The 144,179-nt window shown below is 46.6% G+C and overlaps 1 protein-coding gene across 1 annotated transcript; it reads left to right on the top strand.

Moving 5' to 3' along the window:
* Nucleotides 1-22,368: 22,368 nt before the first annotated feature.
* UCN (urocortin) lies at nt 22,369-99,013 on the top strand. Its single transcript, XM_085609432.1, has 2 exons — nt 22,369-22,440; nt 96,343-99,013. Exon 2 carries the CDS (start codon nt 96,357-96,359, stop codon nt 96,864-96,866), a length of 510 nt encoding a protein of 169 aa, XP_085465558.1. The 5' UTR covers nt 22,369-22,440; nt 96,343-96,356; the 3' UTR covers nt 96,867-99,013.
* The last annotated feature ends 45,166 nt before the right edge of the window (nt 99,014-144,179 follow it).

The following is a 144,179-nucleotide window of genomic DNA, read 5'->3' on the forward strand; positions in this document are numbered from 1 at the left end:
AGAGAATTAAAGTGATTGGTCCACAATGAGAAAATCTGTTCAAGTGAGGAAGCTTGCATTGGAATATATTTTCTTGGTTTTGCAGCCAATAGTGTGGCCTTCAGGTACATCTTACCTTCCTAAATTGCATGTTGATGTGGCTGAATCACAGTCCGCAGGCACTGTGATCTCTTGTGATCTCTTTTCAGTGCTGATGTCATCACAGTGGGGTACTCTAGGTCGGGATCCACTACAAAGACACCTCAAAATAAATCCATGCCTGAGCGCCTGAAGCAATCTGGGAGACGCAAACAGTACACATATAAGTGAGAATGCTTTCAGTTGGGTGTACACACACAGTGTGATGTTTATAATCTGGCTGGTGTCAAACAAATTAAATAACACGAGAGAACTGATGAAGACGCGTGCCTTCGGGCCCCAGAGCAAGCTCCTAATGGATGCGAGGAGCATCATTTGTGATCGAGTTAATGACCAAGAGCCCAACATCTTTACCAGGATACAGGGGTTTACGGCGGCTTCAATTGCTATACTGATGTCATTTTTATACAGCACTTCCTACCGCACCAGCTTATTGATACTAAGCACAGTAAATAGAAGGTGCTACTTTTATCCTCAACTCAAGACCTGGCTCTTCGAGCAGTAGCGGACCCAGCGCCTTGAGACCCTAGCGGGTGAGCAGCGCGCTTTATAAATTGACTGATTGATTGATTAATTATCCAATTTAATAGTATTCAATATGCCACATTCAGAAAAATAGAACACGCAAATAAGTACATACTCGGATTGGCAGAGCGCAGGCACTGTCAATAGGCACGGGGGGATTAAGCGATTTGCCCAGATTCACAGGATGTTGATCCAACGCCAAGAGTAGGATCTGGATCCCCAGTGCCAAAGTCGGCAGCTCTGGCCGTTATGCCACATCTGCATTGCAGGAAACTGAGGGGCAGATTTACTTACATTTGATGCAGTGCAACGAGCACGACAACTTGCTGCTCTGCATCAAATGGAGAGGGCAGGAATGCACCATATCTACTAGGATATGACACAATCCTGTCCTCTCCTTGCACAGGTGCACTTGTGGCTGCCAAGCACCAATGCAGGCACCCTTGCACCATCGTGCACTGCATTGCACACCTTCCTGCAGAAACAACTGTCCTCTGGCATTTTATTCTCTTTCATGGATGCTGCAGAGTTCAGCACACGTAACTACCTCCCCTGGCAAGGCATAACATGTTGATGGATTCCCAGGTTTATTATTATTAGTTAATCTGGGAATGTACCAAAAAGCATGGGTGGATGCTTGGGAACACGCACGCTCCACCCATGGACGCCTTCCTGGGGCGGAGTGATGCAAGGGTGCAACTTGTTGTGCTTTGCAATTCTCCAGATTTACTATGCCATGCCGAGCCACGCAAGGTGTCTCTACAAATCTCCCAACGGTGCTTGCATTGCCCTTGCGTCACCTCGTGTCATGTGAAGGCAATACAAGCCCTTGGTTAATCTGGGCCTGAATTTGTAAACTGCAGATTACCACATACACCAGAAGCGAGTGTTTAACTCACTGAGCCATCCTGCCTGCTTGGAGAACTTTCCATTTATACCGTTAAGAAGTTTGGCGTGCAGTCATCATGTGATGTGCTACACGTCTGAGTAGGGGATGCACTAATCAAAGGAGATTAACTAATCATGTCCTCACTTGCTGGCTAGTGATGCGACAGCTAGGCGCTCTCTCTTGCTGGAGAACCCACCTAGGCGGCCTACCTCCTCATTACCTATTTACATCACTACCAACCAGCCCTGTGCCATGTGGGGCACCATCCTCCCGTTCTGGCTGTTTAGTCACATTAGCATTTTGGCATTAGTATTTGAACTTTTCCGTTATGAACATGGAGGTGTGCAAAATGTACTTAACTAAAAAGTCAGGGTTAACTGCGGGTGGTTGGGGCGTGGGGGGCACACAATAGATTAGCACATAATATCTGATAGATGTGTAGGTGCCTATATCTTGAATATGTACCACCTACTGTTCTAGGCATACTAGCTTGTCCTGTGCCACGCTTATTTCCTAAGAGCGCCATTTCTCTAGCCATCCGGCATCGGACCAGCTGAGGCCACACGCCCTACCTCCTTCCTCAGAGGTCAGCGAATGCCGCAGATCAAGCAGGTTGAACCTGATTCTACTCTTAATGCAGTGCCAGGCCCCGCTGCCTTTATTTCAAAAGCACCAGGCGGCACCGACCATGTGCCTATGGACCTCAGATGGAATAAGGGTGTACTAATTCTGCCCAAAGGTCGGTGGTTTCAGAGGTCTCCTCTGGTGCCAGAAATCTGTGGGGCTCTGGCCAGACCACTTGTGTGGTCCGCAGGCGGCACCAACTGCCCAGGCGCACCTGAGGAGGTTGATAGAGCAAGCATTAGTGTCAAAGCACCATGGACAGCTCTCTCATGCCATGTTACCGTTACAGCACCTGGGACAGCTCTCTCATTCAATGTTACCGTTACAGAACCATGGACAGCTCTCTCATGCCGTGTTACCGTTACAGAACCATGGTCAGCTCTCTCATGCCGTGTTAGTGTCACAATGCCAAAGACAGATCTGTCATCCAGAGTTAGTTTCAGAGCACCATGAACAGCTCTCTCATGCAGGGTGACTGTTATAGCACCATGGACAGCTCTCTCGTGCAGTTTTACTGTTACAGCACCTGGGACAGCTCTCTCCTGCAGTGTTAGTGTCCAATGCCACAGCACCATGGACAGCTCTCGCATGCAGTGTTAGTAGTGCAGCACCATAACCAGCATCCACATGCAGTGTGAGTATCACAGCACAATGGAAAACTCTCACATCTAGTGTGAGTAATTCAGCACCACGGACAGCTCTCACATGCAGAGTAACTATCACAGCACCATGGACAGCTCTTTCAGGCAGTGTGGGTATCACAGCACCATAGAAAACTCTCACATGCAGTGTGAGTAATACAGCTCCATTCCCAATTCTCGCATGCAGTGTAGCATCACAACAACACGGACAGCTACCGCAGACATTGTTAGTATTACAACCCCATTGACGGCTCTCTCATGCAGTGTGAGTATAACAGTACCATGGACCGCACTCGCATGCAGTGTGAGTATAACAGCACCTTGGACAGCTTGTGCAGGCAGTAATAGTATTTGAGCACAGTGGACAGCTCTCACAGGCTTTGTGAGTATTGCAGCAGAATGGAAAACCCTCACATGCAGTGTCAGTATAACAGCTCCATGGATTGCTCCTCACATGCAGTGTCAGTATCACAGCACCATGAAAAACTCTCACATGCTGTGTGAGTGTAACAGTGCCATGGAGAGCTCTTCCATAAAGTGTGAGTATCCCAGCACCAGGGACTGGTCCCACATTCAGTGTGAGTACAACAGCACGAGGGACAGCTCTCGCATGCAGTGTGAGTATCACATCATCATGGCAAACACAAGGAGACGATGGATGGAGTGTTGAAACTTTTTAGTCACTCACCTCCGGTCACAGATCTGGATTGAATCCATCATCATTCTTTAGCTCACTTCGCCACCTCAGTTCAGACCCACCTATATGCAAACCAGTCTTGACCCAGTGCCTCATGGGAACAGTCCAGCCCGAAGTGCCAAGCCAGGTCTTCCATGAACCAGAAGCAAGCATCCTGGGACCGGTTTCTAGGTAACACCCTTCATCAGCCAGGCTAATTTAATCCAGTGGCAAAGTGAGCAAGGGACCCACGTATGGGCATACCCTGCCAAAGTAGGGCTAACAAATAAAACACAAGGAGATAATGGACGGAGCCCTGAAACTTTTCAGACATTCACGCCCAGTCACAGATCTGGATTGAATCCATCATCATTCTTTAGCTTGCTTCGCCACCTCAGTTCAGACCCAGCTATATGCAAACCCGTCTTGACCCAGTGCCTCATGGGAACAGTCCAGCCCAAACTGTCAAGCCAGGTCTTCCCTGAACCGGAAGCAAGCATCCTGAGACCGGTTTCTAGGTAACACCCTTCATCAGCCAGGCTAGTTTGAATCCAGTGGCAAAGTAAGCAAGGAACCCACGTGTGGGCATACCATGCAAACTAGGGCTAACAAATAAAACACAAAGAGATAATAGACGGAGCCCTGAAACTTTTCAGACACTCAACCCCAGTCACAGATCTGGGTTGAATCCATCATCATTCTTTAGCTCACTTCGCCACCTCAGTTCAGACCCAGCTATATGCAAATCAGTCTTGACCCTGTGTGTCATGGGAACAGTCCAGCCCGAACTGCCAAGCCATGCTTCCCTGGACCAGAAACAAGAGACTGGTCCCAGGATGCTTGATTCCAGTTCAGGGAAGACCTGGCTTGGCTGTTCAGGCTGGACTGTTCCCATGAGGCACAGGGTCAAGACTGATTGCATATAGCTGAGTCTGAACTGAGGTGACGAAGTGAGCTAAAGAATAATGATGGATTCAACCCAGATCTGTGACTAGGGGTTAGTGTCTGAAAAGTTTCAGTGCTCCATCCATTATCTCCTTCTGTTTGCTTTGTACACCCTAAGTTGGCAGGGTATGCCCAAATGTAGGTCTCTTGCTCACATTGCCACTGCATTCAAGCTAGCCTGGCTGATAATGGCTGTTAGCCTGAAACTGGTCCCAGGATGCTTGTTTACGGTCCAGGGAAGATATGGCTTGGCAGTTTGGGTTGGACTGTCCCCATGGGGCACAGGGTCAAGATTGATTTGCATATAGCTGTGTCTGAACTGTGATGGTAAAGTGAGCTAAAGAATGATGATGGATTCAACCCAGATCTGTGACTGGGGGTGAGTGTCTGAAAAGTTTCAGCGCTCTGTCCATCATCTCCTTGGGTCCCTTGCTCACTTTGCCACTGGATTCAAGCTAGGCTGGCTGATGAGGGCTGTTAGCCCGAAACCGGTCCCAGGATGCTTGTTTCGTCTGAACTGGGGTGGTAAAGTGAGATAAAGAACGATGATCGATTCAACCCAGATCTGTGACAGGGGGTGAGTGTCTGAAAAGTTTCAGCGCTCCGTCCATCATCTCCTTGGGTTTATCACATCATCATGACAACTCTCACATGCAGTGTGAGTATCACAGGACCATGGACAGCTCTTGCGTGCAGTGTGAGTATCACAGCACCATGGACAGTTTTCACAGGCAGTGTTAATATCATAGCACCATGGACAGCACTTGCATGCATACAATTATCACAGCAGATAGGACAGCTCTCCCATGCAGTGCGAGTATCACAGCACCATGGACAGCTCTCACATGCAGTGTGAGTATCACAGCACCATGAACAGCTCTCTCAGGCAGTGTTTGTATTGCAGCACCATGGAAGTCTCTCACAGGCAGAGTTAGCATCACATCACCATGGGCAGCTCTTTGCATGCATGTGATTATCAAGCAACATGGACAGCTCTCATATGCAGTATTAGTATTACAGCACCATGGACAGCTCCCACATGCTGCATGAGTATCACAGCACTAAGGACAGCTCTCGCAGGCAGTGTGAGTATTGCAGCACCATTGAAAACCTTCACATGCAGTGTGAGTATCACAGATACATGGACAACCATAGCATGCATTTTTAGTTTTGCAGCACCATTGACAGCATTCGCAGGCAGTGTTAATATCGCAGCACCATGGACAGCTTTCACATGCAGCATCAGTATTGCATCACCATGAGAACCTCTCACATTCAGTGTGAGCACAACAGCACCAGGGACAGCTCTCGCATGCAGTGTGAGTATCACATCATCATGACAGCTCTCACAGGCAGTGTGAGCATTACAGCACCATGGACAGTTCTCACTTGAGATGTGACTGTCACAGCCGCATGGACAGTTCTTCAATGCAGAGTGAGTATCACAGCACCATGGACAGCTCTTGCATGTAGTGTCAGTGTCACAGCACCATGGACAGCTCTCCTATGCAGTGTGTGTATCACAGCACCACGGACAGCTCTCACAGGCAGTGTTAGTTTCAAGCACCATGGACAGTTCTTGCATGCATACGATTATTACAGCAGCTAGGACAGCTTTCCCATGCAGTGCGAATATCACAGCACTATGGACAGCTCTTGCGTGCAGCATGAGTCTTGCAGCACCATGGATATCTCTCACAGCAGTGTTAGCATCACAGCACCATAAACAGCTCTCACAGGAAGTGTCAGTATCGCAGCACCATGGATATCTCTCACATGCAGTGTTAGCATCACAGCACCATGGGCAGCTCTTGCATGCATGTGATTATCAAGCAACATGGACAGCTCTCATATGCAGTGTGAGTATTATAGCACCATAAGAACCTCTCGCATGCAGTGTGAGTATCACAGCTCCTTGGACAGCTCTCGCAGGCAGTGTTAGTATCGCTGCACTATGGACAGCTCTCACATGCAGCATCAGTATTACATTACCATGAGAAACTCTCACATGCTGTGTTAGTGTAACAGCACCATGGACAGCTCGCGCAGGCAGTGTGAGTATCACAGCACCATGGACAGTTCTCACATGAGCTGTGACTATCACAGCACCCTGGACAGCTCTCCCTTGCAGTGTGAGTTTCAAAGCACCATGGGCAGCTCTTGCATGCATACGATTATCACAGCAGGTAGGACAGCTCTCCCATGCAGTGCGAGTATCACAGCACCATGGACAGCTCTCACGTGCAGTGTTAGTATTGCAGCCCCATGGGTATCTCTCACATGCAGTGTGAGTATCACAGCACCATGGGCAGCTCTCGCATGCACCGTCTGTATTACCTCACCATGAGAAACTCTCGTGTGCTGTGTGAGTGTAACAGCACCATGACAGCTCTCACAGGCAGTGTGAGTATCACATCATCATGACAGCTCTCACAGGCAGTGTGAGTATTACAACACCATGGACCGTTCTCACATGAGATGTGACTATCACAGCAGCATGGACAGCTCTTCAATGTAGTGTGAGTAGCCCAGCACCATGGAAAGCTCGTGTTAACTGATTTCAGAAAGAGCCTTAAAACATGGCTCTTCCCGAGAGTCTGATCTCTTCGTCCTGCCTAATCCTCCAGCATCGGCAATACTTGTCTATATCAGAGCACCAGGATACCCGTGGGGTGACAGTAGCGCTATACAAGAATCAATAAAATACAATACAATATGCATTTGATTATCACAGCAGCGTGGACAGCTCTCCCACGCAGTGCGAGTATCACAGCTCCACGGACAGCTCTCACATTCGTCATTACTATCAAGCATCATGGACAGCTCTCATGTACAGTATGGATATCACATCACCATGGACAGCTCTCAAATGCTGCATGAGTACCACAGCAGCATGGACAGCTCTAACATGCAATTGGAGTATCATAGCACCATGGACAGCTCTCGCATGCAGTGTGAGTATTACAGCACCATGGACAGCTCTTACGTGCCATGTTAGTATTGCAGCACCATGGACAGCTCTTGCATGCATGTGATTATCAAGCAACTTGGGTTGCTCTCTTATGCAGTGTGAGTATTATAGCACCATGGACAGCTCTCAAATGCTGCATGAGTACCACAGCAGCATGGACAGCTCTAACATGCAATTGGAGTATCATAGCACCATGGACAGCTCTCGCATGCAGTGTGAGTATTACAGCACCATGGACAGCTCTTACGTGCCATGTTAGTATTGCAGCACCATGGACAGCTCTTGCATGCATGTGATTATCAAGCAACTTGGGTTGCTCTCTTATGCAGTGTGAGTATTATAGCACCATGGACAGCTCGCACATCCTGCATGAGTATCACAGCACCAGGGGCAGCTCTCGCAGTCAGCGTGAGTAGCACACAACAATGGAAAACTTTCACATGTAGCGTATCACAGCACCATGGAGAGCTCTTCAAAGCAGCGTGATATCGCAGCACCATGGAGAGCTCTCGCAGGCAGTGTGACTATCGCAGCACCGTGGACATCTCTCACATGAAGTGTGACTATTACAGCACCATGGACAGCTTTGTGAGTCTCACAGCATCATGGACACCTCTCACATACAGTGTTATTATCACAACACCGTGGACAGCTCTCGCAGGCAGTGTTCGCGTTACAGGTACGCAAATCACACAACACCACCCTCTAGCAAGCTCAGTGTGCATGTGTGTGCAGGATGACTCGGGCTGGGATGGGAGAGGTAGGTTAAAAGCTGAGAGTGTCTCGTTGATAGGGGGAGGGAGGCGTCTGAGCTCTTCTTAAAGTGCCAGAAACCAGTAGAAATGTCAGTCTTTGGCCTTGGGGCAGAGAGATAACCTTACTGTCGAGCTACAGAGGCTTGTGCACGGCAATAAGCAAGGACAGTTTATATGATCCTATCTGAGAAACGCGTGAAAAGGCAACATGCTCCATTTGGGAGATATTTTCATGCAAGTTTGTTCTGGGCTCACTCTCCTGCCTGTTTCGCCAATATATCTACCATCCATGAGTCAATATCGTATCATTTGCATGTGTATTTCTCTCATTCTTATTCCCTTACTCTAGGCCAGTAGTCTTCAAATTGTGGGTCTTCCCACCCCCGCTATCCACCCCCCCCCCCCCCACCCATCCCTCCCAAGCCGTCCCTGGGGGCTCTCGGCTACAGAACGTTGCGACTTGGCTCAGGCTAAACAATACAATCACATGGACTTCATCTTTGGGACCCTTTTCTTGCAGAGCTAATAGTATTCAGGATCAAACCTCCCAAGGTATGTTAAAATGAAATTTTTAGGGTTCAGATTTTTCTATTTCCCAATGTATACATTTGGGGGGAAATGGAACCCTGTATTGAAAGCGAAAACCACTTGTCGACTTGTGGGCTCACAACCGAGTCCCTTGTGCATGTTTTTTGTATTTGCCCCAAACTTTAGTAATTAGGTAAAACGTATACGAGATCTATTTTTAATAAAGCAAAACTAAGATTAACTAAGGAGGCTGTTAGATACTGTTTTGGTGCAATAATAAGGATTAATGGCATTTTTAGATCAGGCTTATAAAACACTTAACTCGTGATTTCAGCACTTTTTCTATACCAGGATGATTCTATCCCATCCGCATCTAGATTTGAGAAAGTCTGTTTTATACATTGATCTTAAATTACATTTTTTTTGCACATTTTTCATATTTGCAGTGAATTTTGGTGTTGAAGGAACATTATTGCCCATAGGCTCTTGAATGTTAATTAAGATCTACCATAGAAATTGCTCAAGACAAGCTCCGGTGTCAGGGACAACAGTGCAATATTAATGTCAATGATATTATTTATTTATTTGAAAGGTTTTAGAAAGCGCGAACATGACCCTTACGGGTATCAGAGCGCCGTACAAAGTGGCGAAAGCAAGAGTAAAACAACACAATGGAACAAATGAGGTATTTAAATAACCACACGGTCCAACAAAGGGGGGAACAATCAAGGTCAAGGGGCCGCGGAGTCAGCCAGTCTGGAGGGGCCAGTAGAGTTTCAGAAGGTCAATAGAATGAGATAACAAGTGACAAGAATAGCACAATAGAATTCGAACGAGCGGTGTAAAAAAAGTATCAAAACCGGAGAGAGAGGAGGCTTGAGAAGGTAACAAGGGTAATGCTGTTGATGTTCACTCAAGATTAGCCATTTGACATGTTTCTTGAAAGATGCAGTGGATGGGTTGGATCTCATCTTGGGAGGGACAGCGTTCCAAATTCTTGGAGCGAGACCAGTGAAAGCACAATTGTGAATTCTTTTTGAATTTGAATTTGGGAGGTTTCAAAAGTAGGGTGGTCGAACTTCTTAAGTTCCGACTAGAGCCCGATAGTTCAAGCTTTTTAGCTAAGTAAACGAGGGTGTTGTAATGAATAGCTTTATGCGTTAGGCAAGCTATCTCGAAACATATTCTAGCTTTGATTGACAGCCGATTTAGTTGAATTAGGTCTGGCGTGATGTGGTCATGCTTTCTGGAGCCTGCGATAACCTGGCCGATGCATTTAGAGTGGCTCTGAGTGGAGCCAAACTAGCTTTGGTAGCCCAGCAAGGGTCACCAAACCATATCGCAGTCGAGAGATAACCAGGGATTGTACTGCTGGCTGAATGTCCTCTGGCGGAAGGAAAGGCTAGATTGTCTTCAGGGTGTTGAGCTGAAGATTGGCTCCCTGATGGTTGCACTGATGTGAGCTTGAATATGAAGGTGTTTGTCCAAGGCAACAACATGAGGGGTGCAGTTAAGAGCAGTGAGTTGGTTAAGCCAGTCCAGGGTAGGTGCAGGGTGGTTGCGGGGGGCAATCAGAAGGAATTCTGTTTTGAGAGTATTTAACAGAAGATGGTTTTGGGTTAGCCATTGTTGAGTTTGTAAGAGTGCATCATTTTAAAGTTTTTATGTCCTCTGGAGAGGAGATCTTCAAGTACAGTTGCGTGTCATCAGCATACATGTGGTATTGAATGTTAGAACGGTTCAGAATATCGGAACGTGGATACATAAAAAGGTTGAAAAGAGTGGGCGAAAGTGCGGAGCCTTGAGGAACTCCAATGGTGACTGGGGTACTGGTTGCAAGGGAATGGTTAACTTTGATTCTTTGTGTGCAGTTCTGTAAGAGGCAAACCAATTTAAGACGTGGCCCGAAAGACCCATCCTATGTTGAAGAAGAGCAATCAGGTTTTCATGTTTGATGGTGTCGAATGCTGAAGACAGGTCCAGAAGGATCTGAAGACAAGGGACATTTTGCTCAAGGGATCTCAGGGCTTCATCAACGATGTGAGTTAGTGCTGTTTCAGTGCTGCGGCCTGCTCTGGATCCTGACTGGTAGAGGTCAAGGCGTTGCAATTTCTCTATGTGGTTGAAGAGCTGCATGTGGACGCATTTCTCGAGCAATTTCGCTAGAGTCATGATGCTGGTGATAGGCCGGATGTTGTTAGGATCAGCTAAATCGGTGTTAGGCATCTTAGGGATGGGAGTGACTGGACCAATCTTGAGGCAATCAGGGTTCCTCCCCTTTAAGAGAGATTCACGAATGATCCAGGACTAAGGAGGGAGAATGGCCGAATTGAGATCTTTAAAAAACGTAACTGGTAGTGGATCGCTGAAATGATTGGAAGGTTTTAAGGACGCCATAGAGTGGAGCAGCTCCGTGTCATCTGGAAGGAGAAAAGAATTCCAAGAAGCGTTGTTTTTGGGAGCACAACCGATGTGGTAGGATGGAGAAGTCTCTACCGATGGTTCTGTAGGTTCATCCAATGATACCGTGTAGTTCAGAGGCCGCAAAATTGGAGTGCAGGTTAGACTAGACAGTATTAGACTTGGCTCACAAAGCATTCATTCTGTAATTCGTGTAAATTGTTTTTGTACTTTTCTAAATCTTGTATTCAATGAAATTCTTAGACCGGGTTTATAAAGCATCAACTTTGCGACCTAAATATGTTGCTGTATACTCTGAAGCAAGCTCATCTCTGTTCAGATCAACGCTAACTGTTTTTTATGTCTTGAATTAAAAATACTGTGATTCTAGAACATTTACCAATCACCTGATATTTGTGCAGATTGTGGTTTCATACTTTTTATTGTAATCCTTTGATTAATACAATAAACATATATTACTACTGCAGAACATTATGAGGCAGGTATTAACAGACATAAAGAAATAAAACAGTTAGAGTGGCAAGCAGCTCCCCAAGGCTTTAGAGGACGCGCCTCCGGTCGGGAGGGAGAGCACAGAGTAAGAAAACAGAAGGCAGAGGTCTCTCTCCGACCTCTCAGCCCTCAGTGTAAATGTTCCTGAGAAGGAGTGACAGGTTCGCACCTGGATATCAGAGACAGTTATTTATCAGAGGAAACATTCTTGTCATTTCCCAACTTGGCTGAGTGAGAGGTGAGGCGGGACGTCTGATCGGTGTTTTTGTATCTAAGCATATGTGTGTCCACACGCATGTGTGTCTGTGTGCACGTTCACATGTGTGCATATGTCTGTGTATGTGTGTGCACCTGTGCATGTGTAAGTGTGTGTACTACGCACGAGTGCTCGTGCTTGCGTGTGTGTGCGTGCTTAAATGCGCGCATGTGTGTGGGTGCCCACATATGAGTGTGTGCGTGCCTGTGTGTGCATGCAGGGGTATATTTGCATGCAGATGCAAATGTTTAGTTAAACTAACAGTGAGTCGGGTTGGCTAGTTAATTAAACAGTCATTGCTGCAACATGTGGAGACCTTAAAATCCCAAATCTTGATCCCATCAAGGCTGACACGTGGCATGAAGTCCTCCATGAAAAACAAGTTTTAGTCATTAATATAAGACTTACTATCCACTGAATCTTTTAAAACCTAATATTACTAACTAAATAAGTGCCATTTATTTTTTCAAAGTCTGAAGAATACATTTGTTTGTCATTCGGGGGCGATGCAGATAGAATACAAATTTAAAAGCAAGATCGTGAGGCGATGAGCCATTTTCCAAGTTACAAAGAACCTTCAACAAGCACATGAACCAACTGAGCAGTCTTGATGGGATGTGAACCATTGCTGCACAGATGACACACTAACATTACTACTGACCAGGAAGACTTTGCAAACAAGGTGCATGTAAAATGATATACAAATGTGTGTGCATTTAAAAAGGTTCCTGCAAAGGGACGGGACACGTCACTGCCCATTGGCTGGCCTTTGAGGTCTGGATTTCATGGGGAGCAGAAGCTTCATGGGTGAAGTGCTGGCTGCACTCTCAATGGCTGTGTTTGCAGGGGCTCATTGGGCTGGAGAGCTGATGGCAGGTTGGCAGGGAATGGCATTGGCTAGGCTCTCAGCGAGGCGTTGAAAGAACTGGTTGGCACAGAGGAGGGATGGCGATTCTTAGGGCCTGAAGCAAAGGCTTTAAGGCTAGTAAAGATGGTTAGAAGCTGTTTGAGGGTCAACAGAGTGTAAGCCCACACGGGGATGAGATGCTTTTCAGAACTGAGTGACAGGCTCTAAGAGCAGGTATAAAAGGTCTGAGGGTTCCTGCCCATGCTGAAGCTGTTACTTTCCACTGTTCCTAACTGTGATGTACCTGGTCAGTGGGTTAGTGAGAGAAGCTTGCACTGCTGCTGTACCTGGTCAGTGTGTTAGTGAGAGAAGCTTGCACTGCTGCTGTACCTGATCAGATTAAGTCTGGCTCCCCTGCGGATCCCTTTCCTCCCCGCTCCTGTGCCAAAATTTTACCACTATTTTAACCTTTGTTTTTAATCTGTCTTTTAATCAAGCCACGTTCCCTCGAAGGTGGAAACTGGCACAGGTTAAGCCCATTCTTAAAAAACCTGCAGCCGACCCTAGCGTGCCAGCCAATTATCGCCCTATCTCCCTGCTCCCCTATTTTGGGAAGGTACTGGAGTCCTTAGTCAATAAACGTCTCACGACTCATCTCGAAACTCATAGGCTCCTCGATCCCTCCCAGTCCGGCTTCCGTGCGGCTCATAGCACGGAGACCGCAATTATTGAAGTAGTGGACAATATTAGATTGGCCCTGGATCGCCGAGAATCTGCAATTTTGGTCCTCCTGGACCTGTCGGCAGCATTTGACACCATCTCCCACAGCATTCTTAAACATCGCCTGTGGGAGATTGGTGTCAGAGGGAGGGCCCTGGACTGGTTTGTGAGCTATCTGGCAGATCGTTTTACTATGGTTTCCGTGGACGGGATTGCCTCCCGTTCATACCCAGTAATGGTCGGGGTCCCGCAGGGCTCGATCCTCAGCCCAATGCTGTTTAATGTTTATCTAGCCCCGCTGGCCGATATCATCAGGTCTTATGGTTTTGACACACTATCATATGCCGATGATACCCAGTTGTTAGTGACTTGTGATCCTGACCAGTCTGATGTTCAAACTCGTTTCAAGAGCTGTTTGGTTAAGATCAATGACTGGATGCACTTAAACAGGCTTCAGCTCAACGGTGGGAAGACTGAGGTTATCCTATTCGGGAAGGCCGAACAGCTCTGGACCTGTGACTGGTGGCCAACAGAGCTGGGCACCTGTCCTTCGCCCAAGCTTGCAGTCCGTAACCTGGGTATTACAATTGATAACTCTCTATCCCTGAAGACCCACATAAATCAAGTGCTGGGGACCTGCTTCGGTATTATGCGTCTGCTACGCAAGATCTTTAAATGGCTACCCATAGAAGCCAGGAAACCTTTGGTCCAGGGTCTAATCATTAGTCGACTGGACTATGGTAACGCCTCGTTTACTTCACTTAACCAGGATCTGCTCTCCAAACCTCAGATTCTTCAGAACACGGCCGCTAGGCTTGTTTTGGATATCCCCCCTCGCACTCCTTCTGCTCCTACTTTAAACACCCTACATTGGCTGTCAATTCGCCAAAGAGGGCGTTTTAAAATCCTCTGTCTCACGCAAAAGTTAATGCAAGGCACAGGCCCATTATATCTGGCGAAAAAACTCCAAAGGTATGCTCCAGGACGCTCTCTGCGATCCAGCTCTAGACCTCTCCTTGTTCAACCTCGTGTTCGGACTGCCCGCAATGGAGGCCGTTCCTTTTCATACCTGGCCCCCATGCTATGGAATAGACTTCCACTGGATTTACTTTCTATAACTGACCATCTACTTTTTCGTAGAAAGCTGAATACCTGGCTCTTTTCCCAAAAAGCTTAGGTACATGAGCATTATGTCACCGCCCGGTTTCTTTTGTCTTGGTTGCTAGCGCCTTGCGACCTTCTGGTGATTTGTGCGCTATACAAAAATCTTTGACATTGACATCTTTGACATTGACAGTGTGTTAGTGAGAGAAGCTTGCACTGTTGCTGTGCCTGATTATTCTATGTGTGAGGGTAGCTTGCACTGCTGCTGTACCTGGTCAGTGTTTTAGTGAGAGAAGCTTGCACTGCTGCTCTGCCTGGCCATTATTATATGAGGGAAGCTTGCACTGCTGCTGCCCCTGGTCAGTGTATGTGTGAGGGGCACTTGCACTGCTGCTCTGCCTGGTCAGTGTATGTGTGAGGGAAGCTTGCACAGTTGCTGTGCCTAATCATTCCATGTGTGAGGGAAGCTTGGACTGCTGCTGTACCTGGTCAGTATGTTAGTGAGAGAAGCATGCATTGCTGCTGTACCTGGTCAGTGTGTTAGTGAGAGAATCTTGCACTGCTGCTGTGCCTGATCAATCTACATGTGAGGGGAGTGTGCACTGATGCTATGCCTGGTTTTTGTATGAGTGAGGGAATCTTGCACTGCTGCTGTTCATGGTCAGTACATGTGTGAGTGAAGCATGGCACCACTGCTCTGCCTTTTCATTGTATGTGTGAAGGAAGCTTGCACCGCTGCTGTGCCTGGTCATTGTATGTGTGCGGGAATCTTGCACCGCTGCTGTGCCTGGTCAGCAGAAGTGTGAGCGAAGCTTGCGCTGCTGCTCTGTTTAGTCAGTGCATGTGTGAAGGGAGCTTGCACAGTTGCTGTGCCTGGCCATTCGATGTGTGAGGGACGCTTTCACTGTTGCTGTACCTCGTCAGTGTGTTAGTGAGAGAAGCTTGCACTGCTGCTGCACCTGGTCAGTGTGTTAATGAGAGAAGCCTGCACTCCTTTGGTCAGTGAATGTTTGAGGGTAGATTGCACCCCTACTGCTGTGCCCGGTCATTGCATGTGTAAGGGAAGCTTGCTCTGCTGCTTTGCCTGGTCAGTGTGTATGAGGGGAGCTTGCACTGCTGTTCTGCCCAGTGAGTGTATGCATGAAGGAATCTTGCACTGCTGCTGTGCCTGGTCGTTGCATGTGTGAGGAAAGCCTGCACCGCTCCTGTGCCTGGTCAGCATACGTGTGAGCAAAACTTGCACTGCTGGTGTGCCTGGTCAGTGTGTTAGTAGGATAAGCTTGCACTGCTGCTGTCCATGGTCATTGTATGTGTAAAGGAAGCATGCACTGATGCTGTGCATAGTCATTGTCTGTGTGAGGGAAACTTGCACCAGTGCTGTGCCTGGTCAGATTATGTGTGGGGAAAACTTGCACCACTGTTATGCCTGGTCAGTGTATGTGTGAGGGAAGGTTGCACAATTGCTGTGCCTGATCAGTGCATGTGTGAGGTAAGCCTGCATCGTTGCTGTGCCTAGTCAGTGTATGTATGAGGAAAGTATATACCCCTACTCTTGCATGCCCGTCTATCTGTGAGACAAGCTTGCACCGCTGCTGTGCCTGGTCAGTTTATGTGAGGGGGAAGCTTGCACCACTGCTTTGCCTGATCAGTGTATGTATGAAGGAAGTTTGCACTGCTGCTATGCCTCGTCAATATATGTGTCTGGGAAGCTCCTCCCACAGCTGTTCCAGGTCAGTGTATGTGTGAAGGAAGCTTGCACTGCTGCTGTACCTGGTCAGTGCATGAGTGGGGAAAGATTGCATTGCTGCTGTACCTGGTCAGTGTATGTGTGAGAGAAGCTCCCTCCACAGCTGTGCCTGGTCAGTGTATGTGTAATGGAAGCTTCCACCACTGATGTGCCTGGTTAGTGTATGTGTGAGGGAAGCTTGCACCTCTGCTCTGCCTGGTCAGTGTATGTGTGAGGGAAGCTTGCACTGCTGCTGTGACTGGTCAGTGTATGCGTGAGAGTAGCTTGCATTGCTGCTGTTTCTGGTCAGTGTATGTGTGAGGGATGCTCACACCGTTGCTGTGCCTGGCCTGTGTCTCTGTGAGGCACACTTGCACAGCTGCTGTGACTAATCAGTGTTTGTGTGAAGGAAGCTCGCACCGCTGCTGTGCCTGGTCAGTGTATGTGTGAGGGAAGCTTGCATTGATGCTGTGCCTTGTCAGTGTATGTGTGAGGAACACCTGCACCTCCGCTCTGCCTGGCCAGTGTATACGTAAGGGAAATTTGCACTGCTGATGTGCCTGGTCAATCTATTTGCGAGGGAATCTTGCACCGCTGCCTTGCCTGATCAATGTATGTGTGAGGGAAGCTTGCATTGCTGCTGTGCCTGGTCAGTGTGTTAATGAGAGAAGCCTGCACTCCTTTGGTCAGTGTATGTGTGAGGGTAGATTGCACCCCTACTGCTGTGCCCGGTCATTGTATGTGTAAGGGAAGCTTGCTCTGCTGCTTTGCCTGGTCAGTGTGTATGAGGGAAGCTTGCACTGCTGCTCTGCCCAGTGAGTGTATGCATGAAGGAATCTTGCACTGCTGCTGTGCCTGGTCGTTGCATGTGTGAGGAAAGCCTGCACCGCTCCTGTGCCTGGTCAGCATACGTGTGAGCAAAACTTGCACTGCTGGTGTGCCTGGTCAGTGTGTTAGTAAGATAAGCTTGCACTGCTGCTGTCCATGGTCATTGTAGGCGTATAGGAAGCATGCACTGATGCTGTGCATAGTCATTGTCTATGTGAGGAAAACTTGCACCAGTGCTTTGCCTGGTCAGATTATGTGTGAGGGAAACTTGCACGGCTGCTATGCATGGTCAGTGTATGTGTAAGGGAAGGTTGCACCATTGCTGTGCCTGATCAGTGCATGTGTGAGGTAAGCCTGCATCGTTGCTGTGCCTAGTCAGTGTATGTATGAGGAAAGCATATACCCCTACTCTTGCATGCCAGTCTATCTGTGAGACAAGCTTGCACCGCTGCTGTGCCTGGTCAGTTTATGTGAGGGGAAAGCTTGCACCACTGCTTTGCCTAATCAGTGTATGTATGAAGGAAGTTTGCACTGCTGCTATGCCTCGTCAATATATGTGTCCTCCCACAGCTGTTCCAGGTCAGTGTATGTGTGAAGGAAGCTTGCACTGCTGTTGTACCTGGTCAGTGCATGAGTGGGGAAAGGTTGCATTGCTGCTGTACCTTGTCAGTGTATGTGTAATGGAAGCTTCCACCACTGATGTGCCTGGTTAGTGTATGTGTGAGGGACGCTTGCACCTCTGCTCTGCCTGGTCAGTGTATGTGTGAGGGAAGCTTGCACTGCTGCTGTGACTGGTCAGTGTATGCGTGAGAGTAGCTTGCATTGCTGCTGTTTCTGGTCAGTGTATGTGTGAGGGATGCTCACACCGTTGCTGTGCCTGGCCTGTGTCTGTGTGAGGGACACTCGCACAGCTGCTGTGACTAATCAGTGTATGTGTGAAGGAAGCTCGCACCGCTGTTGTGCCTGGTCAGTGTATGTGTGAGGGAAGCTTGCATTGATGCTGTGCCTTGTCAGTGTATGTGTGAGGAACACCTGCACCTCCGCTCTGCCTGGCCAGTGTATACGTGAGGGAAACTTGCACTGCTGATGTGCCTGGTCAATCTATTTGCGAGGGAAGCTTGCACCGCTGCCTTGCCTGATCAATGTATATGTGAGGGAAGCTTGCATTGCTGCTGTGCCTGGTCAGTGTATGTTTTAGGGAATCTCACACTGCTGCTCTGCCTAATCGGTGTATGTATGAAGGAAGCTTCCACTGCTGCTATGCCTGGTCAGTATATGTGTGAGGGAAGCTCACACCCCTGCTGTACCTGATCAGTGTTTGTGTGAGGGAAGCTCACACTGCTGCTGTGCCCGGTCAGTGTATTTGTGAGGGAAGCTCCCACCACTGCTGTGCCTGGTCAGTGTATGTGTGAGGGAAGCTTGCACTGCTTCTCTGCTTTATCAGTGTATGTGTGAGGGAAGTCTCACTGCTACTGTGCCTGGTCAGTGTATGTGTGAGGGAAGCTTGCACCACTGCTCTTCCTAATCAGTGTATGTGTGAAGGCAGCTTGCACTGCTGCTGTGCCTGGTCAGTGTATGTGTGCGAGAAGCTCACACCACTGCTGTACCTGGTCAGTACATGTGTGAGAGAAGCTCACACCGCTGCTGTGCCTGATCAACGTATATGTGAGGGAAGCCTGCACTGCTGATGTGCCTGATCAGTGGATGTTTGAGGGAAGCTTGCATTGCTGCTATGCCTGTTATGTGTATGTTTGAGGGAAGCTTGCACTGCTACTGTGCCTGGTCAGTGTGTTAGTGAGAGAAGCTTACATTGCTGCTGTGCCTGTTCAGTGCATGTGTGAGGGAAACTCCCATCAATGCTGTGCCTGGTCAGTGTATGTATGAGGGAAGCTCCCACCAGTGCTGTGCCTGGTTAAGTGTATGTGTGAGGGAAGCTCGCAGCGCTTCTGTGTCTGGTCAGTGTATCTGTAAGGGAAGCTCCCACAGCTGCTGTATCTGATCAGTATATATGTGAAGGACACTCGCACTGCTGCTGTGCCTGGTCAGTTTATGTGTGAGGGAAGCTCACACAGCTGCTGTGCCTGGTAAGTGTATGTGTGAGGGAAGCTCCCACCACTGCTGTGCCTGATCAATGTGTGTGTGAGGGAAGCCTGCACTGCTGATGTGCCTGGTCAGTGTGTGTGTGTGAGGGAAGCTTGCATTGCTGCTGTGCCTGTTCTGTGTGTGTGTGTGAGAGGGAAGCTCCCACCACTGCTGTGCCTGGTCAGTGTATGTGTGATGGAAGCTTGCACTGCTGATGTGCCTGGTCAGTGTGTGTGTAAGGGAAGCTTGCACCCCTACTGATGTGCTGTATACATGACTGGACACAGTTTACATTGAATGTTTAGATGTGAGTTGGGGAGATGAACCAATGAATATTGTGTTTGTTAAGATATCACAGGCTATTCTACATTCATTGTTAAAATGTTTGCAGACTGCATCTCTTGGGGGTGGGTCCTGGACACCTTCTTTTTTTACTCACGAAAGGGAGGGGTAGCATAAAAATGTATTTCTTTCTTTAATTCCTCTCCTTAGAATGTGAACTAACTTCCTACTTTTCCTTCTCTTTCCTTCCCTTATGCTCCTTTTAGTTTCTCAGTTTCTCCTGTTCTTCCGCATCTCTTCTCCCTCCTACCACCCTTCCTCTCTCCCTTCCTTATCTCATCCCTTCCTTATTCCAATCACTCCTTCTTCTGCTATGTCCTTTCCAGCTTCCTTCTCCTTCTTTCCTTCATACTACCCTCCCCCACCCTTTTCCCCTTCATTTGTTTCTCCTTCCGTTCCCTTCTTCCTTCACTTTCTCCTGTTTCTCACGTATCTCCTCCTGAACTTCCTCCCCCTTCCTTTCTCCCGTCCTTTCTCTCTCCTTCCCTTGCTTCACTCCTCCCTTCCTTCTCTCTCCCTGCCTCCCGTCTCTCTCTTCCTTCCTCCTCTCTCTCTCCCTTTCTTTTTTCTCCCATTCCCTTTCTCCCTTTCTCTCTCCCTTCCTCCTTTCTTTCTCCCTTTCTGCTTTCTTTCTCCCTTTCTATCCACCTGTCTCATCACTCTCTTCCTTCCCTCTCCCCCTCTCTCCCTTCCTTTCCTTTCCTTTCTTCCCTCCCTCCCTTCCACTTGTCACCCACCCCTCAATGTCCCCTATCCTTTCCTTCCTCTTCCCTCAATCCATTTCTCCCTCCCTTCCTTTGTCTGTTCCTCCCCCTCTTTCTCATTCTTCCTTTCTCTCTCCCTTCCTCCTCCCCTCTCTCTTCCTTCCCTTTGCTACTCCATCTCTTCCTCTATTTTCATTTTCTCCCTTCCTTTTGCTCTCCCTTCTGCTTCCCTCTCTTTCTTCCCTCTCCCTTCCTCCTCCCTCCCTCTTTCCCTCTCCTTCTCTTGCCCTTCCTCTCTTTTCATTTCCTCCCTACTTTCCTCTCTCTCTTCCTCCTCCCTCCCTCTCTCCCTTCCTCTCCCTGCTCTTCTTTCTCCATTCCTCCTCCCTCTCTCTCTTCCCTTCTCGCTACCTACCTTCCTTCCTTCTTCCTCCCTCCCTCCCATCCTTTTCATATCCTCCATCCCACCCCTCCCTTCCTATCCTTCTCCCTTACATCTTTCTCTCTTTCTTCCTTTCCTTTCCTTCTCTCCCCCATCCTCCATCTCTCCCATATTCTCCTTTCATTTCCTCCCTTCCTATCTCCTTTCCTACTCCCTCTCTCCCTTCCCTCTCTCTCTCTACCTTCCTTCATCTCTCTTTCCTTCCATTTTAATTTCCTCCCTCCCAGTTTTTTCATTTCCTCCACCCCACCCCTCCCTTCCTTTCCTCCTCCTTTCCACTTTTATCTCTTTCTTTCTTCCATTTCCTTCTCTCTCTCTTCTACCCTCACTCTCTTGCTCCCCTTTCCTTCTCTCCCCCTGCCTTTTCATTTCCTCCCTTCCTTCCTTTTGATTTCCACCATCCCTCCCTTTTCATTTCCTCTATCCCTCCCTTTTCATTTCCTTTATCCCTCCCTTTTCATTTCCTCCACCCCTCCCTTCCTATCCTTCTCCCTTACGCCTTTCTCTCTTTCTTCCTTCCCTTTTCCTTTCCTCCTCTTTCCCTTGCTTCTTTTTTCTTCTCTCTTCCTGCCTTTCATTTCCTCCATCCCACACTTTTCATTTCCTTCACCCCATTCCTTTTTATTTCCTCCACCCCTCCCTTCACTTCCTATCCTTCTCCCTTACATCTTTCTCTCTTTCTTCCTTCCTTCCTTTTCCTTCTCTTTCCCTTCCTCTCTCCCTTGCGTCCCTTTCCTCCTCTCCTCCTGCCTTTCACTTCCTCCTTTCCTTCCTTTTTATTTCCTCTACCCCCTTCCTTGTTATCTTCTCCACCCTCTCCCTTTTCATTACCTTCACCCCACCCCTCCCTTCAGTTTCCCTTAAGGACTTTCTCTCTTTCTACCTTCCTTTTCCTTCTCTCGCCCTTCCGCTCTCCCTTATTTCCCTTTCCTTCTCTCCTCCTGCCTTTCATTTCCTCCTTTCCTTCCTTTTTATTTTCTCCACCCTCTTCCGTTTCATTCCCTTCGCCCCACCCCTCCCCTCCCTTCCTATCCTTCTCCCTTACGCCTTTCTCTCTCTCTTTCTTCCTTCCTTCCTTTTCCTTCTCTCTCCTTTGCTTCCCTTTCCTTCTCTCCATCTGCCTTTCATTTCCTCCCTCCCTCTTGTCAACCACCCCTCGGTGTCCCGTCTCTCCTGTTGCACGTGGCTCTTAAATCACTCGGGGCGCTCAGCGCCTCGCATGCAGATGCGCCTCCCCTCCCTCACAGGCGCTCTAAGTGTCCCACTGCTGGATTTGCCTTGTTTTACTCATTTCCTGCTCCAGCTTTTCGCTTTCTTGGCTGCCACTTGTGCCTTCTCCGTTCCCCCCTCTCCACGGTCCCCTGGAGCCCCCCGACCCCCGCGCGGGCCTCTCTCCCAGCGCTGCCCCCAGCCTGCGTTTCCTTTAGAGGTGTGTGTAGGGGTGTTGGCTGGATGTGAGGGAGGGGCTGGTTGTGGTTCGGAGCCTAGGACGGGCGAGGAGAGTCGGGCTGGGGTTGATATAGGGATGGGGGTGGTGCTGGGTTCGAGAGGTACCACCCACCCCCCGCTGACTCCAACCCCCCCACTTCTGGAGTTCCTCTGCCGTTGGTAGCACTCCTTTCATCGACAATCAGTCCGTGTCTCGCACTGACGTCAATGGCAGCTTCTTGGAAGTATATAAATATTGGGCGAGGAGCCGCAGCCCCCATCTCACAGGAGCGGGACTGCCCCCCAAGATCTGGACCCGTCCCTCCGGCCCGGGAGCTGCGGACCTCCGTGCAGCGGTAAGTGCCTGTGAGCTCCGGGAGTAGAGGCTGAGGCGGGAGCAGAGCTCCTGGGGGTCAGCAGCACCCCCTGCTCGGCCTTAGTGGAGCGGGGAAGTGCATGTGCAACGAGTTCTCCTGCTACACGGACAGTGCACGGGGGAAGGAACCACGCCGGGCGTGCACGGAAAGTGCACGACGAAGTGCAAGTCTCACCTGTGGCGGTGACAGTAAATGGGGTCCGCCGGAGGAGCGGCTCTGTGGAGTACTGTGTGTGCATGACGGGAGAGCACACCTGCTACACGGACAGTGCATGGGGGAAGGAACCGCTCCCGGTGTGAACGGAAAGTGCGGGACGAAGTGCAAGTCTCACCTGTGGCGATGATAGTTAGGGGGTCTGCTGGAGGAGCGGGTCTGTGGAGTACTGTGTGTGCATGTGGGGAGAGCACACCTGCTACACGGACAGTGCATGGGGGAAGGAACCTCTCCCGGTGTGAATGGAAAGTGCGGGACGAAGTGCAAGTCTCACCTCCTGTGGCGATGATAGTTAGGGGGTCCGCTGGGGGAGCAGCGCTGTGGAGTACTGTGTGTGCATGTGGGGAGAGCACACCTGCTACACGGACAGTGCATGGGGGAAGAAACCACGCCGGGCGTGCACGGAAGGTGCACGACGAAGTGCAAGTCTCACCTGTGGCGGTGATAGTTAGGGGGTTCTGCAGGAAGTGTGAGGGGGGGGGGAGTACTGTGTGTGCATGTGGAGAGAGCACACCTGCTACACGGACAGTGCATGGGGGAAGGAACCGCTCCGGGTGTGAACGGAAAGTGCGGGACGAAGTGCAAATCTCTCCTCCTGTGGCGATGACAGTAAATTGGGTCCGCTCGGGGGTGGTCTGTGGAGCACTGTGTGTGCATGTGCGGCGAGCTCACCTGCTACATGGACAGTGCAAGGGGGTAGGAACCGCGCCGGGTGTGAACGGAAAGTGCGGGACGAAGTGCATGTCTCACCTGTGGCGATGATAGTTAGGGGGTCCGCTGGGGGCGCGGCTCTGTGGAGTACTGTGTGTGCATGTGGGGAGAGCACACCTGCTACACGGACAGTGCATGGGGAAAGGAACCGCGCCGGGTGTGAACGGAAAGTGCGGGACGTAGTGCAAATCTCTCCTGTGGCGGTGACAGTAAATGGGGTCCGCTGGGAGGGGGCTCTGAGGAGCACCGTGTTTGCATGCATGAAGTGTCTCTTTCTGTACGGACACTGAAGGGGGAAGGAACTGTTCGAAAGCTGCTGGTTTCCTGAATGGTCTACAGGAAGTGTGAGAGGGGGGTGCAAGTGTCACCTGTAGCTGGGACAGTTAGAAGGGTCTACTGGGGGGGCTCTGTGGAGGACAGTGTGTGCATGCAGTGAGTGCCTCTTTCTGTACGGACACCACAGGGCTGCAGGAACCGCTCAAAAGCTGCAGATTCCCTGTAGGGTCTGCAGGAAGTGTGAGGGGGGGGGGGGCAGGCACGTCTCACCTGTAGGTGGCGCAGTTAGAAGGGTTCACTGGGGCCTCTGTGGAAGACAGTGTGTGCATGCATGGAGTGCCTCTTTCTGTACGGACACCACAGGGCTGCAGGAACCGCTCAAAAGCTGCAGATTCCCTGCAGGGTCTGCAGGAAGTGTGAGAGGGGGGATGCTAGTCTCACCTGTAGATGGGGCAGTTATAGGGGTTTGCTGGGGGGGGCTCTGTGGAGGACAGTCTGTGCATGCATGGAGTGCCTCTTTCTGTACGCACACCACAGGGCTGCAGGAACCGCTTGAAAGTTGCATATTCCATGTAGGGTCTGCAGGAAGTGTCGGGGGGGGGGCAGGCACGTCTCACCTGTAGGTGGCGCAGTTAGAAGGGTTCACTGGGCCTCTGTGGAAGACAGTCTGTGCATGCATGGAGTGCCTCTTTCTGTACGGACACCACAGGGCTGCAGGAACCGCTCAAAAACTGCAGATTCCCTGTAGGGTCTGCAGGAAGTGTGAGAGGGCGGATGCAAGTCTCACCTGTAGGTGGCGCAGTTAGAAGGGTGCACTGGGGGCCTCTGAGGAGCACAGTCTGTGCATGCATGGAGTGTCTCTTTCTGTACCGACACCACAGGGCTGCAGGAACCGCTTGAAAGTTGCATATTCCATGTAGGGTCTGCAGGAAGTGTGAGGGGGGCAGGAACGTCTCACCTGTAGGTGGCGCAGTTAGAAGGGTTCACTGGGGCCTCTGTGGAGGACAGTCTGTGCATGCATGGAGTGTCTATTTCTGTACCGACACCGCAGGGTTGCAGGAACCGCTTGAAAGTTGCATATTCCATGTAGTGTCTACAGGAAGTGTGAGGGGGCAGGCACGTCTCACCTGTAGGTGGCGCAGTTAGAAGGGTTCATTGGGGGCCTCTGAGGAGCACAGTCTGTGCATGCATGGAGGGCCTCTTTCTGTACGGACACCACAGGGCTGCAGGAACCGCTCAAAAGCTGCAGATTCCCTTCAGGGTCTCTTGGAACTATGTAAGGGGGAATGCAAGTCTGACAGTGAGGGGTAAATGTGTGGGGGTCAGTGCACTGCATGCTCAGCCTCATTGGAGCATTCTCTGTGCATAGGGTCTCACCTGTAGGAACAGTGCAGGCCGCGCAGGGGCAGTGGATGAAGGAGCCACTGAAGTCCGTGACGCAACAGGTAGCGCACTCATCCAGACTCGATTCACCAGCCCCGAGGGTCCTGGTCATGCTCTGATCCTGGCCTCTAATGATGAATCCCAAGGACCCCATCTGCCCCCTCACTCAGAGCCCCACATTGGCCAGCACTGTGTACGCTGCTCTCTCTGACCTATAAATCCTTGCCAGGCTGTGGTCCAATGTTACAGCAAACAAATGATGGACGGAATGCTGACAGTGCAAACATTCTCCCCCAGTCAAAAGATCTGATTTAAATCCATCCACTACACCACCCAGTTTGGACCAGCCATATGCAAATCAGTCTTGACCCTGTGCCCCATTGGAACAGTCCCGGGCTAACACCCCATGTACGCCAGGCTAGCTTGAATCCAGTGGCGCAGTGAGCAAGGGACCCACGGCTGGGCATTCCCGTCCAACTTTGAGTGAAAAGCGTTACAGCAAACAAGTGATGGACGGAATGCTGCCAATGCAAACATTCTCCCCTAGTCAAAAGATCTGGGTTAAATCCATCGTTCTTTTGCCCACTAGGCCACCCCAGTTCAGACACGGCTATATGCAAATCAGTCTTGACCCTGTGCCTCATGGGAACAGTCCAGACTGAACTGCCAGGCCAGGTCCTCCCTGGACCGGAAAAAAGCACCCTGGGATCGGTTTCTCCGGTCCAAAGCACCTTCAGAATAGACATTCCTTGTCCCGAACAGGAAGCTGTGATCAAGCAGTCTCTCGCGCTGCTAAACACGGGGGCAGCCGTTCCGTATCTTGGCCCGCCCCGCTAGAACAAACTTCCTCTGTTCATTGGTGGGTGCTCAAGTCTATCGGAATTCAAAAAACACCTTCAAACCTGGCTGCTTTGATGCTGCCTCTACTCCACCCACCTGCCGATCATGCGCCGAGAGGCTCCTACGGGACAGTTGTGCGCTATATCAAAACTCAAATAACAAAACAAAAATAACATAACCCTCAGGCATGTGTAACGGGGGTCGTCTAACGCTCGCACAGTTCAATGTGCTCACAAGAGCGCAAAGGCTGCAGGAACAGTACGAGGGGTGCAGGAACCGCCCAGGAGCAGCAGTGACAGAACAAGGGGTGCTGGCAGGAGTGTGCGAGTCTGTAGCACACTGAAGTCCGTGACGCAGCACTCGAGCATGTGTAACGGGGGTCGTCTAATGCTCGGACCGTTCAATTTGCTCACAAGAGTGCACAGGCTGCAGGCACAGTGCGAGGCGTGCAGGAACCGTTCAAGATCTCCAGTGACAGGCCTGGGTGGTGCCTAGTGCAGGGGCGCGCCTCAACCGTAAGGGGCAGTGCAGGGGTCTAGGGATCGGGGTAGTGCCTGCTGCAGGGGCACGCCTCCACGCTTAGGGACAGTGCACCTGTCTCAAGAGCGGGACCGTGCCTGCCGCAGGGGGTGTGCCTCCACTTCTAGGGACAGTGTAACGGTCTCGGGATATGTGTAGTTCCTGCCGCAGGGGGGGGAGGGGGGCATGCCTCCACGCTTAGGGACAGGGCAGCGGTCTCAGGATCTGGGTAGGGTCTGGTGCAGGGGGCATGCCTCCGCCCTTAAGGATAGCGCATCCGGTCTCAAGATCTGGGCCGTGCCAGCCACACGGGGTGTGCCACCATCCTTAGGAACAGTGCACAGGTCTCAGGATCTGAGAAGTGCCTGCTGCAAGGAGCACGCCTCCGTCATTAGGGACAGTGCACCGGTCTCAGAATATGGGTATAGTGCCTGCTGCAGGGGGCACGCGTCCGCCTTTAGGGACAGGGCACCTGTGTCACGTTCTGGCTCGTGCCTACTGCAGGGGGTGTGCCTCAATCCTAAGGGACAGTGCATAGGTCTCAGAATCTAGGTAGATCTGTCTCGTGCCTGCTGCAGGGGGTGTGCATCAATCCTTAGGGACTGTGCATAGGTCTCAGAATCTGGGTATCTGGGTCGTGCCTGCTGCAGGGGTGTGCCTCAATCCTTAGGGACAGTGCATATCTCTCAGAATCTGGGTAGATCTGGGTCGTGCCTGCTGCAGGGGTGTGCCTCAATCCTTAGGGACAGTGCATATCTCTCAGAATCTGGGTAGATCTGGCTCGTGCCTGCTGCAGGGGTGTGCCTCAATCCTTAGGGACAGTGCATAGGTCTCAGAATCTGGGTAGATCTGGCTCGTGCCTGCTGCAGGGGGTGTGCCTCAATCCTAAGGGACAGTGCATATGTCTCAGAATCTGGGTAGATCTGGGTCGTGCCTACTGCAGGGGGCGTGCCTCAATCCTAAGGGACAGTGCATAGGTCTCAGAATCTGGATAGATCTGGCTCGTGCCTGCTGCAGAGGGTGTGCCTCAATCCTAAGGGACAGTGCACATGTCTCAGAATCTGGGTAGATCTGGGGAGTGCCTGCTGCAGGGGGTGTGCCTCAATCCTTAGGGACAGTGCATAGGTCTCAGTATCTGGGTAGATCAGGCTCGTGCCTGCTGCAGGGGGTGTGCCTCAATCCTACGGGACAGTGCACATGTCTCAGAATCTGGGTAGATCTGGGGAGTGCCTGCTGCAGGGGGTGTGCCTCAATCCTTAGGGACAGTGCATAGGTCTCAGTATCTGGGTAGATCAGGCTCGTGCCTGCTGCAGGGGGTGTGCCTCAATCCTTAGGGACAGTGCATAGGTCTCAGAATCTGGGTAGATCTGGGGAGTGCCTGCTGCAGGGGGTGTCCCTCAATTTTAAGGGATAGTGCATATGTCTCAGAATCTTGGTAGATCTTGCTCGTGCCTGCTGCAGGGGGTGTGCCTCAGTCCTAAGGGACAGTGCATATGTCTCAGAATCTGGGTAGATCTGGGTCGTGCCTGCTGCAGGGGGTGTGCCTCAATCCTAAGGGACAGTGTATAGGTCTCAGAATCTGGGTAGATCTGGCTCGTGCCTGCTGCAGGGGGTGTGTCTCAACCCTTAGGGACAGTGCACAGGTCTCAGAATTTGGGTAGATCTGGGTAGTGCCTGCTGCAGGGGGTGTGCCTCAATCCTTAGGGACAGTGCACATGTCTCAGAATCTGGGTAGATCTGGCTCGTGCCTGCTGCAGGGGGTGTGCCTCAATCCTTAGGGACAGTGCATATCTCTCAGAATCTGGGTAGATCTGGCTCGTGCCTGCTGCAGGGGTGTGCCTCAATCCTTAGGGACAGTGCATAGGTCTCAGAATCTGGGTAGATCTGGCTCGTGCCTGCTGCAGGGGGTGTGCCTCAATCCTAAGGGACAGTGCATAGGTCTCAGAATATGGGTAGATCTGGGTAGTGCCTGCTGCAGGGGGTGTGCCTCAATCCTAAGGGACAGTGCATAGGTCTCAGAATCTGGGTAGATCTGGCTCGTGCCTTCTGCAGGGGGTGTGCCTCAATCCTAAGGGACAGTGCATAGGTCTCAGAATCTGGGTAGATCTGAGTAGTGCCTGCTGCAGAGGGTGTGCCTCAATCCTAAGGGACAGTGCACATGTCTCAGAATCTGGGTAGATCTGGCTCGTGCCTGCTGCAGGGGGTGTGCCTCAATCCTTAGGGACAGTGCACAGGTCTCAGAATCTGGGTAGATCTGGCTCGTGCTTGCTGCAGGGGGTGTGCCTCAATCCTAAGGGACAGTGCACTGGTCTCAGAATTTGGGTAGATCTGGGTAGTGCCTGCTGCAGGGGGCGTGCCTCAATCCTTAGGGACAGTGCATAGGTCTCAGAATCTGGGTAGATCTGGCTCGTGCCTGCTGCAGGGGGTGTGCCTCAATCCTAAGGGACAGTGCACAGGTCTCAGAATCTTGGTAGATCTGGCTCGTGCCTGCTGCAGAGGATGTGCCTGAATCCTTAGGGACAGTGCAAAGGTCTCAGAATCTGGGTAGATCTGGCTCGTGCCTGCTACAGGGGATGTGCCTCAATCCTTAGGGAGAGTGCATAGGTCTCAGAATCAGGGTAGATCTGTCTCGTACCTGCTGTAGGGGCACGCCTCCGCCATGCAAGAGCTGTGTGCCCCGCCTTCTACAGGAGAGGGGGGGGGTCACCAATCGAAGGAACCCTGTGAGGACTGCGGGATTAGTGCAAGACAATGTAGGAATGGTGCAAGCAGTGCAAAGAGGAAGCAAATGGTGTCTCGCTGCATGGAGTACAGAGGGGACTGGGGACTCCCAAATATTCGTGGTAAGTGCAAGCACTATTGCGGAGACTAGGGATTGGAACCGTGCTCGCGCTCGTGCAAGGACTCGTGCAAGGGCTGCAGGGATCGCAATGTCAACTCCTACAGCCTGAGTGAAACGAGGATGTTCTATCTCGCAGGCGCGTTCAAAGAAGAGTGGTGATCGCGGCCCTCGCGTGAAACGTTAAAGGCCAGCTGCACGAACAGTGCAAAGGCTGCACGAACAGTGCAAGGGCTGCACGAACAGTGCAAGGGCTGCACGAACAGTGCAAGGGCTGCAGGAAACGTGCAAGGGCGGCACGAACAGTGCAAGGGTTGCACGAACAGTGCAAGGGCTGCACGAACAGTGCAAGGGCTGCACGAACAGTGCAAAGGCTGCAGGAAACGTGCAAGGGCTGCACGAACAGTGCAAGGGTTGCACGAACAGTGCAAGGGTTGCACGAACAGTGCAAGGGCTGCACGAACAGTGCAAAGGCTGCAGGAAACGTGCAAGGGCTGCACGAACAGTGCAAGGGTTGCACGAACAGTGCAAGGGCTGCATGAACAGTGCAAAGGCTGCAGAAAACGTGCAAGGGCTGCACGAACAGTGCAAGGGCTGCAGGAAACGTGCAAGGACTGCACGAACAGTGCAAGGGTTGCACGAACAGTGCAAGGGCTGCACGAACAGTGCAAGGGCTGCAGGAAACGTGCAAGGGCTGCACGAACAGTGCAAGGGTTGCACGAACAGTGCAAGGGCTGCACGAACAGTGCAAAGGCTGCAGGAAACGTGCAAGGGCTGCACGAACAGTGCAAGGGTTGTACGAACAGAGCAAGGGCTGCACGAACAGTGCAAGGGCTGCAGGAAACGTGCAAGGACTGCACGAACAGTGCAAGGGTTGCACGAACAGTGCAAGGGCTGCAGGAAACGTGCAAGGGCTGCACGAACAGTGCAAAGGCTGCAGGAAACGTGCAAGGGCTGCACGAAGAGTGCACAGCTGAGAGACTCCTCGCACGGACGGCACAAGTGTAGCTTTACCACTGCAAGGGCGACCTGACAGAGTGATCGTGCTTGGTCCGCAGGAACTGTGCAAGGATCGCAGAGAGAATGCATCGGCGGATTTCGCCTGCAGTAGGAGTAGTGTAAGGGCCTCAGGGATTCGTGGAACGAGCAGTAATTGCTGAAGGAAAAGTGCAACAAAGGATGGTGTTTCACGTAACAGCTGCGGGAGTTGCAGGAACAGTATACAAGGTATGCGGAATGTGCTGCAGAACTAGTGAAGGGACTGTGCGATCCGTGCAAGGAAGAGTCCTCGCCCCTGCGTGGCTACAGGAACTATGCAAGGGTGGATGGACTTCTCACGGGCTGCAGGTAGAGTGCAAGAGGGAGTGGCAAGGTGTAGGAAAAGTGCAAGGGCTGCTGCATAAAAGTGCAAGAAAGGCCGAGGCATTCGTTGCAGAACTTGCAGTTCCATTGCAATACTGGGACAGCGCGAGGAGGGGTCATCTGAGTTACTTCCGGAACAGTTCAAGGGGCGATGATTGTCTGACCTGCAGCATGAACAGTGCAAGTGGAAATTGGGAGTCACGTGCTGCCTGCGCCATGCAAGACGCGGTGGCAGCACCTCTGGTGTGAGAAGAGTGGCGCGTGACTGTGACAGGGAGAGTGCACTGCCTGCTGCGGAGACCCGATGCAGGAAAAGTGAAAGGTCTGTAGGAGGAACTAATGAAGCGCTAGGAGTCTCCATTGGTGAAGCGTGGGAGGCGCTACTAGGGCTCTACAGGAAGAGACTGGAAGGCGCTGCAGGAGCGCTACAAGGGCTCTACAAGAGCTCTTTAGGTAGAGCCTGGAAGGCGCTGCAGGAGCGCTACGAGGGCTCTACAGGTGGATGTGGGAGGCGCTGCAGGAGCGCTACGATGGCACTACAGGTGGAGCGTGGGAAGCGCTGCATGAGCGCTACGAGGGCTCTACAGGTGCAGCGTGGGAGGCGCTGCATGAGCGCTACGAGGGGTCTACAGGTGCAGCGTGGAAGGCGCAGCATGAGCGCTACGAGGGATCTACAGGTGCAGCCTAGGAGGCGTTGCAGGAGCGCTGCAAGGGATTTACAGATGGAGCCTGGGAGGCGCTGCACGAGTGCTACGAGGGCTCTACAGGTGGCGCGTTGGAGGCGCTGCATGAGCGCTACGAGGGCTCTACAGGTGGAGGTGGAAGGCGCTGCAAGAGCGCTAAAAGGGCTCTACAGGTGGCGCGTGGGAGGCGCTGCATGAGCGCTACGAGGGCTCTACAGGTGGCGCGTGGGAGGCGCTGCATGAGCGCTACGAGGGCTCTGCAGGTGGAGGTGGGAGGCGCTGCATGAGCGCTACGAGGGCTCTACAGGTGGAGCCTGGGAGGCGCTGCAAGGGCACTATGATGGCTCTACAGGTGGAGCCTGGGAGGCGCTGCAGGAGCGCTACGAGGGCCCTACAGGTGGTTCCTGGGAGGCGCTGCAAGGGCGCTACGAGGGCTCTACAGGTGGAGCATGGGAGGAGCTGCATGAGCGCTACGAGGGCTCTACAGGTGGAACCAGGGAGACGCTGCAGGAGCGCTACGTGGGCTCTACAGGTGGAGCCTGGGAGGCACTGCAGGAGCATACGAGGGCTCTACAGATGGATCTGTGAGGCGCTGCATGAGCGTAGGAGGGCTCTACAGGTGGAGCGTGGGAGGTGCCGCATGAGCGCTACGGGGGCTCTACAGGTGAGCCTGGGAGGCGCTGCAAGGGCGCTACGAGGGTTCTACAGGTGGAGCCTGGGAGGCGCTGCAAGGGCGCTACGAGGGCTCTACAGGTGGAGCCTGGGAGGCGCTGCAGGAGCGCTACGAGGGCTCTACAGGTGGAGCCTGGGAGGCGCTGCAAGGGCGCTACGAGGGCTCTACAGGTGAGCGTGGGAGGCGCTGCATGAGAACTACGAGGGCTCTACAGGTGGAACCAGAGAGACGCTGCAGGAGCTCTACAAGGGCTCTACAGGTGGAGCCTGGGAGGAGCTGCAGGAGCGTACGAGGGCTCTACAGGTGGACCCTGGGAGGCGCTGCAGGAGCGTACGAGGGCTCTACAGGTGGATCTGTGAGGCGCTGCAGGAGCGTAGGAGGGCTCTACAGGTGGAGCATGGGAGCCGCTGCATGAGCGCTACGGGGGCTCTACAGGTGAGCCTGGGAGGCGCTGCAAGGGCGCTACAAGGGTTCTACAGGTGGAGCCTGGGAGACGCTGCAGGAGCGCTACAAGGGCTCTACAGGTCGAGCCTGGGAGGCGCTGCAAGGGCGCTACGAGGGCTCTACAGGTGGAGCGTGGGAGGCGCTGCATGAGCGCTACGAGGGCTCTACATGTGGAGCCTGGGAGGCGCTGCAGGAGCATTCGAGGGCTCTACAGGTGGAGCGTGGGAGGCGCTGCATAAGCGCTACGAGGGCTCTACAGGTGGAGCCTGGGAGGCGCTGAAAGGGCGCTACGAGGGCTCTACAGGTGAAGCCTGGAAGGCGCTCCAGGGGTGCTACGAGGGTTCTACAGTTGGAGCCTGGGAGGCGCTGCAGGAGCGCTACGATGGCTCTACAGGTGGAACCTGTGAGGCGCTGTACGAGTGCTACAAGGGCTCTACAGGTGAGGCCTGGAAGGCGCTCCTTGGGGTGCTACGAGGACTCTACAGGTGGAGGTGGGAGGCGCTGCACGAGCGCTACAAGGGCTCTGCAGGCGAGCCTGGGAGGCACTGCAGGAGCGCTGTGTGGGATCTATAGGCGGAACCTGGGAGGCGCTGCAGGGGCTCTACGAGGGCTCTACAGGTGGAGGTGGGAGGCGCTGCAGGAGCGTACGAGGGCTCTACAGGTGGAGCCTGTGAGGTGCTGCACGAGTGCTACGAGGGCTCTACAGGTGGCGCGTGGGAGGCGCTGCATGAGCGCTACGAGGGCTCTACAGCTGAGTCTGGGAGGTGCTGCATGAGCGTACGAGGGCTCTACAGGTGGATGTAGGAGGTGCTGCATGAGCGCTACGAGGGCTCTACAGGTAGAGCCTCGAAGGCGCTCCAGGGGTGCTACGAGGGCTCTACAGGTGGAGCCTGGGAGGCGCTGCAGGAGCGCTACGATGGCTCTACAGGTGGAGCCTTGAAGGCGCTCCAGGGGTGCTACGAGGGCTCTACAGGTGGAGCCTGGGAGGCGCTGCAGGAGCGCTACGATGGTTCTACACGTGGAGCCTTGAACGCACTCCAGGGGTGCTACAAGGGCTCTACAGGTGGAGCCTGGGAGGCGCTGCAGGAGCGCTACGATGGCTCTACAGGTGGAGCCTGGGAGGCGCTCCAGGAGTGCTACGAGGGCTCTACAGGTGGAGCCTGGGAGGAGCTGCAGGAGCGTACGAGGGCTCTACAGGTGGAGCCTCGAAGGCGCTCCAGTGGTGCTACGAGGGCTCTACAGGTGGAGCCTGGGAGGTGCTGCCGGAGTTTACGATGGCTCTACAGGTGGAGCCTGTGAGGCGCTGCATGAGTGCTACGAGGGCTCTACAGGTGAAGCCTGGAAGGCGCTCCAGGGGTGCTACGAGGACTCTACAGGTGGGATGTAGGAGGCGCTGAAGGAGCGCTGCAAGGGCTCTACAGGTGGAGGTGGGAGGCGCTGCACGAGCGCTACGATGGCTCTACAGGTGAAGCCGGGGGGCGCTGCAGGAGCCCTACAAAGGCTCTGCAGGTGAAGCCTGGAAGGCGCTCTAGGGGTGTTACGAGGGCTCTACAGGTGGAGCCTGGGAGGCGCTGCAGGAGCGCTACGATGGCTCTACAGGTGGAGCCTTGAACGCGCTCCATGGGTGCTACAAAGGCTGTACAGGTGGAGCCTGGGAGGCGCTGCAGGAGCGCTACGATGGCTCTACAGGTGGAGCCTGGGAGGCGCTCCAGGAGTGCTATGAGGGCTCTACAGGTGGAGCCTGGGAGGAGCTGCAAGAGCGTACGAGGGCTCTACAGGTGGAGCCTCGAAGGCGCTCCAGGGGTGCTACAAGGACTCTACAGGTGGGATTTAGGAGGTGCTGAAGGAGCGCTGCAAGGGCTCTACAGGTGGCGGTGGGAGGCGCTGCATGAGCGCTACAAGGGCTCTACAGGTGAAGCCGGGGGGCGCTGCAGGAGCGCTGTGTGGGCTCTACAGGTGGAGGTGGGAGGCGCTGCATGAGCGCTACAAGGGCAATACAGGTGGAGGTGGGAGGCGCTGCACGAGCGCTACAAGGGCTCTACAGGTGAAGCCGGGGGGGCGCTGCACGAGCGCTGTGTGGGCTCTACAGGTGGTGGTGGGAGGCGCTGCATGAGCGCTACAAGGGCTCTACAGGTGGAGGTGGGAGGTGCTGCACGAGCGCTACAAGGGCTCTACAGGTGAAGCTGGGGGGCGATGAAGGAGCGCTGCAAGGGCTCTACAGGTGGAGAGTGGGAGGCGCTCTAGGGGTGCTACGAGGACTCTACAGGTGGAGGTGGGAGGCGCTGCATGAGCGCTACAAGGGCTCTACAGGTGGAGGTGGGAGGCGCTGCACGAGTGCTACAAGGGCTCTACAGGTGAAGCCGGGGGGTGCTGCAGGAGCGCTGTGTGGGCTCTACAGGTGGAGGTGGGAGGCGCTGCATGAGCGCTACAAGGGCTCTACAGGTGGAGGTGGGAGGCGCTGCACGAGCGCTACAAGGGCTCTACAGGTGAAGCCGGGGGGCGATGAAGGAGCTCTGCAAGGGCTCTACAGGTGGAGAGTGGGAGGCGCTGCACGAACACTACAAGGGCTGCAGCAGGAACATTTTGGGTAGGGTTGGGTGACTTTGCCTCTGCCTGATAGTGTCTTAGGTGCTCCAGGAAACTTGCGAAGGCTGCATGGAAGGGTCTCATCTGCTGAAGGAACTATCCGTGGACTGCATGAATAGTGCAATGGTGTGAAAAGAGCACGAATGGTGCACGGACGAAAGGGTATTGGCCTATAACAGAGTTTAAGATGGTACAAGAAGAGTAGAAGGCCTTGTGCAGAAACAGTGCAAAGCCTGCCAGAGATAGAGTGTTCTGTGTATTTGTAAAGCGCCCATCACTCGGGAGGGTTTCTAGGCGCTGCAGGTGCAGTTCTAGTGAGCCCTAGTGCTGGTGAATGCGCTATTCGAACAGCCAGGTCTTCAGCTTCATGTAGAATTCAAGAATTGAGGACAAAACTCTGATGGGTAACAGCAGCTCACTCCAGGCTGTAGAAGTGATGCAGGAGAAGGCCTGACTGCAAGTTCTGGTTCTGTGGATAGCTGGGATGTTTATAGGAAGGAGTCTGGCTGAGCAGGGTATGACTGCCGGTTCTGTGGATACGTGGGATGTGTGCAGGAAGGCATCTGGATGAGCCGGGGTGACTGCCGGTTCTGTGGATACGTGGGATGTGTGCAGGAAGGAGTCTGGCTGATCGGGGTTGACTGTGGATACGGTTCTGGTTCTGTGGATATGTGGGATGTGTGCAGGAAAGAATCTGGCTGAGCAGGGTATGACTGCCGGTTCTGTGGATACGTGGGATGTGTGCAGGAAGGAATCTGGCTGAGCCGGGGTGACTGCCGGTTCTGGTTCTGTGGATACATGGGATGTGTGCAGGAAGGAGTCTGGATGAGTGGGATTTGGGATGTGTGCAGGAAGGAGCCTGACTGAGCCGGAGTGACTTCCGGTTCTGGTTCTGTGGATACGTGGGTTGTGTGCAGGAAGGAGTCTGGCTGAGTGGGGGGTACTGCCCGTTCTGGTTCTTTGTATATTTGGGATGTGTGCAGGAAGGAGCCTGGCTGAGCTGGTGTGACTGCCGGTTCTGGTTCTGTGGATACGTGGGATGTGTGCAGGAAGGAGTCTGGCTGAGCGGGGGGTACTGCCGGTTCTGGTTCTGTGTATATTTGGGATGTGTGCAGGAAGGAGCCTGGCTGAGCTGGGTGACTGTCGGTTCTGTGGATTTGTGGGATGTGTGCAGGAAGGAGTCTGGCTGAGCGGGGGGTACTGCCGGTTCTGGTTCTGTGGATTTGCGGGATGTGCACACAAAGGAGTCTGGCTGAGCAGGGGTGACTGCCAGTTCTGGTTCTGTGGATATATGGGATGTGTGCAGGAAGGAGTCTGGCTGAGCAGGGGTGACTGCCGGTTCTGGTTCTGTGGATTCGTGGGATGTGTGCAGGAAGGAGTCTGGTTGAGTGGGGGTGACTGCCGGTTCTGGTTCTGTGGATTCGTGGGATGTGTGCAGGAGTCTCAACATAATATTGCGAGTTCCTCAAACGTCACTGCTGGGGCAATTAGACCCCACCTTCTAGGTGATTCCAGAAGGTATATTTATCTCAACCCTGTTTTTCTATCACACAGGGCTACTGCATGGGTCCATACTGTAGGGGACGGTACCTGACAGATACTTATTGTTGGACTTGGCCCTTTTTGCAGGGTCATCCCTAAACATTTTGCCTTCCTCCTGTATTTTTTCTGACCTGGTGTTGGCTGTTTTATGACTCTGGGCACCTTACCACTGCTGATCAGTGCTAAGCTGCATATGCTCTCCCTATGGTAAAATGTTGATATTGATTGGTGTCCATATTTGGCTTATTTGGTTTACTATCAGCCCCTAGTAAAGTGCACCAGGAGTGCCAGGGTTTGTAAATGCAAATGCTGCTGGTGGGCTTGCAGCACTGGTTGTGCCACCCACAGAAGCGGCCTAGTAAAATGTGTCTAGGGTCTGCCATTGCAGAACCTGCGTGCAGTCTGGTACTGTATAAAGAACTTTATTTTGACATAACTACAGCCTTGTGTCTCTGTGTGGTGGGGTGGTGAATGTTGTGTGGGACATCTTAAATGCTTAACCTAATGCCCTCTGAAATATAGCCTGACTGCTCGCGCCACGTTACCTAGAGGGTGAGCAGGGGTTATTTTTAAAGAGGTAATCCTACGCCCTGACTTAGATGAAAAGGGTCCCTGCTTGTCGCAAGTGCATACCTGCGCCAACCAGAGACCCCGGATTCTAACACTTATTCACACCGTCCCCACTAGAGTAGACGAGGAGCTTATGGTCCTGATGAAATGCCGAGATCCTATGGGCAGTATATGTCATGAAACATGTTAGCCCCACACACTTGACACACATAATTTAGAGCTCAAGAGGGTGTAATCACCCCTCTTCATCCATTAATTTTATAGTCTTCTGTTTTTAGTATAGGGTAGAAACCAAGCTAATAAAATTATTGTGTGGGACTCCGACAGCTGTTTTGAATCCACACACACTCCCTCCCATTTCTATTCTTGACACCAGTGCCCCACCAACACTGCACATCGACAAAAAGAGAAGACCTCCGGCAAAGAGCCCCCTTCCGGGGCCCGTTGAGCATTGCAGTGCCGGCCCAACGAGGAGCTGCCCGATGATGAAGCATGACACCCTCCGGGGTGCATGAGGGCCCATGCTCCTAACTGGAGTTACTCCGCATTCATTATCCTCCACACCTTTCTAATTTCTGGACACCTGGCTTTGGTTTCTTTCTCCCTCCCCGCTCCTGAGAAACTGCATACTCTTGCTTCTGCCACTGCTATTAGGGGACATGTTAGACGGACCAGTACACAGTACCTACCAAGCCCCAGTCCCTCCCTCTATGGATAACATTATCTGCTCAGGATCACACCTTTTTGTGAAGTGTGGAAGCTGGGATTACAGCCCAAATATCCTGGCTTTTAGGACAGGAATTTAACCACTAGGCCATAACTCGTCCCTTGTGACCAGCAGTAGTGGAGAGCAGGGTCAGTAGGTGGGGACCGATTTGGGGGTGGGGTGGGTGGGTGCCAGGAGTGCGCTGCGCCTTCCTGCTCAGGACCCGATATTCCCTGGCACCGTCTGGCACAGGCAGTTGACTAATGGCAGCAGTGACTTAGTCCAGGGAGCGCATGTTTACATCTTCCTCCTTCCCTAAGTACATCCTCGAGGACAGCTTGATTACGGGGTGTGCAGGGGGCGGTGGTCCTGTCTGTCATGACTCTGTCAGGATTTTCAGTGCTGGTATGGAGGGCACGTGCCGCCCACGCCCCCTCGCCCATCTGTGACTACCAGCCTATATAGGCTGGCTTCTGTGGATAGAGTTTGTCTGTGTATCTCACACCGGCGGGGCTAGAAGCAGGTCTTCTGGGCTATAGGTGCTGTCTCGGTAGAGGGGAGGAGCTATACATGGGTCCGGGCAGGGATTAAATCACACGCTTGATGTGTTCTATCACAAATTCAAAGTGAAATGAGCAAGCCTGCCAGCCCCTGACACAGACATAGATGCATTTGTAGTGTCATGGATTTGTGACGTAAACCTACAAGCACGCCTGTGCCTGTTCCTGTTTGCTTGGCCTTGTGTGAAAGTTTACAGAGAACCCCGGGTGGATATACATATATATCCTGGTGTGTGTATGTAAATATGCGCATAGTGCCATAGGCCAGCTCTTTCCATTGCTGAGTGTATGGAGGGGCCATGACTCGCGAGGTGAAGCCTCGACTGGCTCGTGATGACCCCCCCACCAAATAGCACGTTACTCTCTGAGCAGCTGCAGGCACGGTTTATGCCATGCTGTCCTCATGGGCACTGGTTATAAACACAGCACGTGATCTCACTGCATAGTTCTGAAGTGTGGGCCAGGAAACATCAGCAGTGTAAGGATTCAGACTCAGGGCATGATTTACATGTCGGAGGACAGGTCACAGCAGTGACGGATATCCCGTCCGCCGAACTACGAATCCCATAGGATATAATGGAATTTATATGAGATACAAATTCCATAGGATATAATGGAATTTATATGAGATGCAAATCCCATAGGATATGATGGAATTTATATGAGATACAAATCCCATTGGATATAATGGAATTTATATGAGATACAAATCCCATAGGATATAATGGAATTTATATGAGATACAAATTACATAGGATATAATGGAATTTATATTTCGGCGGACGGGATATCCATGATCATTGTGATGGAGTAACCCGTACGCTGGGGTCTAGATCAGGCCCTCACTGCTGTGGTAATAACTTGGGATTTGACCTTTGCACTGCTGTAACAGATGTCTGCATCTATGTTGATCACTACTCTTGCTCCATATTATCATGTTTTATTGGGACACGTATTTTCACTGATATGGCATTATGGATGAGACCATTTAAATAAGGTATATTGAAACATATTGCAATTTTGATTCATGTTTGTAGCACACACCACAGGGTGAATTTTATCTTAGTTAGTAATATTATCCAAGACCTTGGAGTCATCAGGTCAGGCGCAGAAAGACGAAAGGCTTGGCCAGTCCTTCGAACATTTACAACTGTGGCCTGTAGTTCTTAGGTTGGCAGGCTGGCAGATTGAGGGACAAGTGGACAGAGAGACATACAGATACCTAGGTGGAAGGGGGCTGGAGGGACTAATTAACAGAGAGTTGAACATATAGATGGCCGGTGGTTGTAGACAGTCGTCAAACGGAAGGAAGGTGATGTAGCCAGGCAGAGCGATGGATGGGTAGCAAGATAGACAGATAGATCGATATATAGATAGCTCGTTGGGTGGATGGATGGGTAGGTAGGTAGGTGAAGCTACTAATGGATGGATAAATCAACAGTAGGATGAACGAGTGTTCAGGCATATGATCAGGATTAACAGATGGATAGATGGCTATCCATCTGTAGAAATATGTGGCTAATGGATGGCTATATAGATGGACAGTTGACGGGAGGGATGGCTGGATTGATGGATGGTGGACGGGAAGGACAGCTGGATTGATGGATGGACTGGTGGTTGAGCAGGTAGCTTGATACTTAATGGGCAGGGACATTGGGAGAAGTGAAGATACTAGATAGATGGGCCAAGGTACATTTAAGTGGATGGATGGTTTGATGGCTAGATATATGGTTGGATGAACGGTGGTGAGGCAGATGTAGTGATGGACATACAGACTGACAGATGGATAGAAAGGGGTGAATGGGCATTCCGACACGCACAGATAAATTGGAGGATGTTGTATGAAGGAATGGAAGGAGCAATGGCTAGAAGGAAGGAGGGTTGGATGGACGGGGAGGTGAAGGTTTGGGTAGTGGCTAGAGGGTTAGATGGCTGATGAAAGGATGAATAGAGGGATGGTGGAGGACTCCATAGGTGGTGGGACTGGTGGCTGGATGAGTGGATACATGAACGGATAGACAGTTGGATCAGTGGTTAGACAGACAGATGGATGGGTTGACAGCTGGACATATAGACAAATGGGCATGCAAAGGGTGGATGGTTACAAAGATAGCTGGATAGGCAGATGGTTAGATCAAATAATGGGTGGATAGCCTGATGGGAGGAGGGTGCATGGACAAGTATGTCATTAAATGGCTTATCAGGAGTTTGAGGCTAAACCAAGAACTCCCCTGTGTTCTTCCAGAGGAAGAGCACCTGGTACAAAGGTAGGTGCAGGATGTTCTGCTCATAGCAGTATAAAATTGAAGGAACTGTTCCAGTTTTACTCATTTGAAACTTCATCTTTGCCAACTTCAGGGCTCCCTCTGAATTTTGCAGAAGGTGACTGGTGTCATGTGATGTATATAGACCATCTGTGACTTATCAAAAGGAGGATTAATGCACAAGCCATAGAGCCCTCCACTCCCACCCATCAAGCATCAAGAATATTCCCCAATCACTCCCTGAAGTTGACACATTTACCTAGCAGAGGAGCAGACCCGTTCACATCGCTGATAACACCACCATTACAGAGGAGCGGACCCGTTCACATCGCTGATAGCACCACTGTTACAGAGGAGCGGACCCGTTCACATCGCTGATAACACCACCGTTACAGAGGAGCGGACCCGTTCACATCGCTGATAACACCACCGTTACAGAGGAGCGGACCCGTTCACATCGCTGATAACACCACCGTTACAGAGGAGCGGACCCGTTTACACTACTGATAGCGCATCTTTACAAAGGAGTGGACCCACTCCTTCCACTTATAAGCAGTGGCGGCTCCTCCTCTAAGGCAGAGGAGCATCGCCCCACTGATTTTTTGCAGTGAAAGACAGAGACAATAAAATGATATTAACTTGCGTTATTATCATGTCATTTTCCCCTATTTCTGCCCACAGCTTTGCGTGAGGGGGCAGGAGCAGGGGAGGAGTGGTTGCACCCTCCTAAAGTACACAGTGAATGCTTGGATGGCCCGAAAACAGTCATGTGCATTGTGCATGCTCTCCATGCAGTCTGCATTGCAGCCTACGTGGAGAACATGCCCAGGCCTCTGCGCTCAGACTAATCACAACGCTGCTAAAGCGGCATTGTGATTGGCTGACTGGAAGCCTGGGTGTGCTTCCTGTGGCCCACTCTGAGCAAGGGAGGACTACGGAGGAGAGACGGGCAAGGAAGCGGCGAAAAGGTACGTTTTAATTAAAAATGTTCTTAGCTGCTTCCCAAGCGTCCTCCCTCCTCCTCCACCCTACCCCACGTGTTCCCCCCTCCCACCCTCAACCCCCCTACCTCTGATTGGTGCTGGCTGCACCTGCTGATAACACATCTTTACAGAGGAGCGGACCCATTCACACCACTGATAACACTTCTTTACACAGGAGCGGACCTATTCACACCACTTATAGCACATCTTTACAGAGGAGGGGGCCCACTCACATGACTGATACCACGTCTATGAAGAGGAGCGGACCCACTCACGCCAATGATAGCACATCTTTAAAGAGGAGCGGACCCACTCACTTCACTGATAACACATCTTTACAGAGAAGCAGATCCATTCACTCCACTGATTCCACATATTTACAGAGGAGCAAACCCATTCACACCAGTGATAGCACATCTTTACAGAGGAGCGGACCCATTCACACCCCTGATAGCACATCTTTACAGAGAAGCAGATACATTCACTTCACTGATTCCACATCTTTACAGAGGAGCAAACCCATTCACACCAGTGATAGCACATCTTTACAGAGGAGCAAACCCATTCACACCAGTGATAGCACATATTTACAGAGGAGCAAACCCATTCACACCAGTGATAGCACATATTTACAGAGGAGCGGACCCATTCACACCCCTGATAGCACATCTTTACAGAGGAGCAGCCCCATTTAAACCACTGATAACATATCTTTACACAGGAGTGGACCCATTCACTCTCCTGATAACAGATCTTTACAGGAGAGCAGAACCATTCACTCTACTAATAACACATCTTTACAAAAGAGCAGAACCATTCACTCTACTAATAACACATATTTACAGAGGAGTGGACCCATTCACTCTCCTGATAACACATCTTTACAAAAGAGCAGAACCATTCACTCTACTAATAACACATCTTTGCAGAGCAGCGGACCCATTCACTCTCCTGATAACACATCTTTACAGAGGAGTGGACCCATTCACTCTCCTGATAACACATCTTTACAGAAGAGCAGAACCATTCACTCCACTGATAAGATATTTTTACAGATGAGCGGACCCACTCACTTCATTGATACCGCATCTTTACAGAGGAGCAGCCCCATTTAAACCACTGATAACATATCTTTACAGAGGATTGGACCCATTCACTCTCCTGATAACACATATTTGCAGAGCAGCGGACCCATTCACTCTCCTAATAACACATCTTGGCAAAGCAGCGGACCCATTCACTCTCCTGATAACACATCTTTACAGGAGAGTAGAACCATTCCCTCTACTAATAACACATCTTTGCAGAGCAGCGGACCCATTCTCTCTCCTGATAACACATCTTTACAGGAGAGCAGAACCATTCACTCTACTAATAACACATTTTTGCAGAGCAGCGGACCCATTCACTCTCCTGATAACACATCTTTACAGAGGAGTGGACCCATTCACTCTCCTGATAACACATCTTTACAGAAGAGCAGAACCATTCACTCCACTGATAAGATATTTTTACAGATGTGCGGACCCACTCACTTCACTGATACCACATCTTTACAGAGGAACAAACCCATTCATGCCCCTGATAGCGCATCTTTACAGAAGAGCAGCCCCATTTAAACCACTGATAACATATCTTTACAGAGGATTGGACCCATTCACTCTTCTGATAACACATATTTGCAGAGCAGCGGACCCATTCACTCTCCTAATAACACATCTTTGCAGAGCAGCGGACCCATTCACTCTCCTGATAACACATCTTTACAGGAGAGCAGAACCATTCACTCTACTAATAACACATATTTGCAGAGCAGCAGACCCATTCACTCTCCTGATAACACATCTTTACAGAAGAGCAGAACCATTCACTCTACTAATAACACATCTTTGCAGAGCAGTGGACCCATTCACTCTCCTGATAACACATCTTTACAGAGGAGTGGACCCATTCACTCTCCTGATAACACATCTTTACAGAAGAGCAGAACCATTCACTCTACTAATAACACATCTTTGCAGAGCAGTGGACCCATTCACTCTCCTGATAACACATCTTTACAGAGGAGTGGACCCATTCACTCTCCTGATAACACATCTTTACAGAAGAGCAGAACCGTTCACTCTACTAATAACACATCTTGGCAGAGCAGCGGACCCATTCACTCTCCTGATAACACATCTTTACAGGAGAGCAGAACCATTCCCTCTACTAATAACACATCTTTGCAGAGCAGCGGACCCATTCTCTCTCCTGATAACATATTTTTACAGAGGAGTGGACCCACTCACTTCACTGATTCCACATCTTTACAGAGGAGCAAACCCATTCACACCCCTGATTCCACATCTTTACAGAGGCGCAGATTCATTCACGCCACTGATTCCACATCTTTACAGAGGAGCGAACCCATTCATTCCACTGATAACACATCTTTACTGAGGAGCGGACTCATTCACTCCATTGATAGCACATCTTTGCAGAGGAGCAGATCATTCACGCCACTGATTCCACATCTTTACTGAGGATCGGACCCTTTCACTCCACTGATAACACATCTTTACTGAGGAGCGGACTCATTCACTCCAGTGATAGCACATCTTTGCAGAAGAGCAGACCCATTCCCTCTCCTGATAACACATCTTTACAGAGGAGCGGACCCATTCACTCCACAGAGTGCCCCTTCCTGCACAAACCAATCCTGCATGAAATGGAGGCACCCTGGCACCATGGTGCAAGGGTGCCTGCGTTGATGCTAGACTACACCAGCACAGGGAGAAAGGACAGGAATGCACCATATTGCTTTTAGGGCAGTGCAGCAAGGTGTCTTGCTGCACTGCCCTACGGCAAAATCACATAAATAAGCCCCTAAGTACGGCAGGCGGCCAGGGAATCAGACAGCCCCTCCTCTGACCTTGCAGACCAACTGATAAAGATTGATTGACCCACTAGTGTTTACGTGTGTGCTGCCTGTTGTGTGTGTGAGTCAGACTTAGGGGCATATTTACAAGCCGCTATCAGCACAGGAATGTCACTTTTTGTGACGTTCCTGTGGCGATAGGGTCTTCACCTTATTTACAAGGCAGCGTTGTGGCTTAACACCGCCGTGTAAATAAGGCCCCCATTCACGCTACACTTAGCGTGAAAAGGGTGGGCACTGGGCGTTCCGCTGCAACACCCATTGATTTTGATGCTGCCCTATTTACAAGGGTGGCATAAATAGGAGACAGCGCCAAAATTAAGACCAGGGAAAACCTGGTCTTAACGTGGCGAAACGAGGAGAAATGCTTTATTTCTCCTAGTTTTTGCTGATTCTATGTATGCTGCATTGTGCAGCACACATAGAAACAGCACATTGCCATGCATGATTGTTTATCTGCAGGAAGGTTTTCCTTCCTGCACATAAACAATAATAAAACAAAAATTACGATTTGCAACTTCTATGTGTGCCGCACAATGCAGCACACATAGGAGTTACAAATTGGTATTATTGATTGTTTACGTGCAGGAAGGAGCACCTTCCTGCACATAAACAATCATTCCCTCAACGCAGGCACCCTTGCACTGCTCTGGCAGTAGGCAGCTGAATTTAGTGTCAGCGCAGGGAGAAACGCCGGGTTGTGCCGTATTATTGTAAATACGGTGCATCCCTGCATTTCTAAAGTGATGGAGCGCTGTGTTAGCAATTTTGGAGCTAACCCGCGCTCCGCCACTTTCTTCTAAATATGCCCCTTAGTGTTAATCAACTGGGTGTGTGTGTGCTGGCCAGATTTGTTGACAGATGTCCCACACAGTGTCCTATCACAGAGTCTGTGTGCTGTTTGTGCTCCAAAGAAAGGACTTGAGTATTAGTAAGGGTGAGTGTGTATTGTGCACGGCATTAAACATATCTTCCACGTGGGATAGAGGGGGTAGAGCAACCCACGCCACAATGAATCAAATACAGAGAGAACCGTGGCCAAACAGGACATCAATAATAGACTTTGCTTCAGCTGGTCTCAAGGACTCAGGATGGCCTCAGCACACTTTAGGAAAGTTAAAATGTTAGAAAATAGTCTTTGCACAGTTGTGCTTTCCCATGTTTCCATGCATTAGCACATTAAAGCAAGACCTACTGGCTTTGTCAATGCTTTCTTGTGTGTTTTCAGCTAGACTGCCTCAGTGAAAAAGATGTACTCAGACATCGGTTCATTGTTTGCTGTGCCGCAGGGCTCAATGATGAGGTCTAACATGCCAAGACCACTCTCGGACTGCTTCAGTTCCGGTTCAGGGGGGACAGGGCGCAGTCGCTTGGGCCGGACTGTTCCTGTCAGGCATGAAGGCTGATTTGCATATGTTTGTGGGCAACACTGTTTTCCCCATCCTGCTGGCATCTATTGTTGCCATACTTGGCCACACCATGGTGGCAGCTCAGTTCACTACTTTGTTTCTGCTGTGGTCTCTGCAGTGGCATCAGCTGTGGTGGCTGCTGTTGTCTCATTTGTTGGTGATGTGCTTCTTCCTGCTGTGCTGGCAGCTGCTGTTGTCTCATTTGTTGGTGCTGGGCTTCTTCCTGCTGTGCTGGCAGCTGCTGTTGCTGCTCTTGTCCCTCCTGGGGTGAAATGTGTTGTCACATCTATTGCCCCTGCCTTGATGTCACTATTGTCTTTATTGTAGTTTGAGCTGTCGTCCCTGCTGTTGTCCCTGCTGTGCAGGTAACTACTGTTGCTACTGTGGTGGTGGCTGTGGTCAGAGCTACTGTTGCTGCGCTGGCCCCTGCTGTGGCAGCAGCTTTTGTTGCTTCTATTATTACTGCTCTGATGGCAAGCTCTGTATGAAGATGGGGTCCCATCTGTGGTTACAGCTGTGGCCACTGTTCCGACTCTCTGCTGTGGTTTGAGCTGTGGTCACTGCTTTGGCTGTCTGCTCTGGTGGCAGCTGTAATGGCAGCTGTGTTCTATGCTGTCATTATGTTTGTTTTGCTGCTGTGGCCATTGCTGGGCTTGCAACTGGTAGTGCTACAGCAACTTTTGTTGCTGCTGTGGTGATGGTTGATGTGGCAGGTAATGTGGCTTTTGTACTTACAGCTGTTTTTTCTGTTTTGATGGTCCTGTTGCAGTGTTAGCTGTTGTCACTGCTGTGGTGTGGTACTAGCTGTTAATGTTGATGTTGTCAATGCCATGGGTATGACAGGGGTCACCACCCATACCCCTGCCTTCCTGGAAGCAGTTGTTGCTGCTATCTCTTTATGGTAGCAGCTGTGGTCCTTGCTTGGGTCCCTGCTGTGGTTGCTGCTGGTATGGTCCCTGCTGTGAACGCAGATGTGGCTGCTGCTGTAGTTCCTACTATGGTTACAGTTGTGGTCACTGCAGTGATTCTTGCTGTGGTGAATCTTGTTGCCTCTGCAGGGGTGGCAGGTATTGTCTGTGGTTAAAGCTACACTTGCTGCTGTTGGCACTCTTGTGGTGGCACCTGTGGTTATTACTCTAGTACCTATTTTATTACAGCTATATTGGAAGCTGTAGTCACTACATCTGTCCCTACTGTGCTTGCAGTTATGGTTGCAGCTGTTGCTTCTTCCACTCTATTTTCTGTGTACACATCTGTTGTGACCAGTGGTGTGGCTCCTCTGGTTGTTCCTGTTGTGTCTGCAGTGGTTGAAGATATTGTGGCTGCTGGTGTTGCTACCTTGGTTGCTGTGGTTGATGTTGTGGTCCCTACTGTGGTTACAGCTGTCGTAACTGCTTGGGCCCTGTCATGGTAGCAGCTTTTGTCACTCCAGTGGTACCTGTTGTCAATAGAGAAGTGCCTACTTCTCTGGTCCCTGCTGTGCTCACAGCTGATGTTGCTGCTGTGGCTGCTGTTGATGCTGTTGTAATGGATGTTGTGGCAGCTGTTGTAGCTGCTGTGGTGGCGGCTGCTACTGCCATGCTTCCTGCTGGTTTGGCATCTTTTGTTGCTATAGTGCTTGCTGTGGTAATGACTGTGGTCACTGCAATTGTTCCGGTTCACAGGCAGGTGTTGTGACAGCTGTTGTCCATACCATTGTGGCAGCTGTTGTCACTCCTGTGGTGTCTGCTTTGGGTATAGCAGTGGTTTCTCTGTTGTCCCTGCTGTTGTTGTTGCTGTGCTGGCAGCAGTGGCTGCTGTTATTACCAATGACATGGTGGTAGCTGTGGTCACAGCTAGCAATACCATGGTGGCCGCTGTGGTCACAGCTAGCAATGCTATGGTGGCAGCTGTGGTCCCAGCTAGCAATGCCATGGTGGCAGCTGTGGTCCCAGCTAGCAATGCTATGGTGGCAGCTGTGGTCACAGCTAGCAATGCTATGGTGGCAGCTGTGGTCACAGCTAGCAATGCTATGGTGGCAGCTGTGGTCACAGCTAGCAATGCTATGGTGGCAGCTGTGGTCCCAGCTAGCAATGCTATGGTGGCAGCTGTGGTCACAGCTAGCAATGCTATGGTGGCAGCTGTGGTCCCAGCTAGCAATGCTATGGTGGCAGCTGTGGTCACAGCTAGCAATGCTATGGTGGCCGCTGTGGTCCCAGCTAGCAATGCTATGGTGGCAGCTGTGGTCACAGCTAGCAATGCTATGGTGGCAGCTGTGGTCACAGCTAGCAATGCTATGGTGGCAGCTGTGGTCCCAGCTAGCAATGCTATGGTGGCAGCTGTGGTCCCAGCTAGCAATGCTATGGTGGCAGCTGTGGTCACAGCTAGCAATGCTATGGTGGCAGCTGTGGTCACAGCTAGCAATGCTATGGTGGCAGCTGTGGTCCCAGCTAGCAATGCTATGGTGGCAGCTGTGGTCACAGCTAGCAATGCTATGGTGGCAGCTGTGGTCACAGCTAGCAATGCCATGGTGGCAGCTGTGGTCACAGCTAGCAATGCTATGGTGGCAGCTGTGGTCCCAGCTAGCAATGCTATGGTGGCAGCTGTGGTCCCAGCTAGCTATGCTATGGTGGCAGCTGTGGTCACAGCTATGCCATGGTGGCAGCTGTGGTCCCAGCTAGCAATGCTATGGTGGCAGCTGTGGTCCCAGCTAGCAATGCTATGGTAGCAGCTGTGGTCCCAGCTAGCTATGCCATGGTGGCAGCTGTGGTCCCAGCTAGCAATGCTATGGTGGCAGCTGTGGTCCCAGCTAGCAATGCTATGGTAGCAGCTGTGGTCCCAGCTAGCTATGCCATGGTGGCAGCTGTGGTCCCAGCTAGCAATGCTATGGTGGCAGCTGTGGTCCCAGCTAGCAATGCTATGGTAGCAGCTGTGGTCCCAGCTAGCTATGCCATGGTGGCAGCTGTGGTCCCAGCTAGCAATGCTATGGTGGCAGCTGTGGTCCCAGCTAGCAATGCCATGGTGGCAGCTGTGGTCACAGCTAGCAATGCTATGGTAGCAGCTGTGGTCCCAGCTAGCTATGCCATGGTGGCAGCTGTGGTCCCAGCTATGCCATGGTGGCAGCTGTGGTCAAAGCTGAGTCCTTGCTGTGGTGACTGCTATTGCAGAAGCTGTTGCGTCTGCTTGGTCCTTGCCTTGGTGGTAGATGTGGTTGCTGCTGTAGTTCCTCCAGAGGGTGTACACAGGTGTGAGTATGCTGTGGTGCAATCAGGCAGAGACACTACTTTTTAATCTGCTTCCCAATGCAAAAAAAACACCAAGCAAAATCTACAACTGCTCAAATCAACACTGCCATCTCCTCTCTAGTCTCATCTTTTGCTATTACATGAAATCTAATGACAACTGTGTGAGAGTCCTTTAAAAAAAAAGACAAATCTCTTTTTTGTGAAAGGCATGAGTAATTCTGAATGGTCAGAGATAAGTTCTTCTAACTATTGTACCTGGGCGTTCTCTCAGTTTGGTTGGTACATATGGCTTTGAAAGATGAGTGCGGTAATTGAGTAATATTACTTCTTCCTCGCCTTATGATCTTCGATACATAAAGAAGATGTCATGTCATGTAATGCGTGTGCAGCCTATGATGTGCCTATAAAAGCAGATAGCAGCTCATGGGACTGGTGAGTTTTGCCGTGGGCATAGACAGAGGCTTAGAGTCAATGGTGCTGCCTTTGGTGTAATCATATAGCTTTATATCCCGCTGACGAGGGCTATACCGCTTGTTAAAGGGCGTGAACATGAGTTATAGCCCCAAGTCGCAGGTGTGGGCCTATAACGGGGGTGAGGGCCTTTAACAACAGGTATAGCTCAAGGCAGAAGGGCTGTAAGGTTATTAGAACATTCCACCAAATAAGGGAGAAACACAGAGACAAACATTGGAGAGTTGGAGCTCCGGACTTACACCAGCCATCATTAGCCCGGAGCTGCTCCACCGTCTTCAATGGAGCGCTCCATATTCCAATGTTCTAAGATAGGAGATGTCATGTCACAGATCTGTGTGCTGTCTCTGACAGAGACAGAGGTTTAGAGACAAGAGACGTGTTTGTGTGTGCATGTGCAGCGTGTGGTGTGTGCATATATAAAGCAGGTGTCATTTCATGTGAAACTTGTGTGCATTGTCTATAGCAGTGTTTTCCAAACTGTGGGTCACAACCTAGTTTTTGGTGGGTCGTGAAAGTCGAAGCAATAAATAAAGAGGTCTTTAAACACTGTATTTAACTTGTCAAATGTGCTGCACTTCAAAGACAGAGGTCAAATGCCAGGCTTTGTCTTGTGCCTAATTGCTGCTTATTATTTAACATGGGGATTGGTGTTTACAAACTCCTCTCACTCTGAAGTCAGAGAAAGGAAAAGAAAGTGAAGTATGTGAGAATCTTGCTGCGGTACAGAGAGTATGAAAGGAAAAGCTGTGGAGTGTCACTTTTTGTAACACAACAAAATGTAAATACCTGTAAATGGACTGTATGCATTCAGCAATTAGGAAAGCAAAAATAAAGCAAATTTTTTGTAATTCTGAAATGTGATGTAGGCAAAAATGTTAATATGATCGAAACAAATCAAGTCACTTTACTTGATGAGGCACAAATAATAAATATTCACTGAAACCCGATCTCCACACATTACCATTTGTGTTCAGTTTAGTTTAATCAGTAGATCTGAACGTCTGTGCCAATTTAGTGCCCCTTTCAATGGACAATGTGCTGTCTGTAAATGAGAGTGCGCTGCCACACCATGCTTTGGTTACATTACAAAACTGCCTGCCTCATGGCCATTAAAGCTACGTTGGTCGCGAAAAGTTGTCCGTCTAAAGCAGTGATGCTCAAAGTATAGCCCGGGGGCCGCTTGCGTCCCTCGCGATCTGCACATGTGCCCTCCTGCTAAACGACAGCCCTAGGCTGCTGTGCACTTGAGAGAGCCCTAACACGCAGAAAGAAGTTAAACAGGCAAGCGTTTATTTACACGCTAACTGAAGTCAAATAAAGGAGCAAGTAGGGTGCCCGGCACCATTTAACCTGACATTCATTTTTCTAGGCAACTTGTAACAAATGTGTAAAAATCTGGTAAAGTCTCTTCAAAATTCAAATAACATTATTTTTTATTAACATGCAGAAGTGTTTCACCTTAGTACTTCGGATTATTTCAGTGTATAAAGAAGATTTTTTTTTAAATGATAGTTTTCCAAAATGAACGTAAAACAGCCATGCCTCCTCTCACCCTGACATTATTGCCAATAGTGAACAAGAGGCAAGTCAGTTTTCAGATGGAACCCTCTGGGCGGTCTGGTTTGTTATTATACATGGACACATTAGAGTTTATTAAATCAAACCCAAGAGAAGGTTTTGTACTGCACATATCATAAATTAATGTATTATAAGGTACTCTTATATATCTAATAACGAAGAAAAAGGAGGCAAACGGAAATAAAACATTTGCCTAGGATTACACAATGTGGTCAAGTGGGGAAGCCGGGATGATGCCAGGTTTTCTGGTTTCACATTGCCCAATTCTATTTCATTCCAATTCAATAATGAAGTTCTGCATTTACACGTGATTCTCCTGAGGTCGCGATAGCAGACAGAGAAGGCTGATCCCAAGGTGCAGTAGAGGCTTCTAGGCACAGCATAGCACAGTATTGTCAAATCTATGACTCTTCCTGAGGCCTGGGGCTTAATTTAAAGGGCAGTAGGGAGTGAAACCCTTAAAAAACCTTCATGACTTAGTGACCACACCATGTAGATGCCTTGCTTCTCCTATGTCCAGTTTACATGCCCCTTCCAACTCCTGTAAAGCCCCACTCCTGCCCTGCTGACATTATGCAGTATAGACAGGGGGTTAAGGCCATGTGACAGGTGTGTCTGGTCCCCTGTGGTATAGGCAGGGGTTTAGGGTCATGGAACAGGTGTGTCTGCTGCCGATGGTATAGACAGGGGTTTAGGGTCATGTGAAAGGTGTGTCTTCTGCCTGTGGTATAGACAGAGGTTTAGAGTCATGCCACAGGTGTGTCTGCCGCTGTTGGTATGAACAGGGGTTTACGGTCATGTGACAGGTGTATCTGCTGCCAGTGAGATAGACAGGTTTAGGGTCATGTGACAGGTGTGTCTGCTGCTTGTGGTATAGACAGAGATGGTTGGGGTCATGTGACAGGTGTGTCTGCTGCCGGTGGTATCGGCAGCTTTAGGATCATGTGACAGGTGTGTCTGCTGCCGGTGGTATAGACAGAGATGGTTAGGGTCATGTGACAGGTGTGTCTGCTGCCGGTGGTATCAGCAGGTTTAGGGTCATGTGGCAGGTGTGTCTGCTGCCGGTGCTCCAGGCAGAGGGTTAGGGTCATGTGACAGGTGTGACTGCTGCCGGTGCTCCAGACAGAGGCTTAGGGTCATGTGACAGGTGTGTCTGCTGCCGGTGGTATAGACAGGGGTTTAAGGTCATGTGACGTGTGTCTGCTGCCGGTGGTATCAGCAGGTTTAGGGTCATGTGACGTGTGTCTGCTGCCGGTGCTCCAGACAGAGGGTTAGGGTCATGTGACGTGTGTCTGCTGCCGGTGGTACAGACAGGGGTTTAAGGTCATGTGACGTGTGTCTGCTGCCGGTGGTATGAGCAGGTTTAGGGTCATGTGACAGGTGTGTCTGCTGCCGGTGCTCCAGACAGAGGGTTAGGGTCATGTGACGTGTGTCTGCTGCCGGTGGTACAGACAGGGGTTTAAGGTCATGTGACGTGTGTCTGCTGCCGGTGGTATGAGCAGGTTTAGGGTCATGTGACAGGTGTGTCTGCTGCCGGTGCTCCAGACAGAGGGTTAGGGTCATGTGACGTGTGTCTGCTGCCGGTGGTACAGACAGGGGTTTAAGGTCATGTGACGTGTGTCTGCTGCCGGTGGTATGAGCAGGTTTAGGGTCATGTGACAGGTGTGTCTGCTGCCGGTGCTCCAGACAGAGGGTTAGGGTCATGTGACGTGTGTCTGCTGCCGGTGGTACAGACAGGGGTTTAAGGTCATGTGACGTGTGTCTGCTGCCGGTGGTATGAGCAGGTTTAGGGTCATGTGACAGGTGTGTCTGCTGCCGGTGCTCCAGACAGAGGGTTAGGGTCATGTGACGTGTGTCTGCTGCCGGTGGTACAGACAGGGGTTTAAGGTCATGTGACGTGTGTCTGCTGCCGGTGGTATAGACAAAGGTTAGCATGTCCAGTGCTGCTGGAGTGATTGCTTGGAGGGCCTAGTGCTTATGTGGGGTATTTGATTACTAACCAAATGCACCTGCAGCTCTGCTCTTTCCTGGAGTCCTGGCACTCTGGATCCAGTATCCCGGCAGCCCCTGCTCTTCCCTGGGGCAGAGGGTAGAGAGGAGTCGCTGTCTTACTCGTTCAGTGCTCTGTTGCTTCCCAGGTGGCTTTGCGATATACAAATTCTTCTACATGCTTAATTAGTATTCAAATCTCCCAGCAGCCTCTGCTCCTTCCTGGTTTCCTCTCCTCCATTAACCCACCCCACACAGAGGAGGGGGAAAACGAGGAAGATGAGGGGAAGTAGTAGGCATTGGAGGGGGAGAAAGAGAGCAAAGAAGAGATGTGACGGAGGAGTGAAATGAAGAAAGTGTGCAGAAGTGTAATGTGATTTACCTTCACACACTGGGTCACTGTACAATGGAAACTGGCATTGGCATATGCTCTGTGGGATTACACGCACATTGGCATGGGAACAGATACTTAGATGCTGGTAGGTAATGTTGGTAGACATGTCAGTGGGTGCTTTTCATATGTAGACGTCATCACAGTTAAGGGTGGGCGAAGAATTCCGCTTCTCCGGTGGAGTTCGCTTAGTTTTGCGCACTCCGTGTTCCGCGGGGATCGTGAAGTTCGACAACACTCCGCAAAGTGACGCGGAGCGGAGTTTTTTCTCTCAAAAAACCCACCAACGTTAAGATCGCGAGCGCTCACAAGAAAAAAATCGCACGCTGAAACTCCTCATGGCGAGATTTCTCAATGCGGGTGGTTGAGACAGGTCGCGACCGCTCACGCTAGGTCGCGACCGCTCGTGTTGAGGAATCTGCCATTCACGTTGAGGAGGCTGCAGCTCGAGTAGAACATCTACTTGAACAGCAGAAGGAAGCTGCGCCCTCTTGTGCTGTGCATAGTGCTGTTCGGACTGATTTTACAGTGTGGGACAAATTCCTGGTGCTAAAAATCCGTGCAAGCAGCGCTACTTGCTAAACTCTACCACTTGCGGAACTCCACGGAGCGCGGTGGAGTTTTGCGTCACTTTGCGGAGTTTCGCAGAGCAGAACTCCATGAACTCCGCCCCACGGCTAATCACAGTATCTGTAAACAAGCAGGTATTTCCACTACCTGAGGTATTGTCATTATTATGCATTTGTAAAGCGCAACGGAGATGGACAGCTTATTCCAGGCTTGTGCTGCCTTGACTTGAAAAGCTCCCCTCCTACCCTGGTTTTCCTAAACCTAGGTTCATGTACAAGGTTAGCCTTGTTGCCGGTTTATAATAGGTACATTTATGCTGTAGGAGTCTGGGTCCTGATCCATTTAAGGCCTATGTACAGCGGTTTAAAAATGCCCCGCTCTTTCACTGGTAGCCAGTGGAGTTTTTTCAATGTTGCTTTTGCAGAATCAAACCACTATTTATTGAGGGCTAGTTTAGCAGCCAATACCTGTGTTCTACGGCGTCTCTGAAGCAGATGATCTGGGATTCCCAGTAGGAGGGCATTACAGTAGTCAATCCTGTAAAATTGTACACTGCACCGCCAGCTTTCTTGCTGGCTGTGGAAGCAAGGGAACGATTTCCCTCAAGTTTCGCATAAGGCCATGACAGGTGGCCACTGTCTGATTAACCTGTGTTTCCATAGAGAGTTTCATATCTATCCACATTTCCAAGTTTCGGACTGATTTGTCCGAAATCAAATCCATGGCTTTTGTCCATGGCCAGAAGTTATCCGGAAGCTGGCAGGGAACTTTGTTGGGGGAACAGCACCGGAACTCTGTTTTGCTTCTGTTAAATTTTAATGTGTTGTTACTGAGCCAGTTTGCCATTTCTGATAGGCAAATGTGGAAATCATTCAACTGGTTCGGGTCATCATTGTCCAGAGATATAATTAACTGGGTGTTGTCTGCTTAGTTTATGAAAAGCAGCCAACGGATTCAATTAGGGTTAGGTGGGGGGGTAGGTACACAATGAACAGAACAGGGCTTGGAGCAGGCCCTTGTGGTACCCCATGCACTAGCTCTTTGAACTCTGATCTCAACGGGGGTAGAGAGACAGCCTGCCATCTCTCCGATAGATAGGATTATGGTGAACGCAGTACAATGTTTGCGCATACTTGAGTATTGGCTGTAGTTTGTCACCAGAGTTGGTGCAGGTACTGTTGGTCATCTCTTGACACGTGTGTTTCTGGATTTTATCCTTCATCAGTAGAGATCGAAACACATTTTATCTGGGGTTGCTGTGAATGCTGCCGCAGTCTTCTCGGGTCTCAGTACCTCTCGCAGGTGCGTCTCCAAGAGCTCTTCAGCTCAGTGGCTCAAGGGAGCCTTTGGCGATTACTATTGGGTGTGTTTCAATCATTTTATGAAAAGGAAAGTTAAGCTTCAAAGGAAGCGTCATTTTTACCCAGCCTCGACGTGTACTGCAGCCTGACTTTTAAACATGTTTGCCAAGGACTGACGTCAGCTCTGGGAGGAGTCCGAGAGGCCGCCGTCTTCCCTTTGCTGTTGCATAAAAGGGGGTACTTGTTTATTTGTTGGGGTGATTCCTGTGCCAGCTCCACATGGAGGACACGTGCTGTGAGAGGACCAGGGGCTGGACTCTCCCCAGCCATGCAGGAGCCAGCCTTACCAGGGCTGCGAGGGGGAGGCGGCCTGCGGAGATTCATCCCACCCCACTGCTCTTCAGGGACCAGCGCTGCAACATTTGTTCTTAGATTTTAAAGCGGAGCTGCTCCGTTTCTTAATGGTAATGCAGCTGACACAGCTAATACAACCAGATGTGCAGATGGCAGGTGTGACGTGTTTCCCCTGTCTCTGCAGCACGTTTTCCTTAAGCTTTGAAACACGCCCTTGTCTAATAAAGGGCCCCACTGGGCTCCGCGGAACCTTCGGACATGCCCCGGGGTGGTGATGCCTTTGGAGATGAAAGACGTTTTGGTTCGTTCTGTTAACAAGGAATCACCAGCTGAGAAAGGGTCTTCCAAAGAGAGGGTCTCAGGAGGCATTTTGGCAACAATGAGATTTCAGTGGTGGGCAGCCTCTCACAGCTCGAGCCGGGCTCGAGCCTGATGGCAGGCTGTGGCTCGGCTCGAGGCCTCCTTGGACCCATGAGCTCCAAGCGAGCCGAGCTTTCATGTAGCTTGTAGCTGCCATCCGCGTGCCGGCTCCATGCTGCAAGAATGCCAGGCAAAGCAGGAGCCTTTGATGTGAAACGGGCAAGAGAACGGGATGCTCTTTAGTGGCGGAACTTTACAAAGTTGCTCCACGTAAGAGTCTAGGGCACATATTATGGCCTGTACATGAAAGGTTTATTGGTTCACCACAGGCATTGTTGTGGGGGCAGGGATATTTAAAAACGATCACTTTTAGTAAATATCTCTGGATGCAGTCATTTAATCAGACGTACTAAGGAGAAACGCTTCTACATGTAAAAGAAATATACTTTTTGGAATTTTGAAAAACGTTGTATTTTTACAAGATGTTTTAGCAAGAGCTTCAGGCTGAGCTCTTTCAGGGCTCGGCTCAAGCACTGGCACTCAGAGCCAAGCCAACCATTTAGCTCGGCTCTGGCTCGGCTCGGCTCTCCCTGTGAATTAGCTGGCTCGCCCACCTCTGTCAGATGTTATGTTTGAGCGGGCGCTTGTGCAGTGAATTGTTGCTCTTCGCTAAATCACACGGCACCAATCAAAGCTTGCTCACGAAAACTATTAGGGCCAGATTTACTAACATTTTGCGTAATGGGGGTTGCAGCCCTTTTGTGGAACATCCATGACGCAAAATGCGAGTTGATATTTGCAAAGCCACGCAATAGGCGATTTGCGCCACCTTGAGTGCTTACAGTCTGATTGATGTCGGCCTGCGCTAAGCCTTCAATCCCAAAAGTGTTATAACCAAAGAAATGCTAACAAAGGCGGACTACAGGTGCCACACCTCGCTCTTTCGTTTCCTTACTATTATAACAGAGATTAGTGCACAAACACCCCTGCACCCACCCTCGTTAGGTGCAACTGCAGACGCAGAACAACACAATGGAATCGATGGAGTGGCGCAAATTAGACAATACCCAGATTTGCTATTGTCCAGATAACGAGTCCAGTCAAGTATCCATTAACTTCATCAGTATTTATTTGGGTGGTATGAACAAAGCATCATCCAGCCAACGCGTTTTGTTCATTAGATGAACATCTTTAGCCAGTTACGAACACTGACGGGCATTTGTACTTAGGTTATTAGACCGGGGGCATTATCATGTGAACCCTCATTACATACCACTAGACGTGTGTTGTACCACTACTATATCCGAAGCGGTATCAACCTTTCATGTGGTTTCTTGATACGAGAAACCTTGGACGCTTCTGTCACACGTATATGTGGACGTTTATGAACAAAAGCCCTGAAGAAGTTCAATCAACTGATGAACGAAACACGTTGGCTGGATGATGCTTTGTTCATACCACCCAAATAAATACTGAATACTTTAATGGATACTTGACTGGACTTGTTATCTGGACAGTAGTAAATTTGGGTATTGTCTAATGTGCACCACTCCATTAATTCCAATTCCAATAGTGTGTCTGCCTGCTTTATGCTGAAGATACTCATACAGTCTGACTGTGTGTCTGCCTGCTCTATGCTGAAGATACTCAAAGCAGAGTGTTTACAGTCTAACTGTGTGTCTGCCTGCTCTATGCTGAAGATACTCATAGCAGAGTGTTTACAGTCTGACTCTGTGTCTGCCTGCGCTAAGCTGAAGATCCCCATAGCAGAGTGTTTGCTGTCTGGCTGTGTGTCTGCCAGCACTAAGCTGAAGATCCTCATAGTGCAGTGTTTACAGTCTGGCTGTGTGTCTGCCTGTGCTGAGGTGAAGATGCTCACAGTGCAGTGTTTAAATTCTGTCTGTGTGTCTGCATGTGCTAAGCTGAAGATCCTCATAGCAGAGTGTTTACAGTCTGACTGTGTGTCTGTTGTACTGAGCTGAAGATCATCATAGTGCAATGTTTACAGTCTGGTTGTGTGTCTGCCTGCTCTAAGCTGAAGATCCTCATAGCTGAGTGTTTACAGTCAGGTTGTGTGCCTGCCTGCCCTATCCTGAATATACTCATAGTGCAGTGTTTACAGTTTGGCTGTGTGTCTGCCTGTGCTGAGGTGAAGATGCTCACAGTGCAGTGTTTAAATTCTGGCTGTGTGTCTGCATGCGCTAAGCTCAAGATCCTCATGGCAGAGTGTTTGCAGACTGACTGTGTGTCTGTCTGTACTAAGCTGAAGATCATCATAGTGCAATGTTTACAGTCTGGCTATGTGTCAGCCTGCTCTAAGGTGAAGATCCTCATAGCTGAGTGTTTACAGTCAGGTTGTGTGCCTGCCTGCTCTATCCTGAAGATACTCATAGTGCAGTGTTTACAGTCAGGCCATGTGTCTGCCTGCAAAGCTGAAGATCCTCATAGCAGAGTGTTTAAAGTCTGACTGTGTGTCTGCCTGCACTAAGCTGAACATCGTCATAGCAGAGTGTTTACAGTCTGACTGTGTGTCTGCCTGCACTAAGCTGAAGATCCTCATAGCTGAGTGTTTACAGTCTGGCCATGTGTCTGTCTGTGCTAAGCTTTAGATCCCAATAGCGCAATGTTTACAGTCTGGCCATGTGTTTGCTTGTAGTAATCTGAAGATGCTCATAGTGCAGTGTCTACATTCTGGCCGTGTGTCTGCCTGTGCTAAGGTGAAGATGCTCACTGTGCAGTGTTTACAGTCTGGGTGTGTGTTTGCCTGCACTAAGCTGAACATCCTCATAGCAGAGTGATTACAGTCTGACTGTGTGTCTGCCTGCACTAAGCTGAAGATCTTCATAGCAGAATGTTTACAGTCTGGCTGTGTGTCTGCCTGCGCCAAGCTGTTGATCCTCATAGTGTGTGTTTACATTCTGGTTGTGTGTCTGCCTGCACTAAGCTGAAGATCCTCATACCAGAGTGTTTACAGTCTGTGTGTCTGCCTTCGCTTAGCAGAAGATCCTCATAGCAGATTGTTTACCGTCAGGCTGTATGCCTGCCTGCTCTATGCTGAAGATCCTCATAGCAGAGTGTTTACAGTCTGACTGTGTGTCTGCCTGCACTAAGCTGAAGATCTTCATAGCAGAATGTTTACAGTCTTACTGTGTGTCTGCCTGCAGTAAGCTGAAGATCTTCATAGCAGAATGTTTACAGTCTGGCTGTGTGTCTGCCTGCGCTAAGCTGTTGATCCTCATAGTGTGTGTTTACATTCTGGTTGTGTGTCTGCCTGCACTAAGCTGAAGATCCTCATAGCAGAGTGTTCACAGTCAGGTTGTGTGCCTGCCTGCTCTATCCTGAAGATCCTCATAGTGCAGTGTTTACAGTCAGGCCATGTGTCTGCCTGCAAAGCTGAAGATCCTCATATCAGAGTGTTTACAGCCTGACTGTGTGTCTGCCAGCACTAAGCTGAAGATCCTCATAGCAGAGTGTTTACAGTCTGACTGTGTGTCTGCCTGCACTAAGCTGAAGATCCTCATAGTGCAGTGTTTCCAGTCTGGCTGTGTGCCTGCCTGCGCTAATCTTTCGATCCCAATATACACAGTGTGGCAGAGTGTCTGCCTGCATTAAGCTGAAGATCCACGTAGCTGAGTGTTTACAGTCTAGCCATGTGTCTGTCTGTGCTAAGCTTTCAATCCCAATAGCGCAATGTTTACAGTCTGGCCATGTGTTTGCTTGTACTAAGCTGAAGATGCTCATAGTGCAATGTTTACAGTCTGACCATGTGTTTGCTTGTACTAAGCTTTGATCCCAATAGCGCTGTGTTTACAGTCTGGCCGTTGTCTGTCTGTGCTAAGCTTTCGATTCCAATAGCACAATGTTTTCAGTCTGGCCATGTGTGTGCTTGTACTAAGCTTTCGATCCCAATAGCGCAATGTTTACAGTCTGGCCATGTGTTTGGTTCTACTAAGCTTTCGATCCCAATAGCGCAGTGTTTACAGTCTGGCCTTGTGTTTGTCTGTTCTAAGCTTTCGATCCCAATAGTGCAATGTTTACAGTCTGGCCAGGCGTTTGCTTGTACTAAGCTTTTGATTCCAATAGCGCAATGTTTACAGTCTGGCCATGTGTTTGCTTATACTAAGCTTTCGATTCCAATAGGGTAGTGTTTACAGTCTGGCCGTGTGTCTGTCTGTGCTAAGCTTACGATTCCAATAGCGCAATGTTTACAGTCTGGCCATGTGTTTGCTTGTACTAAGCTTTCGATCCCAATAGCGCAATGTTTACAGTCCGGCCATGTGTTTGCTTGTACTAAGCTGAAGATGCTCATAGTGCAGTGTTTACAGTCTGGCGTGTGTCTGCCCGCGCTTAGGTAAAGATGCTCATAGTGCAGTGTTTCCAGTCTGGCTGTGTGACTGTCTGCGCTAAGCTTCAGATCCCAATAGTGCAGTATATACAGTGTGGCAGAGTGCCTGCCTGTGTTAAGCTGACGATCCTCATAGTGCAGTGTTGACAGTCTTGCTGGGTGTCTGTCTGTACTAAGCTTTCGATCCCACTAGCGTAATATTTACAGTCTGGCCATGTGTTTGCTTGTACTAAGCTTTTGATCCCAATAGTGCAATGTTTACAGTCTGACCATGTGTTTGCTTGTACTAAGCTTTGATCCCAATAGCGCTGTGTTTACAGTCTGGCCGTTGTCTGTCTGTGCTAAGCTTTCAATTCCAATAGCACAATGTTTTCAGTCTGGCCATGTGTTTGCTTGTACTAAGCTTTCGATCCCAATAGCGCAATGTTTACAGTCTGGCCATGTGTTTGGTTCTACAAAGCTTTCGATCCCAATAGCGCAGTGTTTACAGTCTGGCCGTGTGTTTGCTTGTACTAAGCTGAAGATGCTCATAGTGCAGTGTTTACAGTCTGGAGTGTGTCTGCCTGCACTAAGCTAAAGATCCTCGTAGCAGAGTGTTTACAGTCTGGCTGTGTGCCTGCATGTGCTTAGGTAAAGATGCTCATAGTGCAGTGTTTACAGTCTGGCCGTGTGTCTGTCTGTGCTAAGCTTTCGATCCCAATTGCGCAATGTTTACAGTCTGGCAATGTGTTTGGTTGTACTAAGCTTTCGATCCCAATAGCGCAGTGTTTACAGTCTGGCCATGTGTTTGCTTGTACTAAGCTGAAGCTGCTCATAGTGCAGTGTTTACAGTCTGGCCGTGTGTCTGTGTGCTAAGCTTTCGATCCCAATAGCGCAATGTTTACAGTCTGGCCATGTGTTTGGTTGTACTAAGCTTTCGATCCCAATAGCGCAGTGTTTACAGTCTGGCCGTGTGTCTGTCTGTGCTAAGCTTTCGATTCCTATAGCGCTATGTTTACAGTCTGGCCATGTGTTTGCTTGTACTAAGCTTTCGATCCCAATAGCACAATGTTTACAGTCTGGCCAGGTGTTTGCTTGTACTAAGCCTTCAAACCCAATAGTGCAGTGTTTACAGTCTGGCCATGTGTTTGCTTGTACTAAGCTGAAGATGCTCACATTGAAGTGCTTACAGTCTGGAGTGTGTCTGCCTGCACTAAGCTAAAGATCCTCATTGCAGAGTGTAAAGTGTTTACAGTCTGGCTGTGCGTCTGCCTGCGCGTAGGTAAAGATGCTCATAGTGCAGTGTTTCCAGTCTGGCTGTGTGACTGCCTGCGCTTAGGTAAAGATGCTCATAGTACAGTGTTTCCAGTCTGGATGTGTGACCGCCTGCGCTAAGCTTTGGATCCCTATAGTGCGGTATATACAGTGTGGCAGAGTGCCTGCCTGTGTTAAGCTGATTATCCTCATAGTGCAGTGTTTACAGTCTGGCCTTGTGTTTGTCTGTTCTAAGCTTTCGAACCCAGTAGTGCAATGTTTACAGTCTGGCCAGGCGTTTGCTTGTACTAAGCTTTTGATTCCAATAGCGCAATGTTTACAGTCTGGCCATGTGTTTGATTATACTAAGCTTTCGATTCCAATAGAGCAGTGGTTACAGTCTGGCCGTGTGTCTGTCTGTGCTAAGCTTTCGATTCCAATAGCGCAATGTTTACAGTCTGGCCATGTGTTTGCTTGTACTAAGCTTTCGATCCCAATAGCGCAATGTTTAAAGTCCGGCCATGTGTTTGCTTGTACTAAGCTGAAGATGCTCATAGTGCAGTGTTTACAGTCTGGCGTGTGTCTGCCCGCGCTTAGGTAAAGATGCTCATAGTGCAGTGTTTCCAGTCTGGCTGTGTGACTGTCTGCGCTAAGCTTCAGATCCCAATAGTGCAGTATATACAGTGTGGCAGAGTGCCTGCCTGTGTTAAGCTGACGATCCTCATAGTGCAGTGTTTACAGTCTTGCTGTGTGTCTGTCTGTACTAAGCTTTCGATCCCACTAGCGTAATATTTACAGTCTGGCCATGTGTTTGCTTGTACTAAGCTTTTTATCCCAATAGCGCAATGTTTACAGTCTGACCATGTGTTTGCTTGTACTAAGCTTTGATCCCAATAGCGCTGGGTTTACAGTCTGGCCGTGTGTCTGTCTGTGCTAAGCTTTTGATTCCAAAAGCACAATGTTTTCAGTCTGGCTATGTGCTTGCTTGTACTAAGCTTTCGATCCCAATAGCGCAATGTTTAAAGTCTGGCCATGTGTTTGGTTGTACTAAGCTTTCGATCCCAATAGCGCAGTGTTTACAGTCTGGCCGTGTGTTTGCTTGTACTAAGCTGAAGATGCTCATAGTGCAGTGTTTACAGTCTGGAGGGTGTCTGCCTGCACTAAGCTAAAGATCCTCATAGCAGAGTGTTTACAGTCTGGCTGTGTGCCTGCATGCGCTTAGGTAAAGATGCTCATAGTGCAGTGTTTACAGTCTGGCCGTGTCTCTGTCTGTGCTAAGCTTTCGATCCCAATTGCGCAATGTTTACAGACTGGCCATGTGTTTGGTTGTACTAAGCTTTCGATCCCAATAGCGCAGTGTTTACAGTCTGGCCGTGTGTTTGCTTGTACTAAGCTGAAGCTGCTCATAGTGCAGTGTTTTCTTTCTGGCTTGGAGTTTTGAGTCTGGGTGTGTTTCTGTCTAAGTTAAGTTGTTGATATAAATAGCGCAGTATTCGCAGTACGGCTGTCTGTTCGCCTAGGATAAGCTTCTGAGACAGACTGTGCAGTTTTTGCAGTGGTCTGTGTGTTTACCTGATACAATCGATGCACTGTTTACAGTCTTGTGTGTTTACTTAAACTTATGTCATGAAATAAACAATGTGGCGCTTACAGTCTGGTCATGTGTCTGCTTAATCTGAGATGATGATACAAATACTCCAGTGTTTACTATCTGATTGTGTGTCTGCTACACTCAGATCAGGATGCAAAAACAAGTTGTGTCTTTAAGGACACTTTTGTGTCAGAGGAGAAGTGTCATGAGACAAGTGTAAGGGGCATATTATCAAGACAGGCAATAAAATTATCGCCGCTTTAGCGGCAGAAAACTACAGGTAAAACAGCGATAATGGGCTTGATAATATGCTCTATGGAATTCCAATTGAAGCTCAGGTTAGATGTCCTTCACATCTAACATGGGCTTCAATTGGAATTAAATTAAATTAAAGCGGCAAAAATATTATCGCCTGTCTTAATAATATGCCCCTTAGTAAGCTATTGTGGAGCTAACTGACGTGTTTATTGGTAACCACTCTACCCCTCTCCTGCCTTGTAATATGGGTAGTAGACTCTACAGACTGGGGTTGGCATCACGAGCTTTGGTGTTTCATATTCTTACAAATGATTTGGTTTCAGGATACAGTGCGTGCGCAGCCTACCGTTTATGTTAAGTGGGATGTGACATGGTGAGTGCTTCCTGTTGAATATGTAGGTTTGGTACCAAGATAGCTGTTCTAAACAGTGTTTTCATAAATATCACTCCATTGGAGTTAATTATAGAAAATCTACCCAAAGGGAAGATATTTTTGTGTATATTACATGTGACGCAATCCTTGATGGGTCAGAGGGAGTGGTAGCAACTTTTTGCCCTCTGGGGGCTAGGGACCAGCGTTCGTACGCTCCCTTTACAATATCGTTTTCACCAAAACATGAGCAAGCCCTTCAGTCATCAAATCCACTTCTTGTAGCTTCGTACCACCTTACTATGTAGATGTACCTTTGCAGAGGAATTGCTCAGAATATACAGGATAGCCTCACGCACCTCCCAGGTGTCAGGCTTCGTAATCGGCTAATATGTGAAGGACATCTAACCTGAGCTTCAATTGGAATTCCATAGAGCATATTATCAAGCTCATTATCGCCTTTAGCGGATTCTTTGGCAAACGTGGGATGGCCGATGATGAAGCCTGACACCTGGGAGATGTGTGAGGCCATCCTGTATATTTCTTAGCACACCGTGGTGCTGATCCAATAACCTTGGAAGCTGGTAGTAGCCTGAGCAATCCCTCGGCGAAGGTACACCTACATAGTAAGGTAGTATGAAGCCACAAGAAGTGGATTTGATGACTGAAGGTCCCGTTCATGTTTTGGTGGAAAATATATTTTTGTGTCCTATATTTGTGACAAAAAATTTCTGTCGTGATATTTTTTCATATTCCAAATTCTGCCAAACAGCCAATATCTAAAGGTTGTTTAGCGTTTTTCAGCCTGGTGTGTTTGTTGCAGATTTCATTCGGAAAAGTGATTTAGTGTAATGAATGAAACATGGCATAGTGTATGTGATGTTTACAATATATGTAAAAGTGTGTTAGTGTCCTGTGATATGGTTTGTGTGCTGTCCATTGTTATGCAAAGGTTCCATGTGTGTTCTGCCTATACTTTCAAAAAGGTAGTTTAGTGTTGAGCACGTGCTGTCCGAAGTTTGTAGCAATTTTCTTACCTGAAATGTTGCTCTATAGCTGCGGCTGTTTGTAAAGCGCCAACCTCGCTAGAGGGCAACACGGCGCTAAACGGCCAGCAGAGCCCTATGGTATGGTCAGGGTCGTTTATATGACACACACTACTTCTGAGGTGATTGGTCTCTGTTATGTAGGCAGGTGCTCTTTGGAAATGTGTTTGCAGCTCCTTTCTGGATTGAAAGATGCTAGGTGCGGTTCTGGTGTTGCTCTGGGTGTTGTTCCAGATCCTGGATGAATTGACAGAGAGGGTGTTTTCTGGTCTCGCCTTCTTGCCCTGCCTTCCGTGGTGGTGTTCTGCTGGCTCCTGGTGTGGTGCTCCCAGCTGAAGTGGTTACTTTCACACGGTACACAGGTCTGCCTGTATCTGGCAGCCCTGAAGGCGATGCACTTCAACTAGCAGATGATGCAGGCTTGAAGAGATGCTTCAGAGTAAGGTACATTGTGGTCTAACCTTTTCAGGCCTATGATGAGGCCTTTTAGCGAGACCAATGTTGTGGGGATGGCCAACGAGCTGAGCTATGCCTTCACACAGAACTAAGGAGGCGATTTATCTTTATGGTGGAAGGACTTTACTCTGTCTGGGTGACGGAATAAATTACTCCGTCACTCTGACGAGTAACCACCTACCAGATTTAGAAACAACCGTCAAGCTGGTAGTCATTCCTGAAGCATTAGCAGGCATGAACCACCCTCACAGTGGCCTTTAGTTTAACGCACGGCTTTGTCAACATGACAGAGCCATTCATCAAACTTATTTTTTTTAATTTTCAAAAAGAAAATCCCCAAGAGTGTCGCAACCCAATCTCCAGTTACAGTCTGGACGAGGTGGTGGTTGGCCAGGTAGGAGGTGTGGATCCGGTGTGGATCAGTGCTTGGTGGGACGAGGTGGTGGTGGTTGGCCAGGTAGGAGGTGTGGATCCGGTGTGGATCAGTGCTTGGTGGGACGAGGTGGTGGTGGTTGGCCAGGTAGGAGGTGTGGATCCGGTGTGGATCAGTGCTTCGTGGGACGAGGTGGTGGTGGTTGGCCAGGTAGGAGGTGTGGATCCGGTGTGGATCAGTGCTTGGTGGGACGAGGTGGTGGTGGTTGGCCATGTAGGAGGTGTGGATCCGGTGTGGATCAGTGCTTGGTGGGACGAGGTGGTGGTGGTTGGCCAGGTAGGAGGTGTGGATCCGGTGTGGATCAGTGCTTGGTGGGTCAAGTCTGCTGTGAGGTCAAGTAAGATCAGAGGGAAGGGGTCAGTGTTGTCAGTCATTGAAAAGGCATTGTTTACTACTTAAAAGGTGAGCAAAAGTTATCTTTGTTGCAAATCTGACTTTATACATGAATGGTTGCTCCTTTCATGATGATTTTACTGCTAACATGTAGGTAGGTGATAGGGTGGTAGTTTGTAATATTGTCTATGTTTAGGGTGAACGTTTTCTGAAGTTGGAGGACTTTTCCAATTTTTAAGTCGTCCAAGGGAGACGTCGATGATATTGAGGGGTGTCAGGGTATCTCCATGGAGAGGTTTCATCATGGATGACGGTAGAATGTCATTTTCATGTGTGGTAGTCTTGAGTGAGTTGGGAATGTTGGTGAGTTCATTGTGTGAGAGGGTAAAGCCTGTTCACTACAAGATGGGAAAATAGGGATTTGGGAATAGGAAAATGAACATGGTGCTGTTGGTGGGACATCCCAAGTAGACAGTTGTTTGATGAAAACAGAGCTGAGATCATGCAGACATGTAAAACAGATGCAGAGACTTTTTATCCACTGGAAGCTGGTGAAGTCCATGTGGAGGACTGAGATGGGAACCTAGCATGGTAATTTAAGTAAGAGATGCGCTGCACAGTTCTGCACCAATTGGAGACGTTGAAGTTGGTGTGTCGTAGGTCGCGGTAAAGAGCATTGACTTAGTCAATACGCTATTCAATCAACACTTGAATAAGAGGATACTGGGCTAATTTGGGAATAAGTGGCAGCGTCTCTCTTAAAATATTCAATGGTTGAAAACAAGAGGACGTAAGTTTCTTGATTTGGGGAAAGAGCGACAGAGATTCGTCAATAATGACTTCAAGATTCTTGACAGTATGGAAAAGATTAAAAAGGTTCAAACTAAGAGAAGATCCCTGCAGAACGCCACAAATTAATGCCTTGGAGGAGGATCTAAATGTGACATGACCACCGCTTGGATCCTGCCAGTAAAGAAGGAGCGTGGCCTCTCACTTAGACTTCCGCCTATGTAACGAGGAATGACAAACTGTATTGGAGGCTGCGGAAAGATCAAGGAGGACGAGGACCACCACACCATCATGATCCAGTGCCATACGCAGGCCATTTTGAACTGCTAATAGCACAACTTCAGTGCCCTGAAATGAGCAAAAGGATACCCGAGAAGAAGTCAAGCGAGAGCTCTTTGATATTCTTAGTGCTTGAATAACCCGGGAGAAGGAACTGTCCAAGGAGCATGGGGTGCGGGTGCGGAGTGGAGGCAAAAATGTTGAGGTCTGAGACTATTTCAGTGCAGTCCTTGCTGGGCCCCAGTCGGTAGGACAGATGGCAGGAGACTATCTGGGAAGTGGAAGACGAGGAGCTCCAATGACGTGAGTGTTGCTGGTTCATCGATGGCCCACGGCTAAGTGGACTTGTGGATGATGGCGAGTTTCTTCCTGTCTTGTGTGTGCTCTTGATGCATCGGTTGCTGCACCCTGTGAGGAAGATGTATACAGATGCCAATGTGAGCTGTGTTTTAAGGGGTGAAGAGATCAAGCAGGTTATGGTATCTGATGATGTCTCCAATGTCAGAGGTTTGGGGGACTGCTAAAAGCCTGATTCATGAGGTGGAGGGTCTGTGGTGCTGATGAGGTGTGTATGTTGGTCAGTGGATGTGGATAAGGTCCTGGTGTTGGCTATGCACATGCAATATGAGTATGTCTGTGTGTTCTGGGTTGTGTATGGGAAGAGGTATGGCATATAGTGCATAAGGGACAAGGTGTGGGTATAAGGGACAAGGTGTGGGTGGTTATCTGTTGCCAGTAGTTCTGGTCCAAATAGGTACTTCTACATGGCCACACTTTTCAGCGAATGCCCAGGTGCTAGGGTTCTCTGGGGGGTGGGGGATGGGGGGCTGCTGAAAAGTTACCCTAGGAGCCCTTATTGGCTGAAGGTAGTAGGGTCACGTAATCTGACTGTCAGCTTATGAGCAAGCATTTCTATTCACTGTACACCTAAAAATGCGAAATTTTAGCAACTTTATTATCTGTTGAGGATATTCTCATGCAACAGATAGTTGTCTTACACACACATGCTTTTTACATGGCTGAGAATAATTATATAAGAGAATTTTTTATTAGTTATTCAATACTTATCAGATGGTACTTAATAACCCAGAGCACTTGGGATATAAAGGTTTTAAAAGTTTCCTGTTGTGACCAAGGATGTTGGTAAATAGTCCTCCCACATGAAAAGCCCCTGGACACCATTGACTACAGAGCAGAGGCCTTCAAACTGTGCAGCATGCCCCCAGGGATTCCATGGCTGTATTCGCAGAGGGTGCACAAATGACTCAACAAGCACTTGTAAACGAAGATGGCCTCGAAGCCTGAAGTTGTTTATTTGATGTGTTTTCAGGCTGGTCTCATTTACATGCGGTGATTGAAGTGCTTAACCAAGCTATGGTAACTTTGATCCTTAGGAGAATATTTATGAGCCCCTTGCGTTGTTGGAGTGGCACTTTTTATGATGCCGCAGTGGCGCAAACAACAAAATCATATTTATGAGGTCACCTAAAGCCACTTTGTGTGACTTTGAAAGGGCTCATAGATATGGATTAAGGCAAGGCAGCGCACATCAATGTGTTGCCTTACTCTGCCCTCTGGAGGTGTACCATGGGTATTGTGATGGGTGTTCCCACGCGACACCTATGGATTTTGATACTTCCCCTGTTTTACAAGACAATGTAAACCTGAGAAAGCGCAAAACCTTAAGCCTACCGAGATGAGGCGTAATGAGGAGAAATCGTTGTATTTCTCCCTGTTTATTCCTCTTTCCATGTGTGCTGCATTCTGCAGCACACATAGAAAATGGAAAACGCCTCTCAGGATTGTTTTTGTGCAGGAAGGTGACCCTTTCTGCACAAAACAATCCTGCCGACAACACGGTCACCCTTGCACCATGGTGCAAGGATCCATTCGTTGGCGCTAGGCTGCCGAAACGGTGCCAGCGCTGTGGGAAAGGACAGGAATGCACCATAATAAATAAATACCGTGCATTTCTACCCTTTCACTGTGACGTAGGGCAGCACAGCACGGTGACTCGCTGCCCTGCCCTACGTCAAACCCCATGAATGAGGCCCCTAGTCCTGCGATGGCAGGTAGAAAAACACGGCTAAAAAAACGGAAATATTCTTTGTCTTGTTTTTTCACCTTCAGGTAACTGCATATAAAATAAATCCTTAAATGAAAAATAAGTGCAAGTTAAACCAATTGCTGGGAAATGAACTCTTTTACATTGTGAAATCTCCGTTGGTTAATGCAATCATCGCAGATGTCTGTGTGTCTGATCAGAGTCACAAAAAGTAATCCTGTTTGATGCCGTGGGGTCTCATCCTGCAACAGAAAGCACTGTGAGTGATTATTTTAAAATGGTATTATACACGGTATAAGAGGGGGTGCTGCAAAATGATTGACGCTCAGACTTAATAATGCTTTGCGTTGGATTCGCATTACTTTTGTACCACAAACCCCGCACAAAGTGTTAAGGTGGGATATACTATCCAACGCTAATCTGGATTTGCATTAGACAGCATCCCAAAGTAACGCAAAGTTGCACAATGCGCTGCCTTGCATTTCTTTGCAGCAAGGAGGCATTCCATTGATGGTCACCCCTGGGTTTTGATGCAAATCCCTCTCTACAATGAATTATGGACTAGGAATTGTGCCAAAATCCTACACCTCCCCGTTGTTCCTACTTTGCCTGTGTGCTGCATTGTACAGCACACATACAACGTGGTAAGAGCCTTAAAGCATAGTTTTTCTACTCTAAGGGAACCCTTCCAGTATAAAACCTATGCTTTTCGAAACACAAACACCCTTGTACTATGGTGCAAGGCTGTCTGTGTTGGTGCAAGGCTGCCAAAAGTGGGGCCAGGGCAAGGAGAGAAGAGAACAGCGCCATATCTTTGTAGAAATGGTGCTGTTCTGTGATCTACCTTTCACCCAGGCAGCAGTAGTTGCTGCACTGCGTTGCATGACTTCTTAGTAAATCTGGCCCTCGTCTTTAAAGTAAAACAAGTACTTTCAACGTTTTTATTTTAGAAATAGGTAATCAGACTGTACTTGGTGAAAGCATATTTATAAGTGTCCATGAAAAGGACGCTTTCCAGAACTCAGCTGATAACACCCTTGCATTACCTCCAATAAAGAATATTTTTTGTTACCATTAAGCTTCAAGTGACTCCATCAATTCAAGCACATACTGGCTCCAAAGCAGCCTGTACATTTGATGATTAACCAGTATCACATAATTACATTTCTTTCAGATTGTAGGTACCCTGGTGCAAAGGACTGTTTTTTCGTTTGCTCTCTGGCCTTCACCGCACAGGAGACCAACCCTGCCCAAGCCAACCCCACCCTGCTTTCACTTTCACTTTCACTCAGATCCACCTCAAAGTCTGCACTAACTGTTTATTTATTTATATAAAAAGATTTATAGAACGTGAACATGATCTCGAAAGATATCAGAGTGCTTCACAATTGGCAGGATGGAAGGTAATCATTGCAGTACAGGCGTCAAATAAGAATACCAAACGAAACAGTTACAAAAGGGGTGAACGGAGAACAACACAAGAGCTGGTACATAACAAACTGGGAGGGGAGCAAATGATTAATTAAAGAAGTATAGAAACCAGCTCAGGGCTTAAAGGTGTAAGTCCAATAACTTAAAACAGACGATCGAAGCCAATTTAAGGTAAGAACTTGTTCGTAAGGAATCTTTTAACTTCCAATTTGAAAGCAACCTTGGCAGAGATTCTGCATACTTTCGGTGAGAGAGAGTTCCAGATCTTCGGAGCAGAGCTGGAGAAAGCTCAGTGACACGTTCTATTTTTGTGAAAGATCTGTAGTTTCAGGAGGAAAGAGCTAGCACTTCGTGAAGGTCTACCACCTCCGGATAATTCTAGCTTTTGAGCTAGATAACTGGGGGTTTTGAAATGGAGGGCTTTGTGAGAGAGGCAGGCAATCTTTAGCTGTATTCTTGCATTGTAGGGTGGCCGATTTAGGGATTTTAAGACTGGGGATATGTGCGCATTTCTTTTTGTACCCGTAACCAATCTGGCAGCAGCATTCAATGAAGCCCTTAGTGGGGCGAAGGTATATTTGGGGAGGCCACAGAGCATAGCACTCCCATAATCTAGCCTCAGCAAAACAAGCGCTTGGACCACCTGCTTGAAGTCAGCTTGTGGAGGGAAAGGTTTGAGATTCCTGAGTAGCCTCATCAGGTGATTAGCTCCCTTGCACACCTAGCTAATATGATTCTTCATGTTCAGATGTTTGTCCAGGTTGATTCCAAGAGATTAGGCTGAGTCAATAATGAAGGGGGAGCAGTTGAAGGCGGTGAGGTGGTTAATCCAGAGGTCTAATTTAGGAGTGTGATTCGGAGGAGAAATGAGGAGGAATTCTGTTTTGGAGGTGTTGAGCAGGAGGTGATTCCAATTTTGAGTATTCGTTAGGGTAGTGTTGAGTGATATGAGGTTATGCGGGGAGGTGATTTTTAGATAAAGCTATGTGTCATCCGCATACCTATGGAAGAGAATGTTCGTGGAATTTACTGCATTAGCTAATGGCTCCAAGAACAAGTTGAAGAGTATGGGGGATAGGGCGGACCCTTGGGGGACCCTCATAGATACTGGTGCGGGCTGGGATAGAGAGTGGTTTGCCTTGACTCTTTGGGATCTGTGGTAGAGGAAGGACGAGAACCATTGCAACACCAGAAAGGCCCATCCTGTGCTCCAAAATGAATAAGCGGTTGTCGTGATTGACAGTGTCAAACACAGAGTAAAGGTCATGGAGGATTAGGAGGCAAGATTCATTTTGGTCAAGCATTGTTAAAATGTCATCCATAACGTGAGTGAGAACCGATTCGGTGCTGTGCCCACTCCGAAAGCCAGATTGATGTTGGTCCAGGAGTTGGAAATTCTCGATGTGAGTGCAAAGTTGTGATTGGATGCATTTTTCTAGGAGTTTGGCTATGGTGGGGATGTTAGAGATAGGGCGGCAGTTGTTAAGGTCAGCACTATCTGCATTAGTTTTTTTTAGTATAGGTGAAACTTGAGCTGCTTTTAGGCAATTAGGGATCGTGCCTTGTGACAGTGAAGCATTGACAATCTTTGTCCAAATGGGGATGACGACATCCTTGATTTCTTTGAAGATGGAAGGTGGCAACGGGTCGCTAAAGTGATTAGATGGGTTGATACTCTGCAGAATCTTGTTAATGTCTCTTTCACTGAAGGGAGTAAAGGTGCCCCTTGAGGCGTTGTTCTTGGTGCTCAGGCTAATTGGTTGGAGCTTCTCTAAGAGGGCCAGAGGGTACACAAACCCATAGGACGGCAGTAGAGCCTTCTTAGAATCAAGTTCAATAATGATGAGTCTTGATTTCTCAGTAAAGAAGGCAGCCAGTTCGTCGCATGAGGGTGGGCTGACTCCAGGGTCAGAGCGGTTGGGAGCTTCCACAGATTGTTGTTTAACAATTTCAAAAAGTTTCTTGGGGCGATTAGAGGCTTGATTAAGTTGGGATCTGAAGTAGTCGGCCTTAGCGCTCTTGATTTGTTTGTTACAGGAGCGCCTTAACGATCTAAGTACTTTTAGGCGATCCGAGGATGGTTTGGATCTCCAAGATCGTTCAATTGCCCTAAGGTTGCGGCGTTCTGTGTTTAAGTTGTCATAGAACCACAGTTTGGATATTTTTGTTGAGGCATTTTTTTGTTGGAGTGGTGCAATGGAATCCATGATGCTAGAGATAGTAGAGTTGTAGAAGTCAGTGAGGGCATGAACCTCAGACATGTGAACTTGGGAGGAGAGGGCAGATTTACAGTGGGTTGCTAGTTCAGCTGTATTGGTATATCTGAGGTCTCTTTTCCATAACTTCAATTTCTTTAGTTGAACCTTCCTCAGGGACACCTCCCTGTTAATATAAAAGAAGATGCTGTGATGGTCGGACCAATCGCAAGGGGTGATGGTATCCAGTGTGCTGGTGTTTCCTTTGGTAATGATGAGGTCCAGAATTTCTCCTTTATTATGAGATGGCCGGTCACAGTGTTGAAGCAGCTCGTGATCACTGAAGAATGATTTAAAGCATGTTACAGCTTGGTCATTGGGGTTAGACCAGTGAAGGTTGAAATCACAGAGGAAGATTTGTGACATTACGGAATCAACATTGCCGGAGATGATTTCCAATAATTGTTCGATGAAGGAGAGATTGTCCCTCGGGGGTGATAAAATGTATATAGTTTGCAAACCTGAAAGTTGTACCTAGAGATGTTGAGACAAAGGTATTCACTGGAGGATGGCTTAGAGGACTCAGAGTGGGAAACCGAGAGTGTGCTCCAATGTATAGAAGCTAGGCCACTGCCCAGCTTCTTAGCTCTGTCTATACAAATTATGTCATGGGTAGGAGGCACTGGGAGGTCTAGGATAGGAGTGAAAGAGGGATTGCGCCAAGATTCAGTGAGGATTATATGTCATCTCATTGTGTTGGATGAGGTCGAAGATATCAGAGGCGTGTTTACTGGCTGATCTGCAGTTGAGTAGTACGCATTTAAGTCATACCGGTGTGTGGGGGGAGGAGTCTGTTCAGGGACATTTGTGTTTTTTGACAAAACGTATGGGAACTCCTTTTGTATACTTAAAAAAATGCATGGGCATGTCCATCTCTATGTATCCCACCCATTCCCACCTCTGTCTATGTGCAGATGTCCTTTCAGGCGAGTCGAGAGGGTGACAGGGATGAGGCTAGCATGCGCCTCGATGTGAGAGATGATCTTATCCGATAGCCCAGTACTTATCAGAACACCTTAAAATAAAACATTATTTGCCCTTATATGCCCTAGGCTTTTCCAATGCGACAGGTGTAGCTGATCGTTCGTGCAAAACTAAACTCAGCTGTATGTCCAAATATCATTAGCAATATGTTCGCCTGGCAGAAGTAGTGTGTTCTAAATATCATTTACAAAAATATCATCCCACGGGGCATAGATTTTCTATTATTAACGCCAATGGGATGATATTTTTAGGACACAATATATCTAGATACAGAAATTTGGGTTACAAAATGTTGGTACCAAACTACCAATGCCAGGCCCTTAAGGTTACTTTGCTGGCTCCAAAGCATGTTCCCATGATGAAGCTGTTTAAGCGGCTAGAGGCGGGTTGGGTGGAAGAGGGGTGCCCTATGGCAGTTGTTCTATTAGTAAAACACCAAAGGGGCTCCTGTGATTTGTTCACATAGCCCTGTGCTATTATCACACCCTCATTGTCTTCCCCTGATAGAGTTCGGCTTCCGGCAAATTTGCAAAACAGAGCATTACAAACTGATTCTTTGTGCTCTGCCTCAGGTGTGGTAAACACCCCACCCAATGCCGCCTAACTTGTAATCTGAACCATAGTGTCAACTTTATGACCTAAGGATCTGGAATTGAAATAATGGCCTTAGGATTTTAACTTATTGTATAAGTTGGGTGTTCCATACCTAGAAACTCTGAATTATGCATCATCCTTGTGGTGGAGAGATTATTATATGACATGCGTTCCATGGCTGCAATATATGGGTTGTCTAAGATGTTTTTCAAGTGTAGTCATTTTTATATGAGATATTCCATAAGGTCAGCATATGGGGATCAAGGCACAGATTTACAAGTATTTTGCATCAGGTTGCATCACTTTTGTAGTGCAGCCCGATGCAAAATCCATGTTGCCTTTTACAAAGCCACACAACGTTGATTTGTATGGCTTTGCGTGGTTTAGTAAGTCCAAAGTAATTCAACACAGTGTATAGCCCTGCCTTGCGTTACTTTGTGTCAGGGAGGTGTTAGATGATTGGACAATGGGTGTTCCCATGCATCCACCCAAATATTTTGATGCAAACCCAGATTTACAAAGGCTTGTAAACTTGGCTGTTCACCCAAATGGTGCGCCTACCCAAAGTTCTGCATCATGCAGAGAAGCAGGAAATTACCTCTTAAGACAGTTTTTGTGCTGGAAGGTCTCCCTTCCGTCACAAAAACAATCCTACCAGCAATGCAGGCACTGTTGCACCATTGCACAAGGGTGCCCACATTGCCATTAGACAGCCACAAGTGTGCCAGCGATAGGAGAGAGCAGGTGTGCCCCATCTCTTAGAGGATATGGTGCACTTCTGTGCTCTCCCTTTCACGCATTGTAGCACAAGTTGCCTTGCTGTGTTGCATTGCGTCAAAGATTAGTAAATCTGCCCCCTATCATCAAAGAGGCACTGGCCCCAACTTACACCTTGGTGAAGCCCAACAGGGTTCCCGGGGGACAGATCTGGACTGCGTGCAACTTCGAACAAATTAAAGCACAGCTTTCACTACTGGGAACATTGAATGTGCACAAGAGTGCTCAGCAATTGAGTGCTCATTGGTGGGTTCTCGGGTCGGATCTGACTGCTGGTAGTGAGACTTGTGAATATCCCTGGGATGCGGCAAGCGCCGTGGTTCTGAGTGTCGGATAGACGCAGCTAAAAGAAGAAAGCACTTGGCTTGGGTGGATGCTGTGGCAGGTGAGCCAGAATAGAAATCCCTGTAGGTCTACACCAATCCCAAGGTACCTGTGGGAAGTCCACACCTTATCATCTGCCCCTTCCCGGGTCACATAGCGACTGATGTAGGGTGCAAAACAAGATCCTTGCCATGGGGTGGGTGCGCCTCGCATCTCAGGCAGGGTGTGAAGCAGTACACCTCCATCTGATTTCTACCATCCGGTGAGAATCTAAGTCACCATGTGCACAGGAACCATGCAAACGGAAGTAGAATTCTATACTTGATGTATCCGTTTACAGGCAGGCGCCCCAGCAGAGCTAGCAGTATCTTGCTCAGGCTTCCTCCAGGTCTACTCTGCTTGGACCCAACCATCACTGATGGAATCAGGAAGCTGAAACATGCCACACACTGACATCACTCACTCCATACAATGACCTCACTCATGGAGTCTAAAGGGTGAGTCTCAACAACCCATCTAAAATACGAACCTTCACGTGTTGTCATCTGCGGCATCCTGGCTCGCGCACGCAGTGATGTCGGGAGAGAAACAAGATGGATGTCAAGACTTCTCCTGACAGCTCCAGAGGACCAACAAGCTGTGGCGCATTCTCAATTCCAGGCTTTAGTTAAAGCTAGATTCTCACAGCTCCACTTTTACAGGCAGGGCTTCACCCAGGTACTCACAGTAAAAAATGCACCTTGCAAAAGAAAGAAAATAGAAAAGGGGAGACGTGAGCCTCAGGCAGAACAAGTCATAGTGGTTGAGCAGAATCAATAATAAGTACTGCTTACCTCAAGTGTGGTAAATTTAAATTACCTATACTTAATTTATGCGGTAAAGTTCAATAAGAATAACTCAGAATAAATAAGAGGCAGAATCCGTGATATTTGAGGTTTTAAAAGGGGTTTTATTCCTTAAAAAGGAATTGGTTCGAACCAGGCAATCGGATTCCGTCACCACGAAGGTTCGGGAAGGGATAGCGCCTACTTTATTGACAGGTTATCATATATATAGTCAATGCATTACAGTAAAGGCAGATGCAGAAGGCGTAACAGCTGAGAGGAGAGATAAGAATACACATACGTAATGAAAAAGGCGTTACAATAGGCGTGCATAAGGGCGTGTACTAGAAACGTCATTATGAGGATGTCACAGGTGGGTGGATCCATAAGAGAATCCTGCAATGTCAGCAGAAATACATGGCAGAGATGCGCGTGCAGCAGCATGACGTGTGATTGACGTGTAACTGGAGGGTGAAGGGGACTTGACATTTAGCCCTACATGGGGAGACAGAAGTCTGGGATGTCAGAACAACCTAATCCCAAATCGTATCTAATATCTTGTGTTTAAGGAACTGTATTATCTGGAAGGAAAGGTCTCTCGGGCAGAGGCTATTCTATACTGACTGCTAGTGCGTGTATAAGCGTCTACGTGTCTACATGAGATGCGAGGGGGCATGGGCCTACCATGGTAACAGGAGCTATGAATTACTTGCACGGAGACAGTGAGGCCGGGCCCTTTGCTCTGCAGCTGGAAGGATGTTTACCTAAACTACTAGACAGGAATGTATTTTTCGAGGAGCGGAGCAGATAACTTGAAGGCAAAATACAGTCTTGGCAGGCAACAGGCCGAGCCAGGCACCGTTAACCGCGCAGGGAGTAAGACAAAGGTCATGGATACAGATGCAGATCCAGGCTGGAGCATTCAGAGGCAGAAGGCAGGAAAAGGCTCGATGGCAGAATTCAGGGCCTAACTCGCCAGAGCTGAAAAACGTGAAAGGTGCACCATATAAAGACGGTGGCAAGGCATACTTAGGAACGGAATATTCGACCCATTCATGGTGGATCTGAAAGAGGACATGTTAACGTTGGACGCAAATGTATTTGCGTCTTCATAGCTGGAAGTGGAGGGAACATACATGTACTTGTAGCACGTACATGGAGCCGTTGGGGTCTAAGATAGGGGACACAATTGATCATAAAAATTCATATTTCCTCATTCCCTCCTTGTCCCCTACGGACCCTTCATGATATATCGATCCTCATGAATCTATCAATCTGTTCACGTAACATCATTTGCTCTTCTTTCTTCTTACGGGATTTTGAATGAGAACTTGAATGTGGAATACATGATGTGGCACACAGGCCGCAAATCGCTGGCCGACATTGTAGACACAGGCAGCAACTGAATACTATGAGAAGGGCAATACCTAGGAAGGATAGGACCTTCCATCCCCAGGCTGACAACACACTCCAGAACCAACCGGACCAAGTCCAGGTGCCTGGATTCTGGTGTATCTGACTTGCAATCTTATGAAGACGAGTTATGGCTTTATATACTGATGGCGCGTTTTCTGGAATGAAAACACAGCAGCTCGATCCGATGACTCTACAGGCTCCGCCCCTATCGGCCAGGATGACGTCAAGGACAAGACGATTTTGGAGAACAACAATCCGCATCGCAGACTGCTCCTCCGTTAAGTTGCCTAGGGCAGAAGTAGTTTCATTCACTACTGCTTCAAGGGTTCTGGTTAATTTGCGTATCAGTTTACTATTAAAAACAACACCTATGTAGGGAAAGAAACCTTTATTGAAGTCTGTGTATTGCTCCCATGCCGTTTCAGTGTAGTCGACAATCGGGAGATCTCTCTGGGGTCTATTGTGTACTAGATGGGTATTTCTATGATAATCAGGAGGGGCTAGGAAAACAGGTGGCAGAAGGAATGCAATGTAACAGGTACCATCCCAATCTAGAGGTAAATGTATATATGCGGTATGACCACAAATGAAGTAGGAATGACGGGAAGCTCTAAATGTAGACTTGCCTTGATCACTGAATTCGATCACAGTAGTACATTTACTATGACCCAGGTGTACTGAACCATTCTTTCTTGCACATAATTCACCTTTGACTGGTAATACTGACATAGCAGGCAAGACTGGTGCCGCTTCGGATTCAACATTCAGAATCATGAGGTTAAGTGTAAAGTTACCTAATCCATATACTTCGTTTTCTAGATCAGTTCCTGTCCTTTTGGGAAGTCCCTCTTTGTTAGGGTAGCAGGCTTTAAGCAAAACTAAGTTCAGGTTTCCCCATACCCAGTTGCCCTGGTAAACTACGGTATTTGAATCCAAAGAATTAATCAAACTAAACCATGCACCACAGGAACCATTGTGTGTGAACGGGTACGGAAAGAGGGGCAGAACTCCCTTGTATTTCTGGTAGGGAGGGAGTCGGCCACATATCCAACAATTTGTAGCGTTGTTGGTCTGATGGGAGTGATGTAACATACTAATGAATGTGTTGTTGCGCAGCGCAAGTCTGTAGGGCAACTCATGCGGAGGTAATTCGCTAAAAGAGTGTTCGGCAGTAACATTGAAAGCAGAATGTGCACGCTTGAAAATAGGGTAGTATATGTGCTACAGTATACTTGCAGCAATAATCAGAAGATTTAGAAAAAACGTAATCAATAATGTCACTATACAGTGACTACGAAGTGATTTACAATATGCACGTTTCTTGAGCTGTTTCTGTCTATCTCTCTCTCTATTTCGGTCTAGGGGATACATGTCAGAAACTAATTTAACCGATTCACCTAGGGGAGGACTTAAACAATTAAACTGTCTGACTTGCTAGACCTTAGTTTCAGTTTATATTCCTGGGAAGCAGTTTTCTCGACCAGGGGGAGTTTTGAGTCAGTCTGTGGAGGAGGGCAGGGCTGAGAGTTCAAATCAGAAGGCAGTCCGTGAAATTTCTTGATATGGCTCGAGTGCAGCCAACCCTTGCGACCCTCAATCTTCACTGCTGTCCTCGTGGTCAGAAGTACTAATTTCGGCATTTGCCAGCGAGGCTCCAGCGGGCTCCTCCTGTCGAAATTTCTTATAAACACATAATCGCCGGGAACCACTTCATGAGGCTTCACCTCGGTGTTGTCGGGAAAGGCTGCAGCTACCTGTGAACGGCAAGATTGTAGTGCAGACATCAAGGAGGCAAGGTAATCTGTCAGCATATTACAATCAACATCAGTGATTTTACGAGGTATAGGCGTCCCCCACATATTTGGTGGCCTACCGAAGACCACCTCGTACGGGGATAGCCCTGTTCGAGAATGTGCTATCATTCTCATGTAAAAGAGCGCAACTGGTAAAGCTACTATCCAGTCGACGCCTTTCTCTCTGCAGATTTTAGAAAGTCAAATTTTCAGAGTCTGATTATGACGCTCCACGAGACCTGCTGCCTCGGGATGCCGGACACAGTGGAATTTCCACTGATAGCCTAACAGGAGTGTAATGTGTTTCACTAGCTCGGATGAGAACGGCTGACCGTTATCTGAGTACACGATACGGGGCAAACCATACCGTGGGAAGAATTCACGAACCAGCTGCTTGGCAGTGGTCGGAGCAGTGTAATCTGGGACTGGATATGCTTCTGTCCAGCGGGAAAGTGCGCATACAACTACGAGGACATATTTGAATCCTCGACAACGTTCCATCTGGATATAATCCATCTGGAGGACTTCAAAAGGGTGATCAGGAGGTTGAAATCCACCTTGCTCTACAGGAATGCTTTTACCTGGGTTGAACTGACAACAAATCATGCAAGTACGCACTTTCTGTTTGGCTGCTGCTCGTAAGTGTTTATTGAACCAAATGTTTTGAATACTGTCTAGCATAGCTTTCTCTCCTAGATGCGCTGGACTATGTATTGTGTTAATGATAACTTGAACCATGGAGTCGGGGAGAAACCATGTAGATTTTCCCTTCGTCATCCATCCCTGATCTGTTTGGATCCCTCCTAGTTCAGTCCATTTCTTGATTTCCTCTGGTGTAGCATGTGTCTGTATGTCAATTACATCAAGGGCGGGATCCCTAACTGTCATGCAGTGTGTCGATGTCGGAACTATTGTCTTTGTCAAGTCAGTTGCATGAGTCCGATTCTGCGCTGTTTGCTTAGCTGTTCGGTCTGCCAGGTCGTTACCTTGGGAAATGATATCGGTGACTTTTGTATGGGCCTTGCACTTCATGATAGATATCGCAGTAGGTAGATGTATTGCATCTAACAGAGCTTGAATGAGGGGACCGTGTTGAATGTTGGCACCGTGAGAAGTTAAATAACCTCTCTCTCGCCAGAGGACTCCGAAGTCGTGTACAACTCCGAATGCATAACGTGAATCTGTGTATATGTTAACTCTCTTATTTTTGGCTTGAATACAGGCTTGTGTCAGAGCGATGAGCTCTGCTGCTTGAGCTGACAAGGTGTCAATACAATACGTTTCAATAACTTCAGTGTCTGTCGTGACTGCGTAAGCGGCCACTAACTCTCCTGTACTTGTTCTCATGCATGAACCATCCACATAAAGTGTCAGGTCTGGATCTGGTAATGGAATGTCTGTCAAGTCTTGTCTGGGTTTCGTCGTAATAGTAATGACTTCAATACAATCATGTGCCAATGGGTCTGTTCCACTTAATGGCAAAAGTGTGGCAGGATTTAATGTACTACAGCGTCTGATTTCTATGTGTGGCTGAAACAATGTCAATTCATAACCTGTCAGTCGTGCTATAGTCAAGTGCTGGGTCTGTGTTCGGTTTAAAAGAACTTCCACGGAATGTGGAACTTGCACTGTCAATTGATGTCCTAATACTATGGAATCGCTTTGTCTGATCGCTAAAGCTGTCGCTGCGACTGATTTCAAGCACGTAGGCAGAGCCTGGGCTACTGGATCTAATGTGCTAGAAAAGTAAGCACACGGTTTGTGTGAACCTGCTTGTTCCTGAGTGAGTACTGACAAGGCAGTACCTTCGCGTTCTGTGACAAAAAGTGTAAAAGGCTTACTGTAACATGGTGTCGCTAAAACAGGTGCTTGACATAAGGCTTTCTTTAAGTCTTCAAAAGCTTGTGTATGTTCCTGAGTCCAAGGGAGGACAGTCGATGACGCTGCCTCCTGGGTTGTCAACTGAATGAGTGGCTTTGCTAGAAATGCATATTGGGGAATCCATTGTCTACAGTACGAAGTGAGACCTATGAAGGCCCGCACCTCCTTTTGTGTCTTGGGTGGTGACATGTTTACAATTAACTGGATGCGGTCAGGTGTGAGCTGTCTCCCCCCTTTGGACAGCAAGTGCCCAAGGTACACAACTTGCTGAACACAGAATTGCAGCTTCGAAGGGGACACCTTGTGCCCCTTGTCGGCCAGAAAATGTAAAACCGTCAGCGATGCTTTTTCACATTCGGGCTCGCTTCGGGCGGTGATCAGCAGATCATCGACATACTGAAGCAGGGCAGTGTTAACAGGCATGTGGATACTGTCAAGTTGTCTTTTCAGTGCTTGGCTATAGATGCTGGGGCTTTCTGTGAATCCATGAGGTGCGCGTGCAAATTTGAAGCTTCGTCCATTTAAACAGAATCCGAACAAATATTGGCTTTCCGGATCGATTGGGACGCTAAAGAAGGCGTTCTTGAGGTCAATTACAGTAAAGAACGTTGCTTCTGAATCAATAGCTGTCAATAATGAAGAGATATCTGGAACCACGGGATACTGTGGTACAATGCATTTATTCAATTCGCGCAGATCAATAATTAATCGATAAACTGGGGGCGCATTTGGATCAGTACGTTTAAGAATTGGAATGATAGGAGAATTACATACATTGGAGTCGGTTTCCACAACCACTCCTTGTGCAATGAGCTCGTCAATGATTTGCAGCAAAGCCACTACAGCATCTGGAGGTAACTTGTATTGTCGAATTCGTGGTAATACCACTCCTGCTTTGAGTGTGACTCGATATGGTGTAATGTGCATACAACCTACATCAGTGGGGCCTTGTGCCCATAAATGTGCAGGGACATTCTGTAACCGGTGATCCATGTCTCTCAATACGTAGTGACCTTTAAAGTCACGCAAAAATAGTCGTACCCCTTCCGGAGAACAACATATTACAGCTCCTAGAGCTTTCAGTGTCTTTATACCTAACAAGTTTTCTGGGCATGATTTTGTAAGCAATAAATCTGTAGTCCGTGTCAATGGACCAACTGCAAGAGGAAGAGGTTGCGATACTTCGTTAACAATAGGCTTTCCTGAAAATCCAAGGGAAACATTCTGTGTGCCTGAGAGGGGTGCCCCTGGAACCTCGTCGTGACTTATAGTTGTTCTGCTTGCCCCTGTATCAATTAAAAACTTTCTGTCTTTCCCTAATACTTGACTATGTACATAAGGACCCTCTTGATCTACAGGAACCTCAATAAGAGGCAAGCCAACCTCCCTCTCTAGGCTGTTTCATGTGTATCGCTGATAATCGGGATAGTCATTTTGTGCATACTGGTACATCTGTTGTGTCGTGTTTTGTGTTGCGGCAATAGGCTGTGGCTGTGGTACTGCTACGGTCTGTTGTGAAGCTTGCATAGGCTGTACATTCTGAGGTACTTGTGGTTGGATCTGATCCTGTCTAGGTGGACGCGGTCTCTCCTTGGTTTTACCCGTAGAGATATTGTGTTTCAGAACTGCACAATCGTTTATATAATGACCTGGCTGTTTACAATAGTTGCATGTCCCTTTAACAGGAGCCGCTGAATTACTGGACTGTGTCGCACCCTTTTTATGACCGTCAACTGGAACTGACTGAGCAACGAGCATTTTCATTTTCGTGTCTTTCATACGTCTTTGTTCGTGTTCTTCTCTAATTCTATTCTGGTGGTACTGTAACATTTGTAACATTTGTGAAGGGGTATTAGCTTGCCAAGTGCTCTCGACTTTCAATACTCTGTTCTTAACCTGGGGCAGGGAATTCTCGACTAACTTTGTTACAAAAAGATGTGGATATGAATCGCTACTTGCTTTCAGGCCGCTATTAATACCAAAACATTTTTCAAATCGGGAATAAAAATCACTAGTGTCTTCATCGGGTTTCTGTTTGCAGGCTGAGATTGCACCCCAGTCTTCCTTTTTCGTAGTTAATAAGCGTGACAATACTTGTACTAACAATCCTGGTAACGCTTTAGTTTTGTCCCCAAGCCCTAGGCCTGGAGTTCGGGTATTTTCTTCGTTTTCTAATGCAGCCCAATCAATCTTTTGCTCTCCCACCTCCCATTCTTTTTCTTTGAGTTTCTCGTAAATACCGGCAGGCAATAATACTTTTAATATTTTTATAATGTCAGGATAGGTATAATCACCCATGAGTAACATGTCTTTTATTTCACGGTGAAAACCTGCTGGATCTCTGTCATGGCTGGGCACTAATTTTTTCATTTCCAATAGTTCTATTTTAGTTATGGGCGTGTACACAAACACGCGTCTAAAAGTATTATCATCATTTTTAACTGGGTGCACTTCGCGTAAGGGATTCTGTCTGTCTATGTAATACATTTTTCTTTCCATGGAGGGAGCTGGATCAAGCTGTGGACACAGGAAGGCACTGTATCTGTGCCGATGTTCTAGAATTACTTTAATTAGATCGGTACCTAGACCTCTCCATTTCTTCATGAGTAGTTCTATCAGTATATCAGGTAGGGGACCAGGATCGGAGTGTTGGCTTTTATACACTATAAGGAGGTGTTGTATCATGTACATACCAGCTAAACGCTGTTCGTCTGGTGAAAGATTCAAAAAACGTGTGTGCTAGCGCGTCATCACTATATTTATCAGAACTGTCAGCCCATTGTACTGCTGACCTGGCTCATTCTTGTTCATCCATAGAATCGAGTACATGGTACCCCATTCGTTCTTGAAGTATTTTATCAGTAGCCTGAAATAAGTGTTCAGGGGTCTTTGGATTTGACATGGCTGCTTGAAAAATTCTCTTACTTTCTGGACGTATCGGACGCATTGAATTATTAAAAGATCTTCCCTTACCTACATAAGCTATCATTTCTCTAGCTGGTAGTTGTAATTGTCCTGTTGTCGTTTCTGGTTGTTCCTCCTCCTCCGAGGATTCAGTCTTATCTGCATCTATTTCTCTTTCAGACTGTTCTCTTTCATGTATTTGTTCTACTGTTTTTCGGATCCTTCGGTACATATTTTCTATACTATTCTGTTTATCATGTTTTCCGTCTGCTATATTCTGGCCCCATTTGTTAAGTGCTTTCATTTCTTCCGGGTCTACACCAGGCCTATCTCTGTTTCTTATCAAGCAGTTTATGAAGAAGCGTAACAACAGTTTTTGCGTGTCCACTTTCTGGTATGCCATGGCCTCGCCAATACTTTCAGGACCTTGCCCTGTTTGGACAAAGTGATATATTTTGTCTAGATGATCAATCATTCCTGGTAGTATCATTAAATAGTTCGCAACTCGTCGTAGACGTACTGATGATAGCATCATTCTGTCGTCTTTACCGGGTACTGGATCATATCTACAGTCTGTAAGAGGCTCATTAAGTATGTCGTAATTCGCTGTTTGAGGTGTACGTTGGTGTGCTAAATCCCTATAAGTCAATCGATGTGCTGGTGGTGGCGTATGAAAACCTCCTGTCGCACCTCCTGAGGTGCCAGGTCCAAAAGGATTTGTTGGGTGTAAGGTAGGGAGAATAGGTGCAGGAAGGAGTGGAGGAACAGGCGGAAGGTTTGGAACGGGAGGAGGAGTATGTTGCTGCAGAGGTGGGGGCAGATTATCTCGGGGTCGAGCGCCGTTAGCAGGTGGTGTGCGTGGCGGCGGAACATTAACATATTCGGGGGCTTCATCGTCTAAATAGGAAGAAAGGAAAATGTCCTTTGCGGTCTTGTGGTGCAATTTAGTCGGAAGCAATGGAGGTGGCAGATCTTTTGGTACTTCCAGGGTGGCCTTAGGTAAACCCTCGGCCAGAAGAGGATACATACCATTCATAAGAGTGTTTCGTTGTCTGTCTATTTGTTCTGCTTTTACTCGGATACCTTCCTCTACTAATACGTTTTCTCGGGCTTTGTCTGAATCCTCCCTACTTTTCTCTTCTTTTCTGAGCGCTTTCTCTGTGCGTCTATGCGATTCTTTATGCCATAATTCAATGGCATCTTTCTGTGACTGTCTGGCTTTCTTTTTCCATAATGCTTCTTCTACTCTCATGATGCAATCTGCATCCCATGTCCCAGCAGCGGGCCATCTCTGATTCTCTGCTAAATCCTTGGTGTAGTCCACCCACAAATCGAGATATAATACGGCATCTAGGCCATGTTTATGGTACATAAAGTACCCTGGAGTGTCCCTAGGTGGAATGGGAACGGCTTCCTCGAGTATCCCTTTTCTAGTTTTTATCTGTCTTAATTTTGAGAATAACGGCATCTTAAACCTTGCTACTTGATTCTTACTCGGACTTGAACACAATTAATACAATAAACACAGTAATGAAGATCGAACAATCACTCATACCACGACATTTAAAACACATTAAAACATTTTAAAACGAACAACGATAATTAGAATAAAACTAGCTAACTGCATAATACTGGATGTACTGCTAAACAGTACAGATACACCGCTAAAACAGCGCAGACCGGGTCTGTGTACCCAAACCCGTCTTGACCGGCACAAATTAATGCGCACGTCTAGATGCGTCCCCAGCAATGGTACTCACCGGGAAGCACGGAACGGAAGGCCTCGGAAACTCTGAACTGGACTGGACCGGACTGGACTCGACTCGACTCGTGACGTAGGTACTTCGGAACTTCGGAACCTGGTGGGCCTATGTATACCTCGGATCTTGCTCTCTCAGCTAGGCTCTGGTCGGGATCCTCCGCACTCCTCACCGCCTCGTCTGGGTGTTGATCGCAGCCTCAGTCACCTCCGTTGGCCTGAGGGAGGTACAGGAAATCCTGCGGGTACGCGTAGTTGTCCGTCCGGCTGTGGCAGGGGACCGGGTCTGCAACACACCTCCGGCGCATGGGGTGGGGGAGGAGTCCCTGTTCGGGCGCCAATTATGTGGTAAATTTAAATTACCTATACTTAATTTATGCGGTAAAGTTCAATAAGAATAACTCAGAATAAATAAGAGGCAGAATCCGTGATATTTGAGGTTTTAAAAGGGGTTTTATTCCTTAAAAAGGAATTGGTTCGAACCAGGCAATCGGATTCCGTCACCACGAAGGTTCGGGAAGGGATAGCGCCTACTTTATTGACAGGTTGTCAAGAATTCCTGTCATACGAGGGGAGGAAAACGGTAACCAGCGAAAACGGACTACATCTCCCAGGATGCTTAGCGGTTGAGAGGTTATGTAAACAGGAGAGCTGTTACATAACTCAAGGGAAACACGCCCTTATGTAAACAGGAGAGCTGTTACATAACTCAAGGGAAACACGCCCTTATGTAAACAGGAGAGCTGTTACATAACTCAAGGGAAACACGCCCTTATGTAAACAGGAGAGCTGTTACATAACTCAAGGAAAACACGCCCTATAAAGGGAGGAACCGGGAGGTACAAGGCTGTCGGATATTGTGTTTACACCGACGTACCTGCTTCGTGAAGAGCAGTGTTCCGGAGTGGTGCTCCAGTAAGGCAAGAACGGAGGTAGGTCGAGTCGTTACTCCCTGGGCCGTGTCTTGCCCCATCGTCACCTGTGAAGGACCCGGAAGCTCTACCGGTCAACCATTGAGCTTCGCTTTTTGACTCGGCTGAGTCCAAGCGCAGTGGCGCTTTTGCTGGTTGGAGTCGTAACTCCCAGCCCGACCAGAGACACAGGGACTGCCAGCTGTAACGCACACCAGGAGGTGTTTGCCGCGTTACAGACTCGGAAGTCCACAGGATCGATCGAGCGGCTGCTCTCGGTTCAGTCTTCTTGCTTGTGATTGGGGTATCGGTGACGCATCACCAGAAGGTGACTCCGCGTCCCGGTGCAGTCTGAGGAAGAGGTTGAGCGGCTGCTCCCTTCAGGTAGAGACCCCGGCTGGGTGTTTCCCTGACTCCTCGATTCTCCCCAACACTCTTCGTGCCCCTCACAGCCTACCGATTGGCATTGTCGGCCATTTCATTTCTGCCCTCTGTTGGCATACGCCGGGATCGGCGTATATGCAGAGGACGGTTAGGACCATCCGTGCTGTGGGCTGGTAACGTACTTAGCCTGGAGGATTCCAGTGACTATAACTTTTGTTTGTTCTTTGTATTTTATTTGCCTTCATTAAAAGAACTAACCCTTCACAAGTGGTTGCGTCCTCATTGTCGTGTCTGTTAAACGATCCTGAGACGTTCAGGGCGTTACACAGGTTATCATATATATAGTCAATGCATTACAGTAAAGGCAGATGCAGAAGGCGTAACAGCTGAGAGGAGAGATAAGAATACACATACGTAATGAAAAAGGCGTTACAATAGGCGTGCATAAGGGCGTGTACTAGAAACGTCATTATGAGGATGTCACAGGTGGGTGGATCCATAAGAGAATCCTGCAATGTCAGCAGAAATACATGGCAGAGATGCGCGTGCAGCAGCATGACGTGTGATTGACGTGTAACTGGAGGGTGAAGGGGACTTGACATTTAGCCCTACATGGGGAGACAGAAGTCTGGGATGTCAGAACAACCTAATCCCAAATCGTATCTAATATCTTGTGTTTAAGGAACTGTATTATCTGGAAGGAAAGGTCTCTCGGGCAGAGGCTATTCTATACTGACTGCTAGTGCGTGTATAAGCGTCTACGTGTCTACATGAGATGCGAGGGGGCATGGGCCTACCATGGTAACAGGAGCTATGAATTACTTGCACGGAGACAGTGAGGCCGGGCCCTTTGCGCTGCAGCTGGAAGGATGTTTACCTAAACTACTAGACAGGAATGTATTTTTCGAGGAGCGGAGCAGATAACTTGAAGGCAAAATACAGTCTTGGCAGGCAACAGGCCGAGCCAGGCACCGTTAGCCGCGCAGGGAGTAAGACAAAGGTCATGGATACAGATGCAGATCCAGGCTGGAGCATTCAGAGGCAGAAGGCAGGAAAAGGCTCGATGGCAGAATTCAGGGCCTAACTCGCCAGAGCTGAAAAACGTGAAAGGTGCACCATATAAAGACGGTGGCAAGGCATACTTAGGAACGGAATATTCGACCCATTCATGGTGGATCTGAAAGAGGACATGTTAACGTTGGACGCAAATGTATTTGCGTCTTCATAGCTGGAAGTGGAGGGAACATACATGTACTTGTAGCACGTACATGGAGCCGTTGGGGTCTAAGATAGGGGACACAATTGATCATAAAAATTCATATTTCCTCACAAGGGTTAATGCAAAACAATGCAGTCCTTAGAGCATGATACATGTGAATTAGAAGAGGGAACTAATGAGACCGTTAGGAAAGTATATTACAAGACCAAAATGGGGAAATCCAAAGAAATCCCCAATTGCATGTGGGTGATGGTCCAAAAGTCTGGGAGGAGGATGCTGGGAGCCAAATGGAGGTGTCTCCAAGCCTAGGGAGACAATGCTCCATTGCCTGGTGTGTGATGTGAACCTCTCCATGAAAAAGGGGTCCCAAGTGGGGAGCGAATACAAGAAAACTGGGCATGGCACGATGGACGCAGCATCCCCACAGCAAAGTGAGCAGTGTCCCTGAGTGGAAAAGAAAGCGGCTGCTCGTTGGTTTCACATTAGGACAGGTGTGTGAAAATGGAGAGTGGGTGGCTTCCTGGATGCGTGAATACCAGGGTAGTAGAGACAAAGAAAGGACACAGAGGTCCTGAAAGGAGTGGCCATATTGGAGTGATCGAGAGTTAAAGACCAAACACAAGGAGACAACTGTTGCTACCCCCAATATCACAAAACTGCAAACAGAAAGTGATCATTGTGGAATTCCAAGGGCACACAAAGGTGTAAAAATGAATACATAGAAGGAAAGCGACTGCTCATTTTTTTCAAGTTGGAGCAGCAGTGTGGAAATGAAACCAAAACTGAGTGGCATGCTGGATGTGTGGATAACCGAGCAGTGGAGAGAAAGATATGACACAGAGGTCCTAAATAGAACAGCCATATTGGAGCGGGGGCGTGTTAAAGACCAAAGGTAGCTACCCCCAATGTCACAGAGCTTAAATCAGAAAAATAACTATGGTGGGATTCCTAGGGGAAACAAAGGTGTAAAAAGTCGAAAAATGGGAGGTTCACGTGGGAATTACAGAAAAGGAAGGTGCCAGGCAAGCAGAGGTATTACAATAAAAAAAGGACAGGTACAGACCACGTTAGTAGGACATTGCTGGCGACAACACATATTTACATTAATTTGCAGTTTAAAGTCGGCAAAGTTGGTAGACACTGAGACAGCCAGTGTCCTTGTTTCATTCTAGAGTCACAGTGCATGCCGAAGTCTATATCAAAAGGGTCCAGTCCTCTTGCTAGTTCAAGGAGGTTCTTATTGTGTCCAATTTCAATATTAATCTCAGTTCCTCTTTTTTGGGAAGTTGCTCCATGTTGCCCTCTGTCAGCGGGGTCTTGAGGACGCTGATGACTTGCTGCCACAGATCATTCTCATATGTCCTTATTCGAGGTAGTGTTCCACCAGGGGGCAGTAGCGGCCCTGCAGCGGATCCTACTGTGATGTTGACATATACAAATCCATATCTCTGGTGTTGTGTGTCCTATGTAGAGTTTATTGCATGGGTGGGTTATACCATACCTAGCATTACACGTATTGCAGTTAGAGAGGTCTTTCAATGGAACCATGGTGACTCAGTGAGTACAGTTTTTGTATTCGAGGCAGAAGGGGCATACACTGCTCTGACCACATTTGAAGTGACCCAATAGGGGAGGGATGCCCCAATGTTGAGTCAGTGTATCTGGTGCTTTGTATGATGCAATGGCCACCCTGAGCAAAGGCTCTTTAAGATTCTTGCCTCTTTTAGGGAAACAATGGTGGTCCTAAGGTAAGATCACCTTCTGCCAACTTCTTCCAATATTTCCTGATGCCGCTTGCAGAAATACTAGATACAGGTGAAAAAGTGGTAAATGCACACTAATCTTTTCAGTGTCTGGTCTCTGCTCTGTGGTGTCAGCAAAATATTACAAGGGCAATACCAGGCACGTTTCATGGAGCGTTTCACCAGGCGCCTTGGATATTCTTGGGATATCAATTTATCTGACAAGATTGCAGCCTCTCTAAAGAAGCCCGTTCTCTGGTAGCAATTTCATCACATTCTTTAAAATGTACTGTATGGGAATGAATTCCATAATAAAACTACAGTTTTCTAACAGCGTGCTTTGTTCAGTGGTATATAGTCTGTTGTTGTCCACTTTAACCAAGACATCTATGAATGGGATTTCCATCCTGTCACTGTCATGGTGAAGGTCAAGCTGTTACAGTTCTGGTTGAGGCGTGGTTAGAACGAGGCGAGTGTATCTTGAGACCGTTTCCTAATCCAAAAGGTATCATCTATGAATCTCTTACATCTTAAAATGTGTTGTCTGGAAAGGATAGATGGTGCTAAAATAATAAAGGACTCAAGGTTGTCCATATACAAGATGCCAAAATCTGGGGGGAAAATACCCCCGAGGAAGTGCCCTTGATTTTCAAAAACAAATCCTGGTCAAATATGAAGAACTGTTTAGTCAGTGCCCGATTTTCTTGTATTCGCTCCCCATTTGGGACTGCATTTGCGCGGAGAGGCGAACGCCACACACCAGGCAGTGGAGCATCATCACCCTTGGCTTGGGAGCGCCTATGTTAGGCTCCTAGCATCCTCCTCCCAGATCTTTGGACCATCATGCTTGAGTAATTAGGGATTTCTTGGATTTCCCTATTTGGGTCTTGTCATATACTTCCCTAGCATCTTCATCCGCTCCACCTCTTAATCACAGGTATCGTGCCCTAGCGACGGCTAATTCTTGCAACACCCTTGAGGCAAGCAGTATGTATTCTTGAGTCTGGTCAAACACTAGGACTTGTTTTACATGAGGATCACAACTCTCCTTTCCTATTTTCTTTTAGTCTTTTGCAAGATCCATTTTGTACTGTGAGTACCTTTCTATATGCTTTTGGTACCTTACACAGCATTTCTTGTTTCTTTACTATCTGTATCTTATCTACATTCCAGCATGATTCTCGGGCTCAGCCATATCTAGATCTTGTTATCTCCTTAGGGATGGAAATGTCGACTGAAAGCTCAGACCCTTATCTATACGGTTTATTAGCCAAGAACCGTCTGCGCTATTCTTATATTTAATATATGCACTTTGATCACTATTGTCGTGTGTGTATCACTGATGAGCAAGCACAAAGCACACTTTCACTCACACCCACTGTGTTGTTACACATTGCTTTTATAAGGAAACATTTTCCTGAATATTGTTTGGAAGGAATAACCATTTGGTTAGTAACATTTTTGCATTTATATGTCTTTGGGCCATTGTTTCGTATTAAAATACACTGCGGGCGGCAATGAGTGGGTGGCATCAATTCAAGCAATGGCTCAGGTGGGGTGGAAATATCAGGGGCCATATGTATGAACACACTTTCTCATAGACACAGAATGGGTAAAACCCTTTGATACATCTGTCCCCAGGTGATCAAATTTACCCGTGTTGTGCAATGATAAGCTGAAGGAATTACATTTTTTTTAAGTATGCAAAAATAGCATTTGATGAGCATATCCACCTTAAATGGCCACAAAGGCTCAAAGGTTTTGAGCAGCTATGCGAGAATATGAGCTGGTTTAATCCTAAAACACCCACTCACAATACAAATACCAAGGAGTGAACAGGTAGAGGAGCACACTGATAGAGAAGGGAATGTGCCCACGGGAGCTACGAAAGAAGCAATATCATCAATGTCCTCAGTACTGACAAAAAGTATCTCTGACAATTTGGGTATCACAAGTCGAGGAAGATCTACTCACACTAAGTGGCTCAGACTGAGTACATTTTGCAATTTCCCAGGGAGGTGCAGAGATTATTAGATGACATATGTTCCATGGACCCAACATCTGGTTTCTTTAGAACCCCAGCTCAGATTGGGAGGAAACTTTGTAATTTCAGAGGGAGGTCGGTATAAGAGCAGAGTCCACCTAACACAGCTAGAACTATTGCCAAGATTGCATTGTCAAAGGGCCTGACTGTTAAGGATGAGTAGAACAAACACTGATGCACCCACCACTGTCAGATGATGATGTTCTCTGTCCCCTCTGGTCATGTCTGAAACTTTACTTTCTGTGAAAGAATTAGACCGAGTGGGGGAAACCAGGAAAATATCTTATGAAGCATTCTCAGTGTGAGAAAACAGGAGAACACTGTTTCAGTGACTTAGACATCCACTGTAAAGTAGCAGACAAACATGCTACCCAAATTCCTTACTGAATTAGATGAGCATGAAGTGGAGAAAACTCGAAGGCTGAAGACCCGACCACTGATAGCTTGGCAAACACGAGCACGTCAGTCTGGCTGCTACTGAGCTTCTGAGAGTTCAAGCACAAACAGGAGGCAAGAGTGCCCTAGCAAGACCAAAAACTAGGTTGGGTGTCAGAGAAGAAATATAGACAATTATTTATGTATCATCGAGATAAGATACTTGGGGGCATATTATCAAGGACGGCGTTAAAAATTATCACCGGTTTAGCGGCAGAAAACTGCCACTAAAGTGGCGATAATGGGCTTGATAATATGCTCTATGGAATTCCCATAGAAGCCCATGTTCTGGTGTGAACCTGGGCTTCTATGGGAATTCTCCAGGGCATATTAGCAAGCCCATTATCGCCGGTTTAGCGGCAGTTTTCTGCCGCTAAACCGGTGATAATGTTAACGCCGTCCTTGATAACATGCCCCCAAGTAAAAAGCAAAATGGCAGCGTATGTAAACATTGCAGAGTGTGGGGCTTACTGCAGAGCCCTCTGGGGCACCACAAGAGATGTTGCCTTCATCTGCTTGAACCAGTAGTAGGGACAAGGCTTTAGTGTGCGAAGATAAAACCAACTAACACCAATTATTTGTCTTCAACCGATCCCAGCTAGGAAGAGATGATGTAGCAAGATAGGATGGGATACAGTGCCGAAGGCTGCTGAGAGGTCGTACTGTATTGAGGCAGCATGGCCTCCCTGGTCCAGATTGGCACGCGGGTCGCTTGTGGCGGCAAGGAGGGCTGTTTCAGCGACGTGGAAATCCTGATTTGGAGACATCATGAAGATCATCAATTTCTATAAAAGTCATCAATTGTTTGTAAAAAAGGTTCCCCCAGAACTTTAGTGGGGGAAAGAAGCAAACAGATGGGCCAATAATTTTCTATATTAGACGAAGAAAAGACCTGAAGGATATGAAGCTATTTTGTGATGTTGGAATGAAGCATTCCTCACCAGGATGTAGCTCAAGTGTGTTGAGGCCCAGAAGCTCCCACTGATTAGAAAGCATGGGCACAGAAAGGAGTGTATGCAAGAGGGTGGCACAAAACGTATTTCAAATTGGGTGGATAGGGAAGAAGTTGAGGGGGCTGAAAGGATGTTGGCGGCAGGGAATATTGTGCTATTAAACTAATTGTGCACACATATGAGGCGTATATGTAATGTGAGCTGAATAAAGTGTAAACAGTAAGGGGCATATTAACAACAGACATATCGGTGCTTTTCCAGCGCATAGCGCCGGGAATGCGGCGATCATAATTTCGGGATATTTACAAACGCCGCTAACGTGCATTAGCGCATGTTAGCAGCAGTTTTCCTAACGCCTCGTCTTGCATCACTAATTAGATGCAAAGTAGGTGTTCCTGAGGAAAACAGCATTGCAATTTGCGCTGACACAGCTTCACCAAATTAACAAGCCGGCAGTGGACCTGCGAAGTGTTGCCTGAACTCATGCTAAGCCCCCATTATTGCCTGATTTTAACATCTGCAAAAAAGCAGACTTAGCATTATGTCCTATGGGAGGTGGATTGTGAAGTTAAATCCACACTTCAGTATCAGCGAGCTCTGCCATTATCGCTGATCATTTAACTCCGGATTTCTCGCGTTGAAGGGTTTTTTGGCTGCTATCGCTGGATTCTATATCGCCAATGCGCAAAGCGTTATTAATACAGCGCTATCATGGCGATAAAATCCAGCGATAGAAAAAAACGCGCTAAGCGCGTTTAGCAATAATTATCGCTACGTTTTGTTAATATGCCCCTAATTCTGGTAGTGTGCCATATGGATGGGCAATCCTGTGTTTCTTGATAATGATGGGACGGGCAGGACTGGTGGTGATTGGTACACTGGCAGGTACACCTGGTTTATAGAAAACTCAATAAAAAAAATAAATGGAAAACTCAATAAAACCCCTCTAAAATCTCGTTCTAGCTCAGAGCGTCCTTTGTTGAGGGAATGCCCTGATTTACAACAGGCGATAAAAATTGTGGACATTTAGAGATCAGTGCATCCCGGGCGGTGGGTTGATAAATACATGTTGACTTTTCTGCTGATTGGCCCTTTCGGCTGATGAAATCTACATCGCTTTGGGCCTGATGGGCCCATGGCTTCTGGAAATCATGGAGGAAGGATGAGCGAGAGGCGAGAGTGAGTACGGGCTGGAAAAGAACCGGCACACTCCAGTTCTCGAGATGATGCCCTTCTTTCAAGACCCTCCGGCACTCAGGGGCATGTTAACAAGGACAGCGTTAAAAATTATCGCCGGTTTAGTGGCAGAAAACAGCCGCTAAAGCGTCGATAATGGGCTTGATAATATGCCCTTGTGAATTCCAATAGAAGTGCATGTTCTGGTGTCAACATGGGCTTCTGTTGGAATTCTCTGCGGCATATTATCAAGCCCATTATTGCAGCTTTAGCAACAGTTTACTGCTGCTAAAGCGGCGATCATTTTAACGCCGTGTATGATAATATGCCCCCACGTGCTTGAACAATGACGTACGCTTAGACTAGAGCCCGCCCTATAGACTCAACATGAGAGCACCTTCAAGTCATCCAGCAGATCATGGTTCATATTGCTGAGTTAGGACCCTCCCAGGATGATGCAGGGGGCTCTCCAATGAGGAGGTCAAGACACATCAAGAGTGTTGGTTACTATGCCTGGGTGGAATTTCAATCACGCCGGAATAATTGGAGTTATTTGTGTAATTCTGTATTACTCACTGATGCAGAAACACCGATAATGACACAATTATTCCCGCTTTCATAGCTAAGAATAATTTGGAGTTAAAAAATCCTGCCGCGAGAGAGCATGTAGCAGGAATGAGTGGCTGCTGACATACGCTAAATATTGTGTTGCATTTAGCGCTATTCATTTAGCTGCCAATGCATTCTGGTGTCTATTTTAGACGCAAGGGTGCATTTTGCGCTATGAAACTAGCCCTGAATGCTGGGAATAAGTTGGGGGAAAATCTTAGCCCAAGTGAACATTTAGTGAGCGCAAGCAGCTGCTCGCACTAGCTATTTATCTTCTGTTGCGTTTAGAACTATTTCTTAGAACAGAATGCATCCTCACATCCATTTTGGATGCGACTCGGCATTTTTGCTCTAAGAAAATCGAGCTAAATGCAGAATTTCTCTTTTTGTGTAATTCCATGTAATTTTGCAGAATTTTTGGGTAGTTCTGTGTGATTACTCTACACGGAATTACACAAGTTACACCGATTCCTACTGTTAGCATGTGTTTTTTATTTGGACTCTTGTTTTCTCTCTGTTTACTCTCATGTGTTTGTGTTTACAGGTGCAGGACCCAACATGAAGACCACTGTGTTGACGTTGCTCGCTGTCTACATTCTCCTGCTGGCACACGTCGTCCCCAGCACCAGCCGCCCAATGGAAAGGAACAGTTACGATGGCTCCACGGTCAGCCTCAACAGGGTCCTTAACGAGGAGACCGCCCAGGCTCTCCTCTATTTCTTGAGGGAGAAGATGAACCCCCCTATGGAGGGTGATCCCAGGTTCCTTGTGAGCCTGACCCGGGCCACGCCGGAACGGCTACCGCCCAACCACCAGATGTCCATCAAGGAGCTTGCCCGCCTCCTGGGTAGCTTACAGCCGCTCCTTCAAGGGTCCAGCAGCTCAGCAGAGGAGGCAGCCAGGAGCAGCTGGGAAGAATTCTCTGAGCGTCTGAAGCGAGAGGACCCTCCAATCTCCATAGACCTCACCTTTCACATCTTGAGACAAATGATCGAGATCGCTAAGACCCAGAGCCAGAAGCAGCAGGCCGAGCAGAACCGCATCATCCTGGACTCAGTGGGGAAATGATGGCATTGACTCCTCGTCCTGCACCAAGACATTCTCACCATGAAGGGCAGGTGATGCCTCCTCGGCGGGAGTCTCACTCCTGCGGCACGGCTCTGCTGGGCCATTCTCTGCCTCCTTGACTCAATGCCACATCCAGCATCTGAGGAGACCTGGCAAGTAGGTCTGATGTGAGGTTCATCAGCCTTCTCTTGATACATCCCTGGACGGAGGCCCCCACACACACCCATGTGTCTACAACTACAAACCTTCCAGGGAGTCTCTGTCTTCAGAATCAACATCTGTACGATGGCGGCATTGGTCAACTGCCCCCAGCTCCACCTCCCGCCATCTCCTGCCATGCTTTTCTTGACTAGTTCTTACTACTGTGCACAAGTTCCAACTTTCCACCAATGTGAGATTTCAGTGTATCAGTTACAAGATAGTGGTCTACCTTCAAAGGCATAACTTCTATTTCCCACAGTGCACTGCAAACTGCACTCAAATGTCAATATCATCTTCTGAGGCAGCCAACGGAGAGTGAAAATAGCTGAAGTAAAGATGAGCTTGTTTCTGAATTTATGACACTCAGGATTAGACAAGCCTGTGCAGTGTGGGTGATGACTGCGCGGGGAAACAGATGGATGAGCGTATGGATGAAGAGTTTGGACAATAACTGGGTGCATAAGGAGTAACTAAATGCATGGGTTGACCCAAGGTCGGAAATTTGCTTTGATGGGTGAATCGGTGGATGGGTCAAAGGGTGAATGATTAGAAAGATAGGTGAGTGCCTGGACAGGTGCTTGGCAGAGGTACGCATGGGCATATGAATACTTGCATGTATTTGAGCATGGGTGAGCGTCGTAGGAATGGGCATGAACATATGAATGTATTGGTTACTGTTTCGAGAGCATATGGAATGAATGAATTGTGGGCAAACATTTATTATGCCTAGAACAGACAGGACCAGGAAGTAATAGATGGAAGACTAAAGAGCTGGAATCCTGGATGGATGCATGCATGGGTGGATGGATGGATGCCTGGATGAAGGTATGGATAAGCTGAACAATGAATGCATTAAAAGTAGACCCCAACATAAGGATCCGTGGTGCATCTCGCCCCTCAGAGGTTGCAGGCGCCTATGACCTTCCACATGACACACAGATACATGCCAGGCTTTCATGAGATGCAGCAGGGGCTGACCCTGGCTGGGATACCATGGAGACCAGGAAAGGATGGCTGTATGACACAACCACGCTTTTCTTTCTCACGTATTCCTTAACAACGTGGGCGGAACAACGACTGCATCTGAACCATGCATTCCATACACAGTGTAAAGTGTTACAATGACTCGCCTTGGGGGGGGCTGGACTTTGGAATAGTATAATTTACTATTCCAACGCCACTCCTCGCAACAGTGGAGAAAGCGTTGGACCTTAAATTCCAACGCTGCTTTACCTAACGCATGTTGTTGTAACGACTTGCATTGTAAATGGAATACGTGGTTCAGCCACATTTGTTGCAAAGGCAACACGTTGTTCGGTGGTCATGCTATCTGCTGTTTCCCAGAAATGATGGATCGGAGACAGGAAGGCACTGTGCCTGGGAGTGATGAGTGGAGGGAGTGGGGCATCTGAGGGCCCCAGCACTCATTTGTGGAACACTTGTGGTGAGTCCCTCTGCAAGGAGGGAGGGCCCATCCTCCCCCGTAATGCGTCTCCGTCCTCTCCTTACTGCCAGAGGCAGCCTCCCTGGCGCCCCTCCAGCGGTTAAGCACTCTTGTAAATCAACTTCTCGAGCACTTAATCTATTGGAAATCTATCAGGCCCAATCTGCAGATATTGGTTTTGAGGCTGTGATCAGGATTCCACACACATGCAAGGCCCTGGAACAGCGGGCGCCAGCGTCATGACATCACAGACGAGGCTATGGGCTGGAAGGTTCCATTCTGCGGGGGTAGAAGGGGAGGCCTTTGTCTCCTACCCAGGCTTCACACCTCCTGCTACCCTCTACCACGCGAGATCAGAGCTCCATAGGAATGTATGAGCTACTTCAAGGGGAGCACAGAGACATGCCTCTCCTGGGTTGAGTTGCAAGGCATGTGACGTCACAGACAACCCCCGGCTGGGCGCTCTCAATGTAGGCAGGGGAGGCGGGACTGCAGCACGTGTTTCTTTACACAGACTTCACACCTCCCCCCCCCCCCCCCCCCCCCCCCCCCCCAGAGCAGAGCTCTCTGTCAGATTATGAAGCACTCCTGGGGGTGCACACACAGTAATTAACAGGAGCAGCTCCCACGGCACCACCCCTTCTGTCACAATCCATTTCTGCTCCTGTGGGGTGGATATAAAGCATATGTAATTAAACATCCAGGGAGCGCGTCCCTCGCCGTGCGCACATCTGTATTCCCACAGTCGGTGAACTGCTGGGGAAGGCCCGGCTCTGCTCAGCTGTTCTGAAAACTGAGGGTGGGACCTGTATTACCGGCTTTTCAAGACAGCCTTAAACTCACAGGCTCTGGTGAACTACCCAGGTCTTAATGGTGCTGTTTCACTGCCCTGAACCCACAGGCTCTGTTGAACTGCCCAGGTCTTCCTGTTACTGTTTCACTGCCCTGAACTCACAGGCTCTGTTGAACTGCCAAGGTCTTACAGGCGCAGTTTTACTGCCATGGCCTCACAGGCTCTGTTGAACTGCCCAGGTCTTACAGGCGCAGTTTTACTGCCATGGCCTCACAGGCTCTGTTGAACTGCCCAGGTCTTACAGGTGCTGTTTTACTGCCCTAGACTCAGAGGCTCTGTTTTACTGCCTTGGCCTCACAGGCTCTGTTGAACTACCCAGGTCTTGAAGGTGCTGTTTTAGCGCCCCAGACTCATAGGTTCTGTTGAACTGCCCTGGACTCACAGGCTCTGTTGAACTGCTTAGGTCTTAGAGGCACGGTTTCACTGCCCCGCACCCACAGGCTCAGTTGAACTGCCCAGGTCTTAGAGCCCTGTTTCACTGCCCCGCACCCACAGGCTCAGTTGAACTGCCAAGGTCTTAGAGCCCTGTTTCACTGCCCCGCACCCACAGGCTCAGTTGAACTGCCAAGGTCTTAGAGCCCTGTTTCACTGCCCCGCACCCACAGGCTCAGTTGAACTGCCCAGGTCTTAGAGCCCTGTTTCACTGCCCCGGACTCACAGGCTCTGTTGGACTGCCATGGCCTCGCAGGCTCTGTTTCACTGCCCGGGACTCACAGACTCTGTTTCACTGCCATGTACTCACAAGCCTTTGTGACTCAGTCCCTAGGACCTGGCTGTGAAATGATCCTATTCAATCACTTTTAATAAATGTTATGACAGAAATGAAATCACAACAGAATGAATGTATTCCAAACTCAGGAGCCGTTTTGCACTGACCCAAAAAATAGAAAAGAATGTTCAATCAACAGTGGATAAAAGATTGTTTTTCCAAATGTACTCTCCTCCCCATATGAAAAACCCAGTGCACCAAATTCATTTTCTGAAATCCCTTCCTTGGAGTTAGGCCATGAAGATTTGTAATGATTGAAAACTTTGTTAAACTCTGAAGAACTTCTCTATTCCAATATTATGCGATAGAATTTCCTCACAGAAAGCTTTATTTGCAACATCTACATGTGTGTGATTTCTCTCTCACAGTGTAAGTGTTGCAACCAGTGCTAAGTTTGGGTAGTTTATGAAGTTTGAAAGAGTTCTACCCAGAATCTGTAGAGGAAAAACTTTGAAACTTCCTAAGAGTGAATCGGATACAGGAATGTAATCGATGCCAAACGCAGAAGGAAGGTTAATTACCTGTGGCCCCCAGATAGCTCCAGTCGAGTAATGGGCTCCTGCAGTCCAGCCTTCCCTGGGGAGACACTGAAAGCTCTCTGCAGGGCTCAGCCTGTGTCTCTGGGGGATCTCCTAAGGGTACAGTCACTGCCCATGGTTCAACGATGCTATGGCCATGGTCTAGCCTTGGTGGGTGGTCCGTTGGCCGTCAGCTTGGCATAGGATAGCCCTCGGCTACCACTGGTCATGTTTTGAGGTTTCCCCCAGTCCCTGCGGAGATCTCTGTGCCTTCAGAAGAGCCGCTGTCATGGTGATTTGTCTGCAGACTTTGAAAGTGGTGGTGAGCAGCCACCATGTTTCAGGTGGTTACTCACCAAGATTTTTAGTTTTTTCCGGCCCTTTGATTTAAAAATAAATAAATAAATACCCTGACACTGTAGGCGTTTTCTCCCAGGTTGTGGGGGTCAAATACATTTTTATTCAGTTCAATCTGAACAGCAAGAAAAGTATATTAGACGTTCCACTCTAAATAGGGCGGGTGGCCTGATGTAGCTACACTGATGGCCCAAACTCCATCAAGCCTTCAGAGTAAGGTTTCTGATGTGGCGCCACAAGCTGATGGTTTACCTGACTCAAAATACAGCAAGCAGACTGCCAGCTTGTCGGGCAGTGTAATATACATAACTTGTATTTGTAAAGCGCACTTTCACCCAAAAGGGTATCTTGCCACTGTATAACAGATGTTTATTGGTAACCAACTCAATGGTATTCATGTTATAGACTGCAGAAGGATGAAAGGCAGAGTGTACCCAGCAGAATTTGAACCTGTGACCATGAGGTCAAACACAATGGATGCATTCGCCCACTAAGCCACCAGACCCAGGTACCCTGCTGCATTTTGTGGTGCAGTCCACTGTCCACTAAATTCTAAATCAGGCCCTATGAATCGTAAGAGATATTGGAGTTCAAATGGTCCTCTTGTCCCTTTGGCAGAGTATTGATTCTCATCATACACTATGGGAAAAGCCATGAGGCACGGGAAACCTTTGTGTGCACAATACACACTTCGCAATCCTGTGACACTGTGGAACACTGTCTGGGTCACCTAGGTACAATAGCAGTAGTAGAACATCACATGCCCTGGAGAGAACACAACAAGGTGAAAAGAGGGAACTGTGTGAGAGCATGAACATCATATCTCTCCATCTATGTATGTATGTGTCTCAGTATATATGTATAAGCATGTACATATTTATACATGGACTTCTAAGCATGTCTGGGTGTGTTTCTGAGTCTGTAAGTATAAATATGTATGTATGTGTTGACAGGTATATATGATGTATGAGTTTGCTTGTATCTATGGATGTATGTATGTGTATGTACCTACGTGAGCAGTTGATGAGCATGCCAGTCTAACAAGTTGCCTTCTGTTTACCGATCTGTTGGCATCTGTCCGTGTCCCTGGGTTATCCTTTTGCATATTTCCATGCAGGGTGCTGTTGGGTAAAAGCCAGGACTGGCTGGGGGTGTCATACATGATATGGGGGTTCTTGGAACCTATGCATTGTTCTGCCACTGTCCATCACTCACAGCTGCAATTGATTGAGAGTGTCTTAGGCTCACCTAAGCGATGCCAGATCACTGTGTCAACAGGGCAGCACTTTTCAGTGGTCTTTCATTGAACAAATTAGTGCATTCTGGGAGTTGTATCCTTGGTTGGCTCTACTTTACAAAACACAGATTTCTAAAAGGAAAACTGGTGGATAGAAAACTGGTGTCCCTCCATTTTAGGCACATTAATGTTAATGTTTACATATTCTGTAACCTTTTCTGTATAATTCACCTATTGTGCAGTTACTATTTATATACGCTTGTATGCTTATATTTTGATCGTTATCGACTAAGTTTATATTTGTAATCCTGTGTTTTCTTATCTCCAATAAAAAATAATTAACTAAAAAAAAAAGAAAACTGGTGTCCATGGACGTCATTTCGAGGTAGTAAGGGGTCGCAGCTGTGACCTCCAGCTTGCTCCCACCTACTCCTGGCACTTCCTTTGAGACCCCTGGCCACAGAGAAGGCAAATGCTTTGCCCCCTCTGAGGCCAGTTTTGCACCCCAGTGGTCGCAAAGGAAATGCCAGGAGCAGCAGGAAGCAAGCTAGATTCACAACTGCGACCCCTGACTACCTCCAAATGACGTCCATGCTGGTGTCCAGCACTGCAGCATCTTTATCTCCACTCACTTCTTGCAGGAATCACTAACGCCTACCCTCTAGGCGCTAAATATCACCCCTGTAGCTCCCTCCAGACTGGGACCACCGATGAATAGGGTTTCCTCACCGTTTCATGTCCTCTGAAAACACACTTTTCCAGCCATCGATTCCCGATAGTTTTTGTTATTCTTTACATAAATACTGCTCAAATTAGCAAAGCACTGGTTAGGTGGCAACGCCATCTTGGATTTGTGTTTCAGCTGTTTCTTGTGCAGTCCTGCTGAATTGCTGCAGTTCCTGTGTTTCACCGCTAGGGCTCCCCTTCGATCTACTGTGTCAACATTTTGATTCCACATTGCAGCAGTTTTCAGCGCCCGCCCTGATCTTTCTTTTTAGGCCGCCCTTTCTGGTGAGAATGTATCTATTTTTACAGATGAAAAGTGAATTCCTTAACATCTTTTGCCGTCTACGCTCTTCAGAGTCGTGTCTGAATCACAGAAACTCACAGAAACAACAAAACGAACAAAAAAAGGAACAAACAGCATGTCTCTGTGTGTGCGTGTACAGTTTGTGAAATAATTTATGGATTCATTAAGAAATAAAACATTGAAAAAAGAATCATAAATAGTTGTTTGGCAGCAAGGGAAATGTGTTTGCCATTTATATTTTCTAATAAAAACATCTTATATAAAAACATCATTATGGTTGAGTTTATGAGGGAAAAGTCCTCTGTGTTTGGGGTTGAGGTGCCACATTGATGCTGAAAGAAGGTCCGATACAGCACAACTCCCTAGCAGTTCACAGACAGAAGGTCATGTAATGAACCTGAGACAAGCACATTCTGGTATCTCTATGCTTCTGCAGGCGCGGGTGGGCAAATCAATCTATCAATCAAGTAGTATTTGTATAGCTCGGCTATTCACCCCGGGGGGTATCCAGGTGCTGTGCTGCAGGGATCAAACAAAGAGCCAGATCTTGAGTCTGTTCCTGGTGACTCCAGATCTTGAGTCTGTTCCTGGTGACTCCAGGTCTTGAGTCTGTTCCTGGTGACTCCAGATCTTGAGTCGGTTCCTGGTGACTCCAGGTCTTGAGTCTGTTCCTGGTGACTCCAGATCTTGAATCTGTTCCTGGTGACTCCAGATCTTTTTTTTTCTTTTCTTTTTTTTAGTTTAGAAAGCTTTATTGAATATGATAATCCAAGTAAAACATCAATACAAAAAGAAAATCATTAGGCAGTGAGACAAAACAAGAAAAATTGAATTCTTACAAGATTTAAAGAATGCCATAAAGGAATTAGGGAATATACTTAGGGAAAAAGCTTTTAAAGGTATTATGTTTAATGGGCAGGGAGGAGCAAGAGGAGGAAAAGGAAAGAGGGGAAGGGAAGGAGGGGAGAAAGGCAATCAATATACAGAGTAAATATTGTATAATTAACATAAACTAATAAATGTATGAAAAACAAAAACTAAGTAATGGTCATAATTGAAAAAGGGTACAAAAACCAGATATTCAAGGGACAATTTGAGAGAGAAAATTGGTTAAAGGCAACCATAACAAATCTTTTTTGATCAAAAGAGGTACAGTGGTAGCAAAAGCACGATCAAGCCTATGATGGTGGCACAGTAAGTTCCACCAGGCATTGTATGAAATCTTTGAAGTGTCTTTCCAATTGGTTGTAATTATCTGTAAAGAAATGGCTATATACAAATCTATACATGTGCGCACATTACATTGAACATTCCATATAGGTGAAGCACCACCCAGAAAAATATGGACAATATCAAAGGAGTGGTCAGTAGCTAATATTTCATTTAATTTTGAACAAATACGAGACCAAAGGGATTTAACTAACGGGCAGTGAAAGAACATATGAATAAAATCACAATCATCATAAGAGCAAGACCAGCACTTTTTGGAGTCAGTTAATTTGAAATTATGTAAATCGGAAGGGGTAAAAAAAAGTCTATTGTAAAAAAAAGTACAAAGTCTGTGTGCTACTAGCAGTACGGGAAACAGTGTGCAACTAAGACCATAAGGAATTCCAAACCTGAAGGGGAAACTCTTGAGCTAAATCCTTTTCCCAGGAGAGTTCAAGTTTAGATTTGAGTCTTTCAGCAGAGGGGCAGGAAAGTAATTTGTAGATAGCAGCAGCTTTGAGAGGAATAGAGAAATCTGGTAACAGGGGAAGGGTTGTGTTAGTAGTGTGTAGGGAAGCATTTTGAGAGATAATGAAGGCTAAGGAGTTTTTAAGCAAGGGATACTGAGAGGAACATGAGTTGGAAAGGTGAAAAGAGGCACGAATGTCAGAGTAGTCTCGCAAGGAATTATTGCTAAGTAAATGATCATAAGTAATAATACCTTTATCAATCCATTCTTTCCAAAAAAGTGCTCTGTGATTTATCTTTAAAGATTTGTTATACCAAATTGGAGATAAGGAATGAAACTCTGCGAGAGGGAGGAGCGAAACCCTGAGAGAGCAAGTGCTTTGGAATGCTTAAAGATGGGGGTGAGAAAACGCTGCGGAGGTTGAGATAAGCGAGTAGCCGTAATAAATGAGAAAGGTGAAAGCTGCGCAAGTTCTATTGAGCTCCAGGCTGTTAGGGGAGGATCAGACGAATCAGATAAAAAACTCCAAATTTGTTTTAAAGTAAAAGCCGAATGGAATCGAGTGAGGTTGGGGAAGTTAACTCCACCTAAATCTTTGGGTTGTTGAAGACGAGAGAGTGAGATCCTAGCTTTGCGTTTATTCCATAGGAATGTTGTGAAGATACGGTTTATTGTTTTTTAAAAAAAGTAGAGTGGAAGGGAAATTGGAAGCATTGAAAGATAAAAATTAACAATAGGAAGAAGCATCATTTTGATAGTGGCGAGCCTCCCCCACCAGGATAAGAAAAGGGGAGACCAACGTTCTATAAGGGAAGAGAGCTTTTTAACTATATCTTTCTGATTAAGATTAATGGTTTCTCTAATAGTGTTAGCATAAAGAATACCTAAGCATTTAATATTACCAGAATTCCATTCAAAGGCAGAGCCCTGAAACATGTGAGGAAGGCAAAATTTGTTAAGGGGTAAAACCTCAGATTTGTCTATATTAAGTTTATAACCAGAAACCAGAGAATATTCTTGTAACAAGGAAAAGAGTGAAGGTAAAGAATTGGTCGGATTAGAAATATAAAGTAAAATATCATCTGCATAAGCAGTAAACTTAATATCAATGTTCTGAAATGTGAAGCCAGTATATGATGGTGAACGTTGAATTTTTTCTAAGAAGGGTTCTAACGCAAGAATAAAAAGAAGAGGGGAGAGAGGACAACCTTGTCTGGTGCCTCTATGCAGAGAGAAATAGTGAAATTGAGAGCCATTAACCCAGATAGAGGTAGAGGGAGCAGAGTATAACAATTGAATATATTGAATAATAGAAGGGCTAAAGCCATGCCACCTCAACGCACCAAACATGAAATCCCAGCACACTCTGTCGAATGCTTTCTCAGCATCCAATGTAATAGCGGCGACTAGGGAGTCCATCTTTGAGGCAAGGTGAATGATGTTGAGGAGAGTTCTCGAATTGTCAGTAATGGACCTGCCTTTAACAAACCCAGATTGATAAATGTTAGTAAGGTTAGGAATTATTTTATTAATGCGAGAGGCCAAAACCTTAGCATAAATTTTACAATCGGTGTTAATTAAGCAAATAGGTCGATAATTTTTACAGAGGGAGGGGGTCTTTATCTTTTTTATGGATTAGGCATAACATTGCCTGTGTAAAGGAACCTTTGGATTCTCCTTGGGCGAGAAAATAAGTAATCAAAGAAAATAAATGTGGTAATAGGATATCCTTAAAGTGAAGATAGAAACGAACCGTAAAACCATCTGGGCCAGGTGTTTTATCTTTGGGTAGAAGAGTAATAGCATTAAGTATTTCTTTTTCTGAGATGGGAACTTCTAGGGAAGAAAGATCAGTAAAACTATCAGAGGACCTGGGAATAGACTGAAAGAAAGAGTCAATTTGAGCAGGAGAGGGAACAGATTCTGGAGTATAAAGGGAAGAATAATATTGAACAAAGCAGTCAAGGATTTTGTCATCAGTGTACTGATGATTCCCATGTGAATCAATAATGGTTATTATTTTGGATTTTTGTTATTTAATTTTGAGATAGTTAGCGAGAGATTTGCCAGCTTTGTTGCGTCCCCCGTACATTTTGGCATGGACATTGAGAAGGTTATTACATGCAGAATCCCAAGAGTGTTTGTTATATTGCATTTTTGCTTTAAGGAGAGAAGAGAGTGTTTCTGAGGAACTCTTGGTGAAGTAAAGATGCTCCAGGTCTTTAATTTGTTTAAGAATTTGAGCTGACTGTGATAGGGCTTTTTTCCTCTTTCGGGATACAAAGTCAATAATAAATCCTCTGGCAGCAGCCTTGAAAGCATCCCAAATAAAATGAAATTGAGAAGTAGAATGAAGATTATTTGTGAAGAAATCCTCTGTAAAAAGCATAAAGTGTTCAGTAAATTGTGGGTCTAGGAGGAGCGAGTTATTAAAGCGCCAGCACCGAGAGGTGGGAGTAGGTGAGGGAAAATCCATGTCAATTATAACAGGGGCATGGTCGGATATAAGAATAGAGCCTATTTCTGAGTTAGTCATAAATTGGAGGGTATGTTGGGTAAGAAAAATATAATCAATACGGGAGTGTGATGCGTGCACTGAAGAAAAAAGGAAAATTCTAAAGTGTCAGGGTGAGAAAGTCTCCATGAATCTTTAAGACCTCTAGAAGAGATGGCCTTAAAAAAGGACTTTTGCATCTTTTTAGGAACGTATCTGGTGAGTGACTTACGATCTAGAAAGGGATCCATAAGTTGGTTACAATCACCACCCACAATTAAATCATCAGTCGCATGAGAAGAAAGAAGCATGGAAAAATCATTCCAGAAGGTTAAATCTACACCATTAGGGCCATAAACATTACAGAAGGAAAATTGTGTATTATTAACAGTAACATCTAAAAACAGCCACCTACCACAGTTATCATGGAGCTCATTATGTAACTGAACAGACAACGATTTATGAAACAGATCGATAACACCATTTTTGTTGTTCACTGTCGGAGAGCAAAAGGCCTTCCCAACCCATTGTTTACGTAGTGAAGACAAATCTTGTGAGTTAAGGTGAGTTTCTTGTAACAGTGCAACATGACATTTCAGTCTTGCAAAATGAGATAAAACACATTGTTTTTTAACAGGATTTCGAATACCTTTAACATTCCAGTCCGCCAGTTTGCATTTAAGGGAGCTTGTCCCTATTTCTAATTCATCTAGCGCCGCTACCTCCCACTATAAGAGACCCTCTTCCTATTTGTCCACTGAGGTTAAATCCAAGGGGCCTAGAGAGAAAATATCACGTAATCTTACCACAGGAGCTGAGGTTACATCAAGAATCACACCATCGCTTCGCTCTTACTTTAAAGTGGACCCTCAGGTCTTGAATCTCGTCGAATCTCAGGCAATGACTGCATCAAAAGACTCTGCTCTAGGGACTTTTTCTACCCTTGCCTCATCCTTTGCTCTCCCTCTGGACGTTTCGTCTTCCATTTCGGTTCTTGCCGACTCTGACGCCACCGGGGGGGAGCACATGCCAGTAATCTCAGTAGTTCCTTTACCTGCAAGCATACTGATGACCGACACTTCCTTGGATGAGGGGGGTAGTCACAGGGCACCCCCTCTTAATCCTGCTCTGAGGAATAACTTACCAGCAGCTAGGGAGGGGTGTCTTAGTCTTAGCCATCTCACCTCCCGTGGTCCTGTTTTTATGGACCGGGGGGGGTAGCGATTTTGAGCAATCCATGGTAGCCCCCCTCCCTCCTCTTTCATCTTGTGATGGAGAAGTTCCGGCTGCAAATATCTCGGCAGCCTCCTTGTTTTCGATGTTTACCACCTTGTCTCAGGACATAAAAAGGGGTTTTGAGCAATCTTCTGCCATGCAGACGGAAATTCGGGACTACTGTCAGTCGCTAGATAACAAGATTGATGGGTTGGCTACAAGGACAGGAGTCCTAGAAGAAAAATTAGCTACGATGTCGGTACATCTTGATAGAGCAGGAGAGGACATTGTTAAACTAAAAGCAGAGGATCAAGCCTTGTTAGATAGGATGGAGGTCTTGGAAAACAATGCGAGAAGAGGAAATATTTGCATTCTTAATGTCCCTGAGGGAATGGAGGGCTCTGATGTTAAACAGTTTGTTGTCTGTTTTTGTTGAAAGAAGCTTTATGCTTGGAGCAGTCTCTGGAACAATTGGCAATCGATATTCAAAGGGTTCATAGGGAACCATTTAAATTAAACCCTCAAAGATCAAAACCACGCAAAATTCTTGTTAATTTCCATACGTACTCCCTTAGAGAGCTGATTCTTAATGCAGCTCTCAAGCAGAAGACATTACCTGGTAAGGGCTTCACTTTCCTTATCAGATCTGACCTATCTAGAGTTACGTTGGAGAAGCAGTGGGAGTTCGGAAGGCGGCTGGAGGCCTTCAGAAAATTGGGAGCTTCTGCTCAGTTGGTGTTCCCGGCTTCTCTGAGGGTTATGCATAACAATAAAATGGTAAACATTAGGTCAGTCCAAGCTGCCGATGAATTCCTTTTGGATATAGGTAGTAAGTAACCCATCTGCTAACACTATATAAAACACTATATAAAATTTTGGTTTTCTAGACCTTAGGTCTCTTAGAGTTTTCATGCTTGCCCACAGCTACTACAGTATAAAGTATATTTCTAGTAAATGGTTTTTTTTTTAAAAAAAGGGGGAAGAAAGAAGAAAGAAGAAGGAAGGAGGGGAGGGGAAAAAAAGGGAAGAAAAGGATGTAGAAAAAAAAAAGAAAAAAGAAAAGAGATAAAAAAGAAGAAAAAAAAGAAAGAAAAAAAACTTTTCACTATAGTGTAGGAATCTTCTCGTTTTTTTTCTCTATATATATAGAATCATGTAGAGTGTGCTTACTTCCCTTTTTCCTCACTATATTTTTTAGTTGTTGATTTTGTGGTGGGTGTAACGGGAGCCTGCGATAGGGGTGCCATCTACTGGATTTGATCCGGTTAGGTACACCAAGGGTTCTCCATGGGGAGGGTGAAGGGTGGGTGGGGGCGTCACATGGGTCAAATTTAAAAATTCCTCATCAGCCAATCTTTCTTTTTTTGCTTTTGTCAGTTTTGCTTTTATATTGCTTGCATATTGTACTGCAATTTTTTCTCATGGAGGTGGGTCAGCCTATATTAGGTCGTATCACTAAGGCAAGGCTGTTTGTGGTTTGGGTCAGTTGGGATGGCTAGTTTAAAAATTATGTCCTGGAATGTCAATGGGCTCCGTACTAAACCTAGGGCTAGAACTTTGATGCAATATCTTTGGGTCTCAGACGCCCAGGTCATCATTCTTCAAGAGACACATTTGATCCAGCCTGAAATCGATGCCCTGGTTAAAGCGAATAAATGGATTGATTTTATGATATCGACCTCCCAATCAATGACTTCCCGAGGAGTGGCATTGATTTTCAAAAAGCAGCTTAGGGCCAGGGTACTGGACTTTAAGGTGGATCCTGCGGGAAGATGGGTTATTGCTTCTTTGGTAATCATGGGTGCTTGTTTTACTCTTGTTGGTTATTATGGCCCCAATCTTGATGACCCTACATCTCTGGAAGTGATTTTTTCTCACCTTTTGTCCTTCCCTGAACCAGTTATATTGGCTGGTGATTTCAATATTGTTTTGGATCCAGTTTTGGATAAATCCCATAACAATAGATCCTGTATTCCTTCGAAATCAAGATCTTTTTTGTTGAATGAAATTAGACAATACGGGTTTGTCGATATTTGGAGATTAAGGGCCGGGCAGCAGCAGGGGGTGTCTTTTAGAAATTATAAATACAACCATCAGTCTAGGATAGATTTTATATTAATTAACCATAGTCTATCCGACTCAGTTAAGGACATCAGTTATCTCCCGTTACACCTATCTGATCATTCTGCTGTTATCCTGGAACTTGTGGTTTCTACTTCTGATGAAGTAAGGACTTGGTCCTTTGACAGTACTTTACTCTCTCACACTGAAGATGTCACTTTTTTAAAATCAGAAGTGAGGTCTTTCTTAGAGGTGAATGTGGGCTCTGCAGAACCCGGTGTGGTCTGGGACTCACTTAAAGCCGTTTTGAGGGGTCATATCACAGGTAGGACTTCATATAGAAGGAGGGAGTATAGAGAGGCTATTGCCTTAGTCGAGGCGAATCTGACTAAAACGCAGGCTGATATCGACGCCAACTTCGCTTCCACAGACGCTGTTTTAGCACCCTTGCGGTCTAAATTATTGACTTTAAAGGACCAACTGATGTTGATCCTTAACCGGCGGCTACAGGAAAGATGGGAAGCCAGTAAAATCGCACATTTTCAGTATGGAGAGTGTGCTGGCAAGTTGTTGGCATGGAAGGTAAAAACTGATCAGGTTCGCAATAACATTAACCAGATCATTGTCAATAACGTCCCTCTTTCTTCTGATGCAGATATTAGAGCAGCATTCAGAGACTACTATCAAGGCATTTACCATGAAGATAAGATTTTGGATACTGTTATGGTTAATGGTTGGCTCGGGAAAATAGATCTACCAAAACTTTCCGTCGATCAGTCAGCAATTCTCGATAGTAAAATCTCGGAAGAGGAGGTGAGGAAAGCCATCCAGGATGCCAAGAAAGGCAAGGCGTCTGGGCCTGATGGGCTGCCAGCTGAAATATATAAATCCTTAGAACAGGAACTCGTCCTTTTTTTGGTTGTATTGTTTAATCAGATCCTGTTGGATGGAGTATCTCCACCTGCGTCATGGGATAATGCATCCATAACGGTTATTTTGAAACCAGGGAAGCCTTCAACAGCCTGTGGCTCTTATAGGCCTATCTCTATTTTGAATGGAGACTATAAGATCTTTGCCTCCATTCTTGCAAAGAGACTCGCCTTGGTCGCCCCTTCCATTTTACATACTGACCAGAAGGGATTTATTAAGGGGCGACAGCTTTTTGAATTGACTTTTGATTTGATCGGATCAATTGATGTGGCATGTATGAGGTCTTTGCCCTTGGCGGCTGTCACGCTGGACGCTGCCAAGGCCTTTGACAGAGTCAATTGGTTGTATCTGTCGGAGGCCTTGGCGAAGTTTGGCGTGGGGGATAGATTTCGCCGGGCGATTGGTCTTCTTTATCAGAATCCTAGGGCTTGCGTTTTGGTAAATGGTATACTCTCTGACTCATTTGACATCTCGAGGGGTACTAGACAGGGCTGCCCTCTCTCCCCGCTCCTGTTCCATTTGTATGCCTAACCTTTTGCCCAGATTTTGAGGGATAGTGTTAACATCAAGGCATTTGCGTACAGGGGCTGGGAGAGAAAGGTGGCCCTCTACGCTGACGACATCCTTATATTTACCTCTGATCCGCAAGAGGCCCTCCCAGTAATATTTAAGTTGGCCTCGGAGTTTGGGATGGTCTCTGGATATGAAATTAATACTCTGAAAACTGAGATGATGACCTGGAATATTGACCATAGTTCCTTAAACGCTGAAATTAGGCCGGCGAGTCGGATGAGATACTTAGGTTTGGATATAGTAGCTGATCTTGACCAGATTACCACTGTTAATTTTGCACAAGTTGCTAAGGAATGTCGTAAGTTGCTCCAGACCTGGGCTCATCTCCCACTCTCCCTACTGGGTAGGGTCAGTCTTGTTAAAATGTCCATCTTGCCTAAAGTCTCTTTCTTATTCAACATGATACCCTTGTATTTTGATCCCGCTTCCATCAGAAAATTGCAGTCTGACATTAGCACTTTTATCTGGAATAAACATCTTCCAAGAATTTCCTGGAAAAAAATCAGGAGGCGTAGGGAAAAAGGAGGGCTTGCTGCTCCTAATCTCCAGGTTTATGCCTGGGCTTTCCAGCTATCACATGCCAGGATCCTATTAAAGAGTCTATTCAATGTTATTGGATGTAGAAGGGGTAAGTCAGTCAGGGTTTCTTTTTAAATTTGGAAACCCCAAGCTCTTCAAAAAAATTAAATTGAAAATCTTAAGGGGTATGGCCAGAATATGGGCACAGATGTCTAAAACAATCAAAGTTGGGTACTATGGAAGCAGGACACCGTTGTGGGACCTTCCTGACGGTCCAGCCTGGTTAGGGGATGCATTAGCGGTACCTATGAGAGAGGCTGGCTTGGAGGAGTGGGGTAACCTATTTGTTGACGGGGAGTTGTTACCCTGGGAATATTTTTGTGCTAAAATTGGTCCAAACTTCTCCAGGCTTAAGTATCTTCAAATATCAAGCTGGTCTCGAGCATACTCAGTTCAACCTCCACACGGTGTTAAATTTCCCTTGGGTGCATATAGCCATCTCATAATGCTTTTGGTAGATAAGCCGCCTGCCAAGAAGGAAATTTCTCTGTGGTATAATTTAATCTTGGAGGAATCGGATGGAACTTTCACATTGCCAGAGGAACTTTGGTCTCGCCACGTCACCAATTCCGATTTACAACATCTTTGGAATACGTCTTGTACGATGATGTGGGATATTGTCAAACCTGCATGGTTACGCAGGAACCATCTTTTCACCATTCATCGAGCTTACTACTCACCCCTTACACTCTCTAAATTTTCCGAGGGGAATAATGTGGCCTGCGCGAAGTGTGGTCTGGTGGCTGCTTCCGATGTCCATATGTTCTTTGAGTGCCCGCATCTGTCCCTATTTTGGGAAGCCATTAGTAAATCCCTTTCACTTTCGGTTGGAGTTAACATTACCCTGGATTTAACATCAGTAATTTTTAGTTGTCATCAAGGGGTCCCCTCCTCGGCTAAAAAGCTTTTTTATTATGCCATCTTGCTAGCAAGGAGGGAGACTTGTAGGAAGTGGAAGGACCCTTTATCTCCTTCTATTTATGACTGGTATGCTTCTACCCTGCTGATCTCTAAGCTAGACCTGGCTAGATCTGGTAATCCAGATACAAGATCTTTCTGGCATCTCCTGAATTGGGTTCATTGAGTATCTGGGTTTTTTTTTTTCCCCAGGTCCAATGATTAAGCCATTAACCCCATTCTGGGGGTTACCTGTTTCATGGTGCTAAGTTTAGCACCTTGGCTGGATTCTAGCTACTGCCTGTCCGGTTATGAATTAGCAATCATTGCTGGGTGAAACATTGCTGCTGAGGGGTTAGTCTTCTCATTACATTACTGCCCCAACCAGTCTTAGTAACTGAGGCAGCACAATGTGTGTAATCCTGTAAGATTGCATTTTGAAACTTGAGTGGCAGATGAGGACAAAAAAAAACATTCCAGGAAATAACACGAAGACCGTTCCTTTCTGGAAGTAGAATAGGAGTAAGCAAAAGGAGGTAGAGAATTTAAAACAGAGTGGAAAAAGTGAGAAAAAAATAAAAGAGATGTTGGATAAATGGTAAATGACAAAGGAGAGCCAAAAGCGAAGAAGCTAAAGCGTGTGTCCACCATAGAAGTGGAGACAGAAATAAATAAGGAAAACAGTGGAGTACCATAAGCTGAAATACGAAAGAGGAAAATGTAGAGTGGGGTAGGTAGTGTAAATGTTGCCAAAAAAGTAGAGATGAGAGGGATAAAAAGGAAGGGAGGAGGGAACAGGAGGTAGGGAAAGGGGGAAGAAAGGGAGAGGAAAGAGGAAAGAGGAAAAAAGAGGGTAAGGGGGAACAGATTCCACCAGAAGAAAGCATCAACAGGAGGTTGGCAAAAAGCCAAAGGGCTTTAGCCACGAAGAACAATTGAACAAAAAACATTAATGTGGGAGGGGGGCAACGAAGAGCAAGACAGCCGCACTAAGAAGAGACACCAAAGAGAACAGGTCACCATATAAAACAGAAACAAAACTATGAAGTGAAAGTCCAAGACTAAAGGCAACCAAATAGGACAAGTGAAGGGAATTACCAAACATCTAGGGAAAAGAAAACAGCAGCGGGATGGAATGCACAATATAAACACCAGAACGATACGAGAGGTGACCTTGACAACAACACCGCATGGGGGAGACCTGCAAGACATAAGAAGGGGTGAACAAAGGAAACATAAGAGCTATACTATACATATTAAAATAAAATTAGAACAAGACACAATAATAAGACATTAACATAACAGTTAGAGTTTGCTCAGTTCCATGAGTTCTCCTTTGTGAGCATGAATAAACTTTCGCAGGTCTGCAGGATCTTCAATACTAAAAGTTCTGTCTTTATAGGTCACTTTGAAAAAACAAGGATGGATTAAACCGTAGCGTGCATTCATGGATCTCAATGCAGGTCTATGGTCCAAAAATTCCTTTCGACGAGAAGCAGTAGGTTTAGAAACGTCTTGAGTGAAAAAGACTTTATGGCCAGACCAAATCATTTGCTTATGTTGCTTAGCAGCTTGGAGAATCGTCATGAGGTCTGAGTATAGGAGGAAATAGGCAATGATTCCATGAGGTTTAGATGTAGGAGATGTAGTCTTTGGCCCCAGGCGATGAGCACGTTGTATGTTGAAGTCTGAAGATTTTGGGAGGCCAACAATTTGAAGAACTTGAGTTTTCAAGAATTGGATCATATCCAACCCTTCAGAACCTTCCGGAATACCATAAATGCGAAGGTTGTTGCGCCTATTACGATTTTCTAAATCTTCCGTAACCCTTTTAAGCTGGCTGACTTCCTTGGTGAGTGTGTCAACTCTGGCGACCACATCTTGAGCATCACTGATCTTTTGCTCTACATCGGAAAGTCTCGTATCCAGACTAGACAATTTGTCATCCAGCCTCTGAAGTGTGGTAATAGTGTCTGTCATAAAGGGACGGATAAGAAGCAGCTCCTCCAAGATGTCCTCGAGAGTAAGAGGCAGTGGAGATTTAGTGGGGGAGGGCGGATCCTTTTTGGTACGTTTGACAGCAGAGGCATTAGTATATTTTCGACCTCCTGAGGAGCATCCATGAGGTTTACTTGAATGTGCGGTATCCATACTGAAGGTATCACAGCAGATAATGGCAAATGAAGGCAAAATGAAGACAGCAGGCAGAACAGCAATAATGTTAATGGAGCAGTGTTAAGAGGAAGTGTAGCGCAAAACTGGCACTCCGTGAGAGAAAGAAAAAAAAAGTGACAAATTCCCCAACACAGCACAGCGATGGATAGCGTTAAAATATGGGGTGCTGGAAATGCGCCTCAGGGAAACAGCGAGTTGTCAATGAGAGCAGAACAAAAGAACCAGCAACACCAGCAGCACCAGAATGACCATATAATAGGGAATTAGATAATACTATTGGAGAAAACTGGAGACATCACATGAGGAGTGCACGCAAAATCCTCCTCTCCATATTTGTTTGGGTATTTGATGCTAGGAAATACAGTAAAGGCACTGAAGGGAACCAAAAGCAGACAAGAACCACAATGAAAAATGGCGTGGCATGAAAAAGACAGCCTCCTCTTTAGTGGCATTGAATTGCAGCAAGGAGTGAGCAAAAAAACATAATTGCAGCAGACGGAAAAAAAACGCTGCATAGGAGACAAAATGGCGGCCGCTGTCTGAGGGAAACATAATTCAACAAATAAAATGACGAAAAGACCGCATTTTGGTCTAAAAACTTGCCAAGTTAAGCACTGCCACTTCCGACGGCGAAATCCATTGTTTTTTTCAAATTTCCGCTGCCCAAACGGGATCCCTTCGTGCTCGAGCCGACTCAACCGAGCGGAGCTCTTCACGTGGCGGCCATCTTGCTTCGCCGCGCCACGCGCTCCGTGACTCCAGATCTTGAGTCTGTTCCTGGTGACTCCAGATCTTGAGTGTGTTCCTGGTGACTCCAGGTCTTGAGTCTGTTCCTGGTGACTCCAGATCTTGAGTCTGTTCCTGGTGACTCCCGGTCTTGAGTCTGTTCCTCATGACTCCCAGTCTTGAGTCTGTTCCTGGTGACTCCAGATCTTGAGTCTGTTCCTGGTGACTCCAGATCTTGAGTCTGTTCCTGGTGACTCCAGGTCCTGAGTCTGTTCCTGGTGACTCCAGATCTTGAGTCTGTTCCTGGTGACTCCTGGTCTTGAGTCTGTTCTTGGTGACTCCCGGTCTTGAGTCCGTTCCTGGTTCCAAGTGACTCTCGATGCTTAGACTAAAGACCACGGGGCATTGCTTAGCTGAAGTTTTACTTTTTTACATATACTTCTTGAATGTGAACTGAGGTTTTGTTGGGGAAACATTTCTTGGCTTCCTTTTGCGCTTTTGACTTAGTTGTGCCTCTTGTTGTATAAACAAAACTGTCAAATGCCATTTTATCACGGAGATAGAGCGAGGAACATACACCCATGACCTCTTGGTGACATCACAGGAAGTGACAGCTTATTACCATTATTATTTTTGACCCAATCACCGACCAAAACGTGACATCACAGAATTTTGACCCTGAAAGTAGAACAGTAAGTAGTACACACAAAAAGCATAGCTGTGAAAGTAGTAAATAGTTTTTGTTGACATATATGGGAGGGAGTCATAGGGCAGGTTTCAGCACATCGGTAAAGCTTTTGTGCCAGCCCAAGGAAGAGGGTGGTACAACAGGTTTTGCCCACCGTGCTTGGGATTGTCTCAGATTGCATAAGTTCTAGGTACAGATGGATCTTACACACAATGAGTGAAATCATAAAAGTTGCAGACTCCGTGCGTCACTGTAATTTGTCTCTCTCTTGACTAAGAAATCCCTAAATCATACATTGCGCAGTTTTTGCTTGAGTTGTCTCCAGGCGTGCTGTGGATAGGACATGGCTTTCAGAAACCCACCACATACTAGTGACTGATTAGAAAACCTAACACCATGTAATGAACATGAGGCAACTAGTGTCCAAACTTTACTCAGTGCGTCTAAACAGCAAAGACTGGACTGTGATGAACTCATCTAGCTGAGATTTTGGGCTTGATTTAGATTTGGGCTGGACCACAAAATCCTCAAATTTCAGCATTATGGGCTAAATTCAGAGGAGAATCTATTGTGGCAATTTACTCCACAAAGGAACAGAATGGCAGAGAAAATCCTACCAGTGCATTCTTCTCAAGGTATAGCACTTCTTCCAGAAGATGCAGGACTTTCAGTTCACATCTAATTTTAAATCAGGCATTTACATTTTAAGATATTGACTCCACTTAGATTACTGCTGTGGCTAGAGTATCTCAAGCCTGCCTAGCAGCCTTTGATTAGGACACTTTGCTTATGCATTGTCCTGAGGAAGGCTTGGAGTGACTCTTGATTCATTCACACCCAGCAGAGTCAACAATTTCCTTAGGAGAAAGGTATTTGAGTTTCTTCTCTGGTAAAATGAACGCAGAAAGTATTTGAGCCAAAGAACTCAAGAGGCAAGGGTTACTCTCTAGTCATTTACCCAGTCCATTTTTGCATTTCTGGTCAAATGAGCTGAGATTATTAGCCCACTATCTAAAACCAACAACAAAAAGTCTCTTGGAAGACATATGATGTCATGTAAGTACGCTAAAACCTCAAGCAGGTTCAGGTCTCCCACGGGACATTCCATGAGTTTGTGTGAGGAGATTATAGCGACTCTGTGGCATCTGTCAGAACTCATAAATACAAGGGTCTCACTGAATGCAGGGTTTTTATCTTGAGTTTTAGTTCTCATTGGCGTCTCGTAAAACAGTTCTTTACATATTGCATATTAAGAATAAGCAAATCCCTTCTAAGCAGACAAGAACATTCTCTTCTTTCAGAATGATGAACGTGCCCAGTACACCATGGTAGCTAAGCATCCTACTATCTGCACACAGTCTCACATCCACATTCTTCTTGAGAACCACCAGTATGAAGGAGAACTGCATGACTCAGTCGTGATCCCAACAGGTTTAATGCCCTTCTAATGTTTTCAGGTGGATTTAGAGTTGTGGAAGCGAGTCCTGGGCACTCTTTCTGATGTTGATTGTATTTCATGCTTTCAGCTTTTTTCATGTCCCATTTGCACATGAAAAATCTGTTGGCTTTGGTGTCAGGTTCCCTTCTCAAAGTTTTCCCACTTCTTTCTTCCGTGAACGAATGACTAAAAGCCAAACTGCACAATCAAAACCTTGTGTTTTATGGAGATTGCTCCAGAATAAGCCTATTTGTTGGATTCGAAATTAGGTGTACGCTATGTGCCTCTTGGCAAGGAGTCGCAGTGTTCTGATAAATTATGATGGGTAAAGATGCAGACTTCTAGGTTCTAGTCCCCCAAAGTGACAACAATGTTCTTCACTAGAATATCTCCTGGCAATTTGCCACCTACACTAGAGTTAAGCTGTGCAATAAAACACAGATTTATAAATAATAATATGTACAACACATTCTTACTCTGTTCCAAGGGTTTAAAAAGAATAGTTGATTGCCAGTAAAGTGTCACTTAACAAATTGACTGTCTTAAATGAGGGGAATAGCTGGGGATGGTAACCGCAGCACAAAGTGGATCCACTATTGGAAGCCATAAGGATTCATTAGTCGATTTCATGTTTTATCCTGAGGACCAGGTCAGGATGTTCAAAGATTCATAGATAAAAGGGAAGGGCAGATTTCTTCCTGAGAGAGGAGAGAGAGAGAGTCAGAGAGAGAGAGAGAGAGAGAGAGAGAGTCAGAGAGAGAGAGAGAGAGAGTCAGAGAGAGAGAGAGAGAGATAGAGAGCGAGAGAGACAGAGAAAGGGAGGAGAGCTGAGCTACCATGCATTTCCCAGGTGTGTGGACACATAGAGACCTGCAAACACCGTGGACTGTAACAAAAGGCTGTCCTTTAGTGAGATCATTGTCTCTTGTTCCAGTGTCTGTGTCAGTCTCTCTTCCCTGTTTCTTTGTCACAGTGTCTGTGTCTACGTAGACTTAGGTCAGTGTCTGCCACCATAATGTACAGTAATACTGCCCGTGTGTCCCTGTCCAAGGGACATTGCCTCACTGTCCCTGTGTTTAAGTCTACCGCTCACATGTGCCCCACTGTCCGAGGCCATAGTGTCTCTGCCTCCCAGTTCCAGTGTTTCTCTATTCCTTGTCTCTCTGTCACTATATATGTACCCTCCTGACCTGTGTCTTATTATTGCAGTATCAGAGTCTTCTCTGCCCAAGTGCCCCACTGTCACTATATTTCCTGTCCCATTACCATTTTATTCTCGGTCGTCATGCGCAAGGGTACTCTCAGTTTCAGTGTGTCAGGTGCAGATCTAAGTTTGTCACTGTCCCAGGCTCATTGTAATCCCCACCTCATCACCTTTCCTGTCCCTGGGTATTCCTAGCCCTTTGTATTCCTCTTCACAGTATCAGTGTGTCCCAAGGTTTGTGTCTTCATGTCCAATGCACGAGTCCCCTTATCCAACTTTCAATGTGTCTAGCTCCCAGTCTGCTTGTTGGTGGAGCTGTCACTCATCAATGTATGGAAGCCATCAGGGATCTTGCAATGCAAGCTTTGCTGTGATGCCACGCTGGAAGATATCCTGTTGGCAGATTCCTTAAACCATTGAGGGGTTCTTACTTTCGGTTCAACCAACCACTCTCAGGGTCAGCGTAACAGTAAGATGCTTAGGTTCGCGAAGGCAACTGTAATGTGGTTGACTTGAGTAAGACGCACTCTGAGCTGATATCAACCAATGGGTCACCAGAGTTTACTATTCAAGCAATCTCTACATATATCATATTACAAATGATCTGGTACCAAACCCCCTACTCCTGTTTTGTCATGGGAGCCTTCTGACCAGAGTACATTGGTTCTACCATATGTGCACCTCCCCCCATCCCCCATACAGATATCTTGTCTTCTAACACAAAGACCTGAACATAATTTTAATTACGCTGGAGTAATCAGAGTTATTTCAGTAATTCCTTTTTACTCTTGACACAGAATTACCGATAATAACATGATTACGCTAGTCTGCGCAATTAAGAGTAATTTGGGGGAAATAAATCCTACTGCAAGAGCACATTTAGCGACTGCGAGCGCTTGCTATTTGTGTTCTGCGGCATTCAGTGCTATTTGTTAATGCAAAATGCAACCTTGCATCTATTTTTGATGCGAAGGTGAATTTTGTGCTAAAGAAAATATCACTAGATGCCGGGAATAATTTGGGGAAAATTCTACCCAAGCAGCACATTTAGTTCTATTTCTTAGCACAAAATGTGTTCTTTGGCTCATTTTAGATGCGAGCTGGCATTTTTGAGTTATAGCATTACATGCACAATTACTCTTCTCGCGTATTTATGCGTAATCTTGGCAATTTCATGTGATTATGCTACACTGAATTACGTGAGATATGCCAACCCCTAGTAGCAACTAGGTCTGGCTGTAATTTTAATTACACTTGAGTAATCAGAGTAATTTCTGTAATTCTGTGTTACTCTTTGACACAGAATCATCGATAATAACACAATTATATCTGCTGATGTAATTAAGAGTGATTTGGGGAAAAACAATCCAACCGCGAGAACACATTTAGTAACGGTGAGCGGCCACTCATGCTCGCTACTTGTGTTCTGCTGCATTTAGTGCTATTTCTTAACACAAAATGCATCGTCGCATCCATTTTGGACACAAAGGTGCATTTTGCACTAAGAAAATAGTGCTAGATGCCGGGAGTAATCTAGGGGAATATTTTATCCCAGCAGCACATTTATCCTTATTTCTTAGCCCAAAATACCTTTTTGCTCACATTTTGAACGTGAGGGGGGTATTTTGTGAGAAGAAAATAGCGGTAAATGCCGGGGGTAGAGTGGGTGGAAATCCTACTCCAAGAGCACATTTAGCAAGTGTGAGCATGAGCGGCTGCTTGTGTTTGCTATTCGTGTTCTGTTACATTTATTACTATTTCTTTGCACAAAATGCATTCTCGCGCCCATTTTGGACACAAAGGTGCATTTTGCACTAAGAAAATAGTGCTAGATGCCGGGAGTAATCTAGGGGAATATTTTATCCCAGCAGCACATTTATCCTTATTTCTTAGCCCAAAATACCTTCTTGCTCACATTTTGAACGTGAGGGGGGTATTTTGTGATAAGAAAATAGCGGTAAAAGCCGGGGGTAGAGTGGGTGGAAATCCTACTCCCAGAGCACATTTAGCAAGTGTGAGAATGAGCGGCCGTTCCCACTTGCTATTCATGTTCTGTTACATTTACTACTATTTCTTTGCACAAAATGCATTCTCGCGCCCATTTTGGATGCTAGGCGGAATTTTACCGCTAAGAAATAATGATCAAAGCAGAATTACTCTTCTCGCATAATTATGCGTAATCTCACGGAATTTTCTGGTACTTGTGCGTGATTATTGCTCGAGTTACACCCTCCCCGAGTAACAAGGCAAGTCTCTCGGTGGTGTAACGCTCCTTTAATATGCACAGAGCAATGAAACTGCTAATGTAAAGATTCAATAATAAGACAGTTAAAAAATCATTAACATTTTATTAGCCTTCCTAGTCCACTCCCCAAAGCTGCTGTAAGGGAAATGTTATTTTACACACTTAGGAATAACACTGCAGCAGTGCAGCGGATCCTGCCTGTTCACCCCATTAATGCTTCTGTGCCCCCCATTGATGAGAACCTCCACAGCACTCAAAGCAGAGTTGTTTTAATACTCTTCCCATCTGAAATCTTTGGCCCTCTTTACAAAGGCATCTGGAGTATTTAAAGTAATACTTCGGCAGTACTCTTTGAGGCACTTTTGTGAGTTAGCCCCTAAGCACTTAAAATGGGTATATTCAGGGAATACACATGCACAGTTTGGACACACAAAGACTTGTACCCTCTTTGCACTTGTACTGATAGGGAGATGGAAGCATGTCAGAGTAAAAGAAAGGGTTCTCCTGAAGTAATATTTCCAGAACTCACAGATGATTTATAAATCAGCCCAATACATTTACCTCTCGCGATACTAACCTATGTCTCGCGAGACTTGAAAGTGGGTGTACCAGCCAGGAATGGCATTGTGGGAACAAGAGGAGAGTCAAGGGAAGGCGGCTGGCCAGAGTCACCTGGAAGGGAGCCCGGTGCAGAGATAAAGCATCAAGCCCTGGTCCCTGCCAAGACATGCCACGCGTGGTCCATGAGGAAACTGGCGAGTCGAGCATCTCACCCATGGTGACACCTGGTAACATCTGTCATAATGTACCCCCTTTTCTCAGGGACTCAAGAGAAATACCCTTGGTTACTCACAAAGGTATTTGTTGTATTCATATGTGTTGGGGTAGCTTTAGGGACTGTATGTACTTGGGAGTTCCATGTAGAATGTGGAGCTGGAGGGGGGTCAGTTGATGCCCTCGCACTGTGGGGTCAGTTGTAGGTGACTTGCCGCAATAAATCTTATTCAATCATCATCTGTTGTGGATGGATTCCTTCGCATGGATTCCTACAGTGTTCTGTTCTGCAGGTGCATTAGAGCCTCGCGCCCTCCGGCCTGTACATATGCGACAGGTACATTACAATGTGGGCATTACAAAGGGTGGACCTGCACTGGGGGAGCCGGGGTCCCTGGACGTTAGCCGCTCTGGGGTCTGTCTCCTGCTGCAGTGCTGTGCAGACACATCTCCCCCTCTGCCCAGTGGACATCCCATGATCTGAGTGCACTACAAGACCTGAGACACCAGGAAGGAACAGAGAAAGTGGCAGGAGCCATGGTTCACAATCATTTCCTGCCTGTTCTCCACATCTTTGTCCATCTATTTAGAAATGCTGCTGTGATGAGGCAGTATCCTTGTAAGGTTCACTTTCTTCTACTATGGCCTTCTCGATTTGGCAACAGGGGCGTAACGCAGACCCTGCCGTCCCTGTGGCGCAAGGGGGTCCCCAACCCTTCAGGGGCCCACCATTGAGCCCAAGACATATGAATATCTATGACATATGGGAGGCTCAGGGACTTCACTTCCTATGCTGCAGGGGGGCTCCACCATGTTGTGTTGCGCCACTCATGGCAGCCATAAAGTCCTAACAGAAAGTCACTGTAGGGCCAGCGGAGAGGACCCATCAGGCAAACCTTGAAAGGGGCAGCAGCGAGTGTGCACGAGAAGGGACACATAAACTAGCCTGCCACACTCCAGCAGAAGGAAGACAGCCACAGGCGTCCCGGAAGTGAACTAGGAAGCAACACAACACGCAGAGCTGCAGCGGAGTCAGAAAATAAGCACTGGCAAAGCCAATGGGCCTGGCGCTAGCTGCCAGCCTTTTAGCTCTGTCAATGCCTGTTTTGTTTTGGATTTCAACATTTTTTATTGTTGGGCCCACGTCAATATAAAAATGTTGACTGAAAGAAAAGCATTTGTTGGGACTCAAAAACCACACAATGCCATAGCAGCTCCTGGCATTGAAGCAATTACCTTGTGTGCAAATGTGCTCCGTGTGAAATAGCAGAATGATGTAGCTCCTATTGAAGTTACGTATTGCATACGACAAATAACATGTAACATATAACAAAAACATATAACAAATAACATTAAATGAATACACAACACAGAATATTAATATGTACGGTGATTCTGTGGTAACAAGACATTCCTCCAAGATACAAACATTAATTTCCGAGAACACCACCAATCACAACATAAACATAGAGGGAGAGGGCCTCCGAGACCCACCCCGGCCGCTTCCAAGTCGCGAATGAGCATCTGGCGGGAGAACCTCGAGGTGAAACGCAACCTTTCCCTGAGACCCTCCTCGACCCACAGGTTGGCAAACCACCATTCTGAGAACTGTGGTGAAAGGCACACTTACTTCACAATCAACAACAATATGTTAATACTCAAATAAACCGTTACTAAATAAACTGGTCTATCATGCAAGAAGGGGTGGGATGCAAGTCTATTCTAGGGTGGAGGCACCAGAGGTACAATGAGGCTGGGCTTGGAGTCACAAGGGCATGTGTAGCTCAATGTCTTCTCCTCCATGCCACCAAGAAAGTAGGCCACGCAATTTCCTCGAAACTTAGACTAGTGCAGTTAAAAAGATTGCATAGAATATATGTCACCGGGGGCCAATGTTGGTCAGAATGGGATGTAGGGAGGACCCTAGTTGCAGGAGGCAGTGCGGTCAGGAAGGTACTTTCTTCCATATCATCTGGGAGTGCCCGCACGCGAGTAGATATTGGAATGAGGTTCTCAAATGCATGGGGGAGGTCTTGGGGAAGAGACTAATACCCGAGGCCAAAAGATGTCTACTGAATGTATGGGAGTCAATGGAGTTGGTGGGTAAAGAGAAGACATGGGTGTCGCTGGATCAGATGGTGATTAAGAGAAATATAGCCAGGATGTGGGGAGTAAGAGAGACCCCAACAATGCGGGACTGGGGAAAAGACATGGATTGGCGCATGTTTCAGGAGAAGACATTATATGTATCCAGGGGGTGCCCGAAGAAGTGGGTACAAATATGGAGCAAGTGGAATGATTACAGAGGAAATATATATGCTCCACCCAGCTTACCAACTGACGCGTCTCAGGAATACTTAGATTCGTAGCGAGAAAGGTTGACCTAATCAAGAGCGATAATATTTGTAAAAGTTTGGCTCAAGTTCCACTACATCATCAATGTGATTTAAAAATATATTACGTGCTATTGGTATCGTTGTTTTATTGCACAATAAAAATAAATTTTAAAAAAAAAGAAAGAAGGGCACCCCTCCTGCTGCGGGCACAGCCCCTTACAACATAGTCTGGCAAATTGACCAAAAAGAATGGAAAGGCCCTGGAAATAAAGCCCCAGCTCGCAATGCCCCAGGGTGGTTGGGGGTGGGGGCGACATGAATAATTCAGCATAGGAAGGATATTTCTTTTTCTTGGGTGGTTTAATTGTAAGGGTGGCAAAAGAAGACGTCAGGACAGAGGTACAGTAAAGAACACAAGGGAAGAGATGCAGCCATGATAAGAGCCTGTAACAAGTGATGTCAGCAAACTTTCCACCACCCTCAAAAACACACACATACACATGCACGCACACATACACACAAATACACATACCAACACACACATGCATGCACGCACACACACATGCACACACACATGCACACACACACACGCATACACAAACACACACACACACGCACACACGCACAAACACACACACACACACACACACACACCATAACATACCTCTTATTATGAGGACTAGACATTGACCGTAATGAAGTGTGTATTTACTATTCTAACTCTACGCATGATTTGATAGTGGGGTAGGTAATAAAGCGGACCAAGGCAAATATAACTGCACTTTAGTTTTTTTATACACTCGCTTGAAAGCACCTAATCACACTACTGGGACAGGTCCTCCTAACGCACAGGTCCTCACAAAGATAGTGTTTGTCTGGTTCTGTCAGGGTTTACCCACGCTGTGAGGACCGATCTGGTCCTCACAGCATAGGTTATACACACACACAAGCGCACCTACACACACAGAAACACACACATACACACACACACATATTCCATGCTCGATTGACCACACAACCACACATCTTACCCCATATGAAAAATAGAAATTAAACTTGGATTACAATGAGAAAGTACCCAAATACTAAAATGTACTCTAAAACAAAATCATGCAACCAGGTAGGCAAACGCGTGTTGTGTTTCAAGGACCTGGCAACAGTTCACTAACATCTCATTCCAAAACACCTTCAACATTCCTTACAGCCAACAACTGAAACCCCTGCCCAATACTTCTCTGGTTCTCCGAAGAAGGAGAATTCACACCAGGAACAACTTCCGCTTCCTTCAGTGCAGCGTCAAGGAAAAAGTTTTTGGTATCTGATCACCTTAGAATCATAACGTTGCCCATGTAAATAAACCACAAAACTGACACTCAACACAACTGCACCTTCCCTTCTTCCACTCTCACAGCTTTTTTAAAACCCTTGGTAGTACAACCTGGATCAAACCATTCTGATGACTCTTTTCCCAATTCAACAATTAATTTGAATCTAACAAAGTCACCAACACAAAAAGGTTTTTCCATACTTTTCCCCATTCTTTTCTTCATATAAACCATCAATCTACTTTTATACATGCTAACCTCTCTCTGAAATTGACAGATGATTCCACTCCAACTCTCTTCTTTAACCACCAGAGCCCTGTTTGCATCCTTTCAATACCTCAGGGAGAGAAACCCCGGGGACTCTATTGGGAGTCCTGTAGGAAACTAGCGTAGCTTAGAGGGTCTTCCTCCATTCACTTCCACCCTTGACTGTGAGCTGAATTAAATGTAGGGCTGGGCGTAGTTCACAGAGCTCTACGAAGTGACCAAAAAACTCTGCAGCGATACGCAGAGTTCCGCAAGCGCGGAGTGCATTCGGTCACGCCGTTTTCATTGATTTTTAGCTCTGGGTGTTTGTCCTGTGCTCGATTATCAGCACAAACGGCATCATGCACAGTGCAAGAGGGCACTGCTTCTTTCTGCTGCTTGAGTAGGCAGCTTCCTCAACATGAACGGATGGTTTTTCAACTTGAGCGGTTGTGACCAACCTCGACGGCCCGCATTGAGAAATCTCGCTGGGAGGTGGTCTACCATTGGATTTTCCTCGCTCGCCAACTTAACGGTGCAGAGTTTTTGATAACTCTGCATGCTCGGCTGAGTGCGGCTAACTCCGCAAACTCTGAACGGAGCAGAGTTCACCGCCCAGGCCTAATTAAATGCTTGACCTCTCTATTCAACCTCTCCAATGGCTCCAAAGAGGAACACTGCAAATCTAATCCCACACTTAGATAGGTGTCCATGCATAACTCCACTTGCAGATTGTGGACCGATTTCAGAGGCAATCTCTTCAGGAATGCCAGCGCCACAGAAAACATTGACTGCAAATACAGTAAAAGCTCCAGAAGTAACCTTCCCTGCCATCGTCACTTCAGGCCACTTGGAGAACTAATCAATCAGGACAATGCCAAAAACTTCTTGTTTGGAAACAATTACAAATGGACCAATCACATTTGTACTTAATTTCTGCCAGAGTCTATCAGGAAGACGTACAGGCTCAGTTCCAACAATGCCAACTTTGGCAGGTTTGTAGCTATGGGCACTAGGACTGCACTCCCGGACCCACCTATCTATGATAGAATCCCTTACCAGACACCCGTAGCATCAAAGGCATGTCTCTTAGTAACCGACCTTTCCAAATGTCCTTTGTGTAACACCTCTAACAACTTGTCATGCAGACCCATAGGTGGAATAACCCTCTCCGCATCAGTAACACATCATTCTCAAGGCACTCTCCAAAAGACATTAACTCTCTGCAAACACCGCGTTCATCAGACCATCCAGGGGTGATGTGCTCCCCGGAGAATTATTCAATACCAATTACTCTCCACTAATCGCAGCCACAAAAACGAAACATGGGGGATCTAATTACTAAGATTTAACAGAGTGTTTGTGTCACAAAAGCGATGCAAAACGAAGCTAAAACCTTTTCCAGCTTAAAACCTGTTTTACGCTGGAAAATCACTTGAAAGTAACACAAAGCCGGGCATAGTACTGCTTTGCATTACTTAGGGCCAAGGTGGCATACCATAGGGGACTTTATGGGCGTTCCCATGCAACCACCAAAGGTTTCTGTCGCTAAGGCCTTAAAAAAGTAGATAACGTTTAGCGTCAGAAAATATCACCCATTTCAGATAGGTGGCATGAAGGAGAAATGCTTTTTTTCTCCTTTATTTTCTGACTTTGCATGTGTGCTGCACTGTACAGAACACATACAAAGTGGGAGAATGTAGTAAGTTAGTCTAAGCATAGCATTTTCTACAGGAAGGGTATCCTTTCTGCGCTGGCGTTAGGAAGAGGAAAGGAGACTGCCAAATTTCTGTAAATATGGCGTTCTCCTGCTCGCTCCTTCTCATGCAATGCAGCATTTGCGGCTGCTGCACTGTGCTGCATGAGAGGCTTGTAAATCTGGCCCATGGAATCATGGGGGTATCTGATTATTTCATGGATCAGCAGAATGAACACGCATATTCTCCCAAAGCTCCTGTACGTGTTCCAGGGCCTCCTGATGTGGGAGTGGGGGGGAAATTCAGCTTTCCTGAAACAGATCCAACATCAATTGCTGTGGTTTGTGTGGAGGTGCAAAGCACCTAGGATCCCTCAGATGCTTCCGGTGTGGAGCAAAGAGGTGGGGTCAGGCCCTACCTAGTATCCCAATCAGCTATATGGCAGCCCAGGTAAGGCTGGTGGTGGGGTGATCTGTGGCTGAGAAGAACTGGATGCCCATGGACCATGTCGTAACTCACAAACTGTGTGGGACTCAATTTGGCTTGATAGGAAACACAGGCCACCAAAGGCCGACCTGAGCCCTGTGGGCAGCACAGCATTGAGCCTCTGGTCCACTTGAGTGTAATCCAGAGGTTTGGTGACACACCCTTTACCTTATACTCCAATTTGTTATAATAGCTAATTCACCCCTGCCTTGGAGGGTCATGCATTGGAAGACTACGCTCCGCCTCCCTCTCACTTGCCCATAATCCCCGCATCTACCAAAGCAAAAGTGGAGGACGCTCCTTCTCCCACATCACAGCAAAGACCTGGAATGGCCTCCCCACGCACCTCCGGACAATTACCTCACTTCCGGAATTCCGAATGGTCCTCAAGACCTGGCTGTTCAAATAAGCCTCTGGGACCTTCAAGCACTTGGATACCCTATCGGGTTATTAGCTGCGCTTTATAAATCTTGATTGATTGATTAATTGATTTTAGGGTTGGAGAGGTGTAGGATGATCTCAGTCATGTTCAGCTCCTCCTCACCTAAAACGTTCATACAATGCAAAATCGAGTTCCATTTCTCCGAACGGAACACCAACACTATGCACAACTTAGTCACTGGGTCATTAACCTTGCCGTTCATTCTGCTGCCACTTGAAATAAAATCACACTCGTAGCTCTCTTAACTAAGTTAGTGGGCACCAAAGGTACCATTTCTGAATTATATTGGGTGTTGCTTGTACAGGAGCTCCCCCCCCCCCAGAACTGGAAACACAACAAGGACTGGGAGCGCTCTTTAGGTGAACAGATCTCACAGAACAATGGGAGAGGCTGGGCCCTCTTTGTCTATGTCAGTACTAAGCAGAGAACTCATTACATCTTATGGATGGTTGGCACTGCCTTCAGTTGCACAGGTTGTTCCCCAACGTGAACCCCCAATGCTGGGGGGGTGGGATGTGGGGCTTATGTTGCACATCTGGTGGCACCGGGAGGCATGGCAGGCAGAATGGTAAATATACTGGGATACCGCTTCCTCCTCAGAGGCTTGCAACCTACAGGGGGGGGGCGGATACCCTGATGCCAGAGGCAGGCAAGCTTGCAACGGATTGATGGGTGAAATATTACCAACACAGTTAATTGCAGGATGGACAGATGACCTCTCTCCTTGTGGGATTCGGATAGTGGTGGGTGGACATGGGGTTGTTGTGGGAAGGAGAGGGGATTCCGTTTTTCTCTCTCATTTCATTGCTCGAGTAGTCCTGCTGCATAATGATGTGAACAGGCTTGCCTCTGTGTGCACATACATACATGCTGAGCTTGCCTTGTGTGTACATACATACATGCTGACTATGGTCTGATTGTTCAGTGGACGTGGTTGAAAACAGTTTTTACTAAATCTCAATAAAAAAGAATTACACCAAAAATGATTGTGTTGCTCAAGCTGGTGTACACACTTCCCTCATTTGTTTCACCCATTTTCCCTGACAAATTACTTGTGGGTGGGTCTACGAGTGGGGGTGGGTCTATGACTGTGGGTGGGACTGGGTGGGTGGGCCCATGAGGGTCTCATTCCATATAGGATGGGCCCATGAGGGGCCCATGCAATAAATGTGTGCAATCCCCACATAACGGGGAATTGAGGATAGTGGATATAAAGCTTTATTATTGGGTGGTCCAGCAGCTCCCCATTAATGACTGGCTTTTTGAAAATTGGGCGGGCCAAATAAGGCGGATATAAATTGATATTCCCAATGAATGTGGCCTTTTGTCCAGCTAAATGTGGGGGAAAAACTAACCCAGATATTGGGCTCAGTCACTAAAATGCTGCTGGCATCAGGCACTGAAAAGGATTGGTTCAGAGGAGAGGTTGACGTTGAAAATGCCGCTATGGAATGGACTTAGACTGCCTTGTGGCCCAGTTGGACTGGTTTCGAGCCTGGGACAGACAGGACATGGCTCTCAAGATTTGTCGATGTCTGGGTCTCAAGCCGCATTAAATCCTTTGAGCAGCTGGCATCCGAATCTGCACTCCATAATCCCAATTCTTTTGTAATCTACAGCTGAGGTATGCACTTGAGGGACACAAATAGAGTGTGAATTGCATTCCTGAATGTAACCCACTGTCTAAATTCAAAAATTTCAATGGACAGCATTAAAGGAACGTTATACCAGGACTCTATAGAGCTTTGGTGTTAAATGCACCCACCCTTCTTAACATCCTCAGAGAGACCTGGGTGACGTCAAAGAGGTAGATCAGACGCAGGCCAAGATGGTGGCCAGACAGTCTTTAATTACAGCCGGACTGCTTCCTACTCAATGTAAATATGCTCACAGGGTGTAACTTTACCCCCAAAAAGTGATGGAAAGTGGCAAAGGGAAGGGGCCCAAGTTTTTTGAGATGTGCAACTCTCAGAGGTACTTTGTTAAAGACTGTGTGGGACTACCCAGTGGGTCAAGAATACTGGGCCCAAAAACATAAGAAGCGGTTATTGGCAAACTGATTGTTAGAAATCCCAAAGTGGCTGTACTGGGTACACCGTCTGACTGGGACCGACATATGGGTTACATCATATCCGTGCTCCTGGTTTCAATGTGGCTAAAAGAGACAACTCCCATCACTGACAGGATAACAGAGCTCCTCCCCCTTTTAACCAATAGCTTTAAGGAAATGGACGATTGTGCCCTAGCAGAGGACACAATTTAATAACTGAGGAGGGGATAGTTTTCATATTGTAAGTAAAACTTGCTAGTTTGGTACACTGAATACTGAATATAGAATGTACTGAGATACATGATTCTGTGCCACTGTAAAATGTTACTGTATTACATGCGTAGCAAATGACTTGTCCTTGCTGGCGCTGAGATTAAATACTGTTTTGTTTATCTTTATGTGCAGATTTTCTAAATTCTAACAAATGGAATGTAAAAAATAACGATAATTTCCTCTGGGGCTTGAATTGTTTCCCATGTAGCACCTAATCATAAGCTAGGAAGACACCATGGGCAGGTAACCTGGCACATACAGACATTGTGGTGCTGGGACTATGCTTGACATGGTGTCAATTAATGGTATCTATTAAAAAGTGAGTGGAAGAGAACAAAAAAGTAATGATGCACCTAAAGTTCTCAAAGCCACAAAGCACACATTATATTGAAGTGCATTGGACTGCCCTTCTGATGCAACATTATTAAGGTCCAAGGAGTGACAACACAGAATATATACAGGTACAGAGGCACACCACAGTAATGTAAAATATGAGTGCCTGTCACTGATAATCATGCAGTAATATAACATGAGTGTGCCTGCCACTGATAATCCCACAGTAAGATAAAGTAGATGTGCCTGTCACTGATAATTCAACAGTAATATAAAATGTGTGTGCCTGTCACTGATAATCCCACAGTAATATAAACTAGGTGTGCCTGTCACTGATAATCCCACAGTAATATAAAATGAGTGTGCCCGTCACTGATAATCCCACAGTGATACAAAAGGAGTGTGCCTGTCATTGATAATCCAGCAGTAACAGAAAATGAGTTTGCCTGTCACTGGAAATCCCACAGTATTACAAAATGAGTGTGCCTGTCACTGATAATCCAGCAGTAATATTAAATGAGTGTGCCTGTCACTAGTAATCCCACAGTAATATAAAATGAGTGTCTGTCACTGATAATCTGAAAGTTATATTAAATGAGTGTTCCTGTCACTGATAATAGCACAGTAATAGAAAGTAGGTGTAACTGTTATTGATAATCCCACAGTAATATAAAATGGGTGTGCCTATCACTGACAATCCCACAGTAATATAAAATAGGTGTGCCTATCACAGACAATCCCACAGTAATAGAAAATGAGTGTGCCTGTCACTGATGATCTCAAGTAATATAAAATGAGTGTGCCTATCACCAATAATTCAACAGTGATATAAATTGAGTTTGCATGTCATTTATAATCCCACAGTAATATAGAGTTGGTGTGCCTGTCACAGATAATCGCTGAGTAATATAATGTAGCTGTGCCTGTCACTGATAATCACAGAGTAATATAAAATGAGTGTGAATGACTCTGATAATCCCACAGTAATTTAAAGTAGGTGTGCCTATCACTTATCACTTATAATCCCACAGTAATATAAAATGAGTATGCCTGTCATTTATAATCCCACAGTAACATAAAATTAATTTGCCTTTCACGGATAATCACACAGTAGTATAAAGTAGGTGTGCATGTCACTGAAAATCTCATAGTAATGTCAATTGGGTGTGACTTTCACTGGTAATCACAGAGTATTATTAAATGAATGTGCCTGTCACTGATAATCCCACAGTAATATAAAAAGAGTGTGCCTGTCACTGATAATCCCACAGTGATATAAAGTAGGTGTACCTGTTGCTGATAATCCCACAATAATATAAAATGAGTATGCCTGTCGCTGGTAATCCCACAGTAATATAACATGAGGATGCCTGTTACTGATAATCCCACAGTAATATAAAATGAGTGTGCCTGTCACTGATAATCCCACAGTAATATAAAGTAGGTGTATCTGTTACTGATAACCCCACAGTAATATAAATGGATGTGCCTGTCACAGACAATCCCACAGTAATAAAAAATAGGTGTGCCTGTCACTGACAATCCCACAATAATATAAAATGAGTGTGCCTGTCACTGCTAATCCCACAGTAATAGAAAATGAGTGTGCCTGTCACTGATAACACCACAGTAATATAAAATGAGTGTGCCTGTCACCAATAATTCCACAGTGATATAAATTCAGTTTGCCAATCGTTCATAATCCCACAGTAATATAAAGTTGGTGTGCCTGTCACTGATAATCCCTGAGTAATATAACGTATCTCTGCCTGTCACTGATAATCCCACAGTAATATAAAATCAGTGTGCCTGACACTGATAATACCACAGTAATATAAAATAGGTGTGCCTATCACTTATAATCGCACAGTAACATAAAATGAGTATGCCTGTCATTTATAATCCCACAGTAACATAAAATGAATTTGCCCTTCACTGATAATGCCACAGTAATATAAAGTAGGTGTGCCTGTCACTGACAATCTCACACTAATGTAAATTTGATGCGCCTTTCACTGATAATCCCACAGTAATATAAAATGAGTGTGCCTGTCACTGATAATTTCACAGTAATAGAACATGAGTGTGGCTGTCACTGATAATCCCACAGTGATATAAAATGTGTGCCTGTCACTGATAATCCAGTAGTAATATAAAATGAGTGTGCCTGTCTGGTAATCCCACAGTACTATAAAATGGGTGTGGCTGTCACTGAAAATCTCATAATAATATAACATTTGTGTGCCAGTCACTGATAATCCCACAATAATATAAAATGAGTGTGGTGTGCCTGTCACTGATAATCCCACAGTAATATAAAATGGGTGTGCCTGTCACTGAAAATCCCAAAATAATATAACATTTGTGTGCCACTCACTGATAATCCCACAATAATATAAAATGAGTGTGGTGTGCCTGTCACTGATAATCCCACAGTAATATAAAATGAGTGTGCCTGTCACTAATAATTCCACAGTAATATAAAATAGGTGTACCTGTTACTGATAATCCCACAGTAATATAAAATGAGTGTGCCTGTCACCAATAATTCCACAGTGATATAAATTCAGTTTGCCAATCGTTCATAATCCCACAGTAATATAAAGTTGGTGTGCCTGTCACTGATAATCCCTGAGTAATATAACGTAGCTCTGCCTGTCACTGATAATCCCACAGTAATATAAAATGTGTGTGCCTGACACTGATAATACCACAGTAATATAAAATAGGTGTGCCTATCACTTATAATCACACAGTAACATAAAATGAGTATGCCTGTCATTTATAATCCCACAGTAACATAAAATGAATTTGCCCTTCACTGATAATCCCACAGTAATATAAAGTAGGTGTGCCTGTCACTGACAATCTCACAGTAATGTAAATTTGGTGCGCCTTTCACTGATAATCCCACATTAATATAAAATGAGTGTGCCTGTCACTGATAATTTCACAGTAATAGAACATGAGTGTGCCTGTCACTGATAATCCCACAGTAATATAAAATGTGTGCCTGTCACTGATAATCCAGTAGTAATATAAAATGAGTGTGCCTGTCTGGTAATCCCACAGTAATATAACATTAGTGTGCCTGTCACTGATAATCCCACAGTAATATAAAATGAGTGTGCCCGCCACTAATAATCCCACAGTAATATAAAGTAGGTGTACCTGTTACTGATAATTCCACAGTAATATAAAAGGAGTGTGCCCATAACTGATAATTCCACAGTAATATGAAATGAGTGTGCCTGTCACTGATAATTCCACAGTAATTTAAAATGAGTGTGCCTGTCACTGATAATTCCACAGTCATATAAAATGGGTGTGCCTGTCACTGATAATTCCACTGTAATATAAAATGAGTGTGTCTGTCACTGATAATACCACACTAATATAAAATGAGTGTTTCTGTCACTGATAATCCCACCAAAATATAGAGTGGGTGTGCTTGTCACTGATAATCTCACAGTAATACAAAATGAGTGTGCTTGTCACTGATAATCCAGTAGTGATATAAAATGAGATTGCCTGTCAATGGTGGTCCCACAGTAATATAAAATGAGTGTGCCTGTCACTGATAATCCCACAGTAATATAAAATGAGTGTGCCTGTCACTGATAATCCCTCAGTAATATAAAGTGGCGTACCTATTACTGATAATCCCACAGTAATATAAAAGGGGTGTGCCTGTCACTCTTAATCCCAAAGTAATATAAAATGAGTGTGCCTGTCATTTATCATCCCAGAGTAATATAAAATGAGAGTGTCTGTCACTGATAATACCACAATAATATACAATGAGTGTTCCTGTCACTGATAATCCCACCAAATATAAAATAGGTGTGCTTGTCACTGATAATCCCACAGTGATACAAAATGAGTGGGCCTGTCACTGATAATCCAGTAGTATTATAAAATCAGTGTGCCTATCACTAGTAATCCCACAGTCATATAAAATCAGTGTGCATGTCACTGATAATCCCACAGTAATATAAAATGTGTGTGCCTGCCACTGATAATCCCACAGTAATATTAAGTAGGTATACCTGTCACTGATAATCCCACAGTAATATAAAATGAGTGTGCCTGTCACTGATAACTCCACAGTAATATAAAATGAGTGTGCCTGTCACTGATCATCCCACAATAATATAAAATGAGTGGTTCTGTCACCGATAACCCCATCAAAATATAAAGTAGTTGTGCTTGTCACTGATAATCCCACAGTGATACAATATGAATGTGCCTGTCTTTGATAATCCAGCAGTAACATAAAATGAGTGTGCCTGTCACTGGTAATCCCATATTAATATAAAATGAGTGTGCCTGTTGCTGATAATCCCACAGTAATATAAAGTAGGTGTAACTGTTACTGATAATCCCACAGTAATATAAAATAGGTGTGCCTGTCACTGACAATCCCAGAGTTATATAAAATGAGTGTGCCTGTCACTGATAATCCCACAGTAATATACAATGACTGTGCCTGTCACTGATAATCCCACAGTAATATAAAATGAGTGCGCCTGTCTCCAATAATTCCACAGTAATATAAATTGAGTTTACCCATCCTTTATAATCCCACAGTAATATAAAATGAGTGTGCCTGTCACTGATAATTTCACAGTAATAGAACATGAGTGTGGCTGTCACTGATAATCCCACAGTAATATAAAATGTGTGCCTGTCACTGATAATCCAGTAGTAATATAAAATGAGTGTGCCTGTCTGGTAATCCCACAGTACTATAAAATGGGTGTGGCTGTCACTGAAAATCTCATAATAATATAACATTTGTGTGCCAGTCACTGATAATCCCACAATAATATAAAATGAGTGTGGTGTGCCTGTCACTGATAATCCCACAGTAATATAAAATGGGTGTGCCTGTCACTGAAAATCCCAAAATAATATAACATTTGTGTGCCACTCACTGATAATCCCACAATAATATAAAATGAGTGTGGTGTGCCTGTCACTGATAATCCCACAGTAATATAAAATGAGTGTGCCTGTCACTAATAATTCCACAGTAATATAAAATAGGTGTACCTGTTACTGATAATCCCACAGTAATATAAAATGAGTGTGCCTGTCACCAATAATTCCACAGTGATATAAATTCAGTTTGCCAATCGTTCATAATCCCACAGTAATATAAAGTTGGTGTGCCTGTCACTGATAATCCCTGAGTAATATAACGTAGCTCTGCCTGTCACTGATAATCCCACAGTAATATAAAATGTGTGTGCCTGACACTGATAATACCACAGTAATATAAAATAGGTGTGCCTATCACTTATAATCACACAGTAACATAAAATGAGTATGCCTGTCATTTATAATCCCACAGTAACATAAAATGAATTTGCCCTTCACTGATAATCCCACAGTAATATAAAGTAGGTGTGCCTGTCACTGACAATCTCACAGTAATGTAAATTTGGTGCGCCTTTCACTGATAATCCCACATTAATATAAAATGAGTGTGCCTGTCACTGATAATTTCACAGTAATAGAACATGAGTGTGCCTGTCACTGATAATCCCACAGTAATATAAAATGTGTGCCTGTCACTGATAATCCAGTAGTAATATAAAATGAGTGTGCCTGTCTGGTAATCCCACAGTAATATAAAATTAGTGTGCCTGTCACTGATAATCCCACAGTAATATAAAATGAGTGTGCCCACCACTAATAATCCCACAGTAATATAAAGTAGGTGTAACTGTTACTGATAATTCCACAGTAATATAAAAGGAGTGTGCCCATAACTGATAATTCCACAGTAATATGAAATGAGTGTGCCTGTCACTGATAATTCCACAGTAATTTAAAATGAGTGTGCCTGTCACTGATAATTCCACAGTCATATAAAATAGGTGTGCTTGTCACTGATAATCCCACAGTGATACAAAATGAGTGGGCCTGTCACTGATAATCCAGTAGTATTATAAAATCAGTGTGCCTATCACTAGTAATCCCACAGTAATATAAAATCAGTGTGCATGTCACTGATAATCCCACAGTAATATAAAATGTGTGTGCCTGTCACTGATAATCCCACAGTAATATTAAGTAGGTATACCTGTCACTGATAATCCCACAGTAATATAAAATGAGTGTGCCTGTCACTGATAACTCCACAGTAATATAAAATGAGTGTGCCTGTCACTGATCATCCCACAATAATATAAAATGAGTGGTTCTGTCACCGATAACCCCATCAAAATATAAAGTAGTTGTGCTTGTCACTGATAATCCCACAGTGATACAATCTGAATGTGCCTGTCTTTGATAATCCAGCAGTAACATAAAATGAGTGTGCCTGTCACTGGTAATCCCATATTAATATAAAATGAGTGTGCCTGTTGCTGATAATCCCACAGTAATATAAAGTAGGTGTAACTGTTACTGATAATCCCACAGTAATATAAAATAGGTGTGCCTGTCACTGACAATCCCAGAGTTATATAAAATGAGTGTGCCTGTCACTGATAATCCCACAGTAATATACAATGACTGTGCCTGTCACTGATAATCCCACAGTAATATAAAATGAGTGCGCCTGTCTCCAATAATTCCACAGTAATATAAATTAAGTTTACCCATCCTTTATAATCCCACAGTAATATAAAGTTGGTGTGCCAGTCACTGATAATCCCTGAGTAATATAATGTAGCTGAGCCTGTCACTGATAATGTAGATTCTCCAAGTTAGATGTAGAGAGAATCTGAATTTCATTAAGGACACGGAAGCTAGCATTATGCATTACTTTTTATTCTGCTCCTTGCGTAGCACTTCTAATTAATACATCACAAAACTTAAAAATTCCAGAACATAGAATGTCCATAACACATATAAACTCTGCCACAGCAGCCATCTTCCTCTTTTATGCTGCATTTGCCTCCAAACTCGTTAACTTCTTCTCTTCTCTTCTTCCACTGAACAACCAAATCCATATTCCAGTCTCTATTGGTTATCTGAAACAAGAAATTCATACAATTATGTTTTCCAATTCTTCAAACTTCAGACTTTTGATTCTCAAAATATTTCTATTTTTATATATATATATATATCCACTCCCCCCTCCATACACTTACCTGGGAGGGAGGGAGGGATAATGCTAGCCTTCGTGTCTTTAATGAAATCCAGATTCTCTCTACATCTAACTTGGAGTATCCACATTTCATGATAGGACCGGAGGCTAGCATTATGCATGTTCAAAGATGTGCAACAACCACAGATAAAACATGACCTAATGGTTTCAAGTAAAATTGTACAAAAACATCTGCATTGGACCAATCTGCTACATGCAAAATGTCTTCCAAACGACCATCTGACAAGAAAACCTTACTCGCCATTGTACCCCTTACCGAGTGTGCCCCAAAATCACTCATATTCACACCTGCTTCAAGCATACAACCTCTCACCCATCTTACAATGGTAGCTGAAGTAACTGGTCGAAAGGGTTTCCCATACAAAATCAAAAGCTGATCGTCATCAAAATCCAAGCCTGACCTGCCCAAAAAGGTGTCACAATAAGTTGACATTTCTGTCTCCTCACCACCAACAAAACTCTTTGTACCATTGCAAAGTGGCGGAAAGCATACCCCTTCACCTTGCTTCAGTCCTGTTGAAATGCATCCACTTCCTCTGCTAACGGATCCGGTCTCCAAATGTAAAACCTCTCCAATTGAAATGTCAGCCTTGATGCAAACAAGTTCACTTCCGAAGGACCCCATATCCAATAAATCCTCCTGAAATAGATCACATTCAGCTTCCAATCACTGAAATCTCTTTAAATATCTCGAATTCCAATCTGCCACAATATTCTCCAAACCTGGAAAATTCTCTGCCTTCAACCCTATTTTCTGATCCAAACAATAACTCCAAATCATTTCTGCCAGCTGTGTCAGACTCTTCGATCTGCTTCCTACCAACTTGTTTATATAGCGGACAGCAGAAACATTGTCCATCTTGAACAAAACATTTAAATTCCTTAATTTCTTTCCAAAACTCCTCAAGGCATAAAGCCCTGCTCTCATCTCCAATCCATTTATATGATCCTTCTTCTCCTCTTAAGTCCATTTTCCTCCTGTCTCCTGATCCTTTAAACATGCAAATAAACTTGCGTCTGTCTCCAGCACAAAATCTCGGCATATTCCCCAAATCGCTCTTCCATTCCAAACATCCCAATTCTCTGGCAACCAAAGCAACTCCTCCCGAGCTTCTGAAGTTAAAGTTACCATATCTCCATACCACAAATCTTTCCTTAGATGGAATGCCTTCATCCTTTGCAATGCCCTGTAATGAAGCGGACCTGGAAACACAGCCTGAATAGACGAAGAAAAAAGTCCAATCACTCTTGCTAAACTCCTTAGAGACACTCTCTCTTTTCTTAATAAACCCTTTACTTCTGATTTTATCTTCACTACCTTTTTGTCTGGCAGACTTAAAGCCTTTCTTACTGTATCCACCATAAAACCCAAGAACTTCAAACACTGACTCGGTTCTAAAAATGACTTCTCCTTGTTCACTATGAAACCTAGATCTCCAAAAGACTCATTGTTAGCAACACCTGTTCCCTCAAATCCTCCTGAGTTTGAGACAGAATCAAAAAATCATCTGAATACATCACCATGCGTACACCTCTCTCTCTCAAATACTTTGCAACAGGTCTCAACATTTTTGTAAAGCACCAAGGTGCCGATGCTAGACCAAATGGGAGCGCACAAAACTGAAAAAGCTCCCCTATCCATCTGAATTGCAGATACTTCTGACTCTTCTCTGCCACAGGAATTGTGAAATACGCATCCTTCAGATCTAACTTCACCAACCAGTCGCTCTCTTGAAGAATATCCCTCAACAGATGGATCCCTTCCATCTTGAAATGTCTGTACACAACACATTGATTTATATCTCTTAAATTTATCACTGGTCTCCATCCTTTTTCCTTTTTCTTTACCAAAAAAACAGTACTCACAAAACCGCAATCTTCTTCTGAAATGTTTTGAATCGCTCCCTTTCGCAACATCTCTCTTATCTCTTCTGCAACTATGACTTGTAAATCTTTTTGAAAAAATAGCTCCCTTCTTTCCTTCATTTGAATCGGCTCCTCCTCGAACTCTATTACATAACCCTTTACAGTTTGAATAACCCAATCTTCTTTTGTTATTAATTCCCAATTTCTCACAAGCCACTGTAACCTTCCCCCTACCTCGCTGGGGAAAGAACCAGTAGAAATACTCATACCTACCTTGGACCCCTTGAATGGACTGTGCACACCCTCTTCCATGTGCTCTTCCACTTCTTTCTCTCTGAGGGTAAAAACCAGTTGCCTCCTGAAATCCTCTGAAAGCAGCTAAACTTTGAGATTGGTACTGAGCCCTGCTGAAGGATCAGCCAGGGAAACGGGCTCTTGCCCCAGCCCTCTCAAAATCTCCTCTTCCGAAAACTCTTCTTAGAGAAGTTTGTGCCGTATCTAAACTAGTGAAGGTATTTCTCTACTCCTTTCACTAGTCCTTTACCGAACAGATAACCCCTAGTATCTTCTGTTGGTTCTTTTCTTGCAAACTCCCCCAACTTGGGGCTTATTCTCATTAAAATAGCCTTTCTCCTTTCTGCTGATAATGCTGAACTCGCATTACCCAAAAAGCATACCGCTCTTTGAGCCCAACCTCTTCAAAGCTCATTCTCAATTTGTAGAGACTTCATCTTTGCCTCCTCTGCCATATCTAGAATGTGTGCTAAAGGGCCCAACACATCCAACAAACGGTCCTGGCACTGTTTAAGTGCCCTTTCTAAACCTTTTCTTGGATCTCTCCCCATCTTAAAAAGATAACTAATCAAATCCGGGTCAAGATCCGGAGTCATTCAAGCTTTGCCATCCACCACGGGACATGAACATTCTGCCTTCATTACGGCTCTTTTCTCTCTAAGTGGCCTTCTTATCCAATGTTTTAAAAAACTTGCCACATGTGGTAATGGCCTCCATTCGGTGCTCCTAGGATGATGAATCCTTTCCGAGCTACACATATCCTCACCTTGAGGATCCTTAATAACTCCCCTATCATTCCTTTCATTCTTTTTCAGTATCTAAATCCCAAACACATATAATCATCTAACACAAACTCATCCTCTTCTTCATTATACTCCTGATTTAGGAGTTTTTCCCCATGTTTTTCGCCATCTTTTGTGCAGCATAGGACACCCTCTTTTGTGCCGCGACGGACACCTTCCACATTTGTGGCACTCGGCTCACCTTGATCTTTTTTCAAAAACCTTACTCCTATTTCAATATTCTTTTCTTTTCTCGCCCTTTGTCCATAGCTTCGAACCTCACCTCCTTCACCTTCCTCTGTTGACCAATATTCATTCTCTGAGCATCCAACTGCTCTTCTTTTCTTCCTAAGCACACTTTCTAAAACCTCTTTCATAGATTACCTCATTTCCTCCTGCACAATCTTCATTAATTCACCCTCATTAGAGGTATGTGTGCTTTCATTATTCTCCATTTCTCTTTGCTTAAATCAAATTATCTTTACTACTTTTTTTAATTACTACTTCCTAATAATAATGCTTCAATATCCTATTAACTTTCTTTCATTTCACACAAAAACGCTCTACTTAATTTCTGCCAAACCGCTTTCTTTCACGCTGAGTGCCAACTGACAGAAATCAGCTGATCGGTAAAAACGATGCGCAACACTACAACTAATATGGCTCCCTTGCGTCCTCACGTAAGCAGCGTGATGATGCAATACGGGGCCTCCTTTAATCCAAACTAACTCTCTAGGATACGGAGAAGACAAACGCACTCACGCGCTGTCTTCCACAAGAATCTCTCGCGCTCACACGCGTGCCGGACTCCCTCTTCGCCGCGAGCTTCAAGATTTCAAACGTTCGCAGCGCAACGGAAACCGAAACGGTAAAGTCATATCCTTCACTATTTTTTTTTTACAAAAACCTAAACCGATTAAATCCTTTCAATCAACAACCCAACCTAAAGGCCCACCTCTAATCGACCCATAAATTGGGTCTTAATCAAAAATACTCTAATTATAATTAAAACACATACATATAAATAATTATATACAATACAACCTTAATAAATAAATATACCAACAATATTAAAAAACGTATTAACAATCATAAATTCATAACTTGGAAACAAAGAACCAAATGATCAAATACTTATCTTCCAATGAACAGCAATAAATAGAGGAAGATGGCTGCTGTGTTAGAGTTTATATGTGTTATGGACATTCTATGTTATGGAATTTTTAAGTTTGGTGATGTATTACTTTGAAGTGCTGCGCAAGGAGCAGAATAAAAAGTAATGCATAATGCTAGCCTCCGGACCTGTCATGAAATCCCACAGTAATGTAAAATGAGTGTGCCTGACACTGATAATCCCACAGTAATATAAAGTAAGTGTGCCTATCATTTATAACCCCATAGTAATATAAAATGAGTATGCCTGTCATTTATAATCCCACAGTAACATAAAATGAATTTGCCTTTCACTGATAATCCCACAGTAGTATAAACTAGATGTGCCTGTCACTGATAATCTCACAGTAATATGAATTGGGTGCGCCTTTCACTGATAATCCCACGGTAATATAAAATGAGTGTGTCTGTCACTAATAATCACACAGTAATATAAAATGAGTGTGCTTGTCACTGATAATCCCACAGTAATATAAAATGAGCATGCCTGTTATCAATTAAGTGCCGTACTGCAATAGTCAAAATGTGAAACATACCACAGTGATGTAGGAAGGGTGCGCCTGTGATTGATAATGCGACAGGCTGTAATACTCCAATAGAGTCAAAAATAAGTGTCAGTATCCAAAATCTTCATACACAATGACCCTTGTCTGTTGAGCTTCAAAAAACGTGTGCCTGTCACCAAGACATCACTGGTATCAACGGACAGGTGAGGCAGAGTCCCCTTGGGGATAATGGGTGGACCAGGTTCCTGAATTCCCAAAATGGCTGCTGACCCGCTCCAAGCAGCCTGGTGACGTT

Source organism: Triturus cristatus, chromosome 6, assembly GCF_964204655.1.
Source record: "Triturus cristatus chromosome 6, aTriCri1.1, whole genome shotgun sequence".
Taxonomy (NCBI): domain Eukaryota; kingdom Metazoa; phylum Chordata; class Amphibia; order Caudata; family Salamandridae; genus Triturus; species Triturus cristatus.

Bases quoted from the DNA above. Each gene is read 5' to 3' on its own strand.
- UCN (XM_085609432.1), top strand. From the start codon at position 96,357: ATGAAGACCACTGTGTTGACGTTGCTCGCTGTCTACATTCTCCTGCTG.